The sequence below is a fragment of the Streptopelia decaocto genome (genome assembly GCF_964273445.1).
Source record: "Streptopelia decaocto genome assembly, chromosome: 20".
Classification (NCBI taxonomy): domain Eukaryota; kingdom Metazoa; phylum Chordata; class Aves; order Columbiformes; family Columbidae; genus Streptopelia; species Streptopelia decaocto.
The window spans coordinates 6459140-6599482 of NC_138675.1; the positions used below are offsets into that span (position 1 = coordinate 6459140).

The following is a 140343-nucleotide window of genomic DNA, read 5'->3' on the forward strand; positions in this document are numbered from 1 at the left end:
CTCAGCAGCTCGGCCATGCCGCCCTGGCTGCGCCCCGCAGCGCGCTGCTTAGCGCGGCCGCGGAGCAGGCGAGCCCGGCGGCGCGGGAGCCCGGGACGCGTCTGGCTGAGGTACATTGTGCGCTGGTAGAAGGTGAGGCTTGGCTACAACAATGGCCCTTTTACCAAACGTAGCATTCTGAAAATATTTGCTGCCTATATGCATCTTGAAGTCTGATGCATTCATTTTTGTCAGAACACTTTTTTTTTAGCACATTTTAACGTCCCATAGTTATAAATTAAGTTTTGCAACATGTTTAAGTGAAGGGGAAGTTAAACAGTTCTGCAATGTAGTTGGTTTGTTTGAAAAAGCTATTATACTTTCACTTAGATTAAAATAGATGTTTTCTAGAAGAGTTTATAGGCTAATATTGCAGTACTTTCTATGAAAAAGTGTTTGAGCTTGTACTTTTTTTTCTTCTCAGAAGGGAAGGCCACCTGCTGACAGGCGGTGAACTGGGGATTTGTCCTCTAGTCTTCAGTAGTCTGTTATTAGCAACACATCTTGTGACATCAAAGTTCTAATTTAACTGCACCAAAAGCTTTAAATTGAAAGCTGTGCTGAATCTTACACTTAAATAATGCATTCCTATCCCCTCCCTCCTTTCTTCAGGTGCAACTTGAGTTTTTATTTCCTAGCGTATGGAAGGGTGTATAACAAGTGAAATTGCAGGTTGTTCCACCCGTAACTATAAAATCAATGCAATTAAGGAAGAACATTAGAACAGTAGAGGGAGCACCTGCATAAGAAAATATCCTATGTGAAATGGATATGGAATGTGAAATTTTCCCATCTAGTGTGCCCTTCCCACACAGTGCAGCAAGTGCATCCTAATTGTAGTTTAATCTTCCTGCTGCCTGTTATAGGAACTATTTCCTTCGTCTTGTGTCCTATAATTTCCTTCGTCTTGTGTCCTATAATTTCCTTCGTCTTGTGTCCTATAGTTTCCTTCGTCTTGTGTCCTATAGTTTCCTTCAGCAATGAAGAGGTTAATAATTCTTAACTCAGTTGCACCTGAGGAAAGTGTATTAAGCTGAAAAAACACAGTAGCCATGCACCTTAGGGACCTGAGGCGCTAGTACCTTTCAAATGCTGCCTGTTAACCAGCTGAAAGTCTCCTGAATACCGTGTATTATGAGAGTTATTGTAGATTATTGGCCCACCAGGGTCCTTTACCAGTGTGATGGTTCAGCTGATACCGGGAGTGACATGGTAAAACACCCCGGAATTGGTGTGGTTGATTGTTCCCTTCTTAAAATTTAGCTGCTGTGTTTTACTTAAGCTTTTGCAAGAAAATTTTCTGTGCAGACTTTATTTCCATTGCTTGCTTCCCCACTTTTTCTTTACAACACACCTGATAAGGGAATGGGTTGCTTTGCTGACGTGAACACAAGGAAGTCCAAAATGAAAAACAAACTTGGTGCACAGTAATGATTAACTTTTCCTCTCACGAGTTGCTTGTCTGGGCATTATTAAATATGATTTTACCTCTGCAGACCTGTTAGTATAGAAGAGGTTTGGAGTGCAGCTTTCAAGCACAGCAACAGGCAGATGTTTCAGTTTCCAACCTGAAGAACAGGTTCTGCAGATGTAAAAGGAGCGAAGTGTCTGTTCGGGATTGTTACCACCCTCTGATTCCTTTTGCCTCCTCCCACTTTGAACTTGTTACCCTGGAGCTGAACTGTTTGAATAAGGACTGTAAAAGCTGCTTTGTGATCTGGGAGCTGAGAGCCCTTAACATGTAAAAGGGAAGGGTGGAGCCTTCGCTCTCAGACTTTGGGGTTCCCTCCCCTCCTCTTTTTGTCACGCTTATGAAAGTTCTGATGCGCCGTGCAAAGAAGCTCAGACAACTTGTCTGCACTGTCCAGAGAGAAGAGACAAAGGTGTGTGGTGTTTTTCTGCTTGGTTTTATTTTAATTTGCTACTTTCTCTTCCAGGGATCATTCTGGCGTACTTTTAACACTTTCGCTCACTCTTAGAAGTTAGCAACAAATTTTATAATATGCTGCTGGAGGAGTATATATGGCTTTATGACTGCAACAGTTTGCTATTACTTTTGCATTTCTGCATTTAAGTTTAGACTTTTCTAACTGGACAACTGCTCTCTTCAACACAAGAGACTAGTGCATTCATTCTGAAATGATAACCTGAGCCTTGAGCTCTCACAGGTACACTAAGCCAAAACTAAAAACGACTTGTGTAAGAGAAGTTGAATGTAAAATAAGCTTTAGATATTTAAATAAAGTATCAGTTATGTAATATAACCTGCCCGATTGTGTGACTGAACAGTTGGTAAGCGTTAACATGAAAGGAAAGACGCACATGACCCTTTGAAAGGGTATTGTTTGGCTGTTTTGGTCACTGTTTTGGGCTGTGGAAAAGGAATTTTCAGTTCTTTGCTGGTGTGAAAATGTGAGTTAGGATTGTGGAGATACGGCAAATAGTAAGGATGGCCAAATTGCTAGTACTGGTTATGCATCAAATGCCTCAAGCTCCAGAGTTTAGGTGTAGGTGGTCTTAAACATACCCCAGGTCCTAGGGGTCATAATGTCTAGAATCATGTTTTATTTCAAGGTAGAGGTAGGTTCAACTGTTAAAAAAACTAAAAAGAGAGAAGTACCATAAGATTCACTGCTGACTGTGGCAAGTTTCAAATAAGAAATTAATGCCATCTTCAGAATCTAGCTCCAAGTTAAGTTGTTTCCTTATTATTCAAAAGAAAGTGGTCAAAGTTTTGTCTGTTAAGAGAGATTTTTGTGTTCTTACTGAGGGGGCTGGAAAACTTTGGCTGGGAGAATTCTTTTTGCCTGGTAAGATAAGGCATGAAGGAATTGTTTAGTCCAAATGAAGGACAGAGGGTTGTGAGGGAAGGTCGGTGCCTGCTGATGAAATGCTGTGGTTATCAAGTGCGGGCAGGATTGCATGGTGTCGTAGTTACCAATGACCTCAGTACAGATGAATTAATGCTAACTTGTCTCTGAGCTCTTCAGTATCTTCAGTAGCTGGGCGCCTTGTTTTAGCTTGTCTGCTGCTGGGCACCGGGGGTGATTAAACATGGACTAGAGACCATGACAGAGGATAGGTAAATTTGACATGGCACACCAGGTAGCAGTGGACTTTTTTATATAATAAGCAAAATATTTTACCGGGTCTACTTCTGTCATACATGCTTGTATAATATAAGCCTGTATAACTGAATCTTGAAACACTAGGGGGTTGCTGATTCTTGTATTTACTGACTATGCTGGAAAGATAAGCTCCTGGAATGTATTGAGTGCTGATCCTCAGCCCAAAGCATCTATCATTCCCATCACCTGCCTAAGGTGTGGCTTCCTGTCTAAAGACAGAGGAATTTTAATCTGAGAATTTTTTGTTAGTTTGTCTAATCCTTATGTTAGTCTTGGAAAGTGAATTGTTTTCTCTGATTGTCCTTGCAACTCCCTGAGATTCTCATCTTAAGAACCATGAGTCTTCTAGGGCCACTGCAAAATTTTTGAGTCATTCCTTTTGGTTGGTTTTTGTTCTGTAATTTATGCTGAATTAAAAGCTACTCCATACTTATCCGAAATTGGCTGAGTGCATCTGTGTGAATGTTGTTGCAGGAAGTTCTTCACGCTGTGAGGGCTTGTTGATAACATTCGCATGTTGTAAAAAGCTGTAGAGGTGAAAGGTTGAAATTATTTTTGTAAAAGAATCTTTAATCTTAGTTAGGAATAAAATATACAGAGTATATGGTTCTTTTAAAGTTCTGTATTCACAGTTTCAGAACACTATAACTCTACTTTGGTTTTAAAATAAAATGTACAGAGCACTCAGTTCCTAAGTATAATTCAAAGGAGCCACCTTATTTGTGAATATCACTGGACTTTTTTCTTGTTAGTCCTGTTAATTTGTTTGGAGCTGAGAAAATGACTGTATAAATAAATATGAGTGGGTAATAGGATGAGGCTGAAGAATTTTTTGGTTAAGACAGTGTCTCAGTTACGAAGGCTCGTCTGAATTTACTGCAATACATTTGTCATGCACCAAGATCTCAGTTCTGCATTAGCTTTGTATAAAATGACCCGCTTCTTCCCACAATAGACTTTAATTGGCTTCAGCACACGCCAATACCCAGTAAAGTCATCGAACAGGCACCTGTAAAGCTGCAGGCTGTGACAAATCTTCACTCATGCTTAGGCGAAGCTCTGACTTCCCTTCCTGTTGTTTTGCTCTACGTTACTGTCTGGCAGACTGTGTGTAAGGCTCTGCATTATTGAGAGAAATTCTGAGTGAAGACATCAAAATGAGCAGGTCTGATGCTTTGGCATTTTGAGAATCTTGGTTTCTGTTATTCTGCAGGAGGCATAATGGCTTAACAATGTCAGGATTTTGCTGCTAAACCTCTAGCTGCTTGAAGCTATCCTGCAGGCCTTTGGCTCTCATTTGTTAAAGAGCTCACTGTTTGATCTATCTGAGGTTGGATTTCAAGCAAGCATGAGGTAAATGTTAGATTAAGCACTGAAATAATTTTAGAAGTGTACTTGCTGTATGTCCGTGGACTGGGAAGCATTAGCTGAGTGACTTTTTGAGATCCATTTGAGTCAGAAATACAGCACACAACTTGAGAGGTTGCTTTTGTGTATGTGATTGTCATCTGGCCCTGCATTTCTTTATTGCATGTCACAGTCACGCTTGTTTCCCTTTAATTAAGGAATGGCTCCTGGAGAATCTTCTGACATCTTCATAGTTGTCAGGGAGCTCTGAATTGCCTCAGAAATTAAAAGGGAAATCAGGTGGGAAGGTGAAGGAGCTTTACATGTTAACATTCCTGGGAGAGTGAAAGTGCTGCAAAAACGATGTAGTTCCCATCCCCTCCAGGTCTTGTTTGCCAACGGCCATTACATAGAAACTTGTGATACCACTTTTTCTGTTGAATCTCATGTTAAGAGGATGTCTTTTTGTATCTCTCCTTGCAGGACTTGTTACTATAAAGTAACTTAAAAGAAACTCCTCTGTGCCTCTTCTCCCCTTCAGCAAGCCCCCCTCCCAGCCTGTCCTTCCAGATTTCCTAGTGCCCTTAGATGCTGGAACATATTTTCTCTAAGTTTTTTCTGTCTTTAACTGAAAACATGTAATTCTGTTATCTTTACCTGAGGAAAAAAAAAAAAGAGAGAGAGGAATGGAGCCTGAGGAAAGAATGGAGGCGTGCTATTGGGGTGCCCAGCAGCAGCTATTTAGCCTGCAGAAGAAACAGTGAAAGCCGAAGACCTTTGGGGTGTCTGTGTGCTGATATGGCTTATGTGCTGCAAGAATAGAATGCAATATATTCTACCTGATTTGCTGTGTCGAGGATATGACCACATTGGATTGTACGGAGGTGGCTGGCTGTAAGCAACGCTGGGGACAGGTTGTCAGAGGGCTGAAGTGGCCAGAAGGACTTGCACAAACTCCCCTGGCTTTGGGGCGAGTCTTTGGTAAAGACAGAGTTTACCAGTTATCACAATGCCTGCCTAGAGCTGGCCTTTGTGGGGACTGGGGGGCCGGAGGGTGTGTGTGGTTTTTGTTCACACTTAAAAACCACTTAGTGGATTTGGTGCTATACGCCTTGGGTAGTGAGATTGCAGTCTATGATTTTGGGTTTGGATCACCTTTTGTTAAGTAACTTAAGAGTTGTTTTTGGCTCCTACTGTATAAAGTGACCCATCCCATGTCTTCCCATCCTGTGAGTTTACACAGATTCTGAACGAGATGAGGTTACTGAAGTAATGTTATTTATTGACTAACACAGGACTAAAGTCCATGGTAAGGTGGAGACCAAAGCAGGGCTGCACTTCGACATTTATTGGATTAGACCCTAGAGACTTGCTGCCATGTAGCAAGTCCATGACTTAGTGTTTGTGTCTGTCCCTGCTTTCGGACAAAATGAGGATGGATTGGGTGCTTCCCAGGCCCCTTCCTGCTAATGGGGAAGGAGTTTCATTAATTTAAGAAATTAGTTTGGATGTTTGGAAAAAAAAATACAGCCTCTTTTGTAAGATGGCTGGAATAAGGTTGGTGTAGAGTGACCAAGACTACTAACAGAATTGAGAGAATTAATGTTATTGGTGTTATAGATTTCTTGATTACGAATGGTATCAGAGCCCACAATCTGCGTCTTCTCTCCAGTATGACTCACAAATTCCCATGTGCGGTGGAAGGTTTTCCAGCAGCCACTTCCCGTCTGCCTCCGAACAAGATCCTCCTCTCCCTGTGCCTTCTCTGAGGCTTTTGGTTTTTCATGGTCTATAGTATGAAACTTTCGAAGTGCTTCTGAGCCAAGCTATTGGGTGAGATCTAGAGCCTTGCTTAATTAGTTCCCTTTGCTCTTCCACTAAAAGTTTCCAATTCACTCTTGCTTAGAAGAAATGCAAATGTTCTTAAGAAGCAAGAGGCTGCTGTGTGCTGTGTTCCCATTGTCATTCCAGGTAGGTCTGGGAACTGGCTAGCACCACCTTATGATTATGAAACTGAGAGAGTTTTTGACAACTCTGGAGAAATAGGAAAGGGGATAACAAACAAGTCTATCCCCGTCTGTAGAAATAGTAGCAACTTTCAAGTTTTGTTTTGTAAAGTAAAGGCTAAAGTGTCGTGGACAATATAAGCCTGAAATAAATTGTTTGTATTAAATAAGAAGTCTCCTTACTTGCATAAGGAAAATTCAGTTACATCATTCAGCAGAAATGCAGGGCTCCTGCGTGTGCAGCGCTAGTTCAGGCTGTAAGCGGCAGGTGAAGAAAAGCTGACAAATGTTAAGTGTTCCTTTTAAGTGGGATGACTGCCTTCTGGGTGTAAAGTGAACATCAGGCTGCCAGACAGATATTCTGATGCCCTCTTTTCTTCAGTGACTTTCCTGTGCTCTCCCTTATTTTTTAACTGAATCGTTTGCCATAGAACTCTGTATCGCATGCCAGTGTCTTCTGCGAGTGCTCTGTCCCCTGGGAAAAAGAATGTTGTATCACACCCTAAGGTGTGGGCTTACCCCCTGTTCCATAGCACTGCAGCAGACTTCTCTCATTTTCCAGTTGCTTTGGATGTGAGGGAACATGCCCAGGCGTGCAAGTTATCTCAAATGGAATTGCCCGGTGAATGGAGTTGCATTCTTTAAAATGAACAGCATGTGGTACTGAACCGCAGTAGAGTTTAAAAGCAAACCCCAAGTCTCAAATTCAAATGCTTTAATATTAATATAATATTAAATATCTTATTGATCTGCTTCCTGATCAAACTATTCAGGTTTAAGTGATGACTTGCTGTTTTTATGTTTCGTCCACAGTATCAGCCTATCTGTTCTGGAAGGATATCAGAGCTTGTCTGAGTTCTGGAGGGTGCTATATGATACCCCGCTGAACACAAAAGCAGGTCTTTTTGGGTTAAACTTTAAATATGACAGTGATATAAGAATTGCTGAAGGATTGTTAATGGTACATGAAGATTTTTTGTCTGTAGGTGATATCTGTCCTGTCTCTAAGGTTTTAAGTCCTGGTTTTTAAGGGAATATGGAACCTCACAGGGATGCTGGAGAGAAGGGAGGGGAAGAGAGAGAAGTCTGAGGACCTGTACAGAACCTCTAAGAGGTGGGACTGAGTGAAGGAAGAATATATTTGACGTTAAAACAGAAGACATTTAGAGGTCGGCTGAGTCACAATATCTTCAATTTCAGATCAGAAAAAAAGAATAAAGAATGAGAATTCAACATGACTCAAGACAGGAAAATATTCAGTGAGCCACATCCTCATACAATGTGAAGTATTGCAGCTCATCTGCTTCCACTGAAATTATGCCAGTATGTACCAGCATGAACATCTGTGCCCATTAAGTCTTCCTCACATGGATGTGTTATTTGGTATATAATGAGTCACGGTGATTGAACTTTCTACAAAGGAAATGACCTCTCAAAAAACCCCTAAAGCAAAGAGGTGAGAGAGTCTGGCAAAATAACTACCAACCAGTTCAACTTTCTGAAAAGGAAATGGATAGATCTTGTCTCAATGTTAAAACCGTTTCATCTGTCCTATGAGCTGTGGCTTCCTGGATTAATCTGGGGAATAAACACTTAATGTGCGTGTACCAGAAATGGCACTTTGTGGCTAGTGGCTATAAAATTGTGGTTAGGAGGAGAGGTTGCCCAGATGACCAAAGCAGACAGATAACTCACCTGCTGCAAGGCAGTGCCTGTCAAATGTAGAAGTACTTGCCCGGAGTATGCAATGGAGTAGCTCCAGAATTGCTGTTGAGTGTGGTTTTGGCTTTTTCAGTGGACATAGTTGATTTGAATCTGTCCGAAGTTCATAGTTTTGGTGTTTCTAGATGTGCTTTGTAATAAACGTATTCTTTGCCAAATGAATTTTGCTCACTGATATGCAAAAAATTATTTCAGGGCCACAGGATACCCATTGAGATATGGCCTGTTTAAATGTAGAAACAAGTGATTTTAATGATACTAAATTTCCACAGGATTAATATTGTCTGGTGCTACTGTCCCGTACATGAAGTTGCTGTACATGTGGCTCTATGTATGGGTATTACTTCATTGACTGACAAGCTCCCTCTCAACAGAGGAGATTTTGACAAGGTAGAGAATAGAGAAGGTGAAGCTTGGTGAAAAGATAGTCGTAGAGAGGAAATGGCTTCCCAAAGAGGGACCAAAACCAAGAAGAGACGTACAACTTCAAAGTGGCAGATGCTGTAACAGGGACATCTCTTAGTCATTTTTTGCTACGAATGTCTCAACTTCCCCTCTATTTCTACTTCCTGTAAATAATTAGTGATGCCTCACTGCCCTCTCTCTTTTAAAATAATGTCAAACTGGATCTGTGCTTTCACAACAAAACATGTTAGGGCAGCGTTTCAGAGCTCAACTTGTAATTACAAACTGAAGGAGACTCCCATGGAGTCAGTTACCAGCACAAGGTAGGATCCCAGTTTTCTCTTCTACCTTATTTCTCTGAGGAAGGTATCTGTCAGAAAGTTTTGGCAAGGTGAGTCATCTTTAGCGAGTGGGCAGGAGATGTGAGGAAAGGGAAGGAGGGTGCCAGGCAATGAGGAAGAGATACAGTATGGAGACAGTTGATGGCCTATAAGAGGAGAAAAGAACTTTAAAGGGCAGGACACAGAACTGACTGGACAAGCCAACATCACAGCAGCTAGTTCTCAAAGCTGTCCTTTGGGAATATAGCTGATATGTTCCCTTATTATATAAAATGATCGAGGTAAGCATATGTGTATATATCATATGTGTGTATATCAAGTGTGTGTATATATATATGTAGGAATTAAACCCAGCACGAGCAGTTTGGTTTCTGGAGAAGCTGCTGCTGGCAAAAGCATATTTTTCTATGATGACAGAAAATACTGGGGTGAAGGAAAGACGAGTCAGTGCCTTCTGTTGTATGAGGAGCTATCTGGGTGTAAGCAACTGCGAGCTTAGTCCATTGTATGTCATCTACCTGTGTTCCTATATGTCATCTAGCTATGTTCCTGTAGTGAATATTGTATAACGAAAAGTTAAAGCGATTTCCATTGTTTATAAAAAATGGTCTTCTCTAGGTTTGCAACATGCAAGAGGCCCTGGGAAGATGCGCTGAATACTTGTAACTATTTTGCTCCTGGGAAGGACCATCACATGTTCTATCACGACTGAGCTCAGCAGTAGTTCTTTCTCTGCATGGATACTATAAATTCTGTTCTTCGATGCATGGAATATGTGTCAGCAGGATTAAACCAGGACAGTCTCCTGAATGTGGAATTCCAGAGAAGGCACTTGCTGTGACTTCTGGAGTAAGCCAGCAACATCCTGAAATTCTTGATTTTTCTCAGTTCTAGTACTCGTCTGAACCTTTCTACAGATATCTTTGAAACACTGTGTTTGACTTGGAGCGAGCACGGTTGCTAGGCTGCTCTGAAAGCCTGAAATGGCTCTGACATCTCCAAAATCTCTAGCAGGGGATTTGACACAAAGAGAACTCATGCTCCACGATGGAAACAGCTTCCATTTCCTCTCTGCAAACATCATCACAGTAGGTAAGTGAAAGGTTACTGTCCTTTAATCTGATAGCTTGGTATTGAAAAGACTTTTTTTGGTCCCATCTTACTTTTATTTATTGAGATTTCGTATGGTGCCTCTGGTGTTCCTTACATTTGTTTGAGGGAATTGTGCTTGTATATTCCTCAGTCCTTTTTTTCTGTGTAGTTGGTATGATGACTAGAGTGTGGGTGAAGTTTATTTAAAATAAAAAACAAGGAGGAAAACAACAACAAACCAAAACCCCAAAGCAACAACAAAAAACACACACCAAAAAAAACCCACAACACCAAAACGGGCAAACGGTGTCAGTACTCTGACCTGTGTTTGAACTGTTCCAGTCGTTGGTGGCCTCTGTGAGACTGTAAAAACCTCATATAGGCATTGAATTTTCATGTAACTGGTGACACTGATACTTGAATTAAATGACTGGAGTATTTTTGCACTGGGGAAACTGACTTCTACTCCCAGGTTAAGGAAAAATACAAATAGTACCCTCACCTAATGTGCCTTTTGTGGCTATAGATAATAATGGTGTAGCAAAAAAATGGGGACATGGCAAAACTCACAGGTTGGAAGGACATCATAAGAGTGCTCTTATTTACCAGACCTTCAAACAGCACAAGTTTACGTCTGTAACAAACTGGCTCTGAATCACTGTCTGAGTTGTGGCGTAACTGGGGTATGTACCTTTCCCATAAAATCCCTTCTGATCTTCAACTGTCTCATGGCAGGGAATGTTTCACTTGTTGGTTTGTTAAGTACGTGAAGTTTAAGATGTCTTCAAAGATGAGTAAGCATATTTGGAGGTACATGCCTATCTGCTTTTGAAACCACGGGTGATGTGCATAGCCTCCATGATCTGCTAACAAAGAATCATAACACTGGTGCCTTTACAGAAATAAATAGATGCTTTCTCAAAGCAAAACATTTTGGGGCCACATACTTTAAAAATGTACATTAGTATCATAGGATGAGACTGTCAAAACTGATTGCAACTTTTTTCCTTGATTCTTTCAAGTGCTTCTGGAAAATCTGTCTTGAAGCTGAGAAGAGCAGGATTTATAGTGCCTCGGGTTGTGGCTCTGTGCCATGATGTTGTCTGAATTGAGCTGAGAGATACCGAGCTCAAAGAATAACCATTGTTAGCTGGTTTTCTTTTTTTTGAGCGTTGACAGCTTGCACAGAGGAAAATCAGCTCTTCTCTTAGGAAGCTCTGGAGATGACAGATAGGATTTTGCATATCAGGTGTTGACTGGAGATTGGGTAGGAGGAATTGTGTAACTGATGTCTGCAGCAGATGAGTGTGTGCTACAGGAGAGATCTGAAAGAGGAGGAGCTGGTTGATTTAGCCCAAGATTTTAATCAGAACTTCATGTATTCAACAGAGGACTCTGAGGAAGTTTGCCCCAACACTGTTATGGTGTGCCAATAGAAAAGGATAAATATTTACAGAAACTGCTTCCTACCTCTCACCTGCAGACTGCCCCAACAATGATTAATTTTTTCTAGCTCTTTCTCATAAATTGGTTTGCAAGAGGTTTGAAAAAGAATAGTGCAGAAGTTTAGAGGTGAAATATTAATAGGTGTGTTACATCATTTGTGTGTTTCCTGACACTACAGAAGTAAGATAATATGTTCCAATTATTGCTATATCATATAAACTGGCTTTCAGGAAACTTTTTATCTGTAGGATGCATCTTAATTTGTTGCCTTCTGAACAAGAATTGTCTATTATATACTTCTATCCATAAAGCTCAGTCAGTGGGCGTAGGTAGGACGAAGTGCAAAGAAATGGCAGAAATAGCTGGAGGGAGAGAAAGTCTTGGTTGTGCCTGGGCAGCACTTGCAGCATTCCAGTGCGAGTGGGTCTGAACCTGAACAAAAGCTGCTCTGCCGCTCAGGAATCCCTTTGCACACTTGTGCACAACACCCACTTGAGTTTGTTCTTAAATTCCCTCCTTAACTCTTTGTGTGAGTCAGTTTAAATGCTGTGGAGTGCAGTAACAGCTCTTATCTTATTTTGCCTTTTTATTGTAATAAACGCTAAGTGACCTACACAGAAGTGATCGTAATACTGCTGAGCTGTTTTCTTGAGTAACCTGTGCTGTCAAATGTAACACTTCAGCTTTCTCATTTGGGTGAATGTATCTGCAAGAATCTTTAAGGATGGATGGAGCTAGAGAGTTAAATCATTAGTTGGAATAAATCCATGCAGTTAAATAAATCCTCAATTGATTGTTTGGTCCCATTGTTTCATCAGTTGAGACGGTTTTCAAGAGCTGTTGCTTTTTCTGGAATAAGAACTCCGCTTTTCTGTGTAGGCTGTACGTGGATGAGGAACAAGATTGCTATGTAAAAAGGAAATCTGAGTGGAATGCAATTAACTTTTACATAATTTTGCTGTATAATGTGATTCAACCTTATTACAGCAGCATTGGGAAAGTCCAAAATCAAGGAGGTATATGGCAAATTTGGTAATCCTCTATTTTTCAAATATGTTCTGGCATGTATGGGCTCACTTTTTCCTTGTAATCTGATGAAAGAGTGTTGTGCACAGACATGCAAAATCCTGTTTGCTTAGATACCGGGTCCATCAGATTAGGCTGGAGAAGTACTTGAGATGGCCTTGAGCACATGGGTCTGACACTGCCGGTCTGCATGAGCAGAGCCCTGTGCGGCACGGGGCACTGGATGGGCTCCCAATGTCCCTTCCAACCCAAACCATTTCGTGATATTTTATCTGAAGAACAGACATACAACTGCTATTATATGAATTGGCATCAGCTGTCTGAAAGTGACCTGAATTAGTGCTAGATTGCTGTGAAACTGCCCATCAGTTGAAGATGAAATGTGAACTGATATTGTGGTTCTGCTAGTTCTGCATGTATTGTTGAATGACTGGAGAATGGATGCTGGTTTGGGTTTGGTTTTTGTTGATGCAGTCTGATTCAAATCTGAAAAGACACACTGTATTAACAGTATTAATAATTAACACTATCGACTTCATTTGCGGAAGGGGCGTGAACATTGAGGCATTCAGAAGTGCTCTTTCTCTTGTATATCTGTTGCTGCCTGTCAAGATTCTAGTAGTATATAGTGGGAAATGGGACACTTCAGGCAGAATAAATAGTGCTGTTTGCACACACATTCCAGAGGGCAGGATAAGAATGTGCTAATACAATAGTCTGTCTGTATCGCTGTTGCCATCTGCTGGACAAATGCACGAATGCAAAGCTGGCATCATGAGCACAAACAGAACTAAAAAGGAGAGGAGGCTTTGGAACAAGAAGTTATATTTTTATATATGACCATGGTTATTAGACAGTTCTTGTGAACAGTACGGTGACAAAAACATGATGGGTCAATACCATGTATGACCAGTACTAGTCAGGCGTCCTATGAAAGAGAGAAATCACAGCAGACTGCACTGCGTGTGTGCTCATATTTACACAGCCCTCAAACATTCCCTTCATCCTTGTCGAATGCAGGTTTGGAAAGTTTTATGCTGCCTCAGAACCAGCCAAGTCTTGGGAAATGGGAGAGGTGCCTGGGGACTGGAGGAAAGCAAATGTCACTCCAGTCTTCAAAAAGGGCAGGAAGGAGGACCCGGGTAACTATAGACCAGTCAGCCTCACCTCCATCCCTGGGAAACTGATGGAACGACTTCTCCTTGGTGCCATCTCAAGGCATATCAAGGATAAGAGGGTCATTAGGGGCAGTCAACATGGCTTCACCAAGGGGAAGTCGTGCTTGACCAACTTCATTGACTTCTATGAGGACATAACAAGGTGGATGGATGATGGCAGAGCGGTGGACGTGATCTCCCTTGACTTGAGTGAGGCATTTGACACAGTCTCCCACAGCATCCTCACAGCTGAACTGAGGGAGTGCGGGTTGGATGAGCGGGGAGTGAGGTGGCTGTGAACCGACTGAAGGGAAGAAGCCAGAGAGTCGTGGTCAATGGGGCGGAGTCCAGTTGAGGCCTGGATCCAGTGCAGAGCCTCAGGGGGCAGTGCTGGGGCCGGTATTATTCAATATATTCATCAATGATTAGGATGAGGGAATAGAGTGACTATCAGCAAGTTTGCTGATGACACCAAGCTGGGAGGAGTGGCTGACATGTCAGAAGGCTGTGCTGCCATCCAAGCTTAAACTTCAAGAAATGGAGCTTAATTAAAGTTCAAAATAGCCATTTGTTAGAAGCACTAACATCCAGATCCATGATTGCAGAACAGGTTTCATTCCTACAAGGTAGCAGCAGAAATAAGGAATAGGTGGACAACAAAGTACTGTTTGAAGGTGGGGGGGGAAAGGTTGGTTTGTGCTTAATTCAAGATGCTGCCCTTCAGAGGAAAATGGTTAGTTAGGAAAATCTAGTTCTTCTGACTCGTTTTTCTCATGCAGCTGCAGGTGAAAATTTGCATTGGAGAGGTTTTACTGTGGGCTGGGATTAAAAAGCTAAATGCTTTCTTAAGAGATGCAAATATTTACCCAGCATATAGTACTCCCAGGAGAACACTAAACTTGTGAAAACCTTTGCAGTCCTGGTTGGTCATACTGAACTGACTATGGGGTGGTGTTACCAAAATGGTGTTTCTTCATTAGAACAGCTGATTGAGAAAAGTGGAGCAAAATCGTCCTGTCTTACATGACTGTAAATTCACAGCAAAGGAACAAACGTGATTCTGTTCAGCTACCTTGAAAACTTAAGTGTTTAGGGATGAAGGTAAATTTGTTTTCTTTGCAAATGATTGTTCTGTTCTTTTTGGATGATCAGAGTTAGAGGTTTAAAATACTCTGCCTGAAGAAGCAGGAAGCATTAGTTGGTGGAGAATAAATCTCTGTTAGAGATCCATAGAAGTTTTAGAAGCCGTGAGTGACTGGGGATAACAGTAAACTGAAAAAGTTAATGGGATTTGTGAGCCTTATTCACTCTGGCATAATTGAAAAGTGACACCTCATATGGTTGTAAGAAATCAGGGCTGTGGAGGTGTCTGTCTGTAGGTTCTTGTTAAGCAATGGAAGAGAAAAGCCAAGGAAATGTTAGAAAAAGGAGCATGAGCATTAAACAGCTGTCACGAAGAATTCCCTGTTGCCTTAGAGGAATGGATGTTTCAGTGTCAACTGACACTAGAGGTACCAAGGAGGAGGTGTCAGTCAATTAAGAGTTAATTGTTCCAGCAAAAAGTAGTTTAGATAAAACCCTACCTCTTTTCTCTCCCCCGCTTCTTTGGGTGTTGTGTACAGTAAAGAAGCTTGTACCATCAGTGATTCCTCGGTGACTGAGCTGATAAACAGGATGAAATTTAAACTGCCTGCTCACGCGAACAGCAAGAGGCACTTGCAGAAGAGGGAGCGAGACGGAGGGAAAATGCTGACTGTTTTTACATCCTAATATAGGCAACTGATAAATAAATATTCTTATTCCTACAAGACAATGGCTTTAGGAAGCCCACCACAGAAGCACAGTAGGTGGATTTATTCTTTTTACTGTATACAGTAGAATTTTAACTACAGGATAAATGGTGCTGGTGCTTGTGGGCATAATTGTGTTTCAGTAGTACTTTGATAACATCACATTAAGCTTCATTTTTTCCCACTTGTCCAGAGCTATTTATTTAGCTACTTGACCCTGCTCATTTAGGGGATAATATTGTTTTAGACCTTATCAGCACGCAGTCATTCCAAAAGCTCTTTTATCTCTAACCAATCATGTTTTATTAATTATGACCATAGTATCTAGATGAATAAAAAGACTGTTAAGTAAATGAAAATCCATTCCACTTACTGTAAATATGTACTGGTTCAGGGAAATGGTAATGCTAAAGATAGAGCAATTTATAATTCTTTGACAAATTTGTTTACTTCAGAGCAGTTTCACGAGCTATAGACATTACATTTAAGTGCACCTTGCAAACTTTGCTGATGGAGGAAATGAAGGTAGGCTTTTAAATAAGTGCGCTAAACTTTATGCATAATTTCTTAATTTCATTAATAATTTCCATCTGGAATAGAATCCCTTGTGCTAACTGCCCCACAATGCTGGTGTACCTGCTTTCTCTCAGGGATTATGCAGTAGTTTTGCTCTTGTGGGTTATGCTGATCAGTTTTGATTGTGCAGTCACTCTTATCTCTGTGGTACATAGTTCATGTAAGCCATTAACGTGTTTAGATCTTGAATTTATTCCCCAGTGTTGTGTGGTGTTGGTGGTTCTGTATATGCATGTTTTCTGACAACACATATTTGTATAGAGGATGGTGTTACCTGTACCGTTATTCTGTTTGAGGATGAAGCTATCACATCTACAGTCATGGTTGTAACACCTCAGGTACCTGTGTGATGAGCCATTTTGAGTAGATAATTAGACAAGTAAATGACTGACAAGTAAATTACAGTGAACACATGGAATGCATCTAACTGTTAAAAGCACCTGCAGACATTCAGATGCTGCACAAACCAGGTCCTCAAATGTTAAATGAGATTAGAGTTTAATCTAAACTCTATTGAGCGACCACTTAACTGTCTTGCAGGCTGTAATGCTACCTTGTTTTTTCTGCGCCTGCAGAAACAGCGACCTTAGGGATATTCTTCCAGTGGAACAGTTCTGTTCTTGCACTTTTCTTCTCTCTGTGGGCTTTATATAACCTTCTCTTCTAGCATGCATTTGCCACAGTAATATTGAGATGCTTATGATTAGTCCTCTGGTGGGAGGGTTTTTTAGTAGTAGCTTCTTGCAGGTATGTAGGATAAGGGTAAAGTCTGTATTCTCTGCACTGTGTATCATGGCCGTGATGTTCCGTAAATCTAGTTTTGGTATCAGAGTGACTTTGCCGGAGCCTGTGCTGTGTTCTTTACTGTCTGGTTTGGAACCTGATTTTCCTTCCTACTGTGAATTCAGGTGACTTGACCAGCTGTGCTGTGTGCAGTTTGCTCTTTACTTCTCAGTACAAGTTGACTGAGTTCAAGTTACATCCTGGCTATGCAGATTTCCTACTTTTCTCAAGCTTTATTCTGATCAATAGTAAAAGTTAAGGTGTGAGGGAGCTGTGAAGGTCCCACGCTATATTTTGTTGCCAAACATGCAGCATAAAGAGACAATTTAGAGACAAGAGATGGTGCGGTAGCAGATTGTTCCATTCATTTTTATGATGGAGAAATCGATGTTTTATCTGTGTTCAGCACCTGGACAAGTGGTGCTCGTGCTCTCAGTGGATCAGACCCTTTGGCAGGCGCCTGGAGGACACTGGCCTGCACTGGCACAACTTTTTGCATTGACAGGATGAAACAGAAAGAAGTGCTGCCAAGCTCAGCCAGTTCACGTGGATGAAAGAGAAATTGGTTGTCTATATACTGTTGGGAGGGAATTCAGCGTGCCAGCTAATGATCAGGTATCCGTAGTAATGCATCAGATTGTCTAAAACAAGTGCTTCCAGATAATACTGGATACTTTGACTCCTTGGGTACAAAGTGTAATCAGATAAGGCATCCAAGGATGAAACTGATTCCCCTTTCCTTCTCTTCATTACACTAGGACACTTCCTTCATCCTTTGATCTGTTAAGCAAATTTTGGCTCCCTTCAAATTCATTCAAACTTTGGTCTAACAAGCTTTAATTGGATGTTCCGGGAATGTACCTTGGTTGTCTTACATGGAGATACAGCCTAATGCAGTATGTTAATTCCCTTCTGCCCCTTTCCAAAGGTATTGTTTTGAAATACAGTTTTGCAGATGTAATTTAATGCAGATTCTTTTTGCCAGGAGCAGCAGTAAGGTCTCCACATAACTGAAACTATAAATTATTTGCACATGTGTTTAGAAATTTGCCATATAATGAACTACTGAAAATAACATTTGTGATCTTAATAGGTATGGCTGTGGTTTGATAAGTTGGATACTGTCAGGGTTTGTCACTTGCCTTTATTCTACATTTCTGTAATTCTAAGTTTAGAAACTCCCTTGAGCAGCCATCCTTCACCTTTTGTTTTAATTGCAGGCTTTGTATTTTCAGCTTGCATCAGTCCTCTTGAACCAGAACACTCTGTTTGTGGAATTAACTGCCAATGTATTTCTGGTGAAAGTTATCAATTGTGACCTTCTGTCCCAGGTCAGACTGGTACAAGATAGTGAAGACCTTTGACACCTATGTGCTTCTAGCAAGTTTCTTCATTTGGGGTTTTATTCTTTGCATGCGTTTCTGGGCGAGCTTTCATGCCATACCCCTGCTGTTTAGCCATTCATGTTCATAAGGGTTGAGTTCTAACCCTTTTAAAAAAATAAAACCCAGCTGGGGTCAGACCTGATAGTAAAGCTTTGATGCTTGCTGCTGGAGCACAATGATTCAAAGTTTAGTCCCCCACAGTTCTCTCCCCTCAGAAGAGTCTCTTCATTTTTTCATACATTATTTAGCTGGTGATTTGAGTAACAGATGCGTATGGGGGGCATTCATAATTTATTACCAAGAATGAAGAAGCCATGGCCTGTGGACAGTGAGGAGAGACTAAACTCACTGGGCTGTTGGGGATGAGTTTCACTTACGGAAAGAGGAGACATTTTCAAGGCCATTGCTCAGCTTTTAGCAACAAAGGCTGGACTGGGTATTTTGTGGTTCTAGTCTCTGACTGACAGCTGGGAGCAGGGGTGGGGAAAAGGGAGGCGAAGTAGCTTTCGGGTATGGAAGAGAGCTTAGGGCTTTAGCTGTGTAACACAGTTTAAATTCCACAACTCTCTGCATCTTGCAGAGAAACCTAATTTTTTTAAATCTCCACAGGCTTCTCAGAGACAGAAGATGCTAATTTTAGAAACGTGGCAGCTCATCTTCTTCCCCACCCCCTTCTATTTGATGCCAGAATGCTTAACAATCCAGTAAACAAGCTGTAGAGAAAAGGGGGGAAATCTCCCTGGCTGAGGATGTTGGCCTCTCGGCAGTGGCGTTTTTGGTGAGGGGCTTGTCCCCCTGCCCCGTGCATCTTGAGTTTGAAACCAGTTTAAAAATAGCAGAGTAACAGTTGAACTGTCAGTAAAAGAAGTATTTAAAGGTGTAGGAACCAGGCTGGCAGTCTCTTTTCACTGACCTCATTAATTCTGTGCCTGTACTCAGGATAGTCTAAATTAAAGCATTGCATAAGAAGAGCGCTAGGAAGTAAACAAGCTGGAAATTTTCAAGCAGACTTCTGATATCTCATTTGGAGTGTTCGTCACTGAAAATCCGACACTGGAAATTGCACCCTTCTCCCCATACCACCTGCTTAGGGCGTTTAATATATGTGTTACAAAAGGTAAAGTACTCTGGAATAACTTCTGCTTTGAAATGCCTTTTTACTGTGCAAAAAGGTGTGTTACTTCATCTTAATAAGTATCCAGAGTCCAACTTAGTGCAACTAATGAACGATGATTTCCACACTCCATACTGATTTCCTTGTGTAGCCGCATCCTTATCATCTGTATTAAAGTTGCAGCTATCTCAATATGAGGCCTTATTGTGCAAATTGTTTTGTTCTCATTTTGGTAGCAGGTAGAGTGATCCAAGTGTGTGAGTTAGAATTTGACTAAAGGTTTTCTGTTAGACCTACACAAGATGCGTGTGTGTTTTCTATTTAGAGAATTTACTATTTTTTAAGTGGGAAATGTGAGGCACTGAAGTGTTCATTACATTCAGAACACGTGGATAATAAATCTGTTTAAATTTAACATGCAACATAATTTCAAACACCCTCGAGTGTTTGCAAAGTTTAACAAAGCATGAATGCTTCATCTCCTTAGTGCTTATCCAGAGCAATGCGTTTATCTTTTTCGGTTTATTTGGAACAATGGAGCAGAGTGCACCGCAGCTGCTTTTTATATATGCAAACATCTGTTGTCTTCTGTTACTAATTAGTAATTGAGACCACCTCTCTATGCATTTCTCAGCCCATCATGGCTCAACTGTCTGAAAACCGTTTCTCCATTTGGAAATCCAGGCCATAGTTGTGACTGAATAAATCACAAGTTTTGATGTTGGGGATGGAATTGGCTCAGGATGGGTGTCACTTCCAAGGGCTACTTATTACTCAGGTTTTGTCATATATGTCATATGTTCCCTCCTCTTCTGAAAAATGAGAAGATTAACTTGTTTCTTTGTTGCACTCCTGCCTTTGGAACACAACAAAGATGCCATTTATCATGAAGCATGTCATTGCCTCTTTATAAGGACAATTCATGTAGTTTGGGCAGCCATGGTTCTCTTCTGGTCGTGGTTGTTTTGCACCTTTTCCACGGCTCTAATAGCGCTGACACGGACTCTTGAAGGAAACGGAGCTCTGAGACAATAGATGTAGGTAAAAATATGTCCAAAACAGTAAGGTGACCAAGCCTGGGGAAGGGAGTGTGAGCGTGCTCCCTTCCACTGCCCACAGAAGGAAAATGGAATAAAGGGATTTGCTAACCCACAGAATATTGGTTCAGTGAACTGGATTCCTACCTGAACTCCAGTATTGTGGATGCTTACAGTGTAGTGTCAATTATTAGCATGATGCTCAGCTAAAGGATATTTTTTTGCAAACCTTTACTCATAGGGTTATTACGCGGCCAGCTCCTCACATTTATCACGTTTCTCCCGTCCTGTCTCAGCAGCTGATCTCTCGCTGCCGTCCTTCCCATGCCTTGTGTTCCATATTCCTGCCCGCTTGCCACTGCCAGCCCAGCAGTGGGGTCCTGCTGAATGCTCCCTGTGACCGTATCGTTAGGGAAGCTGGTCAATAATCCAGGATTTTGCTAGTGACCTAATGTTAAATGTAAAAGCTGCTTGTGACCTTGTGAAATGGGATTGAGGAGATCCATACACATAGTGAGGGTAAGTGAGCCTCTAGGCGCTGGGTACATGAATGATGTTGGTTTGTTCATCTACCTCAACAGTGAAAGGTAATGGACAGCACACAGTACCACAGCATCTTATTATACAAAAAGTGACAAAACATATTAATGCAAAGCATCTTGTTATTTGCAGCACATCAATGCCAGAAAAATGTCAGTACATTTTATCCTCTATTTTAGCTGAAAATGGAAAAGGTATTACCTCGCAAGCTGTGACAGTTTTGATAGGAAACTTCAAGTAAATTGTTATTTTGGTTGAACAGACTGTTGGTGTTTGTTTTTACTGTTTTTTATCCCACAAAGATAATTCTATTGTGAGAAATCTGTCTTGTGCACAGTGTGCTTGGGCTTATTTACATTTTTTCTGCAGAACGCACATGCAAAGGTATCAAGGGGACCTGGGGAGTATTTCAAATTACAAAAAAAGAGGAAACCATATTTCTGCTCTTAATTGTGCAACCGCATGGCATTGTCAGGTGCAAAACTGGAAACTTATCGTTTTACTGGATGTTGTTGAATTTACTGTCCAGTGAATAATAAACGAATGGAAGGATCCTAGAGTTTGCTGGTCTGATTGTGCAAGTCTTGGGAGCTGTCTGTAAACGTTTGGCAATAAAACCTTAATTTGAAACTTCCCAACTCTTCCTGTGTTAAAAGAATGGTGATTTTGTTCTCTGTCTAGCCACCTGCTGTTCTCTCCTGTGCTAAAGTACACTGGTAACTATGGGAACAAAAACTTAAGAAGAGACACCCACGTGTGTTGAAGTTGATTTGTAGAAGGTCTTGAAGCGATGCCATGAACTGTGCGATATGGAGCTATCTGCTGTGGAGTTTGACGGCTTCAATGAGAGCAAAGTATTCTACTTAGATAAGTAACTTGGAGTGCTCCTGGTACTGTGGCTGTTCCGTTCTCCACTTTGTCGTAACTCCAGTCTGACGCTGTTGTGCTCATTTTCCTGGTGCCTTATTTTGGCCCCAGAAGTGGTAACGCTCCTCCCCTGCGTCGGGCAGTAACCTCTGTTGTTATTGAAACCCAGCTTCCCTCATGTGCACAGGACAATGCTATGTCCTTCATAAATGTGTTTTACCTGGTAGGTTAATTTATTTAAATGAGATATGCAAGTCTCAATTGGATGGAAAACACTAAAGGAATACTGGATCCTGTGAGGATTTGCTGTGTGCATTCAGAATATATACAGCTGCTGTGTGTATTTTACGCTGAAAATACTCTAGTTTGTAACTTGCTTTTGGTGAGGACTAGAGTCTTTTAATAGCAATTCATTTACTGGCACATGAAAACTATATTGCTTTCTGTGTAGGGAATTGTCCTTGATTATGCTTGAGTAAGTGGTGTATCAGTAGTCAAGCAGGCTCTGTATGAAATGATAATGTCTTTCAAAAGCTTGAAGGATAACGACTGCCAGATCTCAACCTATTATGCAGCTTATAATTTCTTTATGTGTAAAAAATCATCCCGAGGAATGCAGGATTTTGTGCCTTCTGCCGTTGCCACTGCTGCGTCCGTTATGTCAGCCTGAGATTGCACGGCGCAGTACAGCAGCCGCAGTGTTTGCCCTGGAAAGCAAATGCTGTGGATGCAATAGGAATAACCCAAATGTAATGTGGTGTAAATACATGATGTCCCAGGAGGCTCCTGGAATAAGTGCTCCTCAAGTGCTCCTGCACTGGGTTGCTCAGGAGATGATATCTCAGGGGACATCGCTAATGTTGAAAGCGAGTAAGCAAATAGGATAATGCTTTGCTGAATATAGAATTGAGCCAAATTCTGAAATCACTCCTTAGACAGTAAGAACAATGGGATTCGTGCCTAAATGAAAATTGTAGGGGTTTTGTGTCAGGTATTGCAAAGATCTTGATCTCACAGGGATGCTGGCTGATGCTTAAAATGCAAAGAAGATACTGGGAACTGTGAATGAGACTCAACATTTCTAGTCTGGAAAGACTGAATGGGGTGGGAGAAAGGTAATTGTAAGCGTTACACAGCACCTCACGTACACGCTTAAGTAGGTCAGGATTGCAGTGAGGTGTTACAAGGAGAGCAGCACGCGGGGCTGACTCTGCTGGCTGCGCTGGGCTGGAGAGCGGCAGCGCCGCTGAATCCGTGCGGGAGGATGCCTGAGGGTTCTAGAGCAGGAACGCCGGGGACTGTGAGCAGGACGCTGTGGACCTTCTCACCCTGCCCCCATGCAGCCGTTTGCCTTTTCTAACCGAGAGAATTTTTTTTTCCATTCCTTTATTAATCCTGCTTATTTAGATTTCAGGTTTCTCAAAGGCACAAATTGTCTTATCCTTTCTATTTCAGTGGTATGTAGGACAGGCAGGAACTATTCCTGCTTGGAAATTTTAGGTACCACCATCATAAAAAGATACTGGAATTCTCCTGCAGAATTTAGGCAGAACTCAGGAATCTGCATCTGCCTTCTTGTGTGTTGTATTTTGGGACACAACAAACAATAACATGCATTGTGTGCTGGCTATTTTCCATTAATTCTGCATTTATATTTCCTTGCAAGTTAAAAAGGAGGGAAATATATGGTCTTTGCTAAGAAAAGAAATCAGACAGAAGTCCAAAGAGAACAGCTATTTTTATCAGTAACTGTAGACTTTCTCAAGTTAAGCAAGTATGGGAGGACACTTTGACAATATGCAGGATGCTCTGCGGACACAAGGGAGGCATTAAAATCAAAAATACTTTGTCTTCCTTCTGAAATGAAGTGGCACCCCATTGATGCTTGATGCCTACTGAATGAAATACATCCCAGAGGAATTGAAAGTGAGTTTATTTCCTAGCATCCACAAGTTTTTCCTCCAGTTCTTTTTTGAAGGAGTGAAGCAAAATACATCCATAGATCTTATCTGAGAGTGGGGAAACAAAGAGTTAATAAGCGATTGTCCCAGGTGGCTGAACACTTGAGTTGCAGTGAAAGGCTGGTAACATTCATTGAGCTCTGTGCGGGTTTCTACCTGTCAGCAGCGCCTGATCTACTACTACACAGGCAATCAAAAATGAGCTGGCTCAGAGCAGGAGCAGCGAGCATCCTTAGGAGCCTTCTGGTGCTACATTAAAGACCAACGTGCAGTGTTATTTTTCTTATTATTCGAAAGAGTCTCTTGAAATATCAGTGATGTACATTTGGTCTTTGCTGCTTCCTCTGGTGTTTTGTTCACTTGATTCTCTCACTGGAATATGGATGATGCAAGCACCATCAAATGCCTCAGCCCAGATAAAGGTAAGGGGAAATTTTATTTTAACCACCTTTTGGAGGGTAATTAGTTTCACTGTAAAGAAAAGTATAGTTTACCGAGCTTGCTTGAACACTTGTTTTCTGTTATTCAAACTTAAATGCTGAAAATGCAGCATAAAACATATAAAATATAGCAGTTTAAGGCAGCCTTTGCTGTACCATACCTGTGCCTCCTCTTACCACCAAACCTTAAATAATAGGTGCATGTCTCATAGCTTCTTCTTCCTGCATGGGGAGTGCAAAGAGTGCACCAGGTATGCTCATGTCCTTTTTCTGCTCATTTAGGGAGCCAGCTGTCACCATAAGGAAAGGTTTTCTATTTTTAACCGTAGATGATCTGCTACCCACATTAGAAGAGAGAAAAGACTCCCATACTGTTGTGAGTCAGCTGTATTGTTTTAATTTGTTTAAATATGTGGTTTGCTTCTAGTTCGATACAGTTTCTTTATGCCCCTCAAACAAGAAGGGTGCACAGAATCATTTGGGGTGGAACGCGTCCCCGTGCAGCTACCGCCGGACTGACCCAGCCCTCTCAGCTGCCTCAAGCTGGTCCAGCTATGGGGCAGTTTTCTGCAATCTGAACTTGGAGGTCACACCTCCTGTACTTATGGCTTAAGACATTGTATTAATTCATGACCAATTCTCAAAAACCCAGTTTTTATTTTTTCTAAAAGCTTTATATTCTTGTCAATTTATTTGGTAAAAGCCCAGAGAGAGAAACCCTTACCTGTGATATATTTTAATTGAATCAAATGCATAGTTGCTTGTCTTTAGCATGTTGCATTTTGTGCCTTTCAGGCATGTGGTTTGACAATAGTTATGCAACAAGTAAAGAAGTATGACTCGTGTGTTCAGGAAAGCTGCTCCGTGTGCACCGGCTGCTGCTTGAGCACTTTCATGCCTTTGGGAAGGCAGAGCAGGAACCCTGGCTCCCTGTATTCTCAACGAGCAGGATACTTAATGTTCGTGAATATCTTGCCATATCTGTTGAAGGACACATTCGTAAAGTTCACTTTTCTTTTGTAACATTGGCTGAAAAAATAATATCTAGATTAAAACCTTACCGAAGTGGAAAAATGCTTGGATCTAACTTGGTGTTTAGGTGTTGAAACCAAACCTGGTGTCCATTGACTCTCATTTTGGCTCCTCTGTGTCTTTATTATTAGTGTACTAAAAGTAAGCTAAAGCAATGGTGTTTATTCAGCAAACGAGAAGCTGCTGCAGACAGGTGTGGCTGTACCTGTGGAGCCAGCAATACTGCAGCAAATACTGCTCCAGTAACTGAAGAAGGATGTGAATGTGAAAATGATAGCAAATTGCCTTGGAAGAGTCTCACTATAGAGATTTTAAAAAATATGTCTGTAGAACATCAGGTAGAAAATTCTTCTATTATAAATAGAAATGGCCATTGCTTTTTCTGTAAGTTTTGGTAAGGATATTCTTTATTAACAAGAATAATATCAAATCCAAGAATACTTCTAGTCTGGGACAGATTTAATGATTGGGAGAACTATGCAAATAAGGTTGGTAAATGAGTCTCAGTCTGCACCAGGAGACTAGGAGAACATCAACCAATATTTTCTATTGAGATTTGTTAAGAATGAAGCAGAAATGGCGAGATGTATTTAGGCTTTGTCAATATTTATTTAAAGAGCAAAAAACTTGAAGCGTATTTTAAAACTTGGCCTAAGGGTCTATTTACCTGTGCCATATTGCTGGCATAGAATCCAGAGATCTGGAAGCATGCAGGGTTTCAGTTAAGAAGATGCTAGAGAATGGTGACAAAGTATGAGCAAATTTCTTTCTTGTTCCAAGGAAAGGAGATGTTTTTCTTAAATCTTCATAAGCTGTAAATCCCCAAGTTTTGGATTTGATTGATTGAAATGGTACAGTTTGATTGAAACATTTTCATTTAACATACTTGTATTGATTGCATTTTCTAACAGAAGTGTCTCAGGACTGAAAACCAAAATGTTTTTGCTTTGAAAATGTCGTGATGGGACAGCCTGAGTACTCCCAGAATCCCAGAACGTCAGGGGCTGGGAGGGACCTCCTCCACTGTCCTGCCTGCCTCCGGGCCTCAGCGCTGCGGGGCTCAGGACAGCCCGGCAGAGCGGAGAGAGACAAAGAAGGTGTTCAGTAACTCTGCCTTCTCTGTATCTTCTGTCAGCAGGGCACCCACCTCGTTCATCAGTGGCCTACGTTGCCTCTGCTGTTGGTTTTATCTGCCACATATTGGAAAAAGCTCTTCCTGTTGTCCTTGACCCCTCTCGCCAGGTTTAATTCTAAGGAGGCCTTAGCTTTCCTAGTTGCCTCCCTACACCCTACAACAGCCTGATATTCTCCCCAAGTGGCCAGCCCCTCCTGCCATGATCTGTAAACTCTCCTCTTCCACTTGAGCATCCCCAGCAGTTCCCTGTTTAACCACGCAGGTCTCCTGGCTCCCTTCCTTGACTTCCTACGTGTTGGGATGCTCTGATCTTGTGCCCGGTAGAAACAGTCCCTGAACACAAACCAACTATCTTGGGCCCCTTTACCTTCAATCAGCCTTGCCCATGGGATTCCTCATCTATTTTTTTTTCGCTGAAATCTGATGTACCCTTGTGGATTCATTTGTACTTTAAACAGTCGAGGTCCTCGAGGAAGGTACAGTGGAGCAGGCATTTTGTCACCCAAAGTCTTTCTGACTTCCTACAGCAAGGCTCAGCTTCTAACTTCTGAAAACAGGTATGAGAGAGAGAGGCTCTCGCTTGAGGATCTCCCTGGAGGATCGTCCCCGGAGCCGTTGTTGAGGCTCATCCGCGTTTGCAGTCAGTGCTGAGCCCGAGGGACGCTCAGCCCGCCCGCGTTTCTGCCAGACGGTGTCATTCCAACCCAGCTGCTGGAGGCACCTTGAAAACAAATGGGGTGACGGGGAGGAACCGCTTTGCTTTCATTGATTTATCAGGAGGTTTAGGTCAGTTATAGTCAGGTCGGAGAATAAAAATTTGAGCAGAACTCAGTTGAAGCAGCTCATATATCCAGCTGCCTTTGCGGGAGTGCAGTGGAGTGAGAGGAGCAATGAGCATCAAGCATCTATTATGCAAAAGGCAGATCAGTGGGGGGGAGAAGCTTATTTTTGTCGTCAGAAAACACTTGAGGCTTGATTTCTTATTGACTTGCACCTTGTGCAGTCAATTGTACTTGTAAACAGTAATTGAAAAATGTTTCCGAAGCTCGGTTCTCACCTTGCGTCAGTGGAAGCACTTACCAAATCCACTTTTCTCAAGCAGAAACGATGACATAAAGTGCCTCCCTGCTTCGGAATAGGGATCTGAAATTTACTGCAATGCACATTTTGCTTTCCTTATGCAATTCTACCTGCTTGTTGCCAAAAAAGTAGGGTACAGAGGAATGAACGTGAGTCTAAGTCTATTAAACCACGCTTGCTTCTTCCTCGTGCTTGTTAGTGAACGTATAGTGATTTGATGGAGAAAATTGGGCTCTGTGCATCCTCTTTTCTTGTCAGAAATTTTTGTTCTAATCCAAAGAGCAAACTTTGGCTGTTTTCCTGATGTGTTCGGACACGGTGGGAAGAGCAGTGATTCTGAACAGATTATCTGGTCTGTAGTTTTAATGCATTTCTTCCTGTGGCGGCATCTTCTTTGATGTGAGTAAATTGGGTATTATTTATAATACAGAGTAAAAGATAAGAAGTCCAGTAGAAATAAGATGCAGTGAAATGCTGCTCATTCGGAATCATCACCCTTTTATACTGGAATGGATTCTTGGTTTTGTTAAGGTGACTGGAACTCTCCAGTCTGTCATTCAGCATCCCATTAGTGGAACTGAGGAGGGAGCCTGCACACAATGATGCCTCCGAAAAGAGCTTCTGTAGTCCTTAGCATGAATTGATGTTCTCAGCTGTAATCCTCAGCTGAATTATCAAGCAAATATCTTTTTTGGTTTTGTATAAATAATTTAATTGGAAAATTCTGCACGGGTTTTCATGAATGTAGGATAACATTTTCCTTTTAACATTTATCTAGATGTGGGAGAATCAAGTGCACAGGGGAAATGAAAACTGTACAACAAATTAAAGGAATTTTTTTTTATTCTCTTGTAATTAACCAAAATTGTCATATTTTTTAAATGTATGTGACACGAAAGGAATGTCTAGAAGAGTTCTGAATCTTTTACAGGCAGAATATATTAAAATTCACCCCAAATATGAAAGTAAGGTTTGAGTTAAAATCAGTTCATGGTGATGCATGACAGGAGCAGATGTCTTCTCTGAATGTCTTTCAGTCTGCCGTGTTTTCTTGTACCAGTTCTGCCTTGGATTTGTGAGTTCTTAGCGGTGTTTTCATGGGAGGAGTTCAATAATACCGATGGATTCCTTCCCTCCCAACCTGCCTTAATCTCCCTTTCAGTGTTTGACCCATGTCACTGAACAGATGGTAAAGTGCTGAAAGATCTTTAAATGTAAAGAGTTTAAGATCTTACCTCAATTAAGTGTATGGTGACATTTTCTTTACATTTCAGAAGCTGGAAACAAGGTGACCTTAGGGCAACATTTGTAGTCTTAAAATCTTTATTTTATGCTGATGATTTTCTCCAGTCACCAAAACTTCATGATTACAGCTTTGCAAGAAAAGAAGTTCAAGTAGCTTTTAAATCCTTTTTACTAAAGATATCTTGGAAACTGAATTTCCTTTCCAAAACCAGCTTCAGAATTCTTAGTAGAATTTGTTAGCAGACTATTGTTATTTTATTTTAGTCGTTGAAGGTTAAACCCATAGAAGTATCTCAAAGGTGGTGCATGTTTTAAGTGGAAAAGGGTTAATAATATTTCTACAGCTGCATTGATGAAACTTGACACAAAAATCTTAATATGTTTGTTAAAGAAAACTCTTCCTTTATGCAAAACCTACTCGAAGGCTCAAAACAGAAAGCCATTTCTCAATTAAAATAATTGCATCATATTTTCAGATGAGCCCAAGAGAACTCAGCATCATGGAAGGAGTCCGGATGTTAGTGCTGCTGTTGCTAATGGGTCCCAGGTCCTTCCAATATTCCTTCATGCGAATGAAGTAACTCAGGGGATTTCAGGATCAGTTGATTTTAATAATGCGACTTTCTGAACAGTTTTGGAAAGCCCTGGGAATCTGAGTATTTGTGGTTGCTCAGCTAAAGCAGCTGTCTCGGGGCTCACGCGGTGGGAATCCGCACTGGAAGGACACGCCGGGACGCACAGCGCTCCAGCCAGGGCTGGGTCTCCTGGTGGAATCAGTGGCCATGTAAATGGAAGACGGATGCATTTCAGGCAGAACTCAAGTATATTCTGAGCCAGTGCAAAAACGAAGCTTTGGAGCCCGGTGGGTGAGGAGCAGAGGGCGGCGCGTGGCCTGGCTGCGGGGCTGGGGTCCCGCAGGTCCCTGCGCTCAGCCTGCCGGGCCAGATGGCCAGAGAGCCTATATAGCTCTGTGTCCGTGCCAAGCGGCGCTGCGGGGGGGACGCGAGAATTAAGGGAAAGGCAGCTTATATACAGTCGCAATGATGTTGTGGTCCAGCCTGTGCTCTGGCCTTTCTGAGCCTGTGAATGGGCAATTGAATGAGCGCAGGAGATTCAGTTACGATGCTCCATGTATCCAAATTTTTACCTTCCTTGGAAGTTACCAAAACCATCTGAAAATGGCTGTTTTAGTGAATTCTTAATATAACTAATGCAGATGTTTGTAGTCGTCAGACAAAAATAGAAAATATAACAAATGTTGTCTACACTCAATCAGCAACAACTGCCCATATCCCTCTTCTCGGGCGGAGGTCGTGCCACAGGCAGCTTTGCATTCAGACACGGAGCAGGAGGGAACGTGGAGTGCCAGGGAAACCCAAAGGCAAGTGGCTCCGGCAGAGGAGAACCTGAAACTGCTCTGTCTTGGCTAGATCGCGCTGCTTTAGAGCTTTAGGAAGCAGCATTTCTGGGGGAAGGGGAAGAAACAAATTGCTCATCTAGAAGCAGTGACTGAGCATCATGACTTTGGTTGATCATGTCAAGCTTTCTATGCTCCTGCTGTTCACGTTCATGCTTCTGGATGTTGGGTTTGAACCTTTACTGCACTTCAAATGTATTTCCAAGCTGTATTTAGTTGTGCATTTCAACGAGATTTCTTGTTATTTCCCTTAGAAACGTCTCGGCCTTCAGAAGACAGTAACAGGCCTCACATGAAGATTTAGCCTGGGGTATCTGAGATGTATTATGGCTGTAACTGCAATTCCTGCAGTTTTTCCAAGGCTTTTTGCCTGGTGTTTACAGCTGAAAGTGCAAGGGGGAGGATAAAAGTCAGAGAGAGACGGTTACAGATAAATGGCAGAGTGCCAGGTGACACTTCTCCTTTTATTTTATGGCTTGTATCGTGGATTGGCAATAGTTTTCTATTTATTCTGCAGTCGTTAGGAGCAAGATTTCCCTGGATGGGAAGTGGGAAATAGTGATACCTGTATTGAAGTTAATACGTGTATCACTAATTGCTGCCCATGTGTTTCTGCGTATTTTGGAATGGGCCTCTTGTGATGAGGTTAGTTTGTTAATCTGGTAAACTGGGTCTGTAGTGCGTTCGCACAAGGATAACTGGACTGTATAGCTGGGAGGTTACCAGTCTAATCCGTGTGGATTTACAGGTCAGATACAGTGTCAGGTCTGTAATGTTTAATGTCTCTGCGGATCAGCATATTGAACTTTGAAAATCAGTTTGTTAAGCATACGTGAAGTATTTTCTGTGATACCTTCAACTGGGAACCAGCTATATCTGTGTGCTGTTCCCTGATAAGCTTCTTGCTACACTGTGGGTCTCATTTGCCCTTTGAGCTGCTGCTTTGGTTTGTCTTTGCTTGAATCCTGATGTGCAAAGGACAAAAGAGAGATCTGAGTCTGGCCCATGTACTGAAATTTCCAGCATTAAAATGACTAGTTCTGTCTTTTCTACTTTAAAGTCTATTTGTCTCAGGAGAATCTCCACTTTGTTCGCTTTTTTCATCTTTCAGACTGTATGTATGTTGTGCTCCCATATCTTGTGCAAGATGCTCTTTCTCTCTGTGGTGGTGTCTGGCTTTTCTGCTCTTCTTGAAGCAAATATCTTCTTTTGGAAGACTTTTGACATTCTAGCATTGTTCCTCAAGTGTTCTGAGCACTTCTAGCGAAGCCACAGCCCAGCCTGCAGACTCCAACACTGTTGGTTTGCAGATCTTTTAGTGGCGTGAAAAGCCTTGCTGCACTCAGAGAACAATATGTTTTTAAAGTGCTATGGAAAGAAGTCTTTAATCTGCGTGTTGTGTCAGGTGAGCAAGATTTTTTTGAGGATGTCAAGTGAGGCAAGAATAGAAACCCGGTTCAATAGGCTTATATCCTAAGTACTGAGCTCAGGATGCTTAAGAGCTGGGAGGGGGATTGTGTCACATTTAACCCTTTGTTATTTCCTGTTGCTTTCCCACAGTTATCCAGTATTCAGCATAAGCAGTAAACAGAGGGGTTGTTTGAAAGATTTTATCTTTCTCTGTTTATGTGATCACGGCTTAGGAGATGTGAAGGATGGATCGCTAGTGCCAGCTAAAAGGATTTAAGTTAACCTTCAATGGGTGGTCTTTGGATTAAAAATCTAACATTAACTTGAATGTTGAAACAGGTCTAGAACATTCAGTGCCAACTACTGAGATTTCGTTAGATGTACAACCTGGAGAACTGCAAGGAATCCTCCTGATCAGTGCTGCAAGAGAAAAAATGGAGCTAAACAGCCACAACACTTTTGACTTGTTGCAGAAGTTCACCTTAACTGCATCTTCTTGTAACTGTTTACTGATTTATTTAAGAAATTCAGAGAAGCACGGGGCAGAGCAAGTAATTTCACTCATATTTCTCGGGTCTCATTCTGGACCATTTTATATCTTCCTCTGAAAAAAGGATTAGGATCTTTAGACCAGTATTTCATGGGTTCTTGCGTGCTGCGTAGCAGTTTTCTGTTGTACAGATATATGCTTCTTAGCATTTTACAGAAGAATTTCCTGCTCCTCTGATGTCAATTACTTTGCAGTCACCTCTAAATCACTCTTGAGAGATGCCTTAGGAGAATGGGAGGCTGTTGCTGGAGTGTTTGAATAGGGAGCAGCCTGTGACAGGAGTGTCATTAGTGCCATTAGTGCCACTGTTGACCCTCAGTGCAGACCCACGTTGTTTTTAATTTGGAATTAATCTGTGGTTACACTCTGGGAGAGGGGTTGTGTGATGGAATGGAAGGACTCTGGCCATAAGTGGTGAAATAAGCAACTTCTAATTGAGAGTGAATCATCTATGGAGTTAACTACTCTAAAGCTTTTTCAAACTGTGAAAGGAGGAGTAGGAAGCACTTAATGAATGTGTTTTTAAACGTGCAATTTGCATTTAGCCCATCAAGCTAGAAGCGTATTAGGCTCCTTGTGCAGATCACAGATGGCAGGAGCAATTGTACATTGTACTTAAAACTTAATGTACATTAAGAGGTTGTGATAACATAAATGACAGATTTCTGTGTTTAGAGTGTAATGGATGCATTTCAAATAGAACGAGGTAGTGACTTGGTGCTCTTTAGAACTGAATCCTCACCGTTTATCTCCGCGGGTTTCCAGCGCCTCCCTGTCCTGGCTCCTGCGCAGGGTGTTGGGCGCCGTGGGGCGGCCGGTGCCCGGAGCAGGTGTCTGCGGGGCTGGTGTCACTGCAGAGGGGTTCCTCGCTGTGTCGTGAGGGGGAAGAGGCTGCCGGCAGAGGCGAAGCAGGAAGCACGTTTTACTGGGGTTTTGAACCTTCTTTTTTTTTTTCCTTCAGCCGTAACGTGTCACCCAAATCCCTTGACTGGATAGGGCAGAACCGCGGCTTTAGGATTAGTGCGCATGATGGATTTGGGATTTCAAGCAAACATGTGTTGCTGTGTTTGCATTGTATCTAGCTTTTACTGCCTGGAGAGAAATGTTCCTTCTTTTAGCAGGCATATACGTTAAAATGCTGAGGAGAACCTTCTGAGAAAAGATGGAGACTGGTACAATGATGTTTTGAAGAGCTGTACAAGAAGAAAATGTGATTGATTTTTTCATTTCTTTGGACCTGGGAAGAGACTGAAGAGCGTTGAGCACCTGGAACGGTTCACAGAGAAAGGCAAGGGTGGCTCAGGAGGGCAGAGAGGGAATGGATTGTACTGCTGACTTTGCACTGTTTGCTGCAATGGATATTGTTGGTTGGTTTTGAGGAGCAATTAGTGCCCTCAGCAAGAGCGGGACTTGCAACTCTGTTAATAATCAAGTATATAAAGGGGTACCTGTATGCAGGAATTGCTGTCAGAAGGAGGAAGCAGCGTGGAGAAGCCAACAGCTGTACGTGGATAGAATGTCTTGGTGGATGCTGAGCAGCTGGTAGGAAAAACAGTAGAATTGAGAGGCCTTTCTGTCCAGCAATGGATTCCTGCCCGTGCCATCTTGCCTCACAGCCCTGGCCGTGTCCATCATCCATCATCTTTAAAATGCTGAACCGAAACCCACCCAGGCTTCAAAAATAGACATATCAGTACGTCACACAGAATAAAAAGGATTTTGTTGGGATTTTAATATTCTATATCTGGACAGGGGAGGAGCCTAAATTTACAGTGAAATGGCTCTGTAACAACCCGAAAAATACCACTAGATTTTTAGAAATCACCAATTATCGCTTTTTTTTTTTTTTTATAACATTTTTACATTGAAAATGTGTGCTACAGAATCCTGATCTCTACTAAGGCCTGCAGTGCTTGTACTCAGTTCTGAAGCTGCCGTTTGTCTCAGACATGGATGCCTCCAAATCTCCCTTGCTCCAGAATAAGTTCTCAGTGGCCCGTCTGGCTGAAGAGTTTTTCTGGGTTGGTGGCAGCATCGTAGCTTCTCCGAGATGGAAAATCGGCCACGTTGGTAAGATGCAGGCTGAATACCTGCCGCTTATTGAACAAGATGGTATCCTCTAGAAAGCTTTTGTGTTTAAGTCTTGTCTCGCAGTAGAACAGAGGAAAGGCAAAGAAGGAAGAACTTAAGACACATAGTCCTATGTTGTTTTGCATGCTCGCTAGTGCAGTTCTTTTGGTCTTCAAGAACCTCTCAGTTGAAATTTGATTATTGATTTCTTTACATTCCTCTGGAAAAGTAAATGCAAAGTAGTATGCTTTGACATATGCAGACCTTTTGAAATTTTCTGTTGTATAGATAGAATCCATCTCCCTCTCCATACCCACAGTAAGGTGGGTTTGCTGTCTGCCGGGATTCATACATCTCTTAACAATTTGCTATTTCCTGCAGTATTTGTAGTTTTTAGACTTTGAATCGAGAAGAATCTCTGTGTTCTTCCATCGTAGGTCACTGGGCTCTTGAGAGGTTGTTTTCTGAATACTGATATACGATGGCAAAACCCTTAAGCTTCACTAGCTGTCTGAGCTTCACAGCAGCCTTTCTTTAAATAGGTAATAAAACCAGCAAACGGTATTTAGAAGAGCGGTTGTTCTGAGCGTACAATGAGGATGCGTCTTGTCAGAATCCGTTAGCAGGGCAGAGCTGGGCAGAGCTGTGGCTGCGCTGTGACAGAGGGGCGGCCGGGCCGGAGCTGCGCGGCGGCGCCTCCACTTCGGACGTGAAGCTTTTGACAAAGCTGGTCCATGTGTAAAAATACCCAGTGACTCAATTCTTCTGACTTCTTTTCATCCTCACATGCTAAAATACTCCCACTCCTTCACACATTTACATCAAACCCAGAAAATCCTAGAAGACAATAACGCTACTGAATCCTAAATGATTAATTAACAGACGTTAGAACATCGTTCTAACAGTAAGCAAGGAAGTTGGCTTTTTTTTTTTCTTGTATCAGGACAAATTGTAGGGATATATGGTTTGTGAAGCTTTATTATATATTGCTGCTTTAAAATTCAGTTTTTCTGAGTTTGCTTATTAGGATTGTTCACATGCTGGGAGCAGCTTATCTGGGAATTTGTAGAACTGAGCTTCTGAACCTAAGGTGCTTATGAGAAAATTGATATGTTTTCTTCCTGTAAAGGCGATTGTAAAGGGGACAAAGTCTGACTTAGTGGTATCTCTTTGTTTCTCTCTTCAGTGGAAAGATGTATGAGTTCCATGCAAGCTGGTACCCAGATGATCAAACTGCGTGGCGGCTCCAAAGGGCTGGTCCGCTTCTATTACCTGGATGAGCACAAGTCGTGTATTCGCTGGAGACCTTCTCGAAAGAATGAGAGAGCCAAAAGTGAGTGTCAGCCTTTCTTCGATTCCTCCCAGGGTCTTACTGCCTTATAAATGAATGAGCGCGAAGGATTTGGTTCATTCACAGGAGATGAAGAATGTTATACTTGAATTTAAAGGGCAGTAAATGATTTTATGTTTAATAGTTTATGAAGACTAAGTTGTTCTTGTTAGCTATGCAGGTTGCAGTAGTGTAGCATGTTGTAAATGTGTTGCAGACAAAACCCGTGTGGATTGGGGACATTGCAGTGTGAGGTTTGGGCCCTTTCTCTACAGGATTTCTCTGCAGGTTAAATGCATCCTGTCCGTCTTCGGGCATGCACACAGTCATTAATGAGCTACGTGCTTTTGTCATTCTAGTTTCCATTGACTCTATTCAGGAGGTTTGCGAGGGGAAGCAATCAGAGATCTTTCAGCGCTATGCCGATGGCAGTTTCGATCCCAACTGCTGCTTCAGCATCTACTATGGAGACCATATGGAATCTCTTGACCTGGTATCTTCCAGTGGAGAGGAGGCACGAACCTGGATCACAGGGCTGAAATATCTGATGGCAGGGATCAGTGATGAAGACAGCCTCTCAAAGCGCCAGAGGACCAGAGACCAATATCCTTATCCTATCTGAGAGATTTCCAAGTGATGGAAAGCTATTGATAGCATAGGGATTCCTTCAGGTACTTGTTTGGCTAAATGTATGTGCTAGGCTCAAATCTTCAAAGTGGTTCCCAGTGCGTTCCCTGTTTCCAGAGGCTGAGAAGAGTTCTTGAAGAGGATTGTTCTGGGCAAGATTTGGAGATGAATGACTAGAATGGACTGAAAAACACGCATATATATTCTTTCATCTGTTACTCCCTGTGCAAATCTGTCCATTTCATTTGGCTATACAGGCCAAAGTGTGATGCAACATTGCAGTTCGCTCCAAAGTTAGTTCTGTGCAGTAGTGTGGGTATATAGCATGTGCTGCATGTCGAGCACAGCAAGTCTAGAAGCTGTTACTGAAATAAGATCAGTAGAGCTGTATGTTACCTTGAACTTTCTTTCATCCCCAGCCTCATATACAGTCTTTCCTGACATGAAAAAAATCACCTATACATAATGTTCAGTAATATCCCTTGATATTCCGTGTTGTCCCTTAACTCCTGTTCAATGTGGTTGAAGCAGACGTTTGATGAGGCAGATAAAAATGGTGACGGCAGCCTGAGCATCAGTGAAGTTCTCCAGCTAATGCACAAACTGAATGTGAACCTACCCCGGCAGAAAGTCAAGCAAATGTTTAAGGTAAGAAATGAAAATGTATTTTGTTTTCTAAAAGAACAAGGATTGAGCTGCTGGAGAATTAACATGAAATGTAATAGGAGAGATGGTAAATACTTCAGCAGCTGGTTTGTTTCCACTCTGCTGAGAGATACTACACAGTCCATTTGGTAAATTGAAGCGAGCTCCAGAAACACGTCATAGATAAATTGTTATTCATAGAAAAAGGCATTACACCAGGTACTTTCTGGTGTTACATAACATAAAGACGTGCTGTCTTCATTGCTATAGACAGCAATCCTTCAAGCAGGGTTCCCTATGGAACAAAAAAGACCTTAAAAGTTGTTTCTTGGCTTATGCACTAACACATATATTTGAGAGGTTCAGTGCTGTTCGAAGCATTCCTATGACAAGCACCAGCTCAGTGAACCAGTCTGTTCTAGCAGGCCGTGGTGAGGAGCCATGGCAGGCAGCAGCAAACTGCATTTAATTTCAATATTGATTTTTCTCATGCAGGAGTTTGCTTATTTAAAGTTTGTTCAGGCTGTTGCTGGGCAGTTTGGTATCTCATTGCTGAATCGCTGTGTAATGCAGGAGGCTGATACGGATGATAACCAGGGCACGCTGGGCTTTGATGAGTTCTGCGCCTTCTATAAGATGATGTCAACACGACGCGATTTGTACCTGCTAATGCTCACCTACAGCAACCACAAGGACTACCTGGATGCAGATGACCTGAGACGCTTCCTGGAGACTGAACAGAAGGTAGGACCTGGAGAGGTTGTGTAGCCTTCATCCTTGGGGTGTTTCAGGACCAGACTAGGTAACACACTCACTGCTGTGACCTTGCAGTTGACCCTGCTTTGAGCAGGATTTGGGGCTGCATGAATTCCTGAGGTCCCTGAATGATCCTCTGCTCTTTCATCTAGAGACTTGTGGAAGATTCTGAAGTGAGGAAAAATAATTGGACAGCAAGATGCAGTCAGTGCAGGGACAAATGCATTGACTTGTCTTTGCCTTTTTCCTCTCATGATCTCTTTTGAAGCTGCATGCCTGTAAGTCATAAATCTCCATCAGTTTCAAAAGTTGCCTAAGAAATGAATGAATAAAAAAGCCACCTCTCTGGCAGTTATCTTTTTAGATGAGTGGGCTGTGTTTCCATTTCATTGGTCAATTGATCCTCCAGATGGTGAGAGGAAGATGAGCACTGGGCACAGGACACAAATCAGCTCAGCTGATCAGTGGCGGGGACAACTCCTGCCTGTGGGGCTTCTCTCTGGCCTGGTGCTGCCCTTTCTCGGGTGATATGTACAGGGAAAGCAAGTGTTCGTTCTGGGCGTTTGAAGCTGTACCAGAAAAACCTTCTGTTGTTCCAGATCTTATTTTTTGAACCCAGCAAACCTATCCAATATGGGCAAATAAAGGGTAGGGCTTTTTTCTTCTTCCTCTTTTACATTTATTTACTAGGTTTTAAATTACTCCCAGAAAAGGCATTGATCTGGTAGCAGCTATGCTGGTGCTTTCATGTCCCCCCAAGCAAAGATTTCACGTAGCCACAACAGTCATCAGCTTGGTCACTTTATTGGCAGTTCCCTCTGGTGACAAGGGCTGTGTTTTCATGGGTCATGCACAGAATCTGCTGGAAAAGATTTACCAGGCCACTCAGGACAGAATATTTAACAATAGTAGGGATAATAATTAGAGGGTGCAGGAATATTAAATAATACTGTTAAAATTCAATTATGAATACACTGCAAGGTAAAAAACCCCTACGGTTTAGCATAAATTGCCCTTTTTTATAAATGATAACATTTACAAACAAATGTTTCCCTTTGTACTCTTTCCTTTTTCAGTTGAGAATGCAGAGGAGCCTTGAAGTAGCAGATTTCCTCAAGGATCTTTCTGAGAGCATTATGTCCTGGTTCTCTCTTACCCTGCTAGTAACTGATTTTTCTGTCTGCTGCATAAAGATGAACCATTCTCTTATTTTAAACTAAAAACCCTTCGATAATGCAAACTAATCCTTTAATCCTGCAAGAGAAGAAATCCCATTGGTTTGTGACAAAGCTCGTTCTGTTTGGATGCTGTGTGTGCCTAATAACGCTAACCAGATTTGACCTACAAAGCAGAACTCTCTTTACTGGCTGTGATCAGGCGGCTGCCAATAGGACAGGAACTTTTCACAGCGCGCTCTGGTTCTTAATCGGATGTGACACTGATTGACGGGAGTGAGAATCTCACGGGGTGACTGGAAATCCGTAGTGCCGCTGTGGAGGATCTGGCCAGTTGCTAAACCGTATGCAGAGCAAAGAGCCAGCAGGAGCTGTGGTTCTTAGTTAGCATTTCATTTTTGCTACTTTTACAGATGACGAATGTGACTAAAGAACACTGCCTGGAAATCATCAGCAAGTTTGAACCGTGCCTGGAGAACAAGAAGGAGGGAGCGCTGGGGATTGATGGTAAGGTGGCTGCTGGGGCTTTTGTAGGGAAGAGGCAACTGTTCAAATGCTTATGCGAATATTGCATTCAATTGCAAAATCGATAGTGATATAATTTTGCCACGTTGTACAGAGTATGCTTTTCAGTGGGGGACAGGGCGGGGGCGTGCAGTGGTTGTTTTTGGTGGTTTTGAGTTTGGTTTGGTTTTTTTAATATCTAAAAGGAAATTGGTACTCTTTGGAAGATCTTTTTCAAGGTCCATGTCATGAAGCAGCAGCAGTTGTTGCAGGTCAGCTGGGGCTGGATGTGGCTTTATTGGTGCTTTTTGAAAATACATTGCATCATTCTCGCAGGCATTTTCGGAAGTCCTTTAAGCTTTAGTGAGAGGAGTGATGTGATCCACAGTAGACGTGCAGAGGGATGATAAGGAAATTTGTCTAGAAGCATGCTTTCCTGGCCTCTGCTGGCAAAGTCACTAGAGATCTCTTGAAAGCAATAATCACAGTTGGGCATTGGGACAGTTGGGGTGTAGTGGTGTTATTTATAGATCTTACTTACGTGTTCGTGAATGTAGAAATGAATTTTGTGGCTGGTTTTAGGAAGGCTACAGCAACACAAAGGACAAAACTGTGTTATTTATGGTCTTGTTTGCTTACAGGTTTCACCAATTACATGCGGAGTCCATCAGGGGACATATTCAACCCAGAGCACTACCAAGTGAATCAGGACATGAGTTATCCGTTGAGTCACTATTTCATTACCTCTTCACACAATACCTACCTCATGGGAGATCAGCTGATGTCCCAGTCCCGGGTGGACATGTACGCCTGGGTGCTACAGGCCGGCTGTCGTTGCGTAGAAGGTAAGGATCAAAAAGCAATCAATGGTAGGCTCCATAGTTGTGTTTCTCCTCTGTGAAGGAAGGCTCACAACTTCTGCAGAAAACGTGGAAATTGGGTAGAGGGAAAGGCTGGTAAAACAGTGGCCCCAGATGTTACTTGTCTGATCCGTGTCTTTGTTTCTGTTCTACAGTTGACTGCTGGGATGGGCCGGACGGTGAACCAATTGTCCACCATGGATACACTTTGACTTCCAAAATTCTTTTCAAAGATGTGATCGAAACTATCAACAAATATGCCTTTATCAAGAATGAGTATGTACAGTCTGCCAGCTTTTGAGTCTCAGGGCTATAAACAGACTTGTGGGTGCTTTCTTTCCCAGGAGAGGTTGCAGCCATAGCTGTTGGTAGGCTGCAAACTCTGCTAAGGAACCAGCTGCAGGCAAAGCTTGGGATTTAACTGTAGTCATCAGTCGGGAAGGTTTTGTCCTGCAGGCATTGTGTGGCTGAAAGCCTGTGGCTGTCAAAAATAACCTTTCAGTTTGGAGAGATTAGTGGGGGTATCAGTTCTGTGCGCAGACCGATTTATCCAACCCCTGTGGATTCATTGGTGATGATGTCTGTTACAGAAATGGCTCAGACAGTAGTAACCCTTGTCTTAATGCTATAAAAGCAATTTGGAGTTGATGATACTTGCTTTTGTCTCTGCCAGGTACCCTGTTATCCTGTCAATTGAGAACCATTGCAGTGTCATTCAGCAGAAGAAGATGGCTCAATATCTCACAGAAATTCTGGGAGACAAACTGGACCTGTCTTCTGTGCACAGCGATGATTCTACCAAGCTTCCTTCACCAGCAAGTCTTAAAGGAAAAATACTCGTTAAGGTGAAAACCTGCTTCGTTTGTTCCATCCCTCTTCTTGTTTGTGATGATTATGATTTCTGCCAGGTTATCACTTAAATAATTTTACAAAAAGCAGTCTTTAAGAACGTGGCACTTAAGGTTTTGAACAGGTGTCTTCTCAATCAATAAGAATGTGGTTGCATGCTTTGAATTTCTTTTTATGTGTGATAGCAAGAGCTGCATGCTGAACCTGCCTGTGTAATCCTTCTGTCTTCTAGGGGAAGAAACTTCCAGCCAACATCAGTGATGATGCAGAGGAAGGTGAAGTTTCTGATGAGGACAGTGCTGATGAGATTGATGATGACTGTAAACTAATGAATGGAGATGTAAGTTAAGTGGCCATTTGAATGTAAATGGATGTCAAGCCTTCCCATCCCAGTGAGAAGAAAACTTGCATGGGTTCTCTGGAATGCGGATGTGTCTAGTCTTTGGGATACATCTCAAGTCTTTTAGGTTCTAAACCTTCCTGGGGACAGATTTGACAAAAATTTGTGGCAAAAGTTCTAGTGGTTGTGTTTCAAGTATGGAATTTTTTTGTTTTTCATATTTTAAATAGTAATATCTCCATTATTCTCTGTTGCATCATAGTGTTGGTATTGGACAGCACAATGGAACAGATCAGACTTTTTACTAAATATGTGCTGCAGAACACAGCATATGTGAATGAGTTCAGTATGAGGAGGCATCTCAGTAATAACTATTTCTATGTTAGCACGTCCTTGGCTTCTAGCAGACGTTACATCTGAATAGCTCTGCTAACAGTTGGTCTTGGATTAATTAGAACTGTTTTAATTAGTTTTACTCTCGTCACTTCAATCTGTTTATGCTTTAGATATAACATCTACTTCAGGGCCTCAGATTCTTCCATACCTTACCTTAAGTCTGATACTGAGCAGCAGGTAACTGCTTCACATTGTGCAAATCAAGAATCTTTTGTGTTTTGTTTCTGCACATCACATCTCAGTTTGCATTAATCCTTGCTGGAATTACTAAGGCTTATTAAATTTCTGTCTAGTTTAATGATTCTGTTTTATTTGTAGGCATCTAGTAATAGGAAAAGAGTGGAGAATATAGCAAAGAAAAAACTCGATTCACTGATAAAAGAATCCAAAATCCGTGACTGTGAAGATCCAAACAATTTTACAGTTACCACTCTACCATCATCTGGAAAGGCTGGACTAAAATCAGATAGTAAGAAGGTGAACACGTTTTACTGTACTTCACTTCCCTCAAGACCTGATTGTTGTTTTCTTTGTCTCTGTAGCTACACAGTACTTTATTTCATAACAAATAATGCTTGTTTTTTCAAAGGCAGATGTCTAAAGTTGGGCTTCTCTATCTGTTTTGAGACTCCCCAGTAAAGATAACTCAGTTTACCTGAGGTGTCTGCAGCTATTGTAGGATTAATGAAACTCAAGAATGCTCAGCACTTCGCTTAAAACAAGAGAGAGTGAGTCACATGATGAGTTTTGTGGAGTCTCTTTGGCATTAGGTCCCTGTCTCCAGTGTGGGTTAGTTTGACTGGGATAATTCAACTCGAGAATAAGCAGGTAGCAAAACGTTCACGTGGGATGTGGGAGATCCACGGTCAGGTCCCCGGTCAGACTTCGGTAGAACTGAGATTTGGAAGCTCTGTTTTCCGTTCTTGGATGACTGCCCTGACCACCACAAATTTGGCTGTTTCAATATACAAGACAATGTGTTCCCTTCTGTAATATTTTGTCACGACATCTTATGAAAACTTTGTATTGCTTATATAAAAGCTGTGTTACAGGCAAGAATACTTTTTGTATTTGTCATTCAGTAGGAGTTTCTGTTTAATTTGCTGATAATGAGATTTTAATTTTAACTGGTTTTATGATTCGCACTTGATGCAGAGGGATAGTCTATTGCGGCTGAATAATGAAATATGACAGTCCTTCGAAATGTAAACCGAGATGCTGAACACCTCTTTCTCCAAAGTCCAATTACTTTTTCCAGTGACTTCAGAGAAAGGTGTTTTGCATTTTCATTTATTATGTTAGCTTGCTGAATAAATGATATATTATTGGCTTCAGATTCATAGCTGAATTCATTCAGTTAATGGTGATACCAGGTGAACATCACTGTCAGATACACAAAGCTTTTTTCCCTTGCTCACACAGCAACTGGAGCGTGAAATGTACACATCAAATGCCTTTCCAACAGAAAGAATTTTATTTTCCATTATAAAAAGCTCATATGAAAGTTGGACTTTTTTTCCTCGGTTCTATGTTCTGTGCATTTACATTTTATTTTCATTTTATACTAATGCTTTTTTTATAAAAATGTACTCAGCCCACAGACTACGCTTCGTGAACTTGAGGCAATATCATTTTAGAATTTGTAATAAGCCACAGAAAGCTTTGAAGATTGTTGCATGCAAAGGAGAAACATTGGAGATCTGCCAGTAATAAGCAGGTGTACTAACTAGGGATTGAAGCTAGATGAGAACTAAAAATCAGATTCTCAAAACTTTCTGTGGCATGAGTTTTGTATGTGCTTTTAAGCCTAATGATTTACATAATCACAGAATGTTAGGGATTGTTATATTTAATTAAATTTTTCCCTGCCCAGCTCTCCAGCCTGTCCAGGTCTCTGATGGCAGCACAGCTTCCAGTGTCACCACTCCTCCCAGCTTGGTGTCATCAGCAAACTTGCTGATAGTCACTCTATTCCCTCATCCAAATCATTGATGAATATATTGAATAATACAGCCCCAGCACTGCCCCCTGAGGCTCTGCACTGGATCCAGGCCTCAACTGGACTCCGCCCCATTGACCACGACTCTCTGGCTTCTTCCCTTCAGCCAGTTCGCAGTCACCTCACTCCCCGCTCATCCAGCCCGCACTCCCTCAGTTCAGCTGTGAGGATGCTGTGGGAGACTGTGTCAAATGCCTCACTCAAGTCAAGGGAGATCACGTCCACCGCTCTGCCATCACCCATCCACTTCAAGAATCCTTTTACATAGGTGTTAACCACAACAGTCTGGGAAACAAAGAACGTTTAAATATGCTGTAGCACTCAGGTCTGCTAAATTATTCTTTATTTGGTTTCTTTAGAATAAACTCGAGGATGATGTGGAGTCTGGGGAAGACTTCAGTACCAACAAAAGGCACAGCCGGTCATTGATGGGCAGTTTTTCTAAACGCAAGGTGAGCCACTTGGTAGACCAGGTCTGCACTAAATCCAGTGTTCTTGGATAGGTCTTTTCTTTGCACACAGTGTTAGAGAGGAATATCATAATTGCATTGTCTGTCAGAGGTTTGCTTGCTGTCAGACTGTTCACTGAATAGATAGGCTGGATAACTGGTTATAATTGTGCATAACAGATAGTTTCAATTTACATCAAGGTCTAAAAGTATCCAAGTTCTAACCTGAAAAAAAAAAATTGCAGCTTTTATCTGCAGATTTATGATTCCTTTATAGAAATGCTCTGACCTCAGGCTGAGTCTTCCCAGTATGCATGCACGTGATTCCGCAGTAGTGAGTGTTACAAAGCTGTCATTCTCTGTAAGCAACACACTCATTGGCATAACGAAGCAGAATTGGATCCAGCTGCTCAAACGTTGATCAGACAGTTGTGATATTACGGTTTTATTTCCTTGTGGCACAGAAAAAAGGAAGCAAATTGAAAAAGGCGACAAGTCTGGAAGAGGGTGAAGATGATTCGGATTCTCAAGGAAATTTAGCCAGGAGCTCTGTACATGGCAGCAGGTTTGTTAACAAGTGATTTGGCAATTTTTTTTCTAAAAAGAGATACCTACAGAAATGTACGCACTAAAAAGATGTGTTTCTGCTCTAGAAGCCCATTTGTTGAAGGCTGCAGGCACGGGACAGTAATCTGGTATAAGGGTAGATCCGATGTCTGTCGCAAGATCATCAGAATGATCTCTTGGTGCCGTTCAGACTCATCAGCAAAGTACAGGGAACCTTATCTGAATCCATTAAGGTGGATTTGCAGTGTATCAGGTCCCCAGCTTTTTTAAAAATTGTTTTATGATTTGTTAAATGAAGTGGCATCAACATTCAGGTGATGATTTTGATATTTTCTTTTATAATTGCCTCTTTAAAACTCCTGACGTCGAAGTATGGCTGCTTATGCTTCTGGCTTCAGAAGTAAGAAATCAGATGAAGCAGTTCATGAGGTCTCTGGAGATTTCTTTGGGAGATCGGTAGATGTGATGCTATTGATAACCTGAGCAAATGAGGAGGATCAGAGCATTAATTTCTTGCTATTTCTTTAGGATTTAAGTAGTTTTTTGTTAGTACTTGACCTGAGAAGTGAATATATATACGAATAGATACTCCACCCTTTCGTCAAAACAATTTACGCACTCTATTTGTTTATATTTATTTTTAGATATTAAAGATAAAATTTACCTCTTAATTAATGGGAGATAAATTTGTTTTATCTTTCTAGGGTGAACCGACAGAAGAAAACAATGAAGCTGTGCAGGGCACTCTCTGACTTGGTGAAATACACAAAGTCTGTTGGCATCCACGATGTTGAAACTGAAAGTAAGTTGAGCTAAAAATCTGCTGAAAGTAATTGCTGTACAAAGAAATTGGAAGATTTATGTTCCTACATATCTTGTTATTAAAGAGTTGTGTGACAGCTTCCATAAAGGAGAAAACATTCCTACAGGTAGTGGTACCCATGTAGTCTTTGCTAGCTTGTGTAAAAGCTGCTACGCAACACCTGCACCGTGGGAAATGACAGAGGGTGTAGTTGTGCTCTTGGGCAGAGTGGTCTGAGGAGCACTTCAAGCATGAAGTTTAGATTTTCAAGTCAAATCTGTTGCCACCATCCATCTGTTGCTGGAGTATAAGGAAAAGCATCGTTCCCTCTGAGTGGAATGTGTTCAAATGATGCTTGATAGTTATAAGGAACTAGTGCTACGTAGTTTTGAATGCTTTATCTAGTTAATAAATAAATAAGATTACCTCTAATCTCCTCCTCTGTTCTTTATAGTCTCTTCCAGCTGGCAGGTTTCATCTTTCAGTGAAACAAAAGCCCACCAGATACTGCAGCAGAAGCCAGCACAGTATCTGCGTTTCAACCAGCAGCAGTTGTCCCGCATCTACCCATCATCGTATCGGGTGGACTCCAGCAACTACAATCCCCAGCCGTTCTGGAATGCTGGCTGCCAGCTTGGTGAGCAGAATGAGAACTTGGGGGTTTTTCGTTTTATTTCAAGAAGGATGTTTTATAACAGGGGCTTTGGAATCACCCCTTAAAATACCGTGAGTTCTCTGCTCATTGAGCTTTACTGACAATTGAGTTCTCCTTGTTACTGTGTGTTACCTAGATAGACTACCTCAAACATGTGTCTTCCGTGCAAGCAGTTGTCGATAAATGGAAATAAATGAACTTCTCAAATGCAGGAGGACTTCAGAGTTCAGACTCTCTTGGAGAGCTTCTCTCTCTGAAGCTGCGATGTATGTTATGTAGGACAATTCTTTTTCATAAAACATTGGAGTTTTTGCATCCAAGAAGTCAAATGTGAAGATGTATTTAGGTGTCTTTTCTTTAACCTTGTTCTACAAACAAGAATGTTATTAATGTACTCGGTAAATAATATCACTTTTTCTTTTAATAGTTGCACTAAACTACCAGTCAGAGGGAAGAATGCTGCAACTGAACCGGGCCAAATTTAGTGCCAATGGGAATTGTGGCTATGTCCTCAAACCAAACTGCATGTGTCAAGGTAAGAAAACCAGCAAAATAAATGGATTACTTTTTGCACGAGAAGAGTGAGTATGGATCCTTATTATAGTTTGTCTAAAAATGTGTTTCTGATGCTAGAAGCAAATAAGCCAGAAGTTATCTCTAAGGTCATCCCCACTTCTTTCCCATTATGTGACTTCTCGTTCTTACAGGTGTCTTTAATCCAAATTCTGAAGACCCACTCCCTGGTCAATTGAAGAAACAGCTGGTTCTAAGAATTATCAGTGGTCAACAACTCCCCAAGCCACGTGATTCCATGTTGGGAGATAGAGGAGAGGTATGGGACAGCTCGTCATTGTTCTTCTGTGCTTGAGACAGTTTATTTCCGCATTGGCTGGGCTAAGGATGGGGATTTAACTTCCTGCAGTTTTCAGTATTTGTTACTTTATGTTTTCCAGATCATAGATCCCTTTGTTGAAGTAGAAGTGATAGGCTTACCTGTTGACTGCTTCAAAGAACAAACCAGAGTAGTTGATGATAATGGTAAGATTATGTGGGGTTTTTTAGTTAGATCCAACTACGTTTCTTGGAAATTCTTGTGTCTCCTGCAGAAGTGTGTGGGAGCACTGCATTTTCCAGTAACAACGATCAAACTATTAGGAAAACTAGAATGACATTGTAGTTCGGGCATTCCTTACATAGGCAGCATTCTTTCTTCTTGCACCTGGTGAATGAAAAACCTAAAAGCTCATTTCTTCATTCCAAGGTTTTAACCCGATGTGGGAGGAAACGTTGGTGTTCACAGTCCACATGCCAGAGATTGCACTGATTCGGTTCCTTGTGTGGGATCACGATCCAATCGGGCGTGATTTTATTGGACAGAGGACGATTGCGTTCAGCAGCATGATGCCAGGTAAGACAGAAATGCTGACATCCCAGGTCAGTTGGCTTGGGCTTTTTTCTGTGAGAACAGAAGCTGCAAATGCTGGGTTAATGTGAGCGCATGTGTCCGCTACAGAATTTCTAGTTAGAGCAGGAGACTGGGAGTGTGGACTCTGAGTTCTCTACCTTGGTCCACTACTGATTTATACGATGATGAAAACTAAATCAATTAACTCTATGGGATGAGATTTAAAAAAAATGGTTAAGATTGTTAGGCAGGGTGGCTAAATATTGTGGACTCAGAAGGCTGGCATACAGGATCTTTACTCCTGTTATCTCATACAGCTTTTTCTTCCATTTTCTTCCTGTCAGTTTTTGAGACACACTGGAGTTTTGGTCTTATAACTCTCAGTTTGGTTTGACAGCAGCAATAAGGGACACGGGAAAAAACAGGACACGGCTTTTTTATAAAATAAAGAGGATTAAAAAATGGCAGTAAAGTTTGTAAGTGGTGTGACTGTCAGATAACTGAGTGTGGCGAGATGATGCACAAACCTGGATGCCTATTTAGAGGAGGAGCCAGGAAAATAGCGGTTAATTTATTTTGCTGTTTACAGAAGGAAAGTCTCTCGGTGCTCTTCTCCCAGCCCTTTCAACTCCTTGTCAGCTCTGTTCGCTCTGTTTCAGGTTACCGACACGTGTACCTGGAGGGTATAGAAGAGGCGTCCATCTTTGTCCACGTGGCCATCAATGACATCTGCGGTAAGGTGAGTGCCGGCCGCAGGACACAGCACAGCTCCTGTGCGGCAGCGCACCAGCGGGGTTTGTGTTGCACCAGGGGAGCCCCGTGGGTGAAGGTCCAAGCTATAACGTATTTGTTTAACTGCAGTAAGCTTCCTCTCCACGATTGTCATGGTAGCCTGAAACCGTTCTGAATATACATGGAGATAAAGGCAAGTCATAGAGAAAGTTGGAAAAAGAGATTCTTGCAGCCACAGGGGAAGGTTATTTCATTGCACCGTGCACACATTTATATAGATAAGTATGGTTGTGTCCAATACAACAAGTATTTAGCTTGGAGAAGAGGAGACTGAGGGGTGACCTTATTAATGTTTCCAGATATCTAAAGGGTGAGTGTCAGGAGGATGGAGCCAGGCTCTTCTCGGTGACAACCAGTGATAGGACAAGGAGTAATGGATTCAAACTGGAACACGGTGCCTTCAGAATCTCAAAGCCAGTTCATATCCACTTCCAATAAACTGATACTGTAATATCAGCACCGTGACAGGAGGAGGCGGCGTTGAACAGGCCGGGAAACCAAAGTTCCTTTTCTCGTGCTGTTCGTGTAAGGGGAATTAAAACTCTTCTTCAAAAGGAAAACAACTTTTTAAATTGCTAGATTTTAATCAGAACTTCTATGGGATGAAACAGATAAACCCCAGGAAAGCTTTTTTTTTTTTTTTTTATTTCTAGGAAGAAGGGCTGTTTCTGGAAAGAATGTAACTTTAGACACTTTAGGTCAGTTCCACACTGTGCACTGATGTGATAGAAATACAAAGATTTGGAAGGAGAGCTTGTACGTGTTTCTTTTTAAAATAAAAACTACTGAAAATGTGAAACAAATATTACACAGCCCTTTCTGTTTTGGTTTCTGAATTATGTTCTGCTTTGATTTTTCAGTTAACAGAAATTTGGGCAGAAAAGTCACCACAGTTGTCAGCCTGGCTTTACCCATCCCTTATTAATCCAGATACTCTAATGCAAGCATTAACCTTTTGGGGCTTTTTTCCTAAGTGTAGATATTCCACCCTCTCAGTAGCTTGATATTACTAAAGCAAAGTCTTTAGATTTTGTTTACACCTTAACTTGTGTTTAACTGAAATCTCTTTCTAGACTGTGCTATTTCCTGGAGACGCTTTTCTTTGTCTCTGTCTCTTCTGTAGTCTATTCACGTATTGCAGAATTTCTTGTGGTTTTCTAGCTGTGCGTATCTCCGAGATCCACCCTCACTGTTATTCTGCCTTTGCTCTGTCTGTTTGTGATTTCAGTGGGCTTCTCTATGTCCAAAATACCTACTTTTAGAAGCAGAGCGTTTTTAGCCGCCTTGAAGGTACCCCCTCCTGTCCCAGGGAGGTGCAGTGACCACCACCACACACCTGCATGCCTCTAACTAGTTGCTTCATTAGCATCAATGTTTCCTTATTAGCATTTTGAAGCTTTTCGACTCATGTAATGTGAATTGCGACATTTGACGGTCAGTTCTGTTGGGCCATTGATGAGCAGAGAGCCCTCCCTCTATGAAGCAGATCCAGGATAAGAGTCCTTCTGTACCCTCTTTTCTCTCTTCTTTGAGTCTCTGCTGTCTTTTCTCTGTACTATAATTCAAACCTTTCACACAGAAAAGAACATTAACAGTGAATTGTTTGCTAAATTGTGGGAAAACCTCTTGTGCTGTTTTTCAAGTCAGCTTTAAAGAATGAAACAGCTCTGTAAAAGCTGGACTAGAGCTGAAAGCACATGTTCTGGATCTCCGTCAAAATGGCTCTCTTTGTTTTTTCCTGAAAACTTTGGTTTTTCCCCTAAGTTAACCAGATTTGTCTTTGGGTTCTTGAATCACCCCACTGATTCAAGCAATAGTGCCCGGCTTAACGAGGATGCACCAAATAAGCTAGAATGATACCCGGGGCCCTGCACTCGCATCACCCATTCCATCAGTGCTTTGCTTTTATTTTTGTTGGATGTTATTTTTGTGTGTGTGTGGATGACAGTTTTTCTGAGTTTTGCAAGTATTTATGTTGTCTGATTTTTGTAGCAATGAATTCGTGTACTTGCCAACTTGTCTCAATTGGAGCACGGTGCTTTTTCCCCTTTGCTCCTTACCAACACAAGATCTTGTTTCGAAGCTTTCTGGTGAAAGTGAATCCAGAATGATCCAAGCAGACTGTTCAATAGTCTGACTCTCACATAAGGCTTATTAATATTTAAATTACATGTTCTCTGACTTTCATGGGAAAAATCAATCCCTACCTTCTTTATCTTATCCTGGATATAGTTTTAAAGACCATTTTAGGTCTCTTGTTAGTCATCTCCTCACACTGTAGCTTGGCATGTAGTAACTAAACTTCAGCCAATTAGAGCCTGAAGTAATATTCTGAATACCTTCACTGGGCTTTGTGTCAGACAAATAAACCTCGATCCCATATGCCAGATTGCACAGGACACTTAGGAATAAAAGCAGCTTTTCACCCAGGCCCGCTGTACAGTGCAGCGAATATCTGTCCACTAAGTCCTAAGTGAGAAATGTGTGAGCAAGCACTCAAATATTTTGGGCTGAAAGACAGACCATTGTAATTTAAAGTAGACATTTCTGTGCCATTGTTTGGCACTGCAGAAATGTGACCTCACATGGCATCACAGGGGAAAAATTGAACTGACAGCAAGTGCCAGCAAGCAGGGATGCTGGTCACATTTTGTAATGGGTTCTTACAATGCATTTCAATCACAGGCTTATGTGCTCTATTTTTATTCACTCTTTATGCCACAGCTACTAAAGAGGGTCTGATCTAACTGGGAAGTAAAGGGAACAAAGGAGGAGAAGTAGATTAGAAGGGAAATGCCTCTTTCTCTGCTTTAAGTGATTTACATGTACAAGGCTCTATGAATAAAGCAAAACCAACATACCCTTTACCAGGCGTCAGCCTGCTGCTTTCAAAGTTGGCAAGTACACCTGGAATGTTCACAGGAATGCTGGAACTCTGTTTCACCAAAATGGGAATCAATTGTATGATGGGGGGAGGTTTATGATGGTGAATATATATGTTTAACACTTAGTTAAGTACCGAAGTATATGAAGTACTGCATTATCGCCCTGACTAACTTCACTTGTTTATAGTGTGTTTCTTCAGTGATGAAAACATACGTGAGTGTCTTTGGATAAGTTTGGTATGGTAGGAAATCATCAAAATGTAATCAGAGAGGTAGAAAGCAAAATATTTGTTCATTTATTGTGCATGTAGTTGAAACAACAAACTCCCAGAAAGCTGTATTGCTAGAAAGGAAGCACTTGGACTTTAAAGAGTCTGAAATATGTGGCATTATGAATACCTTAAGCTTTGTGGCTTTGACAATCACTGAGACACTCTCCAGCTTTCAGAGTTAGATCCTCATAGACTGAAGTATTTAAGTTTTTTTGCTTTCTTTTGAATATCTAATGTTTATGTCATAAGGAGCTATATGCTAGTAAGCAGATTATGACCAATCCAAAGACAAGCCTGCTTGGAAATTTTGTCTAAAATCATAGTTAAGCAAAGAAGACATGAGATTTTGCAAAGCTGCTGTTACTGATTTTTTTCACTCTTAATCTCTGTCCTATTACTGGTTTCATTCTCGTGCTGCTGGTAGGAATGTGGCAGGAGGCTCCATATGTGTGTGCATATGTGGACTGATCATTTGTACATGAGGTCCTGTGCCCAAAGTAGAAGTCTTGCCTTTTCTGTTAAGGACTTCTTTTGTTTTTAATTTTCCAGGCCAGACAAGCTCTAGGTCTAAAAGGCCTGTTTCTCAGAAATCCAAAGCAGGCCTCTCTGGACAGTCATGCTGCTGGTCAGCTCCATCGCAAACATTCCTTTAGCAGCCACATCCTGAGACGGACGGCCAGCGCGCCCGCCAAGAGCCAGAAGAAGAGCAAGAAGGGCTTTCCTGAAATTGCTTTTGACACCAAAGACAACAGCTCTGAGGGGGCCGGTGAAGACGGTGAAGTGGATGCTGCCTCACAGCCTCGCTTCGAGCAAGAGCCAGAGAGTCCTTCTCTGTCACCAGCTCCCCGAGATGGTGCCAGTGGGGAGGTACCTGGCAAGGGGTTGAAAGGTAAGACCCACAGCTTTCGTAGCGCCAAAAGCCAGAGTTGTGCTCGAGGGGGTGCTGCTTTCAGTGAACCCCTGCAGAGGTCCAACAGGGTCCGGCTGCAGGAGCACCAGAGCGAGAAGCAAAGCGTCTTTGCGCGCTGCGCCATCAACAGCTCTGGTAGGATTGGAGTGGCCACCAACTGCATGAAATGCATGATTGGTTCCAAAGAAAGCCCAGATTTAGAGTGCAAGTGGAGTGACCATCCTAGCAGGCCTATTGTTAAAGATATGCCTCACCAGGAGCAGTATAGCAGTATGAGTGGAGAAGAGAGGTTAGAGCTCAAAACCTGGGTTGTGCGGGGCCAGCCCAGGCGGCAATCAGATTTGCAGTCTTGCAACAGCCCTGGAACTGCTGATGACCTAACAAGGAGCACCCAGTCTTTTGTGACCCCAGGGAAGAAAAGTGTTGAATCTAAAGGTCATGGACTAAAGGCTCATACCCGGCCGCGCTGGCAGTGCCAGTCGGGTGGCAAGTATGGAAGCACTGTCAACTTGGTTGCAGCCAGCAATGGCTCTGTATCCTCCAACTCCAGCAGCCTAGAAAGTCTTGGAAGCCCAGAATTCCCCAAGCGCTGCTCTGAAACTTCTCGAAGGCAAGTGGGCACCCTACAGAGGGAAATGAACGCCTTGTTCGTTCAAAAATTGGAGGAAATTCGAAGTAAATCCCCTATATTCTTTACTGGTAAGACCAGATTTTCTTCACCCTTCTCCACCTTAGATCACATCATTGTCTCAGCTTCTGCGTAGCATCTTTACTTAGAAGCTCCTGTATGTTGTTTTGCTATCAAGAGCTCTTTTTCTTTATTTTTGGCACTGATAGAAAAATAGTTTGCATAAATATTTTTATTTTATCGTTTTCCTAGATGTGTCTGGTTTAGATGAGTCCTTTCCGTGCCTACTCAACCATCTGCAGTAGTGAAGCTGTCAGTAGCCCATGAATGTTTGCATTGCTTGTTCAGGGTTTTTTGTTTCCTTGTTGATTTTTTTTTTTTTCATGAATGTGGTATGATACTAAGTAAATTTTAAGATCCAAACCAGAGCATGAAGTAGGGGTTGAATACGGAAAACCCATATTAACAAACAAGATTTTCATTATGGGTATTTGTGTTTCACTGGGGGATATCCACATCAGAAATGGTATCTAATGTGTACTCTGCAAACAACAAAACCCTCAAAGAACTTGCAAAATTATTGCCATCAGTTCAGGGATTGCTGGGCAGAATTCTCTGCTCCGGGTTGTTCAAGAGCCCACACTTCACAAACATAGCAGACCTGGTCCTGAATGTTTGAATCCCCAGTACACAAACATTTATAGATGTTGTGGGTATGATTTGACTGTGACCTGAGGGCACAGTTGCGTAATATAATAGAAAGCAATGTGATGAGATGTTACTTGGCACCAGTGGAGCTGGGCGGACTGTGAACACCTCCGGGTGCAAAGTAAAATGTGTCCAGTTGAAGGGAGGCTTTGAGCTACAGTATTTTGTGAAGAGGAAGAAATGCAGCTGCTGTCTAGGACTACAAGAGCTTCTCTTCAGATCCCTCCTGCTCTCCCCCTTATTTGTCCAAGGAATTTGGACACTGGTGGTTAAACTGTCAGGAGCAGTTCAGTGACTTTGCTTCTCGAGGTGTAATCCCTTTGTTAGTAACAGATTCTCACTGTCCACCTATAGTGGGCTTCTTTGAAAGCCACATACAGGAATTTACAATATTCTATTTGATCCATTTAATCTGGTTCAGTGTCTACAATTTCACTTTATTTCTTTTTAAAAATTTTTTTTTTTTTTTTACATCTTTTTTCCAATATCTGCTTTGAGCTTTTGGGAAAATATCAGGACAGTGGGAGGGAAGAAGTTTGCCACTTCCCGTGACTTAAAATTAATCCAAAGCAGCAGAGCCCTTTCTGTGTCTAAATTATTGGCGTTAGGCTTTTCATAAGCTCTGAGTAGTGTGACATATGAAACCATTTCCCATTATCAGTGCCAGCTCCCCCGCCAGCCCCCCAAGTCACTAAATAAATATTGTGATATGCTTGAAATTTGATTAAATCCATCTGACTTCTCAAGCATGGAATCAGCAAACCTTTCAAATGGTGCAATAGTCGCTTGGGGGGCTGCTGCTGCTCCAGCCTGCACAACCAGCACGCTTGCCCCAGCCACCGGGAAACCGGGGCAACCAAGAGCCTTGGCCTGATATGGCTGCATTTCATAATTAACATTCTGCTGATGGGAAATGCCACAAGGATGGGACAGGAAGCTATAGTCTCTACTTGTCCTTTTTACGGCAACAGCATGACAGTTTCTAACATTTTGCCTTTTAAGCTTGGCTTAATCTGTGCTGATGGCTTGGGCAGGGGGAAGGAGAGCTCGTTAGTCTGATCAGCACTGGATTCCTCCCAGTATTCCTCCAGCTACTGGAAATCCAGCTCTGTTGTGAATGGTGGGTGTTGCTGATGGGCACAAGCACCTTCTTCCCTTTTCACGCTCCCGGTTGATGTAACACAGGCCAGCGACGCCCTGTTTCTGTTGGCAGCTTCTTGTCACTACGCTGGATTGGAAATGCTGGTGCTGAAAGGAAAGGCCCAGTAGTTCCTTGGCAATTTTTGGTGATGTAGATGATTTTTTTCCATGGCATTAGGAAACGGCCTTGGAGAAGAGGAGTCTAGCTTCCATTCCCCAGTGCAGCGGAGTGCATTTCTTGAACAATACCAAATATTGCCTTTTATTCTTCTATGACAAAGTAACGAACTTAATACCCATCTGTTTATGGATTCCATTGAGTGCTCTGGTTGGTCAGAAATTCTTAGGATCCTACAAAAGTGTGTCTGTTTCCCTCCCCACCCTCAGCTCTAATTTATCCTGTTACCTGCACCTGCCTTCCCTACATTAACTGGATTTTTCCTCTGTTCTGTCCTATTATTCTACATGCACACTCCCTCTCTCTAGTTAAGAACTGAAAGGACAAGCAAGTCAAAGGTAACTGTCTGCTGAGTGTCACCGATTCGAGCACCCTGCTGCCTGTAGTCCTGGGCTTTGTTTGTTTACTGCCTTATAATGATCTGCTCCTGTTTCTTGAGGTTGTTGCCTGGCTTAGTTGTGCTTTGCTAGTTCTCGAGTGCATGTTTGCATTGTGGTTTGGAGACGTGGGAAGCACTATTTTGGAGTGATTGCTTTGGCTCTTAGGGTGCAGGTTAGAAACACTGCAGACGGATGGAACATTTTCTTCAGGTACTTGGTGGCTGTTGTGATTCTTCATGTTTGAGTGCTGGGAGGAAGGAAAAGAGCAATTCAAGTGGTGCTGGATGGTGGAGGAAGAAAAGATTATGAGAGGGGATACAGGGTCAAAAAGAAAGTGCTGGGTACAGTTGTTTGAATAAGGTGATCAGAAAAGTAATATGGTGCTACTGTGCATGGACTGAGATTTTTTGAAAGCAACGGGGCTTTGGGGCAGCTAAAACTGAATGAGCAGAAGTTTTTGCTGCCTTTAGCCAGGCGTTTGAAATCATAAGTTATTTTAAAAAACTCTTATTATTATATGCAACTACTACCTTAAAAACAAAATGATACCACATAAAGAATAAATCTTCAGCTAAACTGCAATTTGTAATAGGTAATTAACCCTGTATCTGTTTTTTCTTCTCCCTGTCTTTTTCTGTCTCCCAAATAGATGTCTGCCATTTTTCAATACAGAGGTCAGTCACTTCTTTATGCAGCCTAGAAACGATCACTGAAGAGCCTGTTATTGCCAATGAAAACCATCACTCCGGCCTTTTCTTCCCTCGACCCGTTACTCCTTGCAGTGATTCTGAAGAAGGGTCTGTGTCTGATCATTCCTCCGAATCTCGATCAGAAGTGAGCAGCACGTCCAACCAGCCTCCACAATCTCTGCTCACTAGAGAACAAAGAACAAGCCTGGCTGCAGAAGACCAAGTGCAGGGAGTCACGAGAGCAGCTGACACAGGTTTAGTAGGCCAAGAAGATGTGAGGACAAGCATGACAGGGTGTCTCAGCAAGGAAAATGGTTGGACGCGGGCATGCGGTGAAGCCGGAGATCAGTGTGGACTGGCAGCACGTACTCCAAAAGCCTGGCTGGTGGCAGCAGCAGGTAAGACTGCTGGCCAGCCTCTTGAAAACTGCCAGAAGCAAAGTGACAAACTGGGTCAGGTATTAATGGACATGAAAAGCACCGTTGAATCCAAAGGCCAAAAACCTGGTGCAGCAGCTGAGCTACTGCAGCAAAACAACGTGATTAACAGCACACAGACAGCTTTGCCTCCAGACGCTTTCCAGAAAGCCCAGGCTGTGCAGGCTCTGCCTGTTCCTGTTTCTCAGACAAACTCTTACGTGTTAGTAAGAAGGCCAAAGAGTGAAGGACTGAAGATGTCAGACTCCTCAGCCTTAATAAAAATTCCAGGTAGCCTGTCTCCAGCAGCAGAAGTGTACTTTGATGCCACTGTCAACGACCGGATCTGGAGCAAGCTAGACTGCAGCAGTCATCGTGACAGCATGTCTTCCTCTTCCAGCATGTCCTCCAACGACACTGTGATCGATCTCTCTCTGCCCAATCTAGCTCGCAAAAGCCTCCCGGATCTTGGCATCCGTCATGAAAGTTTTGAGCCGCTTGCCATAAGAAAGGGTATGCGCCCGCGCTCGGCTACAGCATCCAGTAACGAGATGCCCATGGTGAGCAAGAGCAAATCCAATCCCAACCTGAGGTCTGGCCAGCTGCCAGCAGATGACTTGTGTCCCCGTCCTCTTGCCAGGAGTCCTCAAGATGCGTTCTCATCCATTCCTAGGAGGCACACCTGGAGCAGGCTGTACATGGAAAGTCTCAGACAGTCTTCTAACAAATCCAAAGCACAGGATATGGTTGGCAATAACCAGGCAAAATCCAAGAGTCTTGGAGACCTTACCTCTGATGATATTGTGTGCACTTTTGAAAGCAAATACCGTAGCATCAGCAGGAGTTTTGTCACGCGATCAATGCGGGAGCAGCGCCGCTCTTCGGGCCTGAGATCCTCCGTCAAATCCCAGGATGAACTGACCGAGCAGCTGAAGAAGCTGACGGCGTTTCAGCAGGAAAACGACATCACGTCCCCGATCAGCCTCGATCCAGCCGAGTCTGAGGAGGAAGGGGAGAGCCTGGGCCTGCTGCGCAGGTCTTCGTCTCGCAGCCAGAGCAGGGTGCGGTACATCGCCAACCGCGCCAGGCAGGCGCAGGAGAGACAGCGGCTGCAGAGCCGGGGCCAGCTGGGCGCCAGCCCCATGGAGGAGCGCGGGAACCCCGAGGGAGCCTGCAGCGTTGCCAAAGCCCTGTGTATGGATTTAGCTTCTCCTGCCGCGTTTACATCCCAGCCTAAGAACCAAACTGAATATGACGCTGACACAGAAGTCTTCTTTATGCTGAAACTGTAATTCTGGGCAGCACTGAGGCGATGTTTACATTCCTGTTCAAACAAAGCGTAGTGACCTGAGAGGCACAAAATATCCTCACACGGCTCGGTGCTTCCTGGCCTTCCCTCGATCATAAGGGCACTTAACATCATGACTCCAAAAGAATAGTTGTGTTAAATTCGTCAGCAGTTTGTGCAAATAAAACAATCAAGTGAAATCAGAGACACATTTTTATAGTCCTAATCATCTGACCCCCTTTTTTATTTTGAATACACTTTTCCCAGCCTCAGATTTGGCCTCCTTTGTGTGTGGCCACTTCTTTGCATTTGCAAGTTGCTCTTTACTAATTTCAGTAATTGCTGCTTATAGTAGTTAAATCTCTACATGATGTTAATGACAGCTAAGGTAAACTTTGCTCTTGCAAATTGTGGATCCATGAAAAGAGGCTGGATTTAAAATCATGCTCCCTGTTCTGCTTTCTTTTTTGGAAGATTTTGAGGCCTCTGAGGGTGTCTTCTCTGGGCAATAGCCAAAATTGCAGTGACACTGTTTCATTAATTAATAATGTAGTAGATAAAGTCCATCTTCCTTCATGGACCTGTTTATTTCAATGAAAATCTGTATTGTCTCCCTTGTTGAAGAAGAGCTCTCACTATGTTCCAAAGCAATGCTTTTTTAAACTAAGCTTGTTTATATATATATAACTATATATTATACATCTATGTGTATGCAAATGTCTGCACATATATGTACACATGCACACACTTAAACTGAACTGTGACTGTTCTTGTCTCAAAACATAATCTGTGGGAACGAGACAGGAGAGAGAAGGGAATTACCAAAACCAGACAGGAAATACCCTCCGACTTCAATTCAGAAATGGCTAAGACGCATGCTGGTCTTGTCTTGGAAACAGCACCGGCCCTGCGGTGTGGTGTTTTAACAATGCTGCTGTACATAGCACTTTTGGGATGAATTTTACTATTTCTGTATTGCACTGCCATGCGAAAAAACTTTCAATGATATGTTTTAAAAAAAAAAGATATTTAATTTTTTTAGATGGATATATTTAGAATTAAATACCAACCTAAACAGAATAATAATTTTTGCTCCCCATTTTTTTTACTTTTTATTTTTAGGGATGTTCCCCACTCCCACCCCCAGTTATTGTGTCATTTATTATAGATGTACATTTTATCAGTGATGGAGAAGAATGTTTACTGAGATGCATTTTTAAGAGAAACAGAGGTTTAATTTTATTTCAGGCTGCAGAGGGTCCCTATTACTAGAGAGGATATTTTGCTTTTGTTTGTAATGATTCTTTTGTGTATATTGCAAAATCTAAACATCTGTTTGTAAAACCACCTTACGCTACTAAAATAAAGATATTTAACCTTCCAGCTCCTGACTCTCTAGCTGTGCCAGAACACTTCTGTGCTGTCTAGAAGTTCGGTATACAAACGTGGTTAAATCTATCTGCCTGGTTTTAAAAATTGTCTAGGGGATAACATCTGATTTTAGTCTTTTTCAGAGCGGTAGCGGTTTCAGACCCAGCTCAGGTTTACGCAGGTGCTGGCGGAGCCGGGCATTGTGTGGTGTGTTGTTCCCAGGTGGGCTCTTTGGCAGGCAGGGGTTGCTGTGCAGGTGAACATGTTAGCAGAACTCACTTAATTAGTAGCTGAACAGACATAATCCAAGGCTAATCTATTCTGTTACAGCTCTCCAGGTAAGACAGACAGCCCTGTGTCATCATCAAGGTTGAGGAGACCACACAGCAGGCCAGCAGTAGTATGTTCTGAGTGTGGTATTCAGCTGCCGGACTAAACTGCTTCCAAACGCTGTTTTTTTGCTGGGTGCAGCCGCCTCCTCTCGTTCCCCAAACCCAAAGCTGCGGTCCGAGCTGGCACATTCTGCAGAAGCCCCTCAGCTGGCTCCTCCCTCTCTTTTCTCTTTAAAACAGCGAGTAACGCCTGTGAAAATTCAGTGTTCCAGCAGCTTCATTGTGCCTGTTCATCGAGTTGCTTCTGCTGGTACCCAGGCAGACAGACGGAGCTGGGAGAGGCCGAAGGAGCTGCGGAGGTGAGATGTTGCCTTCAGTCGCTGCTGTGGTGGTTCTGGGTGACAAGGATGGATGCCTGTGTGTGACAATCGTCTCCTTCCCCGCTGCCGGGTGTCCGTCCTTCCCACCGCGCTCCCAGTTCCGGAGCCTTCCTCCCGCACTGCGGGCAGAGCGCTGCTCGAGGAGTAACCTTGTCTTTTTGCTTTACAGTTTGAAAGACTGAAAACCTGAGGAGTGAGAGCTGATTCTAGCAAAGTAACTTTTTAAATCCTTGGTTTGGCTGTAAAGCCAGCGTGAGAAAATTTGGTGGTGCCTCCTCAGGTAGATGGTGAATGGTTATTGCGATGGTTAATTTAAACGGGATCTAAGGATCACTTTACACACAGGGAGGCAGTAAACCCCTCTGCCCTCCTGTTATTTCTCTCTAACTTATTCTGTTTGTCTTTAAATTACTCTAGTACGAAATTAGAACTGGGGAAGTGTAGTAGCCTTTGCAAAAACTCTTTTTTTGCACATATTTACACTCTGTTTGTTCTTTCAGACAGTCAGCAACCAGCATGTTAACAACTCTTTCTTTTCAAGGCGATGCAAGTGACATATTACCTGCTCTGATTAGCTATTCTTTGAAAGAGGGCAATTGAAATAAGATAGTTTTGTAGTACGTACCTGGAGATCATTGTTTGAATTGGGCCTCTCCAGAATAAGGTGCAGAAAATCCAGGACATACTGCTTTTCACCCAGCAATGAGGATGGTTTTCACCCAGCTTCAACTGCTTGCCTTTCATCTCTAGCAGGAGTTTTCCTTTAGACAGTGGATACTTCTGCTCCGATGGCCACAGGTCTCCACTTCGTGTTCTGTGTGATCACAACCACGCTGCTCCTGAGAGAATCAAGCCAAGCAGGTGAGAAAAATGAGCCAAAAATGCTGGCTGCGTCTAAATCTGGTTTTGTTCTTTACAGAGTGTTAATTCTTTCAATCTTTCACTGCTAGAGATTACAGGATTTTGTCTTGATCTAAGAATTTGCTTTTGAATTGCTTATTAAGATACCAGCAGGTCCTGCCTTGTGACAGCTTGTGGCTGTGACTTTACCGTGCTTAGGGAAGAGGAGGTGATGAGCGCGTTGGGGCTGTCGGCTCTGTAGACAGAGGTGACCCCGCGTTCCCCGGGTTCTGCGGGGGCAGCAGCGGGAGCCTGGGTCCCGCTTTGCTCGCCCTGAGGAGCTGAGCTTGCTGGTGCACCTGAGCAGCACATGCTCTTGTTTTAATCCTGTTGTGTCTGCTTGGTGCTGTGTCCCAGACTCAGGCTAAGGAGTAGCTTGGCCTCACAAAATTACTGGAAGGTAAAAATTGGTTCTCTGTTCAGAGGGTTGGAAGAGCAACTTCTCTTCCTCTGCTGTCTCCTGTCCATCTCACACACACACCTCTGCCCTGAGCTGGGGATTGTGGAGCTGCCCCAGCAGCGCTTCACACACTTTTGCTTCTGTGCTGAGGGCCAAATTCTCTCATCCTGAGAATTCTCTCCTCCTGAGTTTCCCAGTGTGCTCCAGAACCGTGATCCACCCGACCCCTCGCTGCCTCTTTAGTTCAGCCGTCTCCTGGCACAGGACACGAAGGCAAGGGGACCAGCCCAGAGAGGGACAGCTGGCTAGAAAATTGGGGTGAGGTGGCCGGTGGTTAAGAGCGCTACGAGCTTTTTCTCGGTAAGTTAAGCAGGGAGCTGGGTGCGCTCGGAGCAGAGGCATAAGGGCAAGGCTGATTTGTGCAGCCACGGTTGCTTCCCGCAGCCACCGGCCTGTGGGGAACGAGAGGGATGAGCCTCTTTTTTCCTTTTTGCCTCATGTTTTTGTAACTCTCACAAAGGATTCTCACAAGGAAGACTTGGCTTCTGAGAAGTGTCACTGCCGTGAACTCTGAGTTAGTGCTGCAGCTTGGTTCCTTATGGGCCTTTCAGGCGTTCTCACAATGGGGCTTTGAACAGCTGCATCCAGCGGCGCTGCGGGGGGCTGGCGGCCTCGGAACAGCCTGTTTGCTTCCAAGACACCACAGCAGGTCTTCCAAAAGGAGCCTCAAAAACCTTTTACTGGCTTTAATGAGGTTCTAAAGGGAGACAAGAGAACTCCTTTGTGAAGATGTCCAGCTCCCGTGGAGAAGTGTAGCGGAGAGGGGAAAAAACAGGTTTTGTTTTACAAGAATGTAGAGTTCAGCACAAGACCAGAAAATGCAAAACTGAAAAATGGATGATACATAATGAATGAATATGTTGCTATATTTAATGAGAAACTCGCAGCTTTTGCTTGAAAGAGTGAAAACACCCCAAATTTTTTGTTTTATCCAGAGGGATTTTCGGCTTTTGCACTGGGAATTCTTTGATTCCGAAGAGCAATGCTGTGCACATTCTAGAAAAAAATCCTGGGCAATCAATATTGACACAACTGTGGTTTTAATTTTGTATCTGCATCATTATAGTGTATCTGTCTTGCAGCTGAGGCAGGACTGACTGAGGGTTTCTCCTGAGTATTATGAAAAGGGAAGCTTAATGCTGATGAACTTCTGGTTGTGTACAGGCCTTTTCCTCAGGGCCATAGATGAGGTTTTGCGGGAGTTTGGGGGAAATCGTGAGGCAGCGGGAGAGCTGGATTTTCACCTTGGCAGGGAGGGCGAGAGGGAACTAAAGCCATTGATTCTGCAGAATCCCATCCTCAGTGTGTGAATGACAGCCATAGTCTTTAAGTTACAATCAGAACCTTTTGTTGCTGTTTCTGCTCCTGTTTGTCACTAATTCTGTGCTGTGAACAAGGAAACCAACTTGGCAAAACTGCTGCAAGTCGCCTGCACTGGGAGCTGGAGAGTCAGGGGTAATCATTCTGTTTATTGAAGCGCAGTATGAAATCAGTGCATGAAACTTCACTTTTAAGGAGCTGCAAATGTAAGCCCTGCAAGAACTCGATTTTTAATTCTTTCTTTTAGGTGCTGCGAGGAAGGATGATGCCGTGAGCAAGGTATGTTTGAGCGCATTGGTGCAGTTACTGAGGAAGGCTGATGGGAAATCATCTTGAGTTGTGCGGCTCCGTGAGGCTGGAAGATGTACTGGTGAACTCAGCGTTCCACGAGTCCATGTTTCCTCTCCTCCTCCTCTCACCTTTCCTACTGTTCTATCTCCTGGAATTGCTCTCTAATGAGACATTAATTAGCTGCTAATTTGTCAACAACATGAATTGATCTCTTTGGAAGACTGTGTGCACTGTGTGTCTGAAATTGTGACAATATTTAAAGGGGTTTTTATTTGGACAAAGTATGCTGACAACACACAATGAAGTGAAATACGTGTGATTTATTCATTACTGTTAGGGAGCAGTGGTGGTGAGATAGCTGCAGCTTACAGGGGCGGTTTTAAGTCTGGTTTAACACATGCACACCCACCCCAAGGTACAATGTAATAAGAGGAGCCACATCTGGGACTTTGAAATTCCATTATTTCTTCTTTTTTGATTTGCAGGGCAGTGGCTCAAGGGGACCAGAAGAGGGTCTTCCAACGCTGACTGTCACAACCATCCTGGTAAGGCAGTGGCACAGCACTGACAGTGGCCGCGAGGCAGCTGGAATTACACTTGGCCTTCTTTTCCTCCACCCATATGTTTGCAGGTGGTTTTTTGGGCTGTCTGACACCGATACCCCTGTTCATCAGAGCACTGGCTCAGGGGTGCAGACGTGCACACTGCCTGTAGTTTGCACCAGGAGGATTCGAGGGCTGTGAAAGGCCCAAAACAGTTTAATTCACAATCAGTTGCACTGACTGTGGGAGAAGGCAATTGTATCTTTTTCCCTCAACATGCAGGAAGATCCTTACGTCATGGTGAGAAGTGCAGAACTGGAGGGCTACTGCATGGATCTGCTGAAGGCGCTCGCTGCGATGCTTCACTTCAGCTACAGGGTGAAGGTGGTGGGCGACGGGCAGTACGGCGCCGTCTCTTCCAGTGGCAACTGGACAGGGATGATTGGCGAAATTTTGAGACAGGTGATTTCTAACTTATGTTTTTGACAAACTGCTGCTCTAGAAAGAAAGAACAGTGCTGGCAGCTCTTGGACTCCATTAGAATTTGCTCAGGGACTGAGCAACATGGAGGCATCCTGCCTGTTGTCTAGAACTAATGAATAGCAAGACTTGTAGTTGGTTTTGGCCTACAAATACTGTGTGCAGCTCTCAGTCATGTAGGTGCTGCAGCCAGAAACAGAAAGGAACGTGCCTGCTGGTTTGTTAGACAAGACTGACGTGTGTTTAATCTCACCCCCCAGGAAGCAGACATCGCGGTGGCTCCGCTGACCGTCACGTCCGCGAGGGAGGAGGTGGTGTCCTTCACCACCCCGTTCCTGCAGACCGGCATTGGAATCTTGCTTCGCAAAGACACCATCTCGCAGGAGATGTCTTTCTTCCACTTCCTGGCTCCTTTCAGTAAGGAGACCTGGACTGGCCTTTTATTTGCTTATGTGCTGACCTGCTTCTGCCTCTTTCTTGTTGCCAGGTATAACTGAGTTTGTTTCACAGATTTTGTTCAAGTCAAGTGATTTCTCAGCTGTGAAGAGATCTCAGTTTTAAAGAAAGTACCAGGGTGCATTTTGCTTTGAGGAACATTCTGTGCAGGTCCAGAACCAGGGCTGATAAAGCTGCCTTGGAAGGAAGGGGCATTTCCAGGCTATCTGCTCTGCCGCAGTCACACTGCAGGACTGTTTCTATTTTCCCCCTGAATATCTGCTTTTATCCTGTCGTTTTCCCGCAGACTGAGCCCCTGCGAGTGGAATGAGCCAAAGAACGAGGAGAACCACTTCACCTTCTTGAACAGCCTGTGGTTTGGAGCAGGAGCTCTTGCGCTGCAGGGTGAGCCGGGGCCATGGGGTGTTCAGCTGAGGGTAAATCCAGCTCCGTCTGTAACGCCGCCTGCCGAGGGAAAAGCTGTTCCAGCAGGGACACTCGACAGCACTGGAACTCCCAGTCTGGGGTTTGATTAGAGACTTGTCGGAGCTGTACAGATGGTTGGCTTCAGTTGGGGAATGCACATTTTTCTGCGGTGCCAGTTGTCCTGCGGAACATCAAGCTCACCACAGCACCGGTGCTTTGTAGAGTGGAGTGGTGGTGGTTTCGGCCACTATTGATTAAATTCTGCGTTGCATGCAGTGTCGACACAGTTCAAACCAGCCATAGTGGGTCTTGTGCATTAGCTGCAGGGCAAGTTTTGCAGTTTGGTCAAGTTATTATTGCAGTTATTTGAAAGGAAGTCTAACTCGGGCTCCTGGATGTAAAGTTCTTCAGCTCTGTCTCACCGTACATCACCCCCCGTGTGTTTTACCGTGCAGGTGTCACCCCTCGTCCCAAAGCGCTCTCCGTGCGGGTCATCGCCGCAGTCTGGTGGCTCTTCACCATCGCGCTGCTGGCCGCCTACATCGCCAACTTCACCGCCCTGCTGAGCTCCGGCAGCGAGCAGCTGCCCGTCCAGACCTTCGAAGACCTTGTGAAGCAAAGAAAGCTGGAGTTCGGGACGCTGGAGGGCTCCTCGACTTTTTACTACTTCAAGGTGCAGAGAATTGAATTGTGCACATACACACAAGCTGTACAACCGCTAAGCTGGGACCAAGTTGTCTAGTTCCTGCCTATACATCCTTACACCGCCCACCCTCATCACTGTAGACTCCATCCGTTTTCCTGTAATACTTCAAATAATGTGATTGTTGTCTGCTGTTTTGTTCATCTATTCTTCCACCTTTTCTCAGAGAGAAAAGTATGCAGAGACCGATATTTTTACACTGTGTTCTCTCTTAAGAAAGTGGTGCTGGTCTTGAGGGGTATCTTTGTGTGCCTTGAATACAAGGACTGACGTAGGTCACCTCTGGGTGCATTAACTGGATGCCTGCAGAGGTTGGTTTTGAAGGGGTATGGCTGGGAAATATTTAATACTTCTATCCCTGTACCACTGTGCATTAGAGAGGAATCTGTGCTAGCTGCGTGCCAGTTCTCAGGACAGAGGGCTCCAAGGGCAGTGCTTTAAGTATTCTTACTCTCCAAAATGTTTTGCAACTATTACACATATATGCAGATTTTTTTTTCTGGATGATCGATTTACATTTCAGTTTGACACTTGGATTGTTTTGGGCTGCAGAACTCCAAGAATCCCATCCATCAGATGATCTACGAATATATGGACAAGAGACGAGACCACGTGTTAGTCAAAACCTACCAGGAAGCCGTTCAGCGCGTGATGGACTCGAACTACGCCTTCATCGGCGAGTCCATCTCGCAGGACCTCGCAGCCGCCAGGCACTGCAACCTGATCAGGGCGCCCGAGGTTATCGGAGCCAGAGGATTCGGCATCGCCACTGCCCAGGGTCAGTCACTGCAGCCGCGCCTGTCCCGCTTCTCTGCTTGGATTTCACGGTTGACAGAGCGAAAAGCCCCACACAGCCGAGTCCTGAAAGCTGCCCGTGCTTTCTGCAGTCGCACTAATAATCTGCACTGATTGGTAACCCCGCTCCCGCAGGGTTTCATTCTCTAGGTGAACTATCACTAGTGCTGACATTTCCTTTGAACTGTAATATGCAAAAAATGCAGCTCTCAGGGGCGTCATTGGTTCCTGTGGGTTTTGTCTGAGTCCCGGTAATGCCGAGCTCCCAGTGTCAGCGGGACAGGCAGTTTGTTCCCCCGTGGAGCACGACTGCTGCTATTTCTCAAAGTACCGTCACTCTGTCACTATTCTGCAAATATTATCGTCCCTCTGTGGGTGGGACAGGAGTGGTTGGTACCTAAGACAAGCCTTGGGCTTACGTTGCTGCGTTGTTTGCAGAACGGCTGCAGCTCCAGGTAACCCTGCTGGGCAGCGTAGCAGCCGGTTGCATAATGATGTTACCGCGGCTCTGATCTCTCCCGTACTCTCCTCTCTCTCGTTGTGCCGCTGCCAGCATCCCGGTGGACTAAGCAGCTCTCCGTCGCCGTCCTCAAACTGCGCGAATCAGGCGACCTCGACTACTTGCGGAACAAGTGGTGGGAGAGCAGCTGCCTCCACAAGAGCCGGGAGCGCTGGAGCCCCCTGCAGCCGCAGGCCCTGGGCGGGCTGTTCCTCACGCTGGCCATCGGCCTCGCGCTGGGGGTGCTGGCGGCCGTGGCCGAGCTGTCCAACAAGAGCAGACGCGCCGCGGGACACGCCAAGGTAGGGACGGTCACCACCTCCCGTCCGCGTCCCTGCTGCTCAGCACGGACACGCTGCTCTGCGGAGCTCTGCGTTCCAGAGCTTGGGCGTTAGTGGCCCAAACAGGGTAACAATAATAAAATAACTCCCTCTCCTCCCAAAAGTATGAAGGAGAAGCATTTACTGTAACTCCTGGGCAGCCAAACTGCCTCCCAATGTGCTGTGTACAGAGGCCAGGAAATCATCAATAACTAGTTTATTCTGAACTGTGGCTGTTCTTCAGTCAGTCGACAAGCAGGAAAACGTGTAAATGGAAGCGCGCCCGTACCTGAGCGTGCAGCTCGGTGTTCTTGCTCTCCATCCCTGCCACCGGCTGGGCTCTGCACCCCTGAACCGTGGATCCTGTGATGCAGAACAACTCACCCCTTGTTTCCTTCCCTTCTGTTTTTCAGAAATCTTGCTGCTCTGTTTTCACAGAAGAAATGTGCACTCGTCTTCGTATAAAAGAAAATACAAGACAAAGCCAGGAGACTTCAGGGAGGGCTAATGCTTAAGGATTTTTAGCTTAAGGAATGGGCGTGTATTAGATTTATACTGTATGTATTTCATAGGAACTACATCAGTGTAGAAACATGTTTTTCTGCAAGTCTAGAGTGTTAGTTTTCTAATGACACACACAGAGCACTTCTGGATTGGTGGTGGATACAGAAGAATATGTAGTGGTTTGGAAGAATTTACATTGAAAAGGGACAGAGTGTAACTGTTAAAAACAAGGGAGATTAACAACTCGGTAAAATCAAGTTGAGATGGCCAAGGTGGTGGATCTGTGTTTAGCTGAGAAGTTCACTGTGTAAGTACATGGATGCTGTAGGAGTGACTTGAGAGAGGTTAATTTGAAGCTTTCGCTTACTAATTTCAGTGTGAGGTACAATCCTGAAATGTAAAGCCGGGGTGACTGATGCACATGCTGGTTTGCAAAGGTTAAATCACTCCATTTACATACTGCACATCTGACGGAGGGAAAATGCAAATCCAGTCACTGGATATGGCTTTAACAGCCCCGCATGGACAGAGACTAATGCTGATCAGTCCCAGCAGTAAGGAACCGGAGGTAACAAACTCCATGCCAGTGACAGGAAAACAGCTGAATAAAGCCCTGCACGTTCACTTTAAGGGTAATTTTGTGAGACTTGATTCACACAGCTTGGCAGCAGAATTCCCCTCCAGCCGTCAACCCAACCACGAGGGAGGGACAGGAGTTCCCAGAGTCCGGCTGTTGGTGACGTGGGGGGCGGCTGCTGCTCCCAGATCACCCCAGCTCTGTTTGAAACCCGGCTTAAGCAAGAGGGTGGATCAGTCCTTCCATCAAATTAACTGCAAAGAGCATGAAAGATTTTAGGTCAGCTTAGAAGCTGGCACGGAAAATGCAGCGTCAGTCACTCAGCACTTTAAAAACTATTTGGTAGGTGCCAGGTCAGTGCTGGCAGAGTAGGCAGAAATGTATAAAATAAGGTTTCATTGACATTTAAATATATTTCTATATGAATGTCTCACAGAACAAAAAATAAATCTTTTCATCACAAATACTGCAGCATTAAAATAAACACTTACCAAAATAAACAATGAGTGATATACATATATATATTTGTGTGTGTATACTATAGAGTGAATCATATTGTTGCTTTTTAAGTCACAAAAGCACAATATAAATATGGAATTTCCTGTGAACTCTTTTTCCCTGTTGTAATAAAAATACATTCTTTACAGTTAAAGTAAAACTAGTGCAAGTCCATTGCGCTGCTCCTGCTCACCCAGCCGGCCCATCCGCATCATTTACATGGCACTTCATACTTGAAAATGACACTGAAAATCTTCCCTCCCAGCCGGTCCGCGAGCCAGGAGTTCTTGATCACCGCCAGCTTGAGGCTCTCGCACTTGAGCGCCGCGTAGTAGTTGGTGTGGATGGCGCGGCCCATGCCCTCGATGATCACCAGGTCCGTCTTGCGCTCCCTGACCAGCACGGCCAGACCTTTGTCCAGGCGGCTGGAACGAGAGCGCGGGTTGGAAACGCCAGCGGAGGGTGAGCTGATAAACACACTGAATCAAAGCAAATGAGACTGAAATGCAGCTTGAAAAGCTTCATTAAATGCATGCGGAATTGTGATTTCCCAGAAAACACTGGCAAGTTCCATCTCCAGTAGAGAAACTAATTAAAAATAAATAAGTGATGACATGAAATGCTTCTTATAGCCAAGTGGATTTCTTGGTCACATGCAGGATTTTACATCCTCCATAATGAAGCTGCTCATGCAACTGATCACATCACAATCAGATGCCAAACAACTAGTGAGGCTTGAGCGATAGTACAAGGCTGTAAATCCAGACTAAGCAACTCGCAGTGGTTTTACAAAAGTGATTTGTATCAGAAAGGTGGCTGAGATAGCACAGAGATACTCTGAACATCCCACCCGATGGAGACAAGTAACAAACTGGTACCTCAGATCCAGACACGGAGAACTCGAACCTGTCTGCACCAACAGCAGCTTCTCCTCCTTCAGAGCGGAACTTTGAACAAAGACAGAAGATGTTAGCAGCTGCCTCGGCAGGGGCAGGCAAAGCCAGCCGTAAGCTGGACAGCGATGAATATCTCGGTATTCTGTGCAAAGGCTCCTTTTTCCCGCTAGGATTTCACCGAGAAAATGTTTCCTTGAGCAAAAGGATTATTTAGTCAGCTCTGGATCCTCTACTGAGGATATGCAAAATATAGGTATTTTCCTCTATTCTTTTTAAAAATAAATAGAAAATTGATCTTTTAGTAGCTTGAGTGCTTATCAGGGAAGACACGGACAGGAAATACGGATGTTCAACAATGATCTGTTTTCTAAATTTTTCACCTTAACAAAATAAATGATCCACCTTCTCTTAGTGCCAGGCTGCAGATTTCAGACACTAATAAACACAGTTAAATACGAATGAAATGTGTAACTAGGAACTTGTGTCTTTGTGTATTGCATGGGATCTACTGAGGCTGGTAATCGCTTACTGGATCACTGGGTCCATGGCCGCGATGCGCTCGGCGACGATCAGGGACTCGCTGTAGGTGATGTCGTTCAGGGCAGGGCCAGAGTTACAGGCCAGTATCACCTGAGGGAAATACTGATTAACGAGTGTGCTGATTAACGAGTCCACGCCCAGCGCCAGAGCTGCCGCTCTGTTTAAAATCACCAGCACCCCCCTCATTTTGCAAAAGCAGGAATGGGAAGAAAGGCCGCGCGTGGCCCCGGTTCCCTCCTTTCCCGCCGCTCACCAGCCACGTCAGGTCTTTCGACATTGGACCCTCGCTCAGCGCCCGCGGGTCTGACACCCTCGTTTTGCTTTCCTGCCTTGCAGGGTCTGCTTCCAGCCAGACTCTGAGTCCCAGGGCCTTGGCTTATTCCCAATTTAGCTGTTAGGAGTCCCTGTGCTGCTGACAGGTGATTAACAAAGCTTCACCAATCACCAAACTCACACCGTGAACACGTACCTCTGTCCCTCTGGAAAGGAGCTCTCTGACAAAAGGAAAGACTCCTAAAATTATGTCTATTCCACTGTTATCTGCGAAAATTAAGGCACATTTATGAGGGGGACCCTCCTGTAAGAGAAAAAAACAATGTATTCAGGATGGAGTTCAAAATTCATTTCAGTGCACAGTTCGCGTTATTTAGAACAACTCTAAGACCTCACATTTAAGTGACTGGCAATTTTTGGTATTTAACAGCAGCGTAACTCATCAGAACATCACGTAATGATCTGTAACAGTCCACACGTACCAAACCTTCGGCTATCATTTCCAACAGAGATTTACACAAAGAAACGAGAGCTTTTCAATTAACCTTCATTAAATAATAATAGAGATCACACAGGGAAAAAAAAGCTTTGCTAATTGATAGGTTAATTACTTTCAGCCAGCTCTTAGCTTGATGTCGTTTTCAGGCTGGCTACTCGGAGAAACAACCCAAACACTGCATTTGGGCTCAAGTTTTCAACATTATGGGTCAAGTTGTATAGAAATAAGCACCCCAATAAAGACGGGACACAACACGGTCACTTTGAGGAGCTCTGGAAGCAGCCGGGCTCCAGACGCCGCAGCTGCTGAGGGAGTTTAGCTGAGAAGCTCGGTAAGTAACGAAGCATCTAATTCCTTTTACTCCTTTCTTTATGGCGAGGCTGCTGATTCACTGGTGCTGTGTTAACAGGATTTGTTTTGAGTTGTCTGAACAAAGTTCTGTTAAATGTTTAAAAACTTAAGATTAATGAAGTGGTTTTGGGGTTAATGTATCTAATCAGTCGATGGTCAGTATCAAGCGGTGTCGTACCTTCAGTCGCTCCAGCCACTGACTGTAGGAATCTTCTAACCAGGGACGTTCTGTGTCACACACAAAATCATGTTAGTGTTTCAAACAGTAATTCTGTACGTTATGAAAAACAAGAGGTGTGTCTTTCAGATGCTTAAGCATTAAAGCACTGGAGCTCAGGTTCTGAATGTTAAAAGTGTAAATTCAAAGAGTTCCTGAGTTCTTAGTTACAGGAATAGCTCAATTGCAGCAGTCTCAAAATGGGATTTTCACACTAAAGCAATGGAGCCATGCAAGGTGGCGTTTGTACGGACTCGCTGGGGATGGACAGTGTTGTACTGCACAGGACACCAGCTCAACAGGGTTACAACGGCTACAGAAACAGCAGGGGCAAGATATTCTGGATATTTGTGCAGCTAAGACTCCAGTTTGAGAAGTTTTCAGGTTTCAGGTCCTTTGGAACACGAGCAGGAACGTTGCACTGAAACTCCGCAGCCTGTATGGCAGAGTTCCCTGCCCGGGCAGCAGAACAGCCACAGAAACATTCCCACTCCACTCATGTTAACACAACATCCAGTCCCAACCACAACAGATCTCCATGTACCTTGCAGTTTTGACTTGGCTTCTTCAAATCCAAACTGTGGCTCAGATTCCAGAACCCTGGATAAGAAAGGAAATAAAGAATACACAGTTAGGCGACTTCATCTCGCATAAATATCATGAGAACATTTCTTTAGCAGGTGGCAGCAATGTTTCTGCACTGGTTACAATGGGGACTGGGGTAGGTCCTATGACAGAGAAACAGATAGTCTGGGCTTACGTTAAAAACAACAGGCTCAGACCTACAGCAAATCACAGTTCTTAGACTAAAAGAAAAAGGCTTCAGCAGCACACAGATGTTTGCAGGCACTAGACTATGGGCAAAAAAGGGCAGTTTTTGGTCTACAGACGACCATAAAATGTAGTTGTGATTGAAAACAGCTGCATAGTAAAACAGTGCTTTAAGAAAGTGAATTTGAAGTTTGGTTTACGGAAGCTTTTTAAAGTTGTACCTGTGTGGGGGGGAAAAAAGAACTAAAATACCCAGGTGCAGGTTTTACAGACTCCTGCTGGTGGCTCTTTGTGTTGTAAAGCAGCCCCAGCCGCTGAGGTGCTGATGAGGATCCCAGCCCCAGGTGGCAGGTACGTGTTGCACCATTTGGGCAGCGCTTTCCAGCCACATCTCCTCAACGTCCTTAAACCTCACACTAAGTTTAATGCACTTCTCTTGATCTAATCAGGGGGAAAACTCCTCAAAGATGCAGAAGGGGAAGGAAGTGCTGCATGTCAGCTGTAAACTGGCCCTCTCCCGTGCTCTTGTGTCTGTATTATCAGCCTCACAGAAAGGAAGTTCTACAACTGTCAAAAATGTCCTCAAATGAACTTAGGGATCCTGACAGGATATAAGGAAAAAAGCTTTCCAAATAGTTATAGAAATGTATGTTGCTCAAAAATAATTAGTATTTAGTCATTAAAAGAGACCACCCAGCCCAACTTCCCGCCCACTGAACAGACGCTGTGATATCGGAACAATGGGAGGCTGCAGAAAAATAGCACATTTCGGTTCTAGGGACACAGTCCAACACACGCCCAAAGCAGCACTGGTAACAATGCTACAAGCAAAGCGGCCGCGCCGGCGCATCCAACATGCTAATTCACACGGCACAGGGAGGCGGCTGCGTCAAACACGCTAATTCACACGGCACAGGGAGGCCTGCCAGGCTCACAGGCTGGAAACAGAAACCTTCCTGCTCCACAGCAATGCTCGTAAACAAACAACCAACACTGGATTAAGGTGAAATACAAACTACAATTAGATTGGTGCACTTTGTTTAAAAAAGAACAATCAGATATTCTGTATCTTAAAAGGTGCTTTTAAAATATTTAACACCTACTCTGAGACTGCTTTTGCTCCCCAGTCAAAGACATTCCCCGCAAGAAGTCCTTTCACCAGAGCAAACTGCCTCTCCTCCCAGCCTAATGAATCCAAAGATTCGATTACGCTTTGAAAACATTTTAAGGCTATGCCATTTTCTTTCTGCTTTACCTGTAAGAAAGACATGAAACGTTGGATTTATAGACAAAAATGTCTTACCCATCACTGGCTGTCTCAGTCCCAAGACCACGTTCAAGCATTCTCCTCTACGTTCATGGCCTCTAATGGACCAACAAGTTACTGTTATCAGCATGCTTAATATCAACAAGATAAAAGTTCCCTGGGATTCTAAGAAAAAGCTTCATTAGTGCTCGGGTATGATCTGGAGCCCAGGAATTACTTTTCTTAATGAGTCAGAGGTGCACCAGGGCTTGAGCAGGGTGGGGAACGGGAGAGAGGACACGCAGAAGCCGTCTGGAGGAGCCGCGACCCAGCGCAGGCGGGAGCCCCGGCCAGGGCTCACCCCAGAGCTCCTGCTCCAGCTGGAGAAGGGGTTTTGAGTTTGGCACCAAGAGTTTCATCATCCCAGGTGCTGAGAAGCTCTTGAACTTTTTTCCTCTGCTTCCTTCTCTCTGTTCCTCCTCAGGGAGAACCACCAGCTGGTTAGAACTGCCGCGAGGTACCCAGTTCCTGATCCCTCCCCTGCAAACCATTACTTATACAAAGTTCCAGAGTAGGGAAAAAGTGTCTTGAACTTACATGTTGTCCACCCGGTAAATTAAGAACAACCTACCTTTGAATAGGGGTCCGGAAAATTGAACTCGTTTAAACAGTGTTCCCTTGTATCCAAAAGACTTCGAACTGTTAAGGTACCATATGCACTTTAAAAAGGGAGAAGGGGGAAAAGAGATCAGCTACTTCAAACAGAAAACAGCTCTTTTCTGTTTCCTCTAAGTCACAGCACATCACACAAACAGTTACGCTACAAGTCTTTACATACCGTGAGTGCTAAACACTGTGACTAAGTTGAAAATCTACTACACAGTTTAATTAAATACAGAGAGGGAAAATGTTCAGAGCAAAGCGAGATACTTGAATTAACATGCTACCTTTTTTAATAACCACGTAACTGTTTTTAATAATTTTCCTGACGAAATATAATTTTTTCCATTAAATTCCAATATATGAAATCAGGAAGTTCTGTGCACAGGATGTGACGTTTGGCACATCAACGTGCTGAAGCCTTCAGCCTCCTCAGCTTGGGGCTGGTTCTGCCTCATCCCCGGTTGGCTCTCCGTGGGTTCCACCAGCCGTTAACGGGCTCTGCCCAGCGGAGGCAGCAGCGCTGACAAAGGGCAAATGAGGGCACTCACAAAGGCTGCTGTCTGAGCGTCTGCAGCTTATTCCAGTATTTCTGCCGGAACTTTTCAGCTCTCTCCAGTGCATCCACAGAGTCGGGCTGGCTGGCTGCAGCGCGCTTCGCCACCTGCCAGGGAAATGAGGCAGGACCAGGTTACCGAATTCACGCATCCCCCACGTCAGTCTGAAAAATAAGCCCTCCATCTGCTGGAGTGTTCATTAAGTGCCATGTAAGAAAGAAGATGCTTCAAAACACTTAAAAAAATATATTAAAAAAATTTAAAAAGCACCACCGAAGCATCCTTCTGCCTTTGAGAGGACCAAGGGCTCCCGAGGAGAAGGGACAGTCGGGTGCCTCTGGTACGAGGGGCAAGAGGGACTGGCCTTACACACCACAGCCCTGACACACCAGGTGTGTTTTGCAGGGTAAACACGTTGGTCCACAGAGGATTTATCTGCCAAACATTTGCACCATTCACACGCACGACTGCTGGGTGACATTTACCCCATCCAGCGCCTCCTCAAAGCAGGTGAGCCAGTATTTTCTGGCCATGGCATCGTCTGTGAGGTCAACGGTGTCTGGAATATAGGTCGATGGGTCCTTCAGCAGGGGCAGGTTAACGAGCGGCCTCTCCAACCTGTCCATTTCAAGCATGTCAAACTAGGTGAAAAATGGAAGAGGTTTCTTAGAACTCAGAAATTGATTCATAACAAACTAATCTTTTCACAGATTAAAGGGCTGACAAACAGATCATTACATCTGCATAAATACTTTTAAAAATCTGCCATATAATAGAGCTTAAAATGAGGTATTGTTTTTAATATACAGGCACAACCCACTAAACCCATCAAAGTATAGGAAACTAATTCCTGAAAACTGGGAGAGAAATCAACAATGGAGAACATTTAAACCAAACTGACATGAAAAACACCAATGTGCAGAGCGGCAAAAGGTGGTAAAACACAATGAGCTTTCCTATTCCAGCTTCTTTTCAAAAGCAATTCAGTATATGCAGTATTAGAATATTTTAAGAACCTTAATGCATTTTCTGACTGCCAGTTTCACTGTGAAATCAGAATTACTGTATTGTCGCTGTATTTAAGAGATGACTTGGCTCATGCTCTTCTGGCCAAGAATATATTTCTCTTTTAATAGGAAGTAAATAAATGCTGCTTAAAGACAGTGGAATGTCATTTTCCCAGGCACTTAGTTCTAGACAAGACAAGCACATACTGTACCACTCCGTGTTCTCTGCAGAGGGAAAACATCAGGTGAGGTGCTCATGAGACCAGAACTCCCGGCGTAATTCTCTCCCCAGCTATACTGGTTTGGATCTAGAAAAGAGAAAGACAAGAGAGAAACATAATCTGAAAATAAAACTGCAAACACCCCCATGAGCGAGGCTGGAGTCAGCATCCCCTCGGAGACGCTGCTTCGCTCCAAAAGCCATTCTCCCTTGTCTTTGTAAATAAACACAACTTTTCCCTCAAAACCGCACCAGAAACGTTCAACCACTCTGTGAATCACCAACCTCAATGAGACATAATAATAATTCTTTTTAAGCCTCTTTCCTTGTAATTAAGGGCTACAACCAGCAGTTATAGCACTATCATTGATCATAGAGACCATTTCTTATTTCTAAATCTAGATCCATTATTAACCAAATATAATTACATAACCCTCGAAGCACCATGTAAGTTTCATAGAAACATTGAACCTTTATGTAGAAACTTTTTTTAGTTAAAAAATAGTTTAATCAAGTATAGATCTATAGTACATGGTGCAGAAGCAACACCTTTAATTCCTCAGTAGTTTGTTCCTTGCCCATATCTATAAAATGGGTATGAAAACAATTCCACATACATTATTCTGAGGTGTATTTGATATTTACTAAAACTAAGTACCATTAAGCACCTCACTGTCTGTGCCAGTATAACTAACATACTGACCGGCTGCTAGGACTGCAACAAGAAAAAAAAAGAGCAGAAATGAACTAAAGCACCAAAGAATGCTGGACAGAAGTGTCTCATCCTTCAGAAATGTCTGTGAGGCTTTTCACTCGCAAACAAACAGTTTTGAGATGCTGGTCTTCTCCAGTACATTAAATGAACTCAGGAGCTGGTCTCTTAAAGAGGGAGAAAGTTCTCAGAAACCCCGTTTCCCCAATTTGATTCAGTTAGGGCTGCTCTCTGCAGAAATCCAGAAAAAAGCCAAATCCTGCTGGCTTCTCAAAGGTGAGCAAGAAAAACAGCGAGAAATTAAGATGTCTCTGCCAGAATATATCAAACCAAAGCCCAGCATCTGTATTTATTAGTGCCAAATGTATTTATTTAGGCAACAACTTACATGCAGCCTCTTAAGAGAAACTCGGACATTACACTGACATTTCAGAACACAGCAGATACAGAACATAGCAGGGCTGTACTTACTGTCTTGTTCAGCTCCTTTTAAAAATGCCCCAATGGCTCCCAGGTAGCCTTCATGTCTCAGGAACAATGCCTGAACCTCTCCCTGCCACAATATGAAACATTGCAATTGGATGGTCCCTGGTGGCTAACAGGTACTTCTTTGTCACTAGTTTTACACTTAAATTTAATAGACACAACTAGGAGATGGTAACAGTCATTTGTGCTACATGCTAACACATTCAGTAACTTTAGCAGCTGCAGGAGGAACTGCTTAACACATCATTGCACAGTTATTGCAGAGCTGGGGAGAAAAGGCCCGCACGCGTGTGTGCTCTGCGGCAGGGCTGCGCTGGGAAGGACGCCGGCCCACCGATACTCAACTCCTCTTGCTTCAACAGCCTGCAAATGCAAGGTCATCAAATTCTGGGCCACCACCCTGAGCGTGTGCCACTGCGCACCCAACATATTCGAGACACTGCTTGTTACCGGTAGTTCATTACACTACCATTTAACATTTAATGTACAGACACTGTGTATTACCCACAGGCACACATTTTCCCCCATCAAGTTACTCAGTTTAATTGTTAATATAAAGCAGGAAGGCTAGGGAGGGTAAGACCAGGCTCCCTCCTACCACAGGGGCCCGCAGCTTTCCCTAAGGGAAAACGGGCAGCAGGAGATCCGCTGCGGCCCACGGTGACATTGGGATTGGAGCCACCGATAAAGCTAGAAACTAGAGCTGGAGTTTTGCGATAGTTTTCTTGAAACTCAACAAAGTTTCACAGAAAGGGACTGCAATGGTGTGAAAAAGGCAGCATACAGAAGTCTCTTGCCTGAAGCACTGAGAAAAGATTAAAAAATTGTGTCCACTAAGTGAGCTTTTGGATTGTACTGTTTATCTAGTGAAAAATCTTCAGTATCTTCCACAGCTTCAAAACCTACAATGAACTAAAGGTTGGTTGTTTATTTCCACCCCCCTCTTTTTTTTCTTTTCCTCCCCCAAAACCAACCAACCAACAAACCCCCTCCCTGCTCCTGACTGCTATGGCAGCACAATCCCACACTGCACAGCCTAGGGGTGAAAAGAAATAGGTGCGAGTCAGCAAGAGGAATTGAATAACAGTGGTAGCTATCTAAGAAAACAGTGACAACGCATTACTTGGCAGCTACAAGGCAGACTGTCAATCCAAAAATATAGAGACAGAGAAAGGGAGGGAGAAAGAGAGGCCAGACAGAACTCCCAAGCAATTCATATTTATTTTACCCCTCCCACAACAGATCTTTATAGCTCTGCCTTACCTACCTAAACAGCAGCCCTCTAAACTTACTTCATGTGCAAATTCATTTTTTAAAGTCTCCCAAAAACCTAGAAAGGTAACTAAATACGTGACTTTGCCATTAGGAAAATCTCTGTTTTCATTACCTTGGAGAAGAAGTTGATACTGTAGGTTATTGTGCGCATGGTAACAGGGTGACCCCGAATAAAGAATCCTCCAAAATATATTTTATCTAAGTTATGGATTTTGGCATAGAGGCAGGCAAGTTGACCAATGTCATTGCTGATCATATGTAGTAAGCTTTTTGCCATATCTTCTTTGGAAAATTCTTAAGGGAAAGAAACAGTAAAATAAATTAAACGCAGCTGAAGAATGCTCAAATGGACTGTACTCTTCTAACAGCCTAGAGCTGGGGAAAACACATACCGACTTCAACCAGTCTCTTTATGTGTGTAGAAGGTGTCCCCCCCACCACCAAAAAAAAGTGCTTCAAACGACACTGAGTGTGCATTTGACTGAAGATATCATGAAAAAAACACTAAGCCTCTGTGAAATATTGCTTGAAAGAAACCTGCATGAAAGGCCAACAGCAAATAGCAAGAAGCCCACTTCTCTCTAGGAACCACCGATGATGGTTCATCCATCCATCTTGACCTGAGACGCGCTGCAAGCATTTTATTATAATACTACAAATAAAATCACAAATCACAGCCATAGGTCCTCTTCTGGGCCAAGAAAGCCACAGGTATTTCCCACAGGAATGGATTAACTTTGCACTAACTAGACAGCTATTTTTGTTGTTTGCCTTGACTTACGCAATCCCAAACTAAATCTGAATGTCTGCCTGTAAGGCTGTGCCACAGAACATTTCTGCACAAGCAGCAAATCCATGCTGACAGGTAATATAAACTATTAACTGTGTAGTAGATCTTGAGTAGACCTTTTATGCGCCAATACCTTTATCGGCTGTAGTAGACTTCCCGAAGCTGCTGGCTATCAGATTCCCGCTTAGCCCCAGCGTCTGGTAGGCGCCTCCGTACACGTCCTTCACCAGCATGTCCACGTTTGTGTGCTGGCCCTTCGAAGCGAGTTGCAGCAATTCATCAAATTTCTGCGGATGAGAAGCAGTTACTCCAGCTTTCCCGACAGCCAGGGAACCTCCCCCAGAAACCCGGAGTTCTGCAGCATCTTTACTGACCAAAAACAGGGGTTTGCTTTGGCTTAGAATCAACCCAGCAAAAGATACATGATTCCTGATTACAAGGACTGTTACTGAATTTCCCCTGAAAACTAGAACCAGTATATATAAAGGAGTCGGAAACCTCATTCATGTCTTATCTTGCAAGGAATTCAGAAACACAGTAACTAAGAGTAAACAGAATTGTGTCTTCTTGACACATAAGAAAAAAAAATGTTTAAAAACCAAAAGACTAAGTCTGCCTTTACTGTTGCAGAAATGCATTAACGGGCCTGAAATTACACCAATACTTAATTTATAAGTCTGTTAACCCTTATTCTTTTCTTCTACAAACTCAGAGAGAATTAAGAGCAGACATTGTCATGTTCTAGGATTTCTTTTTTTAAATGCATCAAGCAAAATACTGCAAGTATGGGTTTTCCCTTTGACATTTTGTTATTTGGTGCGTATGTAACTCTAGCTTTTTCTACACTGCTGACATTTAGGAACACCTATTTAAGACACACGGATCTTGGAGACAGGAAAAACCAGCATGATTTAAGACCTGAGTGAGGCAGAGCAGTACTAAATCAGGTCTCATTCTGGCAGATTACCAACCTGGGTTTTAAGTGATGAACCCCTGAAACCACGAAGTGTAACAGAGAGTTAGAATTCCTCCTCTCTGCTCCCGGACACCGGCAGTAACCAGGCACTCTCTGCTTCTGCAGATAATACTGCAGGTACCAGGCAAGTATTTCGTGTTGAAGAGTACAGGCAATTAACAGAATTACTATTTTACCACCGATGACCATCTTATCTTTTCTGTCCCTATACCGCTATCTTTTTGTATGTAAAACTACCTTTTATGCATCAGAAGCATTGGAAATATGAATGTAAGCCAAGGACTCAGCCTTGTTATCTAACAGTCTAGGACCACAAGCACCTAATGGAGAGTATCAAAATTGTCCTGAGCATCACAGACGTTATTTAAAATAATTTCTTCTCCCTATACAGAGAGTCTGGCATTCCAACATTTCAAGCTTCCTCTTAGCACCTCACTTAATCCTACGGTCCTTAAAACTGACACTTCAGTACCTTTGTTTTTGTGAGCAGCGCTCCAAGACCCCAGAAGGTTCCGCCTCCGATTGAGCTCCCTCCAATCCATTCGAATTTGTCTTCTGTCTCTACCTGTCAATAAAAAAGGCAGATTTGTCTAGAAAGTCCTATTATAACCACAAACACACAGTTAGACATGAGAGCATATTGGGTTTGTTTAACAGTGAAATTAGTTCATGCAGAACTATTTAACTGTGTAAATATCAGGTGAGAAGGTCACCAGAGGTACATGTTCCACATACTTACACCACAAGCGGTTTCCGAAATTTAGATAGAAAATAGATACAGACCAGTGTACCAAAACAAACAAACAAATACTAAAAGTCACTCTGATCTGACAGCTTTTGTCCTCATCAGTTAACATAACAACTTCTCTAAACACCAAATTAAATATGATTAAAAAGAAACTATGGTAGTGAATGGAAAAGCATTCATAGCTCCATAAGAAATGGAAGCAAAAGTAAAAAAAACCAAACCCTTCTAAACCTTTTATTACCCAGGAAGAAACAACTACAAATAGTAAGATGTTTCAGATCATCTTTAACAAATTCTACAACAAAACATTTTAGCAACCACTCACCTTCACTATAGAAACCCCAGAGCCAATATTCACCAATAAATAAGGGAAGATATTTGGATGGTTCGTCTGAAATCGGAATTCTGTATCTGAATCTTTCTGGTATGCAAACACTTCATGGGGTATGTTCCTGAGCACAAAGTTGCATCCTTTAATTAGGCAGGTCATTACATCTTCTTTATCTACTCTGAGGGGAACAGGGAGAAAAAAAACCCTTACATAAACTTGACAGTTCTATTGATAAGCAAGTTTGATTTTAGAACAGTAGTTCTCAAAGACTTTACAAAAGGAGATAGTAACCCACACCTTGCAGTAAAAGTCCAGATCTCTAGAAACACAAAGCCTGCATCTATCTGTCAATGATCTGTTCATCCACCAGCCAGCACACAAGACTGCACACAAGAATAACAGGATTCACGACAGTAAATATGTTGAGTCTGGGGTCTGGGAACATGATACATAATGTAGATAAGATGGATGATGCAGTTAAGTCAGCTCTATTCCAGCAGAATTCAACAGTATGGCCAAAGCAGGGTACTGATAGCCAGGATAACATCCCTGAAGTGCTGCTGGTTGTGAGGTGAAAAGTAAAAGCCGTTACCATAATCATGTTTTTGGTTTGTTTTTGCTGTGTTCCTGTCTGTTGGCTCAATTCCTGCTCCTCTACCGTGTCAGTTCATGATACCGTTATCTTTTTGCAGCTTCTGTTCACTAACAAGTCAATTCGGCCTGGTCTGACCATGATGTGTGTGCGCATTCCGCTGCTTCGCTCTTGCAGCACAGATGGTTTTTGAGGGGCAAAGTGAAAAAGCCTACTAAATTCCCACCAAAGAAGAAATACGCTCCTGAAACTAAGTTTAAACAGTTCCACTTACTTCAACCCCAATTTCTTCTCAATAAGATCTTTGAATTTATAGGCACCACCACCTGTAGCTTTGATGACTTTTGTCTCTGTATTGACAAGATGGTCTTTGATGAAATCTAGGCAGGTTTCAATGTAAGTGTTTTCAAACTTAATGAAGTGAAGTCGAGCTGTAATCTCCTCCTGGACCGATATTTCATACAAAGGTTCATTTTCTATGTCCTTTAAAAGAGAAAATAATTTCTTGTAGATTATACAAAATCCTTCCTTGAGAAAGAAAGTTACAGACAAAGTGTTGAACATCAATACTTGTGTATCCTTTGCCTTGAAACTGTGTTAACGCTATTAAAACCAGAACACTGACTGGCAACTTCAGCACTTCCAAGAAGGCCAGGAATGCAGCCAAGTTTGCCGGCGCATGGGCTGCACAACTCTGAAGCCCATTCAGTAAAGACAACAGGTTTGATGTATCATCACATGAATTTAGATCTAGAGCTATATTAAGCCTGCAAAGCAAAAAATAATTGCCAAACCCATGCTAATGCCTAGTTTCCCCTGGAATATCGCAAGGGGTTATGAAGAGGAGCCACACACTCTTTTGAGCTGCACTATCAATGCTTAGGGGCGGCTCTGAGTCTCAGTGCACGCTAGAATGGGTGTTTAAAATAAACATTTCAGTTGTGACAACTTAATCCAGAGTAACAGACATTACAGAAGGTCACATTTAAGCTATAAGAAAGTTCTAGATGAAATTTTATGTAGAAGAAGTTACTAGATGGGTTTCAGATTAAATTTCTACTCTGCTATGAGAAGCCAGTCCCATACTTCACTCTTATGAGCCAATCGCATGCAACTGGCTAATGAGACGATTCTCACCTTTCCAGAATGATCAAAGGATCTCACTCTTGCCACTTTGTGCTGCACAGTTGAATAATAAGCCAACTTGGTTAATGAACCACCTGTTAATAAAAGGATGATGAGTTATGGCAAGTGAAAAATAACCAGCTAGTGCTTATAGCTTTGCTTTCGTAACAGTATTCTCATCTCTTTCATGGTGCTCAAACAAACAAGAAAATTTTTGCAACCTGTGGGAGAAAAATAGGTGGCTTTTCCCAGCAAAATTCAAGTGGGGTCAACTTAGGGCAACGACTGACAGATGCTTACAGTGACAAAAGCAACAAAGCTTTCCTGACCTCAGACCTTATTTCAGTGTACCAGACACTGTTTTCAAGTTTCTGGTAGACAAAATCCAAACTCTGTTCTGTTAGCTCATTTCTCGAAGGTGAGGATTTTTTAAGCTTTGTGTTGGTTGTTTTTTTGTGTGTGCTGGTATGTGTTTGTGGGGGTTTTTTTAAACAAACAAATGAAACTTGGTAGCTCTGCACTAGGAGAAAAAGCTTTCTACCAAATCTCTAAGTAGAGGAATTGTTAAGCTTGTGGTGGAATGTCAAACTGTCTGTACAACACTGACAATGATACAGGTGCTTCAGCAATTAATCACCATAAATGGTGTGTAAAGGTGTGCTTTATACATTCTCCTCTTCCTCTCCTGGTTTTTGAAGGCTTAATTCTGTTCAGAACACCAGCTGAGACATGTCACTAGGCTTTATAACTAATCCTAGAACTCTGATTCCACTCTGACTCACAGGAAGGGCCAATTCCAGCTGTTACTTGAACAGACAGGAAAGGAGTAGCTTCTGAAGGAGTTAATTGGACTTGTGGTATGACAAGACTGTATATTATGGTGTGTATGTTGTTCCCACCACACAGCAAATCCACACCACTCACAGCAGTGTTAACCAGAGGACTAGTGGAGGCTGGTGCTAGTACCATATGGTACCACGGCTGAAAAACACTTGACTGCTGGCCTCCCCACTAAATAGTTCCACTGGTCTAGTAACTGCAAAACAGACACAAACTGTGAACTGGCATTTTTTGTTTTGCAGATCTCCACAGAACAGATGCTAATCCCTGCACAGGTGAGATCACTAACAGGCTTATCTCAGCGTGTCCCAGCACGGCCCTGCACACCAGCACAACTCCGCGCCGCCGTGCCCAGGTGTCGCTCTGTGTCACCTTGTCCTTGGTGCAGGCTGCTGTACAGCCAGGAATGTTACGTTGTCGGGCTTACGCGCAGGACGCGGGGTGTTTCTGGGGGTGACTGAGGCCGCGGGTGCTGTGCCAAACCCCTCATCCCCGCCAGAGCCGCTGAACAGCAGCTTTCCCCGGGCCTCCTCCTCCTTCCAGGCCCGTGTGGAGAGCACGGAGCAGCACCCAGGTACGCGGGCCGGTGTGGGGCCGCTCGGGCCTAGGCCGGCCAGCGTCCTCCCGCCCGAGGTCGCTGCACAGCCCCGGGGGGCGCGGCCCCAGTTGGCGGGCCCCGCTCCCCTTCGGGCAGGACAGCTCGCTGCCCCATCCGGGCGCTCCCCTCGGCTCGCGGGGGCTGCCTCGGCCGCCAAGGACACCCCCATGCTGTCCCCCCCGCGGCCCGTTACCCGCGGCCGGCACGCTGGGCCTTGTAGTGCCGCTCCCCGCCTCCGCCGCGCCGGGGCCGGGCGCCGGGACTCCCAGTCCCGTCGTGCCCCGCGCCGCCCCCCTGCCGCGGCGCCCGCCGGGAGCTGTAGTTCGCCTCCGCGACCCCGCGCCGGACCGCGCCCCTCACGGGACTATATTTCCCAGCGTGCCCCGCGCTCCCCTCAGGCTGCCCGGCCCCGACGCGTCCCCTCAGCGGGCGAACGGCGCCGCCCGTCCCTCGGCCGTCGCCCCCTGCCCGCCGGCCCCTTCGTCGCGGCGGATCCCGCCCGGTTACCGATGTCGATGGCGAAGCGCTTGGCGTTCTCCAGGTTCCGAAAGATTTCGTCGGGCGGGAGGGTGATGCTCTTGTCCAAACTGCCGTGACCGCCGCTACCTCGCCCGCCCCGCTCCGCCATTTTGAACGCGACCCACTCCTCGCCCGGCCTCATCGGTATGCAAATGTATGTGCATGCATCTACATACTAAACGTTCCGCCGCATAGATTATGCGGATGAGGCGGGGCTGCCGCGGCGGGCGCGCGCCTGCGGGGAGCGCGCTGCGGGCGCGAGCGAAGCGCGGGGGGCGGAGCGGAACGCGGCGGGGCGGGAACCAGAGCGGATGGGCCGGGCCGGGACCCCCGGGCTGCGGCTCCGGGACCCCCGGGCAGTCCCCGCAGTTCCCAGCCGGGGAAGCGGGAGGCGGAGCGGGGAGAGGACGGTGCCAGTGGTTCGGGAGCTGGGTTGCAGTGGGTGCGCTGGTGCTCGGTCGGCACCGGCCCCGCTACCGGCTGCGATCCCCGGAGTCTTCTTATTCGTGCAAATAACCAAGGGCAACGCTGCTTTGGCATCAGCCGCGTTGAGTCGTCTCGCACGAGTACATGTGCGCACACATATGGAGCAGCTATTTGCGTCTCTCCCCTTTAGACAAAAAATTAGATTTAAATTCCTAGCATTTAAGACTGTCTTGTGACTCAGGGACATGCCACAAGAACATAAAACGTAACGCGAAGTGCCTTGGCAAGCGTCATCTAGGAATCAAAAGTATGTTCTGTGTTTGGGAGTCAGGCAGATTTCCCCGAGCTTGCCCTTGCTGTGACCTTTTTTCACGAGTCTCTTTGCTCTAAATTTCCACAGAATTTGTTGGTTAGACATGCCTTGACTTTTGTCTTGATTTTTCTCTGCTGTGGAAAATAGCATTGCAGGAGTTCCAAATAGACACAAAACTGGTGATGCAATTAAATACCCATTCTCTCTTTGCTTTACTGAAATCTTTGTCTCATGTCCTTTAACCCCAGGGACCACAGGGAAATCAGCTATGCAAACCACTCAAGAAAGAATAACGTCCTGGATTTATTAACTAGGTTTTTATTTATTTTTATGTTGTTAGAAGTTTCTGCAGCGTCTGAAGTTCCAGATAATTTCTGGCACAGTTTATACAATTAGTGCAGCTCACACATAACATGTCAACATCCTCCAAGGACAGTAATGAATTCACCTTCTCCCCCAGCAGTAGGGTACTAAAGAACAAACATAATTTGTACACCTGCCTTTCATGAAAGACTTAGATAAATATTTCTTGTAAAATCGACAACACAGCCGTAACTTTCTTTCCTATAAGGATATAAAAATGAGCTTTCGCCTTTATAAAAGGCAGACATATCCTGAACCTCACAAACAGTACTCTGATTTTGTGAGCAAGACATCCTGAGGAATTTCCTCTACTTAGTTTGAGTTATGGTTTAACCATTTTCAGAGCATGCTCAGTACAGTCTACAAATATTATAGAACCCATTATGGCATGCACAGGAACGCCAGCTTTTCAAACGTGTCCGGTTAGACCAGCTGCTCTGCTCAAGACTCCTCGGGTGCTGGGCAGTACGGCTGGGACCACGGGGGATGCTGGGGAGCCTCAAATGGGGCAGGTCGAGGAAAGGGCTCCTCCCAAACAGACACGTTTGAAAATGCTAGCCTGAACATCTCAGAAGTTACTGCTTTCTCAACAGATGTACGCATACAACCTCACTAAGGTTAAGAACAGTCGGTGTTCCTCTCTGAACAACTCCTCTCGCTCCTCCTAGCAGGAGGATTACATCTCACATTCTTATAGAATAACTTTCTCTCCACGTGGTGGGATCATTTCAGTCCTTCTGGAAGAAGGGGAGCAGACATCCAAGCATAGTAATGCTCTGCAAAAGGAAAATATTCTTCCCTACTCATGAGAGGAGTGGGGGGGACTTGTACAGCAAGTCACGATCTCCTCTGGAATACGAGCAAATGTCCAGGAACCAGGGAATCGCACTTTTGGCCTACCAAGGCCTCCAGAGGCTGCAGGAGGGTTTCAGTGCTGCTTGTTTTGCAGGAGGCTGGTGGGTGGTAGCAGGTGCAGAAGAAGAACCAGAGTCCTTAGGCGCTGCTTGTGACCTCTGGAAATGGTAGATGAGCTTCATCCGCGTTTCTGTGTTTGCTGAGTGGACAGACAGGAATTGCAGAGCTTCTTTGAGACACCAGGCGTACCCTTCACAATAATCCTGCTGCAGGCTTTTGGCAGGCGCTGCAAAAGCTGAGAGGGTAAAAGAAGAGAGAAGTGTTACATGGGGAGACTAAGGCTGGAGTTGTGCCTAAAAGTAAGGGCAGCCAGTGTGATGGGGATGTACTCACCTCGGCTGTATTTCAGGTAGCTGACGGTCATCTCCAGGATGTCGGCTTTCTCTAGCTTGGAGTTGGGCTGGTGTCTCTGGAACTCCTTCTCCAGGAGCAGCTTCAGCTGCTCGATGCTGCTGTTAATCCGATCGCGACGCAGTTTCTCTACTATGGGTTTCCTGAGCTGTAACACAGGACAGGGAGAGGACAGTTAGCAATGAGACTTCTCCCTTCCCGTCTCTATCGGCCCTTCTCGGCTCTTTGCCCTCGCAGTCACGGAGGCAGCAGGTACTTACTCTGTTCTTCTCTTTGGGTGTGAGGATTTCCAGGGAGAGCGCACTGGGTGCCATTATCCCGGGTGCTGGTTTGAGCTCGGAGCTGGCTGGTTTGCAAGTGCAGAAGGCAGCCAGGAGCTCCTCTATTTATCCGCAGCGGCTGCATACAAGTGTATGGGTCCTACGCGACTTTGAGTTTCCCACAGTCGATAGCCAATCCATGTGAGCCCCAGCACAATAGAGAAAGCATCTATTACAGCATGGCAAATTGACTGTGAATTGCCTGGGGATAATACCCAGCTCCCAAAGGAGCAGGTGGACTGGGGAGCGTGTGACACAATAGGGCTTGGCATTACGGCGCTGGGGAAAGAACGTGGGAAAGCGTTTGCCGTCATTATAATCAAACTTCTGCCTGATGTCGGGTACGTCAACATCTCAATGTGCTGCCTTTTCCCAGGCTGTGGTAAAATTAAGCACAGAAGACTGATCCCAGGAAGCGATAATGCTCTGTCCCCAGGACCAAAAGAGGGGTTATAAAGGAAAAGATGGAGAATTAGAGGGACTAAAGCCTTTCATTGACATTAAACCATGCTTAGATGAATACAGTACCAGATAATTTTCAGGCAAATAGAGACTAAAATCAAGACAAGGTCCCTTAAAACAATTTGTGTTGAGCAGTTAGCTTGAAATATTTTCCTCCCCATTGTTTAAATACTTAAAGTCCCTCTATAAGTTATAGATGGAGCTCTTCCTTGCCTTTGTTTGGGTAATCGGGGCTTTCCTACGGCAGCCCGTGACATGTAATGATTATGATGCTTTTCCCAAACACATCCTATTTAATTTCATGCTACTTTGCAAATGCATCTCTCTCCCCTTGGTCCTGAGTCTCCACATAAACCACCTAAATATATTTTCCCTTTACAGACAACTGAGATGCAGTGAAAGATCAGTTCTTGTCTATTACTTTGCTTGCATTATCTCACCTGCAGAACGGAAATAGAGGTGCTGGGATATCCTGTGACTGTGCAGCCCAAAGACATTTTACATTTAGATGAATCACTTAGAGTGTAACAATTTTAATTGTTGGTGGTTGTCAAAACCTGTAATTGATCAGGGAGTACAAGTCCTATTCAAAATCATTCCCTGAGTTATTTAGTCGGCTTGCAATGGGCAGTATTACCCGCAGGCAGGGCAATCCCCGGCTGCAGGTACTTGTGCCGTTATTGGAGTCTGATGTCCTGTGCGGGGCTTTGTGCATCTCTCGGGGGTCACAGGAGGCAGAATGGACAGGGGGTCGTGCCACGCACCGTGCAGGAAGGAACCTGCAGCAGCAGCGAGCACAGCGAGCTGGGAGGGAAGCTTTGACCCCGTTTTCAGTTCTGGAAATATGAAATGAGTGGTTTTCAATAATGCCACGCTATCCCCGGCACAATGCCCCTGCACTCCAAAGGGCTAAACCAGCTCCCACTGATTAAAGCTTTATCCCTTCCTCCGAGTGGCGGGCAGATGGTGCAGCAGGCGCTGGCTTTCTTCCGGGGCCCGCCGAGGCACGCTTCTTTTGTGGCCAGTTTAACACGGTGAATGGGGCGATGTGGGAAATCCTGGGAGCTGTGGGCTCGCACCATCTGATGTGGATGGTGGGCCAGGCAGCGCTGCCAGGCGGCCAGTGCTCAGGACGGCCGCGGGGCTCAGCACATCCCCTTCCTCTCCCTGTCAGCTGAAGAGATGGCAAATCCTCAGTTCCCCCCGTGCCTGCTGCACCTACCCTGTGTATTCTTCACGGGTAAAACAAATATTCCCCCCACCCCTGCTTGGTTTGATCATTAAGGCCTGAAAACTTAATGGCAACGATATCTCCCCACTGCTGCTTCAGAATAATGAATTGTCTACTAGAATATATTCATGATGGAACTCGGTGCACTTTCTGCAAGGATTTTGGTGAGGAAAAAAAATCCTGTGCTGTAGGAAGCCCAGTTGCTCTTTGTTGGAAGTCTGTAACTAGTTTGCTCAGTTTGGGCTCTTTTCAAGTTCAGCTTTTAGCGCAATAGTCTGTCCCACTGAAACACAATTGTGATCCGAATCCTCGTTGCTGTCTCTCATATCTGAGGAAGGAGTTTGTGCTTCTGAGTGTCACTGCAGAGCCAGAAGGAAAGACTGATTGAGGCTCGGAAGTAGGGATTTCCCTGGTTTTGGAATGAAGGATTTAAAGAAACAAATCCTCAAAATTGCTGAATGTATGGAGTTGCCTAAACCCCGTGACACAGTAATTCTCTTCTTTGGAGATGTTGTGGAATCTGGACCCGCTGTGCAGAGGTGACTCTTATGCTGTGGACGAAGAGACTTGCTTTCTTAATGAAGATGCAGTTTTCAAAATCACATGTGAAAACAGGGAGGTGCCTCCACTCTCACTTGTTGTAGATACTGAAGAGTATAAGGGGAAATAAATGTGCAAGCAATTGTTGAAGTCTGTATTTTCAGACCTTGCATGCGAGGCTGGAGGTAGCCCAGGAGCTTCATGTGGGCCATGGAGCTTTCTGGTTTGTAGGTGGTGATTTTGGCCCAGGTGCAGACTTACTACACACTCCGTTTTCACAACTGCTACTGTGTGTATTACCAATCGGCAGCTTTCTTGGCCCATCTGATACTTGGCTTTCTGTGGAGAGGAGCCCAGCGTAGCAATGTAGCAACAGGTCTGGAGCAAGGTGGGCCATGAGAGAAGAGTACAGAAAACCAGGATTTCATTGTCTATGTTATGCAGGTTTAAAAAACAGTGTTCCTGTATGTTTGGGGCTGTACTTGGGGCACACAACTTGATGGCTTAAAGCTTTCCCTTCTATACCACTGCTAGAGCATTTTTATTTTAGAGCATTTCCTACATTCACATCAGCCTGTCTCACAAATGCTATTGATGGTGTTTTTAAAGAAATAATTACAATTTTTATTTTTTCTGTGCCATCCTTAAATGGTTCAAAATCTTTCTGACAACCTCTCTCAAGACACCTATTTAGTGTCAAAGAGCATAACGTTCCCAAGTTTTAAAAGGGCTCTCGCATAATGCTGATCGATCAATGTGCTCCTTGGGAAAATAGCTCTCCAGATGGTCTATCGGGACAGGAATTGCTGGTCGTCACAATGCAGAGCCAAGAAGCGTCACTAATGTGGGCTGTTGTGAGGCACGCTTCCTTTGTGGGCCCTTTGAATGGCGTAAATAGGGAAGAAAGTGTGGGAAACTCTGAGAAACTCAGGCCCACACTCTGAGGTTAATAGGGGCTTTGTCAGGAGAGTATTCCTGGGCTGTGGGATCAGCATAATGAACAACATCTCCCTGAAGGGTGGGAATGTGTCGGAGCAGGGGAGAGTCACCCCGGGGGACAGAGGAGCAATAAGAAGCTTTGCAGTCAATTATTATAAGTGATAATAATTAATAAATTGTAAACATAACCTTTGCTGTGCCAAGTCGGGTGAAACCGGAGGTCTGGCTTTTCGCTCTCAAGTAATTGGTAACTAAAGCCCAGGGGGCAAGTCTTTGGCTGGTGAAAACCAGAAGTGATGCCTTTGCACCAGCCATGGGTCTGACTCCCTGGAGCGAATGGAGGATTTCTGGGGGGTTTGCTCTCTTGCCACTTGCTGTCTGCTCCCCCTTACAGCACTGTGCAAACAGCGGGTCTGGACCTCACGTCCACTGAGGGCTGAGCAGGGCTGACTTCCCCGCCTCAGTGGAAATGAGAATCAGACCTGTGGTTTGAATGACAGGAGCCGCATCTCTCCAGATTTATGCCAATATTGGTGGCAGGAGTTTGGGGCTTAGAATTCCGACTGGGATCCCACCTGAGTTGTCACTTCTATGGCCTGTTCCTGTGTTAGCCTAGAACTAGAGGGTTTAAATCCAAGCCTTCAGTTTGTGCAGCTCTTCTTTGGTTTCCTTTTCTCTCTTCCGTTCGTGCCGTCAGTTTGACACAGAGGGCAGCGGTGCTGCCGGCTGTGACACACACTGCGTGCTGTGCCGGGCGGTAACGGCCCCGTCCTCACGGCAGCAGCAGAGATCTCCAGTTCTCCGGGCCGGGTCTGACCCTGGTCCCAGTCCCTGCGGTGCAGTCAGGTTGTCATGTGCTTTGGGGCACATCACGTTTTGATTGAGCCCAAACTCCTCCAAACTTCCTATCTGCAAACCGCGTTAATTAGGCTTCATTTAAAAATGCACAAGCATGGATGAACAGCTTGAATTTTGCTGAGATTCAGAAGCTTGTACTAATTAACAAAGACAAGTTGAGCACAGCAAGGTGAAGTGACTTTTTCACAATTGCTTAGCAACCAGAAAATCCAGAAATATCTCTTTGAATTATTTAATAGTTCATTAGGAAGAACAAATCTATCTGCAGCACTGGTACCAGCCCCTGACGAATTGCAGAACTGTACCAAAACCCACCTTGTATTGCATTATCAGACAGATGGAGAACACTTAACCAGTTTGTGCATGCAGGGTAAAATAATAACCAAAATAATCCATGCAACTGTAATGAGGCAGAGCAATATGTTCTTGACCTGGCTAGCTGGCTTTTTGGTCCTTTCCATACGTTTAATCACAAGTCAAGTGAGGGCTGGCCAGGTGCAGCCAGCGGTGTCTGAGCGCAGCTTGATCTCGGCAGCTTAGCGGACCTGAGTTTGCTTAGTGTTTATCTAAGGAGAGGAAATGCTTTTTCAGCCTCTGTTTGCTACCAGAGGAGGTTTACTTTTAGCCGTACGTGGGCAGATTTCACTTCAGTAAAGAATGTAATTCTGTTATTGCCTGACAGAATTTGTGTTTAGGTAACAGAAGGTGCTAAAATTAAAAGGCAACAAAAACTCGTTCACCCCATTGCGGGTGGTTTCAAAGAAGAGGGCGAGATTCCCAAGCAGTCAGGTGCCAAACTCTTCGGAGGTTATTGGGAGTTTTGCATGTTGCTCCCTCCTAAGTGGCCAGAAAGCATGAGACTGAACTCGGGTTGGAGGGCAAATCAGTGGGGAATGGGGGAAGATAAATGGGCTGGGAAATGAGTGATTTGCTGAAGCCTGAGTAGGTTGCTGTTAAGTATCTAGGTCTACATCTCACTTCGCTTTCACCTCCATTTTAATTTTTGTTAACTTTTCCAGAGGTTGCTTCTTTGCAGGATCTGAAATCCTGGTATGCCAAATGAATTTCACAAATAAAACTATACAGGAATGAAGGGCTCAGAAATATGACATCTCCCAATAGATCCCCACTGCAGAAGGAGTCTGAATGCAGGAATATTAACCATTTTAATCATTTCAAACCAAAGGATTAATGACTAAAACCATCTTTATTGCATTGTACAGTGAAGACAGTTGGACATCACACAGGATGAATACATCACAACTTTATAAAAGCTTTTTAAGCTCTTTAGCACATTTAGTGAGTGATTATAAGGTACTTATTGCTTCCCTTCCTCCCCCTTTTCCTTAAGGCATATCACAGGTATTTCCTTTACAAAAGGCATCAATTATCCCTCAACTGAGAGTAGCACATACTGACATTAAAAGAATTTTCCCTGGAGCTGTTACCATAACTTTATGTAAGAAGGTATACTAAAAATAGCAGAGATACTTCAGAAGAATCAGCATTTCTTATTAGCATCTTTCACTCAAAAGGTAAAGACTCAAGAGTCTTTATGATACAAAATACATTCTTCCAAGTGCTCCTTCTTTAGGAAGGTTGATATGTTATCTGGAGACAATGGAGCACTTGAACCAGTGACCCCAGGAGTTAGTAGCAAGATTTCCAGTGACAGCCAGAGGCTCAGCAGCCTTGCCAAGCAAAAGTGTGATGGAAACTGAGGGGCACTTGGCTCTCCAAGTCACCGCAGGGCTTGGTCCTTGACCAGGAGCCACCAGGAAAAGCAGCAAATCTGCTGCAAGATACGAACACATTCCTTCACTGTGAAGGGAAACTACTCAGCAACCCTCATTTCTTGTGACAGAAAAACAATAACTGACCCCCCCCTCCCACCTTCGGAAAGCGATGTTTCCTACTTCAAAGAGGAACTATGAAATCACAGGTCCCTCTAGTTTTTGTAGCAAAACATAGGAATAAAGCACAGTTCAGCAGGTCTACCAGGGTCTCCAGATGGCAGGAGCAGCAACCAGAGTCTTCTGGGCAGGTGGCTTTGTGGCAAAGGGACAGGGTGACAGCGGAGGGCTGCGCAGAGCAGGAGCGTGCGTGACACCTGCACCCAGCTGAGCTTTGCAGAGGTGCTTGATGAGCTGCACCTGCGTCTCCTTCCTGGGCTCGTAGTAGGACAGAAAATGCATCGCTTCCTTGAGGCACCGCAGGTACCCGCTGTTAAAGTTCTGCTCTAGATTCCTGTGAATGAATGCTGGGAAAGAAAGAGAGAAAGAAGCAAGTGCAGAGCGTTAAGATCATTACATGGGACAGTGCTGATTCGTGCATTGTTTCTTTCAAGAACCCACATCCATGAGCCTTGCTCCTGTGACCAGAGCTGGTGTGTTACAGAGGCCCATGGGGGAGCGGACTTTGTGGTGTGAAATACCTGCCCTGCGCTCACTGGGGTCCTGCAGCTGGCTCTGCTGCTTCAGGTAGCTGACAGCCACCTCCAGGATGTCGGCTTTCTCCAGCTTGGAGTTGGGCTGGTGCCTCTGGAACTCCTTCTGCAGGAGCAGCTTCAGCTGCTCGATGCTGCTGTTAATCCGGTCACGGCGCATTTTCTCCACCACCGGCTTCCTCAGCTGCAAGAGAGAAGGAGCAGATTGTTAAGGATTTTCTGAGACCTGACCTAATTTCCCCTTGTGATGCCCTCTAAACACATGCTCAAAGATGCTTTCTTTGGGTAGGAGAGCTTTGCGATGCTGTCTATCTGTTCCCCACTCAATTTCATTTAAAAAAATATATATAGTCTTCTTTATCTCTCTTTAACTCGTTTGCCTTCCCCCAGACCTCTTTCTCCTTCATCTCATCTTTTCCCATGTAGTATTAATTTGACAGATGCAGCCCATTGTATAGAGCACGGACCAGCCTTTCCAATCCTGTCAAGGGCTCTACCTACTTTATTCTTTTCTTTTGGCAGCAGTTTCTCCTCCATGTGGCTCACGAGAGTGTTACTGGGAGCCATTCTCAGCGCGCTCAGCCCTGGGCACAGACCCCACGTTGGGCGCTGTGCTGAGCGTCAGACCATGCTCGGGCAGTTACCGCCCGCTCTATTTATACATTGGGGAGCTTCAACAAATACGTGAGGCTGGGGATTGCTGGTGTTTCCCACAGCCATTCGGCCAATCCAGGGACGCAGCTGAACAATAGAGGAGGCATCTATTAGTGCATGGTACATTGATTGCAAATGCCCCGGAGAGAATAACCTTCTGCCCACGCTGGCTGGTGGAGTGTGCGGCGGGGCTACCGGGGCTGCCGGGGAGCTGGGAAAGCACCGGCCCTCCAGCTGGTCCTCTGGGATCAACCGCGTTCCCGAGTCCGCGCGTGTGCCCGTCGCAGCGTGGCGTGGGGAGGCACGCTTTGGGGGAAGGTGGGGAGGGAGGGGAGCGCTGTTAGGGTTAAAATCAACAGCACCAGGGACATCTCTCTGCTCTGTCTAGAGAGGGCACGTCACAGCTGTGGGTGTATTTGCGCTGGTTCATACGGTAGTTACACTTTTAATGGGTAAGCCAGAGTGTTAACAGCATGAAGCAACAGATTTATTTGCAGTATGTTTCTAAACACTGTGGAGAATCTGCAGTGAGGATGGTGGGATGCTGGATGGACAGGGTGAATAAATAGGGAATGGGAAGCAAGTGGAAATGGTAACCTGTGCCTCCCTTCTCACAGCGAGGTCTGTGAGCCCGGCATTGCCGTTGCCTTCATTAGGACAGCCACGCACCTTCGAGCAGAAACGGGCCATGCCGAGTCACCCCTGCAGCTCTTGCTTTTCCCTTTTCTACTCTGTCTTTCATACAGACATGTACAATAATGTCAGTTAAGATGGGCTAAAGAACAGCATCAGATTCAACCCAGAAGCCCTAGGCCGTAGGAAGTCAGAGGCAGGTCATGAGTGGGATTTGGTAGCTGAGGCCCATGTTCAGAGCTCGGCTCTGCCGCCGCCCAGGTTGCTGCTGCGCTCCGCTCTCACTCTGCCCACGGAGCGCCGCCGCTGCAGCCCGCGTCCGAGGGCCCGAGGCACAGCCGTCTCCTGCGCCCGGTGCCCTGCCTGTGGCCGAGAATCTGGAAATGGAAATGGTGGAGGGAAGCGTGCAGTGAGGGGAGAAAGCCAAAGATAATTTCCTGCTTGGAAATCCTGAGCCTGAGTTTAATGGGCACTTGACAGGGCAGAGGGAGGTGTCGCTGAAATAGTTCTGTGGTTTTCATTGTAGGGGCCTGAATGGGCTCAGCTCTTTGTGAAGGACAGATGTTGGCCTTGGAGCCCTTTATTCCCTGCGTTGTGGGAAAGCCAGGAGACAGGACATCTCATGAACACTTTGAAGCGGTCAAAGGATTATGATACAAAATAAGACACAGCTCAGAGACCATGCCCTCGCTTTTGCCAGCTATAATACGGTGTTGCCCTTTTTCTTCCAAACGCTGGTGTCCTGTGTTATCCCTTCCCTAGGCAGCAGTGGTGGCAGGCCGCAGAGCTGACAGGTAGGCATGTACCAACCTGGCTGCAGAGACTCCTTAGTGTCAAAAAACATCATTTTCCCAGCTCTGGAGAAGCAGCCCTGACTTTATTGCTGTATTATAACTGATAGCCAGATGGTCTTTTGGGAGTTGGATTCTTTCCCTTTCTATCATTCAGGCTCAAGCACCGTCACTAATGTCGTGAGTAGTTGCAAGGCACACTTCTATTGTCCCAACAAGAAATGTTATCAATAGGGGAAAAGTATGGGAAACGCAGAGAAATTCAAACCCACACAGCCTGGTGCTAATAACTCCTTTGTGGAGCCTGCGCTTCTGTCAAGGCGCGATGAACTCGCACGGCTTTTCACCGAGCGTGGCTGAAAAGCGCGTGTTTCACCTTGCAGGCAGGGGTTTCTCGGAGATCCGTCTTTACCAGGAGAAGGGGACAACACGGGGCAAGGGGACAGAGACCCGGGTTTGCGCAGGGTGGGCAGCAGAATACAGAGCTGCACTGGCTGGCCCTGGGGCTGCGCTTTGCTTCACCGTGCCTCAGTTTGCCCGGCTTGCAGAGGAGTTTCTTTTCTCCCCATCTGTTGGGAGCCCGGCAGAGACGCTTCTTCCCTGGGACACCCTCGTGTCACCGCAGCTGCCTGGAGAGCAGGGTTTGCAGGACGTGTCCGGCCTGCAGCCTCGTCTCCAGCCGCCTCTCGGCCCTTCCTCAGGCCAGCCCGTGGTTGGCACTGCTGGAAAGGCTTATTGACATGGGTAAAATGCAGAGTTTTTTGAGAGCAAGCTCTGATCTTGCTTGCACAGGTAATGTGTGAGTGGCAGCACCACTGAGGAAGGCAGAAATTATCATCTTTGAATGCTTGGTGAAACTTCTGGGTCTGTATGTTGTGCCACACACAGCTCACTATTGCTATCTGGCTGTGTCCTAATGTTTAAGATTCCTGGAATTTAGCACCAGAAATCCCTTCAGCATCCTCATGCTCTTGTGACTCGCTCTGTGGAGGTTTCTTGCAAAGGTTTGGAAGGACAGGGTACTGTTGATTTGAGGTGAACCTTATCAATCCTTTGGTGGTTTTTAACTGAGGAGCCCCTTTGGTGGCACAAAGGTCCCTTCTCGCAGCCCCCAGGTGTCCCTAACCCTACCGGCTGTATGCAGGGGCTCTCAGTGATTTACATTCTACACAGTAAAGAGTTTACAAATTATTTGGCATGGGAGGCAACATATTAAAAAAATTATCCTGCAAAACTTGCTATTGAGGATTGGCCTCTTGCGCTCTCACAAGCCAAGTGTAATTCTGCTGTCCGAACCAAGTGGAAGTGCAGTGAAATCTGCCTCGTCCAGGGGAAAAGGTTATGTTGTTATTAGACCTATTGTATAAAATATTTCATTAAATGTCATTAGCATGGCATTATCTCGCCTCCTTTAGACATCAGAACCCTGGCAAAAAGGGGTCTTTTATTACTGTAAAGTACATTCTTCACAGGTTTAACTTTTTTTTAATTAGTTTTTCTTTAGATCCAGAATGCTTAATATACTGCCATTCCCAGGTGCGTAAGTGAAGGCAAGTGGACTTTGATCATTAGGAAACACATGAGACAATTTGATCTGCATTTTCAGGGTTGTTAGAGGCAAGAGCAATTTCTATAGCTGCTTGTTTGGGTGACCCTGAAATTGTCATGCACCAATAGCATAGTCTTTCTACAGTGAGTATGACAAATAATTAAAAATTAAGGAGAATTTATTATTTTTTGGCCCAGCTGAAATTCCCACAAGTCACCTCTCAGCACATTCAAGAGTGCACAAGAGGGATTTATTATTTCCTGGTATATTGACTCTGAAAGGTCTGGGGATTACAGCTGCTTTGCACATGAATGGCCGGAGTGTGTTGTACAAAGGGCCTGGTCTGTGGGATAATGGGGCTGGATGTGGGAAAGCGCTGACCCTGGGGAGAGCAGGCTGGTGCCTGATGGCAGGAATCAATTACGGCTCAAAGGAACACATTGCCCTGCCAGCAGCCTTCGGGAGCCACCATGGGATGTGTTTGCCACCCTCCTCCCTCCAAAACCCATGTACACCGCAGAACATCTCCTATCCTCCTGCTTTCGCCAGGGGACTCGCCTGCACCTTGCTCTGTAATTACGCCAGTCGGTGCTGCGTTAGTTATGGCCTGTGTAACGTAGCTGTTCCCATCTCAGCAGCTCTCAAATGTGACCAGACAAGGTTGGAGTTTTGCTCTAAAGTGCCCCAGGCGCTGCTGAGCTCAGCGGGAGCACGGGCTCCCCAAAAGTCCTCGAAAATATGCAGACCCCATCGGTCGGTCACCTGCCCGGCTCTGGCCAAGAACAGCCTGTCACTAACAATGGGGTGCAAGGAGCAAGCACAGAAGCTGCTGAGTTCGTGCACTTTCTGCATTGTTTTGGATGGGTTTTTTTGGAAGACGGTGGCTTTCAGTTCTTATGATGGGCTCAGCACCTCAGAGGATCTGGCATTACTGCCAACCTTTAAAATGTCGATATTTGGGCTTTGAGAAACCAAGAAATGGGCTGAAAGTCATAGGGATTGAACAAAAACATTTTCACGTGTCTAAGAAAAATGCAAGCCCTTTGAAGTACAATTCTGTTGAATAGATCATTAGGTATTTGCTGATCAAGGGTCTGAGTGCATCTTCCTTTTCAGCATTTCATGAGCTTGAACAAATTGTACTAAATAACCACTACGGAACTTGAGTGCAAAGGAGAACTTCTGCGTCCGCTCACCTAAGGTGGGGTGGGACTGGGAGTGCGGCCCAGGCTGCTCAGCCAAAGTCTCCCACAAGCTATGGGCTTGGCTCCTTTTCAGAGATACCAAAGCTAATTGAATCAGAAGCGTATACTGAGCATCTTTGCAAAGCAGATGTCTCAAACAGCCACTCGGCGGTAGAAGCCCTGCAACCAGTAGGCTATTTGAAATACTGAAATTTTGGTATTCTCCTGTCTGCCTTATTTTTCTTCCTTTGTAAAACATCACTAATAATATGTCCTTATCTCACAGAGGAGGTTGCTGAGAATTCATTAGCTGGTATTTGTAAGGCACTTTGAAAATGCAAAGCCAGTGCATTATTCCTAGTCTTCTGGATGCTTTCCATGTTATTAAAATTGGGATTTCAGAAAGGCTTATCGGGGATCAAAACAGCATCCCAAACTTGAAAGGAAGCACGACTGTTAAACCATCAACTGTCGCCTCCCCCTCCAGCCAGATGTTAAGCCCCAAAGAGCCGGAGTGGCACAAGGAATTACTTTCCCAAGTTCCCCCAGCTGGGCTGACAGGCCGTGATCAATGGGTTTCTCCCCAGTGAGTGCAATGCAGATGGTCTGCCCAGAGCAAGGGTTCTGTGGAGCACAAAGGGAAGTCAAACACCATTTCTAATTCAGCTTGTAGCATGGCACACTTCCTTTATCCTGCGCCTGAATGCCCTCAATGGGAGAGCAGTGTGGGAAACTGGAAGGAACTCCAAACTCACAGGGTCCGCGGGGCTGTAGGACACCCCTGTCCCCACACCACATCTGCCTGTGACAGACAGAGGGGAAAGAGTGACAGAACGAAAAATCAGATTATAAAAACTTCATGAAGGGAAAAATAAACCCTGAGTAAATGGGGAAAAAAGTGAAGGAAGGTGTGCAAACAGAAATTGTGCCAGGCTGCAACGGGCACTGCCAGCAGCAGAGCGAGGGTGGGCGAGGGACAGGGACGGGAGCTGCAGGAGCAGAATCTTGCTCGCCCACCAGTGAGGCCAAAGAAAATCATCCCACTGAAGGTGGCAGAGGTGGTTTTGACCCACACTGAGGCTTCAGAGCCACATACTCTGTTTGTCTTTAATTCCCCAGATTTGTTTAATATGTTTTGGGAAACACAGACCCCTGATATTAGCCAAGCTGCTCCTAAGCTTATGCAAACTGTTGCAAACAGATACAGAAGCGCCTCCAAACCCTGACTGGCCTGGCACGTTAATCTGAATTGCTGTTTGCTGGGGTTTAAATACAGGCCTGATTTCCTCCTGCCAGCTCTGGCGCGGCCTCCTGGCTGCACAGGGATACGGGAAAACGTGACACCTGTGGAGCCTGAGGGTATCAGGATATTTTTGTATATAGAGCTATAGGAGCTGGGCTTGGTTTTAAAGAAAATTAGATCAGATTTTATACCAGCAATGCTATGGGGAATCTTTGATCTTTATTAATACTCCTAAACTATTCTGTGTTGCTTGGATGAGATAAATGGGATATAATAGAACAGATTCTCGTATTGGTGTTTGAAATGTGAAAATTCAGGCTCAAATTCTGCTGCTGATGATTTTGATGAATTCCCCTGTAGGTGTAGAGGTAATTTATATTTACAGCGGTTTACCGATAGCTCTGGAGGTACAAAAGCTGCAGGATGAATGTAGCAGCCCACTTCTCTCTTCGTGGAGCCCAGAGTTTCTGCTGATTTCAGTGAGGATGCGAGAAAGGCCCTCAGCATTGGGCCCATTTTATTTTTGACCCCAGGGTGGTCTGTAGGACTCGGAGCTGCCTGAGTCTCCTACATTTTGCTGTCTTCCCTGTTCTCTGCTCAGAAGCGTCGCTCTGTCCCCGCTCCCAAGTGTTTCAGCTTTCTAAATGACTTCCTAACAGAAGGCTGTGGAAGACTGTGGACCTCGGAGTTTCCCACACCATTTCTTAACGATATTCATCCCCGTCACAAAGGAAGTGTGCCCGACTACAAACTGCATTAGCAACGGTGCTTGGCTCTGCATTGTGTGCAGTGGGAAACTTTGCTCCCAAAAGGCCATCTGGGCAGCACACAGCAGAGGAGAAGCCACGAGCGTCTCTGCAGACTTGGGAAAGCTCTTCCTAAAGAACCAACATCTGGCAGAGATTCGGCCGGAAGACTGTCAGTAATGCCATGTTTCAAACACATTATCCAAATGCAGTATCTTGGGATCCTAATAAGTTTTCTATGCAATACTGTGTATGTTTGGAACCAGAGTACAAGCGTGTCATTCAGAGTTCATTATAGGGAGGAATTTTTGTTACCACTTTTCTGTAGGATTTCCAACCAAAGCAGAAGCAGAGCATCTACTTCCAGTAACTGAGCATCTAATTTGAGTAACTATTCCAAGATGGTCAGTAATTGGCTAAATTTTCCCCTCACAGACTGTGAATCCAAAGAGAAAATGAAAAGCTATTTTAAATATATGGATTTATTTCAGATGCTTTAAAATTCATGCTGTTCCTATAGCTACTTATTAGTGAGCTAATCTGGAAAATAGAAACTGTCTCTAGCAAAACTGCTAGTGGACCCTGCTGATCGGGGAATTGATACATTTCTTCTTCACACACTTGATTAATGAGCTCAAGAGACAAGTTACTACTCAGGAGTTTCTGTTTCAGAGAATCTCCCCAGAGGGGCGCACAGAGGGAAAGGTTGGTTTCCGAGGTGGCATTACACGGGCTCAGAGATAATCCACAGGCTTTGGGGAGAACATGTGAAATGGTGTCACAAAAGCTTTCCCACAACTTGACATAAAAGCCTCGGAGCTCAACAGCTGCTGCTCTGTAGGGAAGGAGGGAGCCCATTCACCAGCAGCACAATGGGGCTGGGCAGCGGCTCCTGGAGGGGTCACGGGGCCTTACCTGGGCTGGCGGGTAACGCGCTGCAGAGCGGCAGCGAAACGTGTCCGTGGGTGTATTCACATTAAAGGATGTGTGACCACACACATTTATATTAATGTATACACGGACACACACACATATACTAATGTAAACACAAACAGTATTTATATGTTACAGTAAAAGATCCCCAAATATAAACCCTAAAATCACTTGACAGTAATTTATCTGATTACTATTATTCTGGTATTTGAATGTTGCAGAGGGAGATACTGATGCTCAGAGAGAAGCGAATTGATCTGATCATGTCAGAAACATAAGGTGCTTGAGAGTGTTCTAAAGAGGTGCCTAAGATATCAAGGGAAGAGAACAAAGATCGAAACAGAAAACGTTTTCAATAACTGTGTGTGCTTACAATTAGATGTATTTATTTGCAGTAAGCCAAGCTGGAAAAGCTGATTTCTGTTTCACAGGGGCAAAACTAGTGTCACAGTCACCCGAGGGAGAACAACTGGCTCTGGCTTAGTGAGAAAACAAGGTCAGTGGATTTAAAGAAATTCTGCTCTTTATCTCAGGGGGCCAGAATCTGCCCGTGTGTGCGTGTGCACTTGTGCACGCTGCAGCGTGTGCCGCCGTGCGAGCCTGGAGCAGAATGCAGCCCCACGCAGCAGGTCGTGTCCCGCACGGGCAGCGACCTCCTCCTGCCTCGACCTCCTCCTGCCTCGACCTCCTCCTGCCTCGACCTCCTCCCGCCTCGACCTCCTCCCGCCTCGACCTCCTCCTGCCTCGACCTCCTCCTGCCTCCACGCTCTGCGCCCTCGGCCGGAACGCCATTGATCCCCGGCATTAGTCAGCAGCCTTTTCCCATTGAAGGGCGGCTCTTTCCCAGCTCCTGACACGTAACTCTGATCCCAGGCTTTCACGCAGCACACACTCCCCACCTGCTCATCTGGGAGAAGGTCATTATCCCCCGGCTATTCACTGCCAATGGAGCATGCAAGAATAGATGCTTCTCCCTTTGTGCGGCCATTCTCCCTCATTGGCTGTGGAGTGTGGGAAACTCCAGCAAGCCGCAGACCCACAGACTCTCAGGGAGGCTGCACAGTATAAATATCTGGAGGGACAGCTTCCAGCCACACATTTCTCCTGGAATTCCACTCTGAGAGCTTCCTTCTCAGTACAGATGGCTCCCAGCACTGTTTTCCTGGAGCCCGATAACCTGCTGACACCAAAGGAGAAAAACAAAGTAAGTCCAGGCACAGGAAGGCAGCTCCGAGCTGAGAAACTGCTCCACATTGCTTAGGAACAGTGACAGGCAACAGTCCTGGGAAACGGCAGAGAGAAGATTCATCTAATAATGTCTCTTTTCCTTTGCTTTTTACAGCTGAGGAAGCCGGTGGTGGAGAAAATGCGCCGTGACCGGATTAACAGCAGCATCGAGCAGCTGAAGCTGCTCCTGGAGAAGGAGTTCCAGAGACACCAGCCCAACTCCAAGCTGGAGAAAGCCGACATCCTGGAGATGACCGTCAGCTACCTGAAGCAGCAGAGCCAGCTGCAGGTGAAAAGTGAGTACTGAGTTTTGTTTCAGTCTCTAGCTTGCTGCAAATCTGTGACAGCTTTATGAATCTAGCCATGAACAATTGCTCTAAGCTACCATTTCTTCCCCCTCCCTCTTCTCTTCCCTTCTCCAGCTGCAGGATCCTTCCATAAAAGCTCTCAGTTTGACTTCAGAGAGGGCTATTCTAGGTGTTTGCAAGAAGCTTTCCATTTCCTCTCTCTTCATAAAGTCCGGACTGAAACACAGACCAAACTTTTAAGCCACTTCCAGAAGAGCCAGTCGGCTGCTCCGGAGGTCACCTTGTCCCCTGGGAACCCCAGCACCCTGAAGCAAGCGTCCCCCAAAGATACCGGTGCTCTCTGGAGACCCTGGTAGTCAGGGGAGTCCTTCCTGCATGGACCTTTGCCTTTTCCAGTCCAGAGGAAGGATCTGACAGCATTTGCTAGTCCAGCTCTGATCCTCTTTTCTGTAGGGAATTTTATTTCCCCTGTGTATTTTATTTATGTGTGAAAAGAATGGCATAGTTTTGACTCTTGCGGGATCCTTTGGCAAAAGTTCAGGCGTCCTGCTGAGCGGTGTTGAAGCTGTGTAGACGCTGGTGTAGAAGCACGCAGCATCCTGCCCCGTCGGGGCAAAGGTCTTCAAAATGGAGGGTATTTTTGTAAATGTTACGGTTGTGACGGACAAGAATTGCTGTAGGAGAGATTTCTCTACTATTGCTTGTAAGAGCCATCAGCTTTGCTCTGGCTTGACTAGAGACACTTGTTTGCTCAGTCACTCCAGAAGGTAAATTTACTCCCCTTTCGTTCATGCGTTGATTAAAATCAGTTTCCCTCTGCTTATAACTTGTACAGCATCAAAAATGGGTTTTGGTTTGGATCTTTCCCCAGTGGCTGTTCCATAGTCCTAGATATAAAGTGTGGCAGATGGGCAGAAGCTAGGAAACTATGTGGAATATTTCTACTGTTTTGCTGCTTTTTTCGATTTAGAAAAAGAGTATGTTACTGCTTTATGTTAAAGAAATGGTAGTAGGTAAAAGGCTTAATTGGTCAATGTTATACATTTTGGGTGTAAGCTATGCTTTTTCTAGCATTTTCATTATAATAATGATTTTTGTGTGTATCGAGTGGTTTAATTCATGGTGGATCGTGTTTCTCCCGCTCCTGGGACAGCGCCATGGCTTCTGTGCATACTGCGTATGCGTCTGTGTTCGTAGAGAGCAATAAAATGCATTCGTGTGCAACTTCTGTCTGGGTCCGATGATACCGGTGAACTTGTCAAACCCATTGGAGGGTGGGGTGGGACAGTCCGACCTTCCCATCACACCAGCAGCCGCTGCCTCTGCTCAGAGAAGCATCGTCTGTCGTGTCAAGTGAAATTTGAAACAGTGGAAAAAAGTGGTGACGTGTAGGAAACCGAGGCAGCTGCCGCACGGTGAAATCAGCTTATTTTGTCCATCCCAAATAGCTAGAAAAGTTAGCACGATCCCCTGAAAATCAAAGGAAACACTGAGCAAACTACAGAGGACTTGTCTCAGTTTGCTCACCTGTTCCCTGAGGGGCCATGGCAGACCCGAGCTCATCAGAGCCGTGAGGAAGCTCATCAGAGCCGTGAGGAAGCTCATCAGAGCCCTGACGAAGCTCATCAGAGCCCTGACGAAGCTCATCAGAGCCCTGACGAAGCTCATCAGAGCCCTGACGAAGCTCATCAGAGCCCTGACGAAGCTCATCAGAGCCCTGACGAAGCTCATCAGAGCCCTGACGAAGCTCATCAGAGCCCTGACGAAGCTCATCAGAGCCCTGACGAAGCTCATCAGAGCCCTGACGAAGCTCGTCTCTTCGTGTCCTGCTGCGAGACTGCCCACTCATTTCAGAAACCGGCAAAGTGTTGCTGCTGTTTTCTTCTCCAAAAATAGAGAGGAGAAAATCTGCATTTACATAAACTGCTTCCCTGCGGCGCTCGAGGAACCCACTTGAGCAACACTTTTAATATTCACCACAACAGCTGTTTTTAAATCCGCCTGTTCTTTCGGTAACATAAACATCTGCTGACTAAAAGCCGGTTCAGTAATCCAGCTCCTCCGGTGCTGGAAAATATACAAAAGGCGAGAGGAGCTCGAAGCAGCGTTAAGGGCAGAGCGTGGCGTTTCTTGTTTAGTAATTAGTCAGGCAGGCAGCTGCGGGTGTTTTTTTAACAGCGGGTTGTTTTCTGGTTGGTCTCGTGTGCGTTCGTGACCACAGACGCGGGCTCTCGGGCAGTTTGCACCCGGCTCCCCCGGTGGGACCGGCCGGGGAGGCGGCGCCGCCCCTGGCCCCGCCGGCCGCCATCTTGTGGGCAGAGCCCGAGCCCCCCTTCCCCTGCCCTTCCCCTGCCCTTGTCTTCCCCTTCCTGCCCCGTTGTCACCCCGTTTGCTTTCGCTTTCAGCCCGTGGTGCGGCGCTCGGCCCTGGGGTCCGTCCCGCCGCATGGGGCGGCCCCGGGGGAGGCGGCCCCGGGGGAGGCCCCTGGGGCGGGACCCCGCCCGCCGGACCCTTCCCCTGGTGAGTGGGGCCCCTCGGGAACCCCTGGGAGGGCGAGTCCTGCCCCGGACCTGCCGGGGCTCCTGAGCCCGGGCCAGGCTGAGGGTGACTCATTAAAGGCTGTAAATATGGAAAGGGGGAGTGTCAGGAGGAGCCAGGCTCTTCTGGTGACAACCAGTGACAGGACAAGGGGCAATGGGTACAAACTGGAACACAAAAGGTTCCACTTAAATTTAAGAAGAAACTTGTTCCCAGTGAGGGTGGCAGAGCCTGGCCCAGGCTGCCCAGGGGGTTGTGGAGTCTCCTTCTGTGCAGACATTCCAACCCGCCTGGACACCTTCCTGTGTCACCTCAGCTGGGTGTTCCCGGATGAGCGTTCGAGGTCCCTTCCAGCCCCTGACATCCTGTGATTCTGTGTGATTCTGTGACACCGGTTCTCGTGTTTGCCCGCAGGTTCTTGCCGCCGTGCTCGTGGCACAGCTGGGCGGTGTGCAGGCCCCGGACTGCGGGCGGGGGGAATACCCCGCGGGCGCCGAGTGCTGCCCCATGTGCGCTGCCGGTAGGTGACACCGCTCGCCGTGGCGGCTGCCAGGAGGCGCCTTCCCTTCCCCCGGGTCACCCTGCCCCAGCGCCAACAGCTGCACCCGACCAGGGTCCCGCAACGCACAGTTGGAGCAACACGCCAGAATATGATCCTGTATTAATATATCCCAGCCCACATTCACGCCACACACCACAGCGCAAGGGCCTGTCCTTCTCTGGGGCCTGTGGTACTTGATAGTTTCACTGTTTCCCAGGCCTTTCAGTTTTGGTTTCTGCTTCAGAATCACCACTGCAATTGCTATTGGGATATTTCTGAGGTCCTTGCAGTTTATTTACAGTAGTTACAGGTGGTGTGATGTCAATGTTAGTTAGCTTTGCTAACGGAGCCACTTGGGGGGGGTTGTTTCTGGTTTTTAGGATTTCGTGTTTTCAAGCATTGCACCGCCAATTCCAGCACAACATGCATTCCATGTGTTAATGACACATACACAGACCGTCCCAACGGTCTAGAACAGTGCAGTCCATGTAAACTGTGTGATGAAGGTAAGTAGGATGCTAAAGAACCAGTTTAAATGTTCTCATGTAAATGCTGTGGCTGTGGATGCAAATTTCCCCTAGGAGCCAACCTGGTGCCAGAAGTAGCCTGTACGCACACGAAGAACACGGTGTGCGGCTGCCCGGCCGGGTATTTCTGCAGTTCTGTTGGGACTCAAGACTGTGAACTGTGTCAGCGCTACACCGTCTGCTTTCCTGGCAGTATGCTCAAAGAAAGGGGTAAGCCAACATAGCACCAGTAACACCAAAACAGAGCTTTCTTGTCCTGACCCATTGTCAGAGCACCAGAGTATGGCCGAAAGCTTGCAGGATCCATAGAAATCCTAGAGGCTGAGTTGGTGGTGTGGCCAAGAATGCTTTGGTGTCTGCAAAGACAGAGCGTGCGAGCTCTTGTGTGCAGTGAAGAGCCTGTGCAGCCGGCCCTTGGTCAGTCACAGAGGGTTGGCTGGGCTCTCCTTAGCGTAGGTACAGACAGAAATCCTGTTGTCTTCTCCTTCGCAGGCACAAAGACCACGGACAACGTGTGTGAAGCCTGCCCTCCTGGCACCTTCTCTACAGCCGACATGCCCTACACTTGCACACCACGGCCCAAGTAAGCAGCTCCTTCTCTATATGGGCCTGGGACTATTCTCTGTAACTGTTGGGTCTGCATTTGCTATCTTTGAAACAGCAGTTTCCTGCTTCCAGTAAGGCACCGAGTGTGCAATCCTGTTTCCATGTCCCACTCCTTTTTGGGAACAGCTGCGCTTCTCTATGAACTCATTAACACGACAGATTTAGCCTTCAGCCTCTTGTCCCAGCTGTGGCTGCCCAGGAGGCTCTCAGAGCTCTGGTGCGCTGGTCGGGACGGTGGAGCAGCGCACTCCTCCGGGTACCGGTTTCTGTGACACATCCCTTAGCTGCAGCGGAACAGGTGGGAGTTTGCCTCTGAGGAGAAGCAATTTGCATTTACAAGTATGAAGATGAAGAGGCAAAAGTCAGCTCCTGCTTGGGTTACCCACCCAGTCAGGCTCTGAGTGCCCCGGATGCGGAGATGTGGTGTTAAGAACAGCACAGCAGTTCTGCTGATGGCTTCTAAGAGCACAATTATTTTTGTTTGCACCAGGCACAATGGGGGTGGCCCAGGACAAGGAGAGGCCGGCAATCCCAGCTCTGATTACTCTGTTGCAACAATTGCTTCTGTTGTTGCAACTGTGCTGCTTGTTGCAGCTGGCTTGGCCTGTGTCTGGCAAAGGAGAAAACGGAAAGGTTTTGTGCCAGGTCAGTACGAAACCATGTGTATAGAGGGCAAGATCACATGATTAGAAAAATCATTAGTATAAAGTTCACCTTACTGCAATTTGATGGGACTGTTCCATTTTCTTTGCAGCTGTGCAGGAAACTGCGGTGCGTATCTCTTCTTTCTTTATTTTTGGTAATGTGTTGCAATCCGAAGTAGGTTTTTTGTTTGGTGTTTGTGTGTGCTCTGTGCTAATGTGTTCGATGGGCTCAGTGTGTACCGGAGCAGCTTGTGGATTCTGGGAGTGTCTGTGAGTTCAGAATCCCCAAGACCTTGCAGTATAAACTCATTTTATTTGATTCTCTTTCTCAGGCCTGGGATCTAGTCCCAAGGCCATTGCTGTCACCTGGCATTGTGTAAGAATGAATATTGAAGGGGATTTAGGAGATGGATGCCTACTAAAAATACAAGTCTGTCTTACGTTACTGTGTTCACTGATCTCTCCGTGCTACAGTAGTACGGATCCCCTAAAAGTTCTGTTAATGGTTTGCACTGTGCAGACGGTGGTAAGTTTCACAGGATGAACCTCGACTGGGGTCTGTAATTTGCACTTCTGATTGGAGAGGGATGTACAGCGGCAAAAGTCCGGCTGTTAGCAGTGAAACCAGCAGGCAACGCCACTAAGAGCTGACCCTTCTAACTCTTGTGTTTGCTTTTGACATGTTCTGAAGAGTGGACAGCAGGGCCAGACTTTGATGGGAAAGGAGGATAACGGGGATCAAACAGCTGTTCCTGTGCAGGAACGTGGTGCCGGCCTTGAGGAAATCAGGCTTGAATAAGCCATTTTTGTTTGAACTGTTGTAAACAGCGGACATGGTAAAAAACAAAAAAAACAACCAAACAAAAAAATGCCAACAAAAACAGCCCAACCTTTTTAATGGAGGAGAATGCAGCTTGAAAATGAAACGTTGGGTCTGGATCTGCAAAGGAGCCAAGGAAGTAGCCAAGTGGCGTCTCTGCAGCATCAGCGTTTGCAACAGTTGAGTGATGGAGGCTGCTCAGAACCGCCAGAGCTTGGAGCCGCTCGCCCGCTGCGTCCCGGCGTCGTGCGGCAGCGCCCGCGGGGAGCCTGGACTTTCTTACTTACCAACCGGGACACTTGGTGCACATGTAATTATTCCAATACACGTTTGTTAGTGGAAAAACCCATCTTTTTTCATTGTAAACATTCCACGTAACTTCCAGATGCATTCCACGTAACACTCCACATTTTCCAGATGCATTTTGTACAAATTTTTCTTCTTTATAGGAGAATATCGACAGGCAAAGGACTCTTGCAGAACAAGAAACATGTAGCTTTTTCTAATGTAATGAATTACACAATTTCTGTCTTTTGCTGGTCACCTCTGCTCTGATCTGTGATCATGTGTTACAACGAAAGGTCCTGCGTGAACACTGTATGTAGAAATAAAGTTTTTATCAATGAAGACACGTGGAGCCTGGTTTGTCAGCAGGTGGCAGCATGGCAGAAGGAAAGGCGCGATTCCTCTGGTCCTGGAAAGGATGAAATCCGAATCCTGTTTTCCTAAGTATGTGATAAAGCTTCTCTGATGCTTCCTTGCCTGCGAGTCTGCAGTGGAGTCAGGTCTGCAGCACAGCTCCTCTGGGTACGGTGTTCTCCGCGGGGCTGAAGTGTTTTTCTGCAGGAGCCTCTGATTTCTGTCCAGTTACGTGTGTTTGTCCGCTGCCTTGGTTGTGCATGGAGGTTTTGTTGTGGGGGGTGTTGGAGGGGCTGAAGTGGAGGCTGCTCAGCGGAGTCTCTGAGATGTACAAACACACGTTATACGTAACTTGGCTTCCAGAAGCTGTAAATGACAACAGAGGTTATTGTGTGAGTCGTGATGCCGGAACAGATTGGAGTGGTTTGGGCAGGGCGGTGTGTGTGTGGAGAACAGTTCATGTCCGAAAGTTTTGGAGACAGTTTCATTCTTACCTAACGCTAAATACATTATTTACCTGTGCAGGTGGAGAAAAAGATGGTCTTGTCCAGGGCTCTGCTCCTTGGAAAGTAACTGAAAAGTCATTACAACTTGGGCTGTGCTGGCACAGACACCAAGCGACAGATGGAAAGAGGCTTCTGCAGGTGGAGGCGTAATAAACTTACATGAAAAACAATTTCCATGTGCTCTAGTAATAACTTGGAATAAAACCTCCCAGGCATATTTTAATTATCCCTTCAGCAGTTGCAGGTGCCAGAACGTCTAATGGCACATCTCCAGAGCTTCATGATTTTGCAGAGTAATTAAATTGTCAGCCACGCGAAGCTCCTCCACCTGACCTCTGCACCGCGTCGGCTGTTCCCCTTGCCTGGCACATCCACGGTTGTCACCTCCCCGTTGTCCTGCAGGCAGCGCCCGGCTGGCAATCTGCTGGCGGCAGGTCCGCAGCCCCTCTGCTCGGGCTCAAAATACAAATAATGCAACGCTCGGGGCCAAAACTGTTCACTGAATATGGCAACAAAGGACAAGAACTTGTACTTTCAGAGAAGGATTATGTGCCAGTCTGACTGTCCCTACGACCACTCCTCATGCCTGTGGTGTACATGCTAAGTAAATATTACTGTAATATTTGTAGTCTACTTGTCGCTGTCACAGTCCAGCGGAAACAGGTAACATCACCGTGTTACTGGGCACATCCTCGGGTGACTCTTCCTCTCTCATCTCCCGCTCTTGTTCTTGTGCGTGACTCTGACCTGTCCCACGACCAAGGGACGATTGGGCACTTTGCGGGCAAAGCACTTGTAGTTACCGTCTTGTTTCCTGTGGTTTCTGTGCTAGAAAGAACAGCATTTGCTACAAGAGTACTTGAAATTCACTATTGAGTGTTGGCAGTTTAAAATATTATCATTATAATAGAATGCTTACTGAGGAAAGCCACCCAAAACTCTATAGTAAAATGCTTGCTGAATTGGCTACCATATGTTGTTGTTTGGTTTTTTTTAATTAAAAATTAATAGTTGTTACATTTTCAAGTGTAAATACTGAAAAATAGCCTATGGCAAAATGAAAAGGCACAGGATTGAAAGACAGCTTGTTTCCATGGATACATGTTTGCTATTTGGCAAAAAGTATTTTATACACTTTCTACAAGAATAAGCATAATTTTAAATATATCTCTGGAGGGAGGGACTCCAGTATTTTAAGCATAACAGCAGAATCTGTACTACTAAAAACGTGATCTTTCTATCTAGCAATGCCTCGCTTGAAGGCGACGTTACGCTTGTTCTTTGGAGGAAGTGGCGGCAGCAGGAGCGCAGCTTCACGGGACGTTACACAAGCTCACTTGTGCCACAGCAAGACAACCAGCATCTCACAGCAAAGCAGCGGAAAAGGTGCGAGAGCTCAGAGCAGCCCCGACCCGATTTGGGAGAACGCACTGGAAACTGCATCAGGAACCGGCAAACAGTGCAGTGAAACATCCCAAACAGGTTTGCTGAGTCGCAGACACATTAAAATTATTGTTTCTTTCTGAAAAATAGATATATAGGTGTTTGTTGGTTTTGTTTTTTATTTAATTAGTCTTTGTAACCCTGATGTGGTATCTTCATAACAGTCAGGATGTCGTTTGAAACCGTCGGTTCTGTTAAACAGTCAGTTCTGTTCTGGAGCGTTTGAAATGGTCAGTTGTGTTAAACAGTCAGTTGTTTTCTGGAGCATCTGAAACAGTCAGTTCTGTTCTGGAGCGTTTGAACCGGTCAGTTGTGTTCTGTGTCCCCCAGCACGTCCCTGGTCCCTGAGGTCCCGGGCGCTGCCCTGTGCCGCGGTACGAGCCGGAGCGCTGGAGCCTCCTCCGTTCTCACCGCAGCAGCTGCACCGTTCGCCGTGGCTGTGACTGAATGGGGAACATCCGGCACATCGTTGGCAAGAGCTGCTTGTTGTGTCACCAGAGCATCTGTCATTCTCGCCGGTGTTCTTTTTGGTTACCACACTCTGCACGTCTCGGCGGGGTGCATGGCTGTGCCTTTCTTACAGTGGAACGCCTCCGAGAACGCCTCAAAGTTCTGCAGAGATCCCATCACCCTAAACAAAGAGATTTAGAGTCAATTACAGTCTCCAAATATGGGACAGTTTATGCAAGAAAAATAGAGCTAACATGACTAACGAAATGCTGAAACAAACAGAGCACAGAGCACGTGGGTTCAGGTCCATTCTCATAGACCGGCAAATGCACCGGGCCAGGTAAAGGAAAGTTCCCTTCAGCGCTGTCCTACAAGCTATGGCAGAAATTCTGAAGGTTACTCAAGATTTATCTTCGCAATGAGCCGCTCTGTCCTTTGTGCTGCGTTGGTGCAATGGGTTGAAGTTACAAGTAAGTTACCAACTAGTAAACCCCGTTGTGAAACCCACCTGTATTTCAGCGGGCTGTGAACATCGGTCTTGATGGACTGGCTGGCGTATTCTGGTCTGTAGGAACCACACCAAACCTAGAAAGGAGGGTTAACCGTTAGCACTACATAACTTCTACTCTCATGCAGCATGTAGTGCTGCATCCAGGTGTTCTCACCTGGGCGAAGTTGAGGAAGAAAAGCTGTTTGTGGGACAGGTTCAGTCCGGGCAGCTTTGGCTCCTTCCCTTCCCGTTCCAGCCACTTCAAGTAGGCCTAGAAAAGATCAGAGATTCAATTCCGAGAAGCAGCGGGACGGCCTGTCCAGGTGTTTTGAATGTTATTTTGGGGTAAGAGACTTTAGTCACAATGTATATGAACCCAACTTGTCTTCCCTTCTGTATGCTTGTAGCTTCCACTGACTTTGGGAATGTTATGAAGCAGAGCAACTGGGAAATAAAAGTGTTAAGTCCACAGTTCTATGGTGATGATTTTTGTTTCTTCAGGTAACTGCTCATAAAATAGCAGATAATAACCTTGCTCAATGTTAAATCCATTACCTGTTATTGTTACACATTAATTGGCCAATTTTCTTTTTTTAGGTATATTGACATAATGGAGACAAGTTAATGTGTCCTCATGCTGCTTCATTTCAAACGTTCTGCTGCCTTCTCCTCGCAGCTGCCGAGAGAGTCCCAAAGCACACAGACCAGAAAAGGCAGAGCTGGGGTGAAACACCATCGGCACCACGGAACATCAGAGGCCTCTGTGTGCAGGCAGTTTCACACAACACATCCCCTGCACACCTGGGACAGCGTTCAGAACCAAGTACATGATCACTTTAACAAAGGAATTAATTTTAATGGTATCCCTCAAAGTCAGAATTGTCAGTTTCGATTTCTGAGAACTCAGGATGTTCTTCTATGAACACCCTTCGCTGTTGCCGTATTCAAAACACCAGAGACAGAAGTTTCACCATGACGCCTGGTAGGATTATTTGTAGAAAAGAACATTCCAGCTCACACCTGAGCCCCGCACAGAAAGAGCCTTTTGTGCTGCTAAAAGCTGTGTTCTTGTTCCCAACGGCAGCTTGTACACCGGAAGGATTAAAGATACCGGATTCCCCGAGTCTGGGGCTGAGTTCCCCGGTAGAGCAGAAGGTGTTTGTAACAGGCTGGTTTATAACCACAGCGTGGAGGTCGTGCTCTGACAGACCAGCTGCATTTCTCTCGTATTGAAAATGACTGTGCTTGCAGCAACTGTTTAAATGGGGAGGAAGCAGTGCTGAGGTCAGCAAGCCTTGCATTGTTATTCCGCTCCCTAGCTCCACAAGAAACAAGAGCAGCAAGGTACAAGGGACTTCTTTGTGTTATTTTCCTAAAGCTTAGAAAACATAAAGCAAGCTACAAAAGGAGTTGAGTGTCTAGAGACAGGTATTTTGGTAGATAGGATCTGCATCCCTCTTGGGAAAGGGATTATGGTATTTCCGCCTATTCTTTTCGCGTCCTACCTGACGTGTCACTTCGGAGACTGAAGATGAAAAGCGTGAGAGAAAGAAACTTGGAAAAAACAGTTGCTCTGCTTCATAACATCCCCAAACTGTGTTGCCAAGAAATGAGTGCGCTGTTGCCATGGGCCAAGCTGCTCCGAGTCGTAGCTGCTATTTTCAGCAGGAGAACACTGCATTTGTTCCCCCAGACACGAGCACGTGGAAGCGCTGTGGTACAGCAGCCCTACCTGGGACTGCATCTATGGGGAAAGGAGCTTCTACGTGTATAATTGAGCCTTCAAGTTTTGAATATGGTAATAACATGTCAATTATACATCTTTTATGACAGAATAGGTAACCCCATTGCTCAATCCCAGGGGTAAAGTTAACTCACAGTAAATTTGAAAGTTACCTTATAAGCCTGTCGGACTCCTCCATTGTCTGCAATATTTTCTCCCAATGTGCTTATTCCACTGACCTGTAAAAGAATCATAATTTCCTCTCTGGTCAGTAACATCAGAGGCCAAAGAAGCACACGCTGCTGCGCAGCCACACGTCACACATGGACAGCGAGGGCTGGGCCGCAAGGAAGCCGGAGAGAATGAAAATTAAAACAAGAATAGGGTAAAAGCTGTAGATTAGAATAGAGAGAATCTATAGGAATGTAATATGAATGAATTCCGGGCTGCTGGCAGGACACAGGCTGGCCGGACTGCCAAACCCAGCAGCACACAGATTTCCCTCCCCTTGCACCAAACCCCTGTGGCACCACAGCGCCCGTGGCCCAGCTCCCTGCGCACCCAGGGCCCGCGACAGCGCTGCTGTGCACCAGGATCCCGCATTTACAAGAAACAACCCTCGTATCTTACTTCCAGAACAATTATCCCGTAGTATATGGGGGTTTATGTTTATCATCTGTGGAGACTCTCCATTTACATTCAGTATTTTCCTGTAGCAAAAGGACAGTGGTGTGGAAATGGGTGTTACTTACGTTTTGTCCCCCGGCCAACTCCCACGTGTAGTTCCCGTACTGATAAACCATGCAACGAGACTGCTCCTTGAAATGCATCGCTGAGAAATTGCTCCACCAGTCAAACATATTTCCATCTTTATCAAAATTCCTACCTGCACGAAAATCCAAGAAAAAAGGAAAATGTGAGTGGCTGTTGGAGCAGCCGCCCTTCCAGTGCAGCCCGTTTCTTTCCAACGTGTGCACGGATACTTCAGGCACAGCCGCATGTAACTTCAGTTTATTACAGTGCCGTGAGTGCAGCTGAAAGAATAACATTTTCTGCGTTATCTCCTCACCATTGTCATCAAAGCCATGAGTAATTTCATGCCCAATAACCATCCCGATCCCGCCGAAGTTCAGGGCTTGCGGTTGGTGTTTGCTGAAGAACGGCGGCTGCAGGATCCCAGCGGGAAAAACTGCAACGAGAGGAGAAGCCGTGGGGCAGCTCTGGCTTTGCACACTTTGCAGACAGATTGTTTGCTCGGGTTATGGATCAGGAACATAAAGTATAAAATCGTTAGAAACAACATCGTGCCTCCTCATGTGAAATTGGTTCTCTCGATAAAAGGAAAATGACAAGATAATACAGGTTTAATTTAGCACATCTGCAACTACAATATCTCCTTGTTTGAGAACCAAGCATCGTTTACATTTCAACTTTAGCCTAACGGGGTCCAGTGTGTGCTGCTGTAAGTCAAGAGCAAAATGTCTATTAACTGTCTTTGGGAGATAAGTACAGTTTGTGTTTTAGAGCCATTTTATAGGGGAACTAATGGATATTTTATTGCTTTATTTGTGCTAAAGAAGGGTTAGCAACCATATGGTGATTACAACCGATACTCGGTGTGTAAAACATGCACTGTACTAATTCCTACAGACCAGCAAGTGCACGTGGACTCAGTCTGGGGCAGCACAAGGTCTGAGCTTCAGTCAACCAGCAAAAACCTTCTATAGAATCCATGGGATTTACTCTTCATCGCATGCACACAAGGTGAAAAACATATACACTTCTAGAGCAATTAAGACTGCAAGCAATTCATTCTAATAAGATACTTCTCAACAAGAGAGAAGTTGAAATTACATAGCAAGTATTTCATTTAGAGAGGAAAAACCTTTATGACTATATGGAAGGTTTCATGTGCACAATTTTGGGGAGAAATATATGACAGACTGCAGTAAAACAGTAGCAGGAAACTGAAAGTAGCATGGAAAATTATTTTCCTCAAACTAAAGCCAAGAAGAAAAGAGGATTTAACTGACATCTACACTACTGTGAGTAGCTACGCGTGGATTTTTGGCTTGCATATTCATCCTCAAGTTGCTTAAACCAGTTATTACTAATTCCATGTTACTTACAAGAGCACAGTTGCAGAACCAGTCTTCTTTAAGACCCAAGTTCCCTGCGTGGCGAGCTGGCTCACAGCTGATTGCAATGGGCATCAACCCACCCAGGATAAAAGGGAGCCTGAGCCCACTGCCAAGCCCTAGCCCCATGGAGGAGCTCTCACAGCTTTGACCTGGGATACCAGGTAAGTAGAAGCTACACAAACAGAAACCAGATCCGTTTCTGGCCTTTGCCCTGTGAGCAGGATACAGTTGCTGTCTGGCCTAACAAAGGCACGGAATTTTCCTTTTACGGTATTTGGCAGTACTTGGATAGTAGGTTGTCTTGGTAGTCTGTGAATTTGATGAAGCGTGACTTGGTAGAGAGGACGTGGTTCCTCTCCTCTTTGGGGTGCTTAGAATTCAGTAAAGACTCTGCAGCATCAGCCTGGACCTCTGGCCACCTGCAGCAGCTCAGAGATCACAGAGGGTGGGCAGCCAGGCAGCTCCCAGTGGCTCAAGCCTAAAGGTCTTTGCTAAGAGCACAAAAGGTCAGCCTGGCTCCTCTGCAGGACCCAGAGCTGATGTTCCGTAAGCAGAAGCAGGTTTCTTTAGTCTGATCTGTCTCTTATCAAAACAATTCCAGTACCATCTGCACAGAGAGCAGACGGGAGAGCTGCCCGGGTGTTTATGGGGATGTGGAACATGAGCACAAACAGCCCAGAACACACTGAGCGTCCTCTGGCCGCTGAAGCTGGCACTCGTATAGCAGCACTTACTGTCCTACAAACATACGGCTGCTCCAGTATAGAAACCCGGCCAGCCAAGCGCCGGATGGGGGAAGCTCAATATTCATCAACAAAGCAACTGCTTGAAAAGAACAGCCCAGCATTTCCATAAGGCAGGTTTGCTGCTGGGCAGGTTGGCACCCTTGTGTGCAAAAAATTGTTAATTAGTTCCACACCGCGGTTGAAAATTGTAAACCTACCTATCTGGTTCCGATTGGGGGAATAGAACGCGTTGACCACTGCAGCTCCAATTATCCATCTAAAAGTAAATGTCACGCATAAAGTTAGTAATGGTTTTAATTTTTTTAAGGTGTTATTTTAATTGATTTATTCTTGTCAAAATAAAATGCAGGCTGCATATAGGGAAAGGGCTGAGGTAGGGAGGAAGGGTGCCATTGAACATAGCTTTAAAAGAATACCAATACTAGGAAATAACTGGTGTCTCACCAGTTTTGTGTTGAGCAGCTTCAATGTAATACCTGAATGTGAAGCAGCTTGATGAAGGGTCAGAATGATTCTATGAGAACTGGATTTACTCGGGGAACTTACACGTCTTGGTCAACTCTCTCTCGAAGCTTTTTCAGGCTCTTTTGGGCTCCAGCTCTCAGGTTTTCCAGAATGTTTTCAAAGTAACTGTGTTCACTGAAATTTAACTAAAGAAACAGATATCAAAGTTGTGCAGAAAGAGGAATTTCTTGTGCCACTGAATATATCGTCTAAAGAATGTCTGGATTGCGAGGTATCAATAGTTAGCTCTTTGCATGCATTTCTTTATAAAATGTTTGAGACAAGCTTGTTTGCTATCCAGTCACTTGGAAATTACAGTTGCACAGGTGTAAATATTCCAACTGGCATGAAAATACGTGTAGGCTTTTCTAGGGCGGTACTTATTGAGGTATGCACAGCATACTCACACTGGCATATTCCTGATCGAGTTTTTCATTCTGGTCTTCCAAAATATAATCTGGATAGCCAATTTGTTCTTTAATCGCCATTGCCTAGAAGAGAAGAGTTTAATGTTTCCTCTTAATTGTGGATTTTAAGTTTCAATACATATAATAGTTCACATTCTTATTGTCCGCCTGTTTGCGAGAAACTGGATGTTCAATTGCACCCTGTTGTTAGTGAGCCTTTTTTTAACGTGGAACATACAGTTTCCTCATCCCCTGCAGACCCTGCAGCACCGTCCAACAGGGACCGGGATTCACCCTCATTTAGTGCCTTCTATTTTTTTTCTTGCTATTGAAACGGTGCTGATGGTCCTGAAGTCAATGCAAGGTCTGAACAGGATGGCATTGGATTCGGTTGTCATTCTAGCTGATGCATCGGGTGCCATCTTCTCTCCTCATTTGTAACACTGTTCACAAGAGTCATTAAATGAAATAAAAATGCATGTGAGCTAACAAAGGATTAAAAGAAAATTGCAATAGGATGGTGAACATCCAAGTTTTTTCCTCTCATTTGTAAGGGAACTGGGAATAGTGATGCTACAAAATTCCACATATTTTCTATTCATGACAGAATGTTGAAGCTCCTTGTCATCTCTGACCTTCTCACGAGCCTTCTCTTTGGATGCCTCATCCATCCACTGTAACTCATCTAAAGTCTCGATGAACGCTTCACGAATCTTATCTATTAAATCTCGGACCTGAAAGACAGGCAGTAAGAAATGAATAATTGACATGCTATTGTTCTCAGGCACAGCTAAGGGTGAAAGCCTCCTGCTGCAAGACAACGTCCCGAAGTTCTGTGCTCTAAAACATGGTACCCAGCATTTAACAGAGCATGACAAATGAGTTCTGACTCTTGGCTGATTGATATAATATCTTGAAGAGACACAACAGGCTGGGAGAGCGGAGGGAGGGGACCGGGCGCTGCAGACATTGTGCGTGTACAACAGTACGAAGGGTAAACTACATACCATCCTCTTGCTCTCACCAGCAAATGCCTCCCTGACGTACATGGCTCCCACCGCGTTCTCCATGTTGTTGTTGACGTAGCTCACGCACTCCCTCCAGCGCGCTTCCTCCAGCGTGGTCCCATAGAGCGCCTGCCACCCAAAACACCACCGCGTTAACTCTGCCCATGCGGCGCTTCTAAATCATTGCCTGAAGAGAAGCTGAACCTGAGACAAAGGTTTCCATTGCTGTGGTTGCTCTTCTCTTAGATTTGTTTGGGGATTACATGACATAATAATGTCACTGTACTGACAAGGGCTTGGTGTGGTGACTGTGGGACCGTTCCAGTGCTCTACAGTCTCTAGGAAGAGAGGAAATACCTTCCTGTAGCTGGCCCGAGCATCCTTGAAGCGCCGGCTCAAGCTGCTGACTCGATCAATCACCAGGCGCCAAATGAGGTAGTTCTGGATGGTGCTGTGTGGGAAAGTGAAGCTGAGTTTAATCCCTGGGGAATAACAACACTAGTGCAGACAGTGTTTTAATTTGGAGAGGAGATGAGAAAGCAAATGATGCTGCCTGTGCTCAGTTTCAGAGCATCCGCAGGTGACTGTTCTTATCTAACAGTGTCCAACTGTAGGGGCATCCACGCCAAGGCCTGTCCTACCATTCTGTTCAGAGATTAACTTTGTTTTCTTCCCATTTAACCTTTGCTAAGCATGTGAGCAGGTGAGACACCAAGTAACACAGCACTTTAGGAGCACAGAACTTTAGAAGACATTACCCATATTTTACAGTGAAGTGGTGCCATTTTTCCCAGAGAAGCTCTAACAGAACTAGCAAGTGGGCCCAATAATTTATATTTTCACAACACTTCCTTGGCTTTTGTCTTGTTATGCTCCAGTTTCTTTACCTTGCTGAGTACTTGGAGAGAATTGCTTTCAGCTCTTGCAGGTAGGGCATGCCATACACAACCACCTCTTCTTCTGGCTCAACCTGGACGCTTACTGAAGACATGACGCTTTGGATGAAGAAGGTCCAGTTGAATTCCTAGGCAGACAGAAACACACACACCAGTGCCAGGTGTTTAAGTGCTTTAGCAACTATCTGGACTTTCTACAGTCTACAGGACTGAATGCAGTTGTGTTGTACGGTAGAAAAATGCTTTTTAAGAGACTCTGAAGAATGGGAATGATTTGATACCTCTCTGTTGCATCACTGATAAATTCACAAAGCCATTTTCAATTGGCATGGTAATAAAAGAAGGCTGAAAGTATTTGACTGCTCTTTAAACACTTACATTCAACGCAAACTTTTCCTGCAGCTCTTTTAAGGTCATTTTGTTGTACAACAAGGTCACATCATGTCTTTCTTCTGCTGGGGTAGTTGCCTGAAGACATTCACAAGGTCATTACTAGAATCGACTGATACATTTTCTAAAGTTCAGCACAGGAACTCAGCCTCCCCCCATTCAATAATGTTTCAGTAATATGTTGAGCCAAGAGGTTCCCTCTACCCTCTTCACAATGGAAGACTAAGCTGTTAGAGATTTTTGGGGTGCTGTGGACCCCTATGGATGCAAGGCAGCTGGCCCTGGTGCTGCCACAGTGTACTTTTACCAGGAGCTAGATTATCCTGCTTTAGGAAACTTCCAAAAAATAAATATGGCTAGGTCTAGAGCAGACACGGAAGCCGTGTATAGACTAGACATAACTGTAGACCAAGGCTCTGATTTCTGGGCTGCTCGTGGCACAAGTTGTGCTCCCCCTGCTTTCTTCTAGGCCTTTGCTGCTGCTGCCGCCCCAAAGAGCCAGAGACTCTCATTGGTCCCCCCAACCTCCGGAGAAGCTCTTGATTTCTGTACTCACGTTTGCAATCTCTGTTTCAAGCTCCATAACCTTTGCCATTTCCTCTTGGACAAAGGAATCATCTTTGGACATATTCTTGTCTTCCCGGATCATTTTGGCAATGCTGATCATGAACTGCAGGTAAGCTTCCCTCACCTGCACACGAAGCAGAGCACGTGTGTAGCGTTGTGAAGAAAAGGGTTGCTGTCATTTCTCCTTTTCCAAACCCTTCTTTTTGCTATTTCAGCTTCACAGTGTGCTGTAGAAAAGTCTGCCCCAGGGCTCACAGCCTGTGTCTCCAATGCAACCCTCCCTGCGCCATTTTTCTTGTCTATTCTTTTAGCTATAATAGATACTACTGCAATACGTAGGATCTCAGCTCATCCTGGAATACTGTACAGTGCAGCTACCAGTCTCAAGATACACAGTGAACGCAACACTTCCCTGTGCAATGCAACTCTTTGGCGTTCTGAGTTTCAATTACGACTGGAGCAAAGAGAAAGCTCCGTGCTTTGAGTTACACTATGGGAACAGTGATCCCTACCAGCCAGAATACCAGGGTAAACGTGGACGGTTTAACCTCGCTGAAAGTAATACCATCAATCTTCTAAACTCTGTTCTTACTGTCTGAAAGGAAAGCTCTGTCTCGATGGTTCCCAGTGATACCTTTGCTTTGTCTCTAATAACAGGGTACGGCTGTGATTTATGCCTCAGAATGGACCTTGAAAAGATATCTGGCTGCTGAGGGAGTACCGATCTCTGATGCAGGAAAGCTTAATACCACCTATTCTTGCATACTTTTCTTCCTCCATAGACCTTGGAAACTAGATAAATACAGTAACTGTTGTGACATTGAGTCTGGGCACTCACACGATGATGATTTTTGTTTTTAGTCTGAATGCTGAGGCTTTAATCAGGCCAGACTCCCACAGGCCTCAGTAGGAGTTTTGCCAAAAGATGCTGGACTAAGCACAGGGGGAGTTTGGGTCATCAGTTTGGTTCATTGTCTGTGGGCAGTGAGCTGTTAAATAGCAAATAAAAAGAGGTTGTGTCTCCATCTTATTCAATAACATTAAAGACGCAGCCTTAGCCCTTCTTCTTTATAGCTTCAAATTAAAACTGTATCAAGCACTACTGGTTTTCTTTCGCTCATTTAGGATCATCTATGTACTGCACCTGATTTCTACCTCCAACTAGTCAGTCTAAGTCTGACTTCCATGCAGTGATGTATAAATATCCCTCTTTTTTACTGCTACTACTGCTATATAGGTGAAACTTACAGAACAGAGCCCTGGTTCCAGCAGACATCTGTGTTCCCAACACAGCTACGTGGAGATCGTTTTGTATCGTGAGACGGATTAACAGGAGTTGGCAGTTTATAGATCTGACCAGAAGGTGTGGGAACAATCTCGTAAAAACCTCACAGGACTACATTTTAGACTATATTATACATGAGGCCTTAGAAGAAGATATAAGCAAATCTACCCATCAAAATGTTAAGCTAGGAAACACAATTATTTTATTTTCCCATAACCTTCTCATCTGTATGAACTGGGCAATTCTGGGGAGGCTTGATATTTACACAGTTGTTCAGTCCTTTTGTAAACTTTACAAAACTTTGGCACAATTAGGAATAAATGAATGTCACAGTCTAATTCTGATTGTAACACAACGTGAAGATTCACATATTTGAGGTTGCCGAAAAACAGGGATAAGTACTAAAGTTGTTTTAGTAGCACACAGTAAATAAATTACAAGGAACACTTACTCTTTGATAGTTGCCTCCGTTAAAGTAGTAATCCCTGGATGGCATTCCCAAACTTGGCTGGTCAATCTGAAGGAAATCAGATAAATGTCTTTAGTTAGTGATGAACAGGAGCTGGTGGCTTGACTTTAGTCTCTGGATTCCTAGATAAGGACAGGGCGGGTTCCTGGTGCGGGTTATTAACCAAAATCTTTCTGTAACCCCTGAGATCTAAGAATAATTTGAAGCAACTTAGAAAAGCTGCTTGACTTGAGGGCTCGACTTCATGCAGAAGCATATGTAAATGAACTCTGAAATATTATTTAATGTATTAAAAACATGGTTTCCTGCTATATAGTAAACCTCATAATCATTTTGCAAGTCACAAGAATTTACAACTTGTAAGTGCTGCAAATCAGCAAAGGTTAATTGAACCTTTAACTGAAACAAAAACTATGCTACCAACAGATGTTTCCCCATGTGACTCTAAGCCAGATCTGCCACTCGGGGTACAGAACTGTTGCAAACGTTTTGCCAGTATCGTGCATACCCACCAACTTACGGAAAGCTAATGTGTATGCAGTATAAATAACTATCTATTATGATTATGGCAATAATTCCTTGCAAATTTTTCTTACATAAATGATGTGTCTACTGGAATCGCGGTCATCATTCCATACAAACATGTCAATAAGGACACGTTTGTTAAATCTGGAGTTCATTATGGAGAGTTTTTCTTCCATGCTCCAATTTGGCTCTGGGAGATGAAAGGGAAAATATCCATTATTTATCAATATGTATCAGGACTGATTAAGTTGTACAGTTAGCAAGCTTATTGCTGAAATTATTCAGAACCAGCAGATAATTCTGACTTAGCAGTACTGAACTCTTTTGGGCGCAGCACTACCTTTGGTCTTATTCCAGTCTGCAGAAGCCACTGGCCAATCTCCAACCGTCGTTAAGGCCTCGAGCAGAGGCAAAGAGTCTCGTTGCTCTATAAGACCTGAGAGAAGAAAAACAAATACAATATTGTTTTCATAGCAAGAATGAAGAAAAGCAGGTAATAGGCCTAACAGTTTCAATATGAAATGGAATTTGTCATAGCAGAGACTCACTCTCATTCATGCATGACTTGTAAAGTATTTTAGCTTTCTGAAACGCTTGTCTGTCCCCTTGGTCTGAAGTCTCCAGCACACCTGGGGAAGGAAATGGTGCAGTGAGGTTTTTTTGCCCTGGAGAGCTTTGATCTTCTCATAGAAATCACTGAGAATTCAGGGCGGCGCTAAATACTTGTTCAATCTCAGTGAAACTGGAGTGCTCTCTAAAGGAGCTATTAATGGAAAAAGTGTCAGGAGGAAGGGCCTGGGTGCAGCTTGTCCTGCTCCTTTTGAAGCTGGTACCAAATCACCTTTGGCTGATTTTGAGAGGGAACAGGATGTTCCCACAAAATGGATGTAGTAAGAAATGTAGAGATTAAAGGACTAGAGGAAAAAAATCACAATCAAGTCTTCTCTGGCAGTTTATTTCTCTGTATAAAGCGCAGTAAATAACATCTGAACTAAACAGTGGTGCATAACCAAGGAGAGAGCAGCCTCATTCCTACCTTTTAGGATGATCTCCAGCTCGTCTCTCAGGATGTCAAAAATGCTGTATCTGGAGCTGGTTTCTGGGATGATGTGCCGGTTCAGCCAGCCCCCACAGGCATACTGGTAGAAATCCTTGCAAGGGTCAGCTGTTGGGTCCATATTCTGAATTATTCTAGCAGCTAGGTACCAAAATCGGAGAGTTAAATTCCACAGACTGCTCAGTAACCTCTGGGGCTGCCCCAGGCTGTCAAGAAGCTGCTTGGCAAGAAGGCACATAGAGTAGCCCCATGTGTAGAATGTGCTCTCTCAGAGAGAGTTGGGTCTAAGGGAATTCTCATTACACTTCACAGACCACGCTGGTCAACCACATCCTTGTGGCTCGGACCGGAGCACTCTTGGCCACACTGGCACAACTTCCCTGTGCTACTTCCTCGTGAATGATGCTCCTGGTGACAGAGCAAGAACACAACGGGGCTTCTGCTCAGTGTTTACATGTGGAGCTGTGTTTGAGGATGGCTTTACTTGCTGCTTTTGACAGTAACAGTAATGCATATCTAGCCTGAGGGGAAACTTAATTCCTTTTCAACTTCTTCAGTCTTAAAGCCTGAACTAGTGTTTGTTCAGGCTGGGTAGAACTAAAGTGTAAAACACCAGCTCTATAAACCCACCCTTACCTGCAGTGACACATCCAGGTGTGGTACACGTGCTGCCTGAGCCGGGGCCGTAGCGAGCGCCTGCAGGGACCGAGTGACAAAGCACATGGAATTAGTTGTTTTGGAAAGAAATTACTACCAATGTTGCTCACAGCAGCTCAGCCCCAGTGACAGCCACATTTTTAAACTTTAGTTTGCGCTCCTTACACTAGGATGCTTGCAGAAAAGAGTTACTAAAAAAAACCCTCCCAGTGAAGTGTTTTACATGAGAGCAAACAAGATTACAGTAATTCAGATAGAAATAAAACAGTAGGGGAGGAAAGAGGGCTTTGAAGTTCATCAGTGGAAGCAACATAAAAAGCCCCCACTGTGAGTGGGAATGCGGCGCCGGGGCTGAGCCGGGAGCCGCGTGGGAGCGGATCCCAGCCGCGCGGCCGCAGATCCCAGCCGCGCGGCCGCGGCCCCATCGCAGGCACAGAGCGCCCAGCTGAGCGTGGGGAGAGCAGAGCGCGGGGCACAGTGGGAGCCGCACATGCGGGGGGGCAGCTTTTCTCTTTTCTGTACTGGAGGAAGTGAAGCCAAAATTTTGGAGTGTCCTAAACGCTCTGATAATTTTCTAAAATTAAGAAAATCTAAAGACCAGGGTATTTCCATGAAAAAGTCCTTTTGGGGAAAAGAAACTAGTAGTTCAAAGGCATATGGAAATTTTCCATAAAGGAGAAACAGCAACAGGCAAGGTGAGAAAGAGGGGACTGTGCTACAAGTGCGCTGTGCTTCTCTCATTGTTTCTCGGTGACAGGTAGGACCCAAATGAAGCTTTGTTTGTTTGTTTTTTTTTAAATCAAAGCTTCTCTCTTTAATATAACCCGACAATGTCGAACTTCAGTTTCCGGAACCCAACTGCTTTCAACAAGATTCTAACTGCCCACAATAAAAAAGCCCTTGTGACTGTGAAAATGTAATTGAGCTGTATAAGCAGGGAAGCCAAACCTCCGTTTGCACACTCGGGGCTCTGCAGCTCTGCCACCAAACCGGATAATTGGAAATGGCTGGTGAGGGGCTCTCAGTTTACTTCTAAAAGTGGCTCCTTTGTTTTTCTATCAATTATCTTTTATGCCTCAGTCCCACTCCTGACAAAGAACCCAGCCAACCTGACTCCGTATGAGAGATGAGCAACACCGCCCTGCTTGTTTCCACAATGCATTCGTTGGGTCTTTGCTCACTTTGAGGCTCTGTCTGCTGCACCTCTTGAACTCCAAATAACTAGAAACATAACAAAGTCTATGGACTTTGTTTTCTCAAACGACTTTGCTAAAAACACCTACCTAAGTTTTAATTGCTGTAAATATTTTTCTCCCTGGGGATGGCACACACTGGAACAATTAGAGCCACAGTTGTCCTCAGGCAGCTGGGTGTGAGTTTTACCTTCCAGCCCCTCCTCTGTCTGTGCCCTCTCCGCAGCGGTGCTGCACTGCAGCCTTTGCTCTTACACAGTGAATTGTTTGCAACAAATAATGTAATTGCCCAATTGAGCTTGTCTACCTCCAAGAGGACTGTCTCTACCAGATGTGTCTTCAAATGGACTCCATAACACAGGGGTTGGTTTTTATTCCTCCTTTCTTATGATTTCTTGCCTATAGTTTATCTATAAGCATGGCCGAGACAGAATTTCATGCGAGAATGGAGGTGACAAAGGGGAGGCAGGTGCTGCTAGCAGTCATGTTGGTTGCTTCACGGGCTTTTTAAATAGGACTTGGCGTTTGGTGTGCTAGTGGAAAAACTTAGTTTAGAGAGCAAGCGTGCTCTGCAGTTCAGCCGTGTCTGCCCCGCTGCCGGGTCCTGGCACGGCACCTGCACCAAGTCACAGCACCCAGCCGCACCTAGAGATCAAATTGCCTGATGTAGCATTAGGAAAAGAGTCTACTTTTCCTCAGCAGCACAGTGGCCTTCACATTGTGATAAGTGATCTCCCCTTTAGATCTGCTAAGCAGCTGTTGCTTTCTAACTCCTGGCAATAAATCTTCCTGTCTAAAATAGTGCAATGTTTTTTTTACCTTTGTCAAAACAATGCTGAATTCAATAAAATGCATGGAATTAATTAAAGACATAGAATCTTACATCACATAATTTTAAAATGAAATCAAATCCAACATAACCCTCTCTTTGCATGAGGCTGGAAAAAGGCAGAGACAGCCAAGTCCCTCACAGGGGTGACTTCGCTGTCCCCCTGGATTTTTGTTTTCATTTAGCTCTGCAAAAAGACTTTGATGTTGTTTGCAGAGGGAGGAGGAGAATTACTGATGGGTTCCTTACCTCTGCTGCTGGCATACAGGATCACCAGGGCGACCAGCGCGCAGGTCATGAGGAGCAGCAGCACCGCCAGAGTGATCGCCACAAAGCTCCAGGATTTCTTCCCAGATTTTGTTGATTTTTCCACAATATCCATTTGACTTTCTGATTTCCCCATTATCGTAACTCTAAATTGAGGAGGGGAAGGTAAAAAAAGAATTAACAGCACAGCTAAATCAATACAGGGATAAAAGCGTGACAAATCAGGGAGAAAAAGGAAGCGGAATGAAAGCAAAGATAAAGAAAACTTCCAAATTATTACATGTATTTGTCCATTTGATTGTCCACAGATTTGCCAACCTCATTCTCCATCTCCCGTGCCCAGCAGAGCGGCCGTGCCCGGGGGCTGCTCGGGGTGCCACCCCCGGCTCTTGGAGGTGCAGGGGCAGAACTTCAGGAGCTGGTTTTGGGGCAGATGGAAAAGTCTCCTGAGCAGGTTGGGCAGCTCCTTTCTCCCAAATGGGGAGGAGGGGGATGCTGCCTCTTCCACTCCCGCTTCAGAAGCGTCTTGCTGTTTTGAAGAATTTCCCTCCTCTTCTGTGCATGAGAGTAGGTTTGCAGAGCTCTGTTAACAGCAGCAGAATCCAACAAGAGATCCTTCCAGGTGCGAGTCTCTTTGAGCTGTGTCTGCTCCGTCCTCGGCAGAGAGGAAGGGTTTGCAAAGCAAAATGCTCCTAGAACACGTGTCAGCTCCCAGGTCTGCAGGAGTTGGGGAGCTCCAGCCCCTCGGTCTCCTCCGAGCCATGCTCAAAGTTGGGAGCTCGGCGCTGCGCGGTTCCCAGCTGCCGGCGAAGCTCCTGAGCAGCGGCGGGAGGAGGAGCAGGGGCTGCATCACGGCAGCGGGCAGGGCCGGGCGCTCGAGCTGCCGCTGCCGCTTCCCAGGGGTTTCGCCGGCTTTCCCGAAATCTGGCGCCAGGTTATTTGGCTGCTGCGCTTGCAGAGGAGCGTGAGGACAGAGAAATGCAAACCCATCGGGACCCTCTGGCTCTGAGAGTGCTGGCAGCTTATGGGTCCGTGTATGGGAACAGCGTCTGGTTGGAAAACACACCCATTCAGAGATTATTGCAGGCTATGCACAGGATTTTTATGCTACTGCTTAGAAATCTATCTGCTAACAACTGGAAAGACAATAAAAGCAAAGGCAGAATAGGTGCGTGATTTCCCTTGGGTTTTCATTTTATTCTTTTCCAGAACTGACTTTGCAAGGAGGTTTTGGGTATTTTCTTTTTTGCTGTTTCTCTCCCCTGCAGGCTGGTTTATTGAGCTAGTGCCAAAGTTCACACTCTATAGATTTTCAGGTTGGCACCTCTCTCGACCCGCGTGCTCCAGCAGCGCTCCCCGCTCCGTGTGTTCAGAGCAGGGCTTTCTTGCGGCAGTTCTGTTTACTGAGAACGTATGCACAGAGTGTTCCAAGAATGCGGACACAGACCTGTTTCTGTGAATGGGGCAGGGAACAACGAATGCCACTTTGTTCTGCCAGGAGTCCCAGCCTCCTCTTGTAGTCAGTGTTCTGCCTCAACACCCCCAGCAGAGCCTGCCTTTCCTTTCAGTCATGTTATCTTTGGCTTCTGTCAAGTGTGAAGGCAGCTGTTCTCATCCCACCGTCTGAGGAGGAGGATAAGAACACAAAGATCTGAAAGAAAAGGAGGGAGTTGCAGATCCTGGGTGTCCATATGCGAAAACCAGCTACAGAAGGGAAGGTTACTTTAAGGACAAGGCTTTACATTTAATGATAAGTCAAGCAATCCCTCGTTTCAGTTTGCAGGGAGTTCCACAGCTAACAAGGGGACATTGCTGTTTGTACTGGGCTACTTTGAAGAGATTTTTTTCCTGTTTTGATTGCTTTATAACTAAAGGAGGTTCTTATGCTTCTAGAATTTGGATTTGTAATGAGTTTGCAATGGCAGGATTGCACTTTTTAAAAAGCCTCAAATTACAGATTTTTACACTTGCATCCTGGAGGGGAGGGGATTGAGTGGCAAATCTGGACGACTGGCTCCTTTGGGAAAGCTCACCTGAACCAGGATTTATAATGCATGTCTGAAATGGTCAGATTTACTATCAACGACACTAGTTCTGTTTAGTAACTAAGCCAGTCTGCATTATTCCAGTACCATCAAATGTTAGTAAATGACTTTGACCTCAGTTTCCTCAGTCTAAGCAGTCGCTTTCTGAAGAGCAAAAGGAGTATTTAAGAACTGGTGATAGAAACGAGTCTAGTGTACACATCTGCCCTAAACAGAGATGACAACCTGAAGCTACAGGGTGACATTAACGGAACAAAGCAGCAACAGCCCAGCCCTCAGTAAATCAGCACAGTGAATGACTCCAGGACAATGGCTGGATGCCGCCCTTTGATTTATTGCAGCAGGGATGCAGAGCAGAGACGATAATTCATTGTGCTCAAGAATAATGGGTTTGTCTTCGAGAGCTACTGTAACCCTGTTATCTGTCCACTAGCATGAAAAATAATTTTAAAACAATCAGTACTCAAATATCCTCTTATAGCTGGTTGGCTACCAGATGTGTGCCGTGTAAATAACTCCTAGTACATGTACATCCAAACCAGATTAGAATTGGGAAAAGCTTGAAGTTTAGGTTGTGTTTCAAAACTCTTCACTCACCCTTTCGAGATAACGATCTCTTGAACATCATAATCAGAAAAAAATCCCAGATACTATCAGTATGAGGTATAAAAGGTATGCGATGATTTCTGCAATATGTTTCTAAATGCATGCATTTTGCATAGAAAAGCAGGTGAAAATGTGAGGTTGGCTTACCTCTGTCTCGTGGAGAATGCTTTTCAGCTGCAGAGCTCAGGTGGCTGGTGTAGTTTCTGGAATGTGATTGGAATGGTTACATTTTCGGGTGGTCAGAAACACATGCTTATTGTCATTACCAGCACTGATGTCTGTAACAGGCGCCCCCGGTAGCGTCCTGAGCCTGCATCTCCCTCCCTCCGCCCCCCACCCCCACCCCCACCCACACCCACACCCACACCCACACCCACAGCCCCACCCACACCCCCACCCACAGGTGCTGAGAGTGCCCAAGGGATCAAATGTTCTGCTCAGAGGCTTATCAGGGAGAATTAACCCTTCCCACTCTATTTGTATCAGCCGATTTTATACCTAGACTGGAAATGAGCTGTGCAGCGAGCGTAAGCAATGCCGTCCTTCAGTGGACAACATGATTCCCCAGCTTGTTGGCATTTAGAAAAGTCTCTCCTGCTGCAGTTCTCAGTTTACATGACATGCTTTACTTCTTTCCCATGACATTTTTCAAGTATCTGTGGCAGGAAGGCTTCTGGAAGGCAGTGTCTCATTTTCCATACACTTAATTTCAGTACAGTAACGAATATTGTCTTTATATTTTTAATGACAACATTTTAAAATTATATGAACGTGACTTGGGTATATTTTTGAATTATTTTGCTGTATGGGAAGATGAATTACAAACAAAATTAATTTAAGATACTTTACTTGAAATTATTTTCAGCTATGGAGCACATAACAATTCCTGCTGTTATATCTATTAAATTGACTGGTTATATCTTACAAGTGACAGATGACAGTTCCAACCTGGGCTGTTCTATGAGGAATGTTTTGTAGGTAGGAGCTGCCCTAAGCGTGTGCTTAAGCTGTGTTGAGTCAGGTCTTGGATGCCAAACGCACCAGCAGTTCCAGTCAATTAGAAGTTTCCCTGTTGAGAAGTGGTTTGGGCCTTTCAGAATGACACAGTTTATTCTCAGCTGTCAGTTCTGCGGCATTTCCTTCTACAGCTCCACCTGATGTGCGATTATATCGCAGTTCATCAGGCAGGTTTATGAGGAGGCTTAATTGGATTGCATTAGCTGGCATTTAAGCCATCCGAAACAGCTGAGAAAGCAATCAATTAAAACATCCAAACACATCAATGATGTAGACACGGGGCAATTTATGTAGATGGCTAATTACCTGTTTTCTCCGCTAAGTACATTTTATTGCCCAAGAATGGACAAATGATGCATGAGAAGAAAAGAAACTGCTTTGCAAAAATACTGTTGGAAAGGTTGCAAAAGAAAAGCCCACCAAGCCAACAAACCACCAAAAAAGAAAATGGCAAGGTATAAATGGTTCTATTGTTAAAACTCTGAACTAAAAGAACAAATCCTACGCAGTTACCGGCACTGAGGTGTGTCTAATATTGCAAGATTTTAATGTGACTTTCAGAGAGCGTTACCAATGTTTGAATGACTTCTAATATGACATCTGAGGTTTCTCAGCAATCAAGATGCTCCATGAGATGGTAATTTGAAGTGGGAAAATACTAATCACTGTCAGTGTTCCATTTCACCCACTACTGGTCTGGATGTCGCCGCGTGGCTCCCCTGTGCCCGCACGGACCCCCAGATCTGCAGACTGACCTGGGGATGAAAGTACGAGCGAGGGGCAGAACAAAATACGAACGGGATGGAATCATTAACATCCTCCTGCGCTCCAGCTCCCCTCCTACACTCCCCCTCTGGCTTTGCGGCTACATTTTCTCATTACTGTGATGCAGTTCAGGAATGAGACACACAAACTTATTATCAGAAACTGTTCTTAATTTCCTTTAGAGTCTGTGGGGAGATCCTTATGCTGATTTATTCTCTGTAACTCTTGACTTTTTGGAATCATGCAGGGAACACACAAATACAAAACGGATAAGGTTGGGTGGTAAGACAACTGAAGTCGCAGCTAATCCGGCAGGTTAAACTCAGCTTTGCATCCCACGCAGAACAAGCACTCAGTGGTTCTCAGGAACAGCAAGTGGGCTTGTCGAGGTCTCAAGTAGGTTTTGGCTATGCATCGTATGTCCAAAATAAGCTATGGAAATGAAAGTAATTGAAAATTAAATAGGTGCATGGGTCTTAGATGTGGAGGTTACACATCTGTAGTAAGGTGTACATGAAAAAGTCGTTTCTGGAACCCACAGCAGGAGAAAGAGCTTTGGAGTGCTGTGCCTTCTGAATAATGAGCCGCTTTCCTGAAGGTGTCATTGAGGAACAGCCGGCTGAGCCAACAGATTCCAACAGACCGGTTTACTGCAGAATGACTGAAACAGCCAAGACTCCAAAGGCTGTAATGCCAGCGATAATTTCATGTAACACATTAAATTAATGGTGACGGCGACTCCTTAGAGCCCTGGCAAATTGGAAATTGCTTGATGCAGAAGCAGTACAATGATAACATGGTTAATCTTCTGCAGGGAAATGATAGTAAAAGAAATGGCTTTTAGATTAGCTGTCATTAAAGTGAAACATCTGCCTCTGCAAGTCAAGTGGAATGTCCTCACTTCTGCGCACAGAAACTCATTAAAGTTACTGGGTTTGCGTGGCTGCGAGCCAGAGCCAAATTTCCATTAGGATCTAAATCTGGGATGCACAGAGAATGAGAGTGGGAGTTGGGCAGATGACTTCCCAGGCCATATGTCAGCTTCGAAAATGCTTTTGATCGGTTGCTGAACTTGGCTCCTGTGTTTAGATTCTCTCAGTACCTGGGAGCACATAACTAACTGAAATGGGAGAAATAAATAGGAGTGACATGACCTTTATAGGAAATAAAACCTTTTGAGACCACAAAAGTTCGAAGTTCAGCCCCATCTGAACTCTGAGAAAAAGCTTACAGTTGATTATCTAATTCCAAACAATTTGCCATCCGTTCTAAGCTGCTCTTTGCCTGCTGGACTGCAGAGCAGGTGGTCAGGAAACTTTCCTCGTGTAATTGCATTTGTGGTGCAAATATTCTCACATCTGATTTTCCTTTTCTACTCCTGTAAGGAGTGTTGAATACTCCACAGAGGCAAGACCGGCAGGTAATTGTTTGTGTAGAACATTCTCAATCATGATTTCAAAGTTTCCTTTCATTTCTCATTACCTGGTGACTCTGTGCAACACGGTGGTCTTTCTGCAATTATTACAGCCTGACCGGTGTGGTACTGAGGTTGCAGAATACTTTAAAGGGACAAAATTCTTGGGGAGCAGAGAAATACTTGGTAGTGCTTGTATATAGCTCAGAGCCGAATAAACTACAGATATTTAATCTCTCCTTGGGATGAACGTAGCTTCAGGCTGGCTTACGAACCAACAGGTATCCAGTTCCACTATTGACATAGGTTATCAGGCCCTGTTCTCTTCTTGATTACATCAGTGCTGAATTCTTCACGGTTATCGAACGTTTCCAGCAGCATGCCATAAGAATATGTCCTAAAGCACATTGCACAAGGGACTTTCAAGGAGCAAGTGTTCCAAGAGAGTTCCTTTTCTAAATAACTGACCCATCGGCTGCATGCACAGAATGAGGGATGGGTCTCAGAGCAGCTGGAAATAGCTCCACTATCTTGATGAATTGCAGCTTAACATTAAAGAAACATACAGAAATGACCACTGCATTTTTTTTTTCTATCCAGATTCTTCAATCTGGAAGAAGTGGAAACAATATCCTGTTAGAAAATGGCATGTATGTAACTGAGTAGATGATTCAGTTGAGTGGTCCCAGACCCTGACGTGGGTAGCACAACAGATAAGAACAAGATTTATCAGCCTGGAGGGAGGGAGATGTTTGCTGATAAATACTGATAGATTTCTGCTGCATAACTATTTCTGGCAGGGGAGACTGGGCTGAAGGGAAAGCAGCCAATGCTTGTTCCCCCGGGAGAACGAGCCTGATTGCTGGGATAACTTGTTTAACATAGCAGCAGTCTGGCCAGAGCCCGACTTGAGCGCACTGATCCTATTAAAACATCTTAAATGGTCTTTGTGGCCTCACTAGCGCTGACTGAAGGACCGCAATTAGCCGGAGTTATAACCAAAGCCAGCGATGGTCTGTTAGAAACGCTGGGTACTCAGGATGACTCCTTCCCTGCAGTCTGCAGTGGGTTTGGGGTTGGTTTTTTGTTTGTTTTGGATGATCCCGTCTTTTGGCAAAGCGCAGTGTAACCGAGTGGATGTGAATGTGCAGGTACAGGGCGGGTTTGGCCACGAGGTGGGTGGGCTGGGCAGTGCTTGGAATAGATGGGTCAGATGAGATCTTGTCTGCTCCCCAGGACTCCAGGAAACGAGTGTCAGAATGGGATGTGGCAAGTGTGAAATTGTGCTAGGCGTGCATAATGCTGCTAATCAAACCCCTCTCGCTGTGACTAATCACAAAGATCTATTTGATATTCCAAGAAATTAGTTGGAAGAGCAAGCACGCAACGGAGAAATAAGGACCAAATCAGGAGCTTAGCCACAGGCAAAGAATCTTTGATCACAGGAGTTTAGTGGGCGCAGAAAGAGGATGGAGAAGATAAAGGACACAAAAATGCTGATGAGAACAGTCAGGATCTGCTGAGAGAAGCAGCTGCTGCTCTAGACCATGAGGAACAGACAAAGTTCTGTGCCTTCCTGGGGCTTCAAGAAACAGCAGCTATAGACATCTGAAAACAAATTTCCTTAGCATAACTCTTTGGGCTTTAAGGAAATCTCAGTTCACTAGAAATTACGTAGTAAAATTCAGAAAGGTGGCACTGCTGCTCTCAGCAGAGAGGCTATGAATCCAGTAGGCTGTGTGGACTGTTTTCCTCTCTTTTAGTTTAAACCCTGATACTTTCTTCATACAGTTTTTGTACTGCTATTATTCCTGCCTGTCAGCACAGATTAGTGGGAAGAGAACCAGAGCATAGTTACTCCTTTCAGCTTGCAAATGTAGCTAACAGTTGTTTAAGGATATAATTTCATGCTTAGAAAGAAATTATCCTGTAGCATCTTGATGGCAGACAGGAGCATAAAGCACTCACCAGTGTCACCAGGATTGAACTCAGAGTAACTTTTCTTGAATTTGGAAGCAAAGAAGCCCACTCTTACCTGTGCTCTTAGGGAAGGAAAAAGGAGCATGCAGAGAAGGAAAAAAGATGCAAGGGTACAGATGGTATCATTGCCCACTGGGCTGATGGCATGGCTGCAGAATGAAGTTTCTGGAATGCTGCCTTTCAGAAAACAATGTGACAAGAAAGAAAATGTTCCATTTCCCTTTCATCCTAATCAAAGCAGGAGAGCGGTTCTCAGTATTGCTTTAATCTTTGTTTTCAATAGTAGTTTATATTTTTCCTCACGGTTTTATTATCACACTCCAAAAACATCGGGAGGAATTCACTTGGAGCAGTCAAAACAAATATACAGTCTGTTGGTTTGGGCCCCACCTCATCGTTTCCTTTTTGCACAGCTGCTTCCAAATTGAGCTGTAGGCTCCATTTGCACCGCAGAAGCACCAAACCACACAGAAATGGGGTAGATCAGCAGTATCTCTGTGGAGATGCTGATTCGTGGGCTGGCCAGCACAGATGTTGAAGAACAAGCGAGAATCACTGCAGAGCAATCACGTTATTGTCCTGGCTGTCACCTTCAGCCTCCTGCCTGCACATCGATCACTCCTCCATTAGCTCATGCTCCAGTGCTGGCTTTTGTGCACAACTGTCCGGGAGCGTGAAAGGTGATATTTAGAGGGCTCTTGTAGGATTATCTCCATGGCTCTGCACCAGCAAACTGAGACACGGGGGGCTGGAAATCCAAGGTGAAATCTGGAGTATTGCCACCTGCGTGTCCCAGATAACAGGCTATCGGTCACTAGGTTGGATGTTTCATCTCTGTTGAGTCTCATCCTTCATATTATCAGTGTTCCCTGGGACAGAAAAACAGTTTCCTGGGCATGTGTACCACTCTGCTCCCCTACGTTGGTGCTGATCGCTGCAGATACACTAGATGATGACAGGGCAGCTCCTTCCCTTCAGGAGTGGGTCATCCGAGTGGTGTAACACGCGTGGGCCCTTGCAAACACATTACAAATGTTACTTTTGACTGATGTTTTTGACTGGCCCATAAAAAAAGGCCACTTAATTGAGTGGTGTGTGTTCAAGCTAATCAAATAAATAGCAAGAAAATCCACAGCTATTATTCATAAACTGCAAGTTATTTGAGTGTTTTCCTTCACTATGACTGGAACCCCTGTGTGGGAGTTAGTTGAGTTTAGCCAAACAAAACACTTTCTTCACAAGGGTGAGTTTACATACATCCATAATAATTTTAAAGGATGCTGAATATTGCAATTTGCCTTCTTCTGATAGCTTTGGTTTTTTGTTTCACTGCCATGTTCAGTGCCATGTCCATTGTGCATTTATCATGAGCTTCTCAACTTCACTTATTCTTGCAGCTTCACAAACAAACTAGAAAGCAATCGGACACTGACAAATGTCGAGATGAATTAATGTATGCTACAGCTTGATGCCTCTCGTTTAAGTCTTGTTTTCAGCTTTTTAAGTTCAGTATTTTTATCAATTTTAAGACCATAGTCTGTGATTTTCCAGGCCTCTTCGTAACGCTGCATTTCAAAATGATGTTGTGCAACCTTATGAAATGTTCTGGTTAAAACTTCCCTGCCAGGGCCATTCACGATGCTGCACAAGGCTATGGATTGGTCCAACTGCAGTGCCTCGATGTACTGTGTAACCGCGGCCTCCTCCTCAGCCGCTGCCAGCAGCAGGCGGCCCTTAGCGCAGTGGTCCTCAACGCGTGTTTTCAGGCTGTTACAGCCGTGCTTCTGGATCACTTTCTCCATATCTTTTAAAGCTCTGTCGTATTTTTTCAGGTGCGTAAGGCACGCAGCTCTCCGGCGGAGATACCTTGGGTTATCTTTGCTTGTCAAGGCAGCCAGGGTGTAATAACCAAGGGCCTTCTCATAGTGATGTCCTTTCATCAGCATATTTCCTTCTTGGGCTGCTACCTGTGGACAGAAAGTTAGTTAACATCAGTTACTAAGAGTGAAAAAAAAGACTGGCCACAGATAGACACAGGCACTGTTGAAATTGCATCTGGTTGGAGAACATAGAATTGGCATACTTTTTGCATGCAGATATAAAAATCTTGGATCAATGGGCACTTGCTGTTACCTCAAGAGTTTCTGAACCCCTTGTCTTTGCATGCTTTGCTGAAACTTTCTCAGAACATTTCTTCTGAAGTTGTTGCCATTCCTTAAGCAATGGTACGTGAACCGAAAACTGAAATTGGTTGTGAAACCAAATTCCTGCCATGGTCTATTCTAACAGGTGATTGTATGGAAACTGTCTCTTCTGTCAATAGATGGTCAGCCCCATGGACTGCCCCACAAATACCTGCATGTGCTAACAAGGAAGGTTGGTGTCTACTGAAGTTTACCCAAGCTATAGGGAAAAGTGGCCAACTGATGGCTTTGCTAATCATTAATCTCAAGTGCAAGTGAACTATCTGCTCTTATCTCCAGGGAAAAACAACATGAAAATAGAGAAGGCAGAAAGAGCCACATAATGTTTAGGTTCATAAAGGTCAATAAGGAAAACTCCATTAGAACTATTTGCCTCAAATAGATTTCTCATTATTTCCCCTTATTGGTAATAAACAAAGCTTTTAACATGCTGCAGCAGAGTGAATATCTAAGTTATAAACAAGGCTGCCACCAGCAGCTTCGTCTTACAGAGGCTGAGCCAAACAAGCTGAGGCTCCAAGCACAGGGTAAGCGTTCTCCTCGGTCTCCTTCCGTGGGACGCAGTTTGGAACGAGTCTCTCCCTCCTTACCCGCAGACCCTCCTTGGGGCCCACGTGCCGGGAAGGGATGTGCAATGGCAGCTTCTGCCTTGGGCCGTGTATCGTGCATTTAACCTTTGACGTAAGGAAACTCCGGGGTTGAAGCTGCACTCGCGGCAAGCAAACTCCCTTCCGCTGACCTTTCGCAGTTTAATAAATCTTTCAGATTTCTGTTCCCATGTGGCTCTCCCACTTGTTTACAAATTTTGTAGCATGGAACCCCTTAGACTATAAATAATGGCAGAATTTTATTGCTTTGTTTTTCATGAAAAAAATCAGTACATCAAGGAGCTCTCCTTCCTCCACCCTTTCCTATTCAGCTTATGCAGAATTATTTTTAGCTTTCCAGCCCAGACTCCAGGATAATGATGACACATGTTGATGATGCCTGTGATCTGCTGTGTGTGGAGTGCTGAGGCCAAGGACCGAGCGCAAACCACCACACTCTGCTTTGCTTCATTCTCCTTTTTGTGAAATGGGGAGGTAGCAGCAGTAACGCCCTCCCTGGGGTGCAGTGAGGAGCCACGGCAAAGTTAAGCCATTATTGGGTTTTTTGGAACTAATTTTGTCTCCAAGCTTTTTAATTTTTCCTGACATCTTCCTTGCACACACAAACTGAAATAACCTTGCAAGCAAAAGGAAATGCTCTGAAAAATCCTCTGAGACACCAGGCAGGTGAATTAACCAATTCCTACCCCAGCAAAATATACTTAACCCCTTGCAACAAAATACATATAAAAACCATCTGTGATTCCAGGCTTATTAGTGATAAAAGTAATTACACCCAGTAAATCTTTGAAGATTAGACAATATGGAAAAACTCCCAGGTCCAAAATGTTTACTCAGCTGAACAAAAGCACAAGGTTAAAGATCAAAACCAAAATTACTCTATTTTACTTCCAACACTGGTATTGAGTCCCAGGGAAATTCAGCTCTAAAACATCTCCATTTGTAGCCACCTCCTTAGGGCTTCCATAGACACATTCTTGATGGTGCCTTTACCAGCTTTATATAGTAAAAGATTACAAATTGGCTGTAAAATCTTCAAACTCTTCCCCATAAGAGTGAACTTTTTACATTATTCAGAAGAGAGGGGCTCTTTTCTCTGTAATGGGGTATATCTAGGGAGTGGTAAATTAATACTTGTTTACTTATATCCTCCTGCTGTTTTGCTAAAATACATACAAAGTGCTCCTCTCAAGATGCATTAAGTATATCAGCATGTTATTTGTTTTATAACCTGGGAAAATGCATAACAATATAGCTTCTCACCAGGGTGCACACAATCCTCAAATTGAATAAAAGGAAGCAAACTGATTCTCAGAACACGGAGCTTCTGGGTAATCAGAACTGCAGATGCCTGAGTGAATGTTAAAACTCCTCACTACCAATCTGACCTTGTCCTGGCTTATTATCAGAGATGCTTTCTCAGAGCTGGATGCACTTTGGGGGAGAAAACTGAAAAACATACTGAAAAATACATACTTGGGTGGACTAGAGTGATGTGTCATCTTTGTGGCAAATAGTTTTAGCTAAGAAAACCAATGCCAACCTCAAAGGCTAGTAATTTTATAAAAATATGAATATACTTAAATTTCTAAATATTACACAAAAGAGCAAAAAGGATTGAAGCATTTAATGTGATGGAATCAGAACCTTCAGCTTCATTTCACCAAGAAAATGAACTAAACATGAATTCCCCCTCCCCAGCAGCCAGCCCTGAGCCCCACGGAACTCCTACAGAGCACAGTACCAGCAATGACCTTGTGCAATCTCTGGCTGCTGCTTCTCGCATCCCCTGCATTTTAGCATTGGGATTAAACACGTCTCATGCAAGGGAGACCAACAAGAAATTCCCCCAGGTGGTAAGGAGCGGTAACAATGAATGATGAGAGACTGAATCGAGGTCACTGCAACGAAAGAAGTTTGGATTCAACTCCCTCATCTGGCTAGAGGAAGAAGCCAATTTGTTCCTGGTTCGTGTGATAAACGGTGTTCCCGCACACTTCTGTTCAAGACATGGCAGGGCAAGTCTCTGCAGCCTAATTTTGCTTCCCATTTCTTTCCCCACTGACTCCACAAACACATCATCAAAAGAAGATGGTACCTGAGAGAGATGCTGCTGTTGTTTGGCGTCTATGAAGTTCAGGAGAAAGCCCAGCTCCCTTTCATCTGTCTTAGCCAGGATGCTGAAGGAGTGAGCGGCCACTGGCACGTTCCTCTTCCTCAGCTGCAGCACAGCCAGTCTTGCACGAGCCAAGTCGTCAGCAAGAGGGTGGCCAAATGCCTCTCGAAGGTGAGCAAGGGCCTCTTCATACCTTCCTGTTGGTTAACACCAGTACAAGCTATACATATATATATATATATATAAAACTCATTCCACGTGGAGAAAGACATCAAGAAAAGTTACTAAAGCAGAATTTAGGTAGCCTGTCTGCATTTAAGAGTATGAATTACTTCATAACCTTTCCCAAAACATCTGCAAACTTCTCTTGAAAGTACTATACGATAATACACTTGACATTTAACATTCACTTTTAATGCACTGCTCATTCACTTAATCTGC

At 44.7% G+C, this 140343-nt stretch overlaps 8 protein-coding genes across 10 annotated transcripts; 4 read left to right on the plus strand and 4 right to left on the minus strand.

The window, feature by feature from the left end:
• The first annotated feature begins 1747 nt into the window (after nucleotides 1-1747).
• On the plus strand, nucleotides 1748-59545 carry PLCH2 (phospholipase C eta 2). Its single transcript, XM_082069901.1, has 23 exons — nucleotides 1748-1922; nucleotides 9607-10080; nucleotides 35328-35474; nucleotides 35831-36087; nucleotides 36630-36746; nucleotides 37317-37487; nucleotides 39088-39181; nucleotides 39820-40023; nucleotides 40194-40314; nucleotides 40712-40883; nucleotides 41120-41227; nucleotides 41942-42100; nucleotides 43982-44074; nucleotides 44536-44636; nucleotides 45343-45440; nucleotides 45895-46077; nucleotides 46523-46630; nucleotides 46803-46927; nucleotides 47049-47133; nucleotides 47357-47503; nucleotides 48160-48239; nucleotides 51999-52338; nucleotides 56043-59545. Exons 2-23 carry the CDS (start codon nucleotides 9972-9974, stop codon nucleotides 57788-57790), a joined length of 4767 nt encoding a protein of 1588 aa, XP_081926027.1. The 5' UTR covers nucleotides 1748-1922; nucleotides 9607-9971; the 3' UTR covers nucleotides 57791-59545.
• Nucleotides 59546-63158: 3613 nt separating this feature from the next.
• On the plus strand, nucleotides 63159-68368 carry LOC309448520 (putative glutamate receptor). Its single transcript, XM_082070144.1, has 7 exons — nucleotides 63159-63844; nucleotides 64123-64349; nucleotides 64605-64702; nucleotides 65179-65396; nucleotides 65979-66204; nucleotides 66775-67022; nucleotides 67454-68368. The coding sequence occupies exons 1-7, from the start codon at nucleotides 63659-63661 to the stop codon at nucleotides 67553-67555; spliced, it is 1305 nt and encodes a 434-aa protein (XP_081926270.1). The 5' UTR covers nucleotides 63159-63658; the 3' UTR covers nucleotides 67556-68368.
• Nucleotides 68369-68509: 141 nt separating this feature from the next.
• On the minus strand, nucleotides 68510-85400 carry PANK4 (pantothenate kinase 4 (inactive)). The gene is made up of 19 exons (XM_082070143.1): nucleotides 84837-85400; nucleotides 82904-82986; nucleotides 82041-82249; nucleotides 81169-81352; nucleotides 80568-80660; nucleotides 79253-79406; nucleotides 78442-78623; nucleotides 77040-77121; nucleotides 75844-75944; nucleotides 75115-75270; nucleotides 74624-74736; nucleotides 74044-74131; nucleotides 73270-73421; nucleotides 71940-71995; nucleotides 71357-71406; nucleotides 70525-70632; nucleotides 70045-70145; nucleotides 69498-69566; nucleotides 68510-69044 (listed from the first exon to the last, which is right to left on the minus strand). The coding sequence occupies exons 1-19, from the start codon at nucleotides 84988-84990 to the stop codon at nucleotides 68831-68833; spliced, it is 2349 nt and encodes a 782-aa protein (XP_081926269.1). The 5' UTR covers nucleotides 84991-85400; the 3' UTR covers nucleotides 68510-68830.
• A 1357-nt stretch (nucleotides 85401-86757) lies between these two features.
• On the minus strand, nucleotides 86758-87705 carry HES5 (hes family bHLH transcription factor 5; the record flags this gene model as incomplete). The annotated part of the gene is given in 5 exon segments (XM_082069826.1): nucleotides 86758-87100; nucleotides 87199-87364; nucleotides 87477-87560; nucleotides 87562-87636; nucleotides 87640-87705. Coding segments are annotated over 5 exon segments (645 nt in total). The 3' UTR covers nucleotides 86758-86846.
• Nucleotides 87706-93560: 5855 nt separating this feature from the next.
• Nucleotides 93561-94594, minus strand: LOC309448248 (transcription factor HES-5-like; the record flags this gene model as incomplete). The annotated part of the gene is made up of 3 exons (XM_082069613.1): nucleotides 94514-94594; nucleotides 94016-94196; nucleotides 93561-93826 (listed from the first exon to the last, which is right to left on the minus strand). Exons 1-3 carry the CDS (start codon nucleotides 94577-94579, stop codon nucleotides 93561-93563), a joined length of 513 nt encoding a protein of 170 aa, XP_081925739.1. The 5' UTR covers nucleotides 94580-94594.
• A 5310-nt stretch (nucleotides 94595-99904) lies between these two features.
• LOC309448521 (transcription factor HES-5-like) lies at nucleotides 99905-104547 on the plus strand. Its single transcript, XM_082070145.1, has 3 exons — nucleotides 99905-102949; nucleotides 103088-103268; nucleotides 103395-104547. The coding sequence occupies exons 1-3, from the start codon at nucleotides 102710-102712 to the stop codon at nucleotides 103634-103636; spliced, it is 663 nt and encodes a 220-aa protein (XP_081926271.1). The 5' UTR covers nucleotides 99905-102709; the 3' UTR covers nucleotides 103637-104547.
• A 1062-nt stretch (nucleotides 104548-105609) lies between these two features.
• On the plus strand, nucleotides 105610-109583 carry TNFRSF14 (TNF receptor superfamily member 14). Of its 2 annotated transcripts, XM_082069726.1 has the most exons (8): nucleotides 105618-105800; nucleotides 106233-106338; nucleotides 106740-106865; nucleotides 106941-107096; nucleotides 107379-107469; nucleotides 107983-108137; nucleotides 108247-108263; nucleotides 108828-109583. In XM_082069726.1, exons 1-8 carry the CDS (start codon nucleotides 105726-105728, stop codon nucleotides 108933-108935), a joined length of 834 nt encoding a protein of 277 aa, XP_081925852.1. In that variant the 5' UTR covers nucleotides 105618-105725; the 3' UTR covers nucleotides 108936-109583. The 2 variants fall into 2 exon arrangements, with proteins under 2 accessions (XP_081925853.1, XP_081925852.1); XM_082069727.1 differs by lacking the exon at nucleotides 108247-108263 and having other exon boundaries at nucleotides 105610-105800.
• A 1537-nt stretch (nucleotides 109584-111120) lies between these two features.
• On the minus strand, nucleotides 111121-127938 carry MMEL1 (membrane metalloendopeptidase like 1). 2 transcript variants are annotated; one of them, XM_082069725.1, is made up of 23 exons: nucleotides 127428-127938; nucleotides 127130-127293; nucleotides 124838-124897; nucleotides 124181-124342; nucleotides 123693-123773; nucleotides 123485-123580; nucleotides 123216-123334; nucleotides 122602-122667; nucleotides 120855-120989; nucleotides 120287-120376; nucleotides 119900-120036; nucleotides 119370-119463; nucleotides 119013-119141; nucleotides 118641-118739; nucleotides 118006-118089; nucleotides 117641-117744; nucleotides 117292-117350; nucleotides 115277-115396; nucleotides 114960-115093; nucleotides 114381-114446; nucleotides 112660-112755; nucleotides 112503-112579; nucleotides 111121-112175 (listed from the first exon to the last, which is right to left on the minus strand). In XM_082069725.1, the coding sequence occupies exons 1-23, from the start codon at nucleotides 127475-127477 to the stop codon at nucleotides 112076-112078; spliced, it is 2322 nt and encodes a 773-aa protein (XP_081925851.1). In that variant the 5' UTR covers nucleotides 127478-127938; the 3' UTR covers nucleotides 111121-112075. The 2 variants fall into 2 exon arrangements, with proteins under 2 accessions (XP_081925851.1, XP_081925850.1); XM_082069724.1 differs by lacking the exon at nucleotides 111121-112175 and having other exon boundaries at nucleotides 112226-112579.
• Between the last annotated feature and the right edge of the window lie 12405 nt (nucleotides 127939-140343).

Coding starts and splice junctions, on each gene's coding strand:
- PLCH2 (XM_082069901.1), top strand. CDS start 9,972: ATGGCTCTGACATCTCCAAAATCTCTAGCAGGGGATTTGACACAAAGA. Junction 37,488..39,087: donor TCCTGGAGACTGAACAGAAG/GTAGGACCTGGA, acceptor CTACTTTTACAG/ATGACGAATGTGACTAAAGA. Junction 47,504..48,159: donor GTTCAGCAGCATGATGCCAG/GTAAGACAGAAA, acceptor GCTCTGTTTCAG/GTTACCGACACGTGTACCTG.
- MMEL1 (XM_082069724.1), bottom strand. CDS start 127,477: ATGGAGAATGAGGTTGGCAAATCTGTGGACAATCAAATGGACAAATAC. Junction 115,397..117,291: donor CCCCAATCGGAACCAGATAG/GTAGGTTTACAA, acceptor CTCTCGTTGCAG/TTTTTCCCGCTGGGATCCTG. Junction 112,756..114,380: donor GAGTCCGACAGGCTTATAAG/GTAACTTTCAAA, acceptor GATCTTTTCTAG/GCCTACTTGAAGTGGCTGGA.
- LOC309448520 (XM_082070144.1), top strand. CDS start 63,659: ATGCAGGAAGATCCTTACGTCATGGTGAGAAGTGCAGAACTGGAGGGC. Junction 64,350..64,604: donor TGCCTCTTTCTTGTTGCCAG/GTATAACTGAGT, acceptor GTTTTCCCGCAG/ACTGAGCCCCTGCGAGTGGA. Junction 65,397..65,978: donor CGACTTTTTACTACTTCAAG/GTGCAGAGAATT, acceptor TTTGGGCTGCAG/AACTCCAAGAATCCCATCCA.
- PANK4 (XM_082070143.1), bottom strand. CDS start 84,990: ATGAGGCCGGGCGAGGAGTGGGTCGCGTTCAAAATGGCGGAGCGGGGC. Junction 80,661..81,168: donor CTGGGGTTTCTATAGTGAAG/GTGAGTGGTTGC, acceptor TTTTATTGACAG/GTAGAGACAGAAGACAAATT. Junction 70,633..71,356: donor AGTGGCTGGAGCGACTGAAG/GTACGACACCGC, acceptor TTTCTCTTACAG/GAGGGTCCCCCTCATAAATG.
- TNFRSF14 (XM_082069726.1), top strand. CDS start 105,726: ATGGGGCGGCCCCGGGGGAGGCGGCCCCGGGGGAGGCCCCTGGGGCGG. Junction 106,339..106,739: donor CTGCCCCATGTGCGCTGCCG/GTAGGTGACACC, acceptor TCTGGTTTTTAG/GATTTCGTGTTTTCAAGCAT. Junction 106,866..106,940: donor ATGTAAACTGTGTGATGAAG/GTAAGTAGGATG, acceptor AATTTCCCCTAG/GAGCCAACCTGGTGCCAGAA.
- LOC309448521 (XM_082070145.1), top strand. CDS start 102,710: ATGCTTCTCCCTTTGTGCGGCCATTCTCCCTCATTGGCTGTGGAGTGT. Junction 102,950..103,087: donor CACCAAAGGAGAAAAACAAA/GTAAGTCCAGGC, acceptor TGCTTTTTACAG/CTGAGGAAGCCGGTGGTGGA. Junction 103,269..103,394: donor GAGCCAGCTGCAGGTGAAAA/GTGAGTACTGAG, acceptor TCCCTTCTCCAG/CTGCAGGATCCTTCCATAAA.